Raw genomic sequence first — 144,179 nt, forward strand, 5'->3', positions numbered from 1 at the left:
GCGTCGCCCCTAGGTAGCCACTTAAGGATTTGGGCGAAGTTGTCCATCATCGCATTCCTTTGTCGCTCGAGGGCTTCTTCGAGCAAGATTTTGATAGGATCTCCTACCCCCTCATCTTTCTTTTCATCCGCCATGGGAGGCCGTCGGGATTTGCGAAGCTGGTCTTGCAAAGGTTCGACCAGTTCAAGCCCTAACTCCTTATATCCCAACCTCGTTGGGCACATGCAAAGAAAAACAGAGAAAAAGCAGACCGCTCTAATACCACTGATCCGAATTTAAACAGGAACGTAATAAATTACAGAGATAACCATAAACAAAGATATGCAACGGAAATAATACTTCATTTCATTACTGTAAAATATTAAAATATGCTTACAAATAGAAATGGAAATAAACCAGCTAGGGCGATGCTAGCTTATCTCTGAGAAGAGATGTGGTGGCTACATTCCTCTGAACTGTGTTACAATGAGGCTCGAAGGCCTATTTACTGTTGAGAAACAATGCAAAACCCTAAACATCAAAAAACCTAACCCTAGAAGATGAAACGCCAAACTGTGGGCCCTGTTTGGGTAAATTGGTACATCAACTTCCCGAGGTTGTAACTTTGGCATACGATCTCTATTTGATGCACACAATATCTCGTTAGAAAGATCTATCCGAGAACTATAACTCTGGGGAGAGCAACATCGGTCCATGGACCCATGTTGCTCCCAATTTTCCCAAAAAAAATGTTGTTTAGGGCCTCAAAACGGCTCTGGAAGTTCAAGACCCGAAAAACTGCTAAAAATAGTAAATTGTGCTACAAGTAAGGAAACTGAAAAGCTAAAACAAACGATGGTGGGGGTCCAAGTGGACTTGGCAGGTGGCCACCAATATCCACCTATATCAGTAGCGGATGGACCAGGCTGAACATAAGGTCCAGGCTGAGGGATGTAAGGCAGATTAACCATCGCTTGTGAACCATATGGAACATAAGGAGGTTGGTACTGAACCTGAGCCACATTGGGCTACTGGTACTAGACGTTACTTGACCCAGATGGACCAACAGGGTTTAGAATGGCACCCGAAGAGGGTTGGTTCATCCCAACCATGTGAGATTGTGAGCCACTCACATTGGTTGTGCTAGACATCATAGAAACATTCAGACATTGCCCCCCAGGCAGTGGTACAGCCTGTCCACTTACTAGAGGGTTCAAAGAACTGACAGAGACATGACTCGAGACTGTCGATTGAACTGGACATGTTACTTGGACCGACGAAACAAGAGGATTCAGAACGATGGGTTGCATTGGAACTGAAGTGACTGTAGAATGCACCATCAGTTGGGAGGTCTGGCTCTGAATGAATAGACCTGAGGTAGGCATAGAGCCAGATGACCAAATAGGATTGTGATATAGCGATGAGGCACTAGGCGTACCTGAAACCAACTGAGCTAAATTCATGTAATTACGCGGTAACTCAGGTTGAACACTGGTTGAAATGCTTCCCGTGTAAGGGAAACCTTCAGGAGGGAAAGGATAGTCCTACTCCTTGACAGTGCGTGGATTGGAAACATCCGGGTGACCCGGAGAGGAGATGGGGGTTTCGCCTTTTGATTCTATGGGTGAAAACAAACGACAACAGACTACCGAAGATGTTCAAGGGGATAATTCCAAAGGAATACCTAGCTGATCGTATGGACTGTACGGATGTTGCGGTGATATCACAACATGATCGAACAATGGATTCAGAGGATAAACAACCAGTCCCAGCTAACCTTTAGAAATCGGTAGACTCTTGGGAGTCTGGATAGGATTATCTGGTGACTCCGGGCCAATTTTAGAAAGTGACCCAGTATCCAAGGGAGGAGGACGAGATGACAAAGGTTGAATACTCAGAACAATTCCAAGTTCAACACCATGGTCCTCAAGTGACTGCGACAATTCAGGAAAAGGCTCCTCAGATGATCTTTCAGACAAAGGAGAGGAAGAGGAACTAAGTGAACCTGATGGTTCAGCCACGATGAATTTGTCTTAATTAACCAGAAGAGAGAGATTGATTCCAAGGCTTTTAAAATGTATTTAAAGGTATACTCACGATGTGGTCTGGAAAAATACTAACAAGAATGTTATATGATCATGGGCAACAATTTTTTAAGGCGAACAAACAAATTGGTTCTCTTTCATGTTTTAAGAGTCGAGAAAGAAGCAAAGGTGACTCTATCACTTTGCGGTTTGAAATGAGCTCGACAGGACAAGCGCTCAGACGATCCTTTATATTTAAGGAGTCAAAAAAATCAAAATGACTACTCAGGATAATCTAGGCAAAAAGGATTACCAAGTAACCGTGAACTGCAGAATACCTCTCGGCGAACCGAGAAGTACGGGCAGGCAATCTCCCTGAATGTTGTGTTTGGTGTATCACGTTTACAAGGTGACAGACTCGACTTCCTATGGATAAAGGATTGCAACCTAGTGGGGTCTCCCTTTATATATGTGACGGTATGGGGAGCACAAGTCTGTACTAGTGCTGTCTAGTGCCGAAGCGAACGACAACTGCTAGGTTTAAAGACGCCGAAACACATCTCTAGCCTAGACCTTCTAAATGTGATCGTTAGGTTTCAAATGCGCCTTAGGTTAATTGAATACATTTTAAAGTTTATCTTGAAATTATGTCTCGGTTTTCAGGCCTTATCGATGTGACTCAAAAAACTCCTATATGCAGCTAAATGAGACAAGACCCTTTCAATTCGATGAATTGTTTACACTAATGAGAGTAGAAAACACACTCAATGCAACAAACAAGCAATTGAAAGCAAAATTACCTTTTCACTACTTCACTTTTTGAAAACAAAATGATGAAAAACTCTTTCCAATTCCTATCTTTCCTATCAAACGCACTTCAAGTAGCCATTTCACTAGTAAAGAGAATTGATTTCTTTTCCAATGTAAATGACGATGCAACTCTAGTCTTCAATGATGCTAACTAATGTAACATATTGATTCAACAAACTAGAATTATGTATTTTTCAATGAAATGATAAAACGAATCTTTCACAAACACTTCAATGAAATTTTTTCAAAACAATCAACCTCAAGCAAATGCAAAGCACAAAAGAGAATTCCTTCCAAACTAATGATGTAAAGACTCAACCAAAAACAAGATAAACAATGTGATCTATGCCCAAAAAGAGACGCTTAATCAACAAACGAAACTTTTCAAACTTGTTAAATGGAAATCAAAGCAACAAAAGGACTAAAAACGAAATGCAAGGAGCAACTTAACTAACAACTTGACTTTCTGAGCACACAAATAGGTGAATGGATGATGACCTAGATTCCCTAAGGCTACAAACCATCCAAGGACTCAAGAAACCAAGTGAAGAAAAGGCAAACCAAATAAGCACATAAACGAAGCCAGTGAAGCTTTCCAGTTGGGGAGAACACAGTGAAAACAAGCTAAGAGACATAAATCAAGAGGGCAAGACACATTGGTTATGATCTAGGGGAAACCTTAAGCTTCACCTACAGGAAACGACGTGATTGCCTAACTGAAAACAAGTGCCAAAAGGGGGTCGGCGCCACTGTTTTAAAGAAACTCACGCTGATCGACGTGACTGTCAGAAAAATAAACGTGCTGACCAAGGATTCAAGGAAAAAAATAAAAAATTTCAAAGGCTAAAACCAAACTTGCCACTGTAAATTTCAGACTCATAGCAGTAAACTAGGCAAAGCAAAGAAAACTAAAGGGAAATGGTGATACTATAAAAGTTCACACAAAACCATAAAATGACAATCAATCAAACAGAAGGATTGGGTCCCCAACGAAGTCGCCAATTTGTGGTGCAGGTAAATTCTCAGTGCGGACACAAACAATTCCTCTAGCCCAAGAGAGCGGGTCTAGCCACAAACAAACAATCTATGGAAAACTTCCTTACGCTAGAAGCAAATAAGAGGGCTTGCCTCTTAGAACGTTATTCCGCTTGGTGATGATCATGCTTCCTTACTCCAACTACTTTTCGTTTCCTTCCTTCAAATACCTGAAACAAGCAAACAAACAACAACAACAAACGTGATAGCATACAGATTGCATTCATCCTACTTAACAGGTCAAGGAACATTAAGCCATCAAATATAAGATAACACTTCGATGTAGGAAATCAATCAATAGTTGTATTCATATAAGATCAGAAAGAGATTACAACCAATGCCTTGACGTTGCTGGTATCCTTTGACGTATCCGGGTTCCTAAACTTCTGCTAGCATCTCATGGATAGCCTCAACAATGGAAGTTTTAAGGCTTCTTCCCTTTAGTCTCAAACCAAACCAAACAAACTATTTTCCTTCAAACATAAACTAGAGAGCTACAAGCTATGATATCTTGCTGATTATTCAAGCTCCAAAAATACTAAGACTGAAACTACATCCAAAAACCCGTTCAGCTTGGGAAAGGAGGGTCTTATATACCTTTGATGGAGGGGAGATGGTTCCTTTTATCATGGGAGAGGCCTTATCTCTTGGGTTTGTTCCATCTTAATAGGGGAAAGGAACCCAAATTGACTTCCTTGGCTCCATCCAGCCCAACCATTACCGGACTTCCATTACGAAGCTTCTAGACCTGGAAGATTCGACTCCATATTTAAAAAACTTTCCAAAAGAGGATTGGCACGATTGAGACAAGGCTCAGTAGCGCTGATCGACGCTAGTCCCAGTGTTAAACTCTGTAGATTTGCGAGAGGGATGAACTGGTCACTAGCGTCAATCTTGTAAACGAGGGTAAAAGGAAGATTCTTGGGAAATGATGCAAAAGGGAAATGTTTTGCTCATGAAGAGGGACATACTGGGAGTTTCTTCATGATAGGAAAACACATGAGGGTCACTGTAGAGGTCCCCCAGGATAGTGGAACGGGGAGTACAAGGACAGTGACAAAATGTTGTGTAACAGTTCCTCAGATAGAACACCAAAGGACACCACTCACAAACAGATCACAGATCAATACACCAGTATTCTTGACGTGGTTAAAACCCTCAAAGAGGGAAACAGTCCATGATCTAAGCCAATGTGGCCACTTCAAGCAATTTATTAATGTAAAAGAAAGAAAATTTACATAAGCTTCTCTCATGAATGGTCACCTTACAAATGACTGTCCATTCTCTTTAAATAGAGATCATGGACCAATTGAGTGTTAAGCCACGGATCAAGTGTCGGTAATACCAAGGAGAGAATGAACTGTCAGATCACCTCATGTCTAGAACATATCATGATCGTCAGATTGTAAGTTACAAAAGTACATAGTAAAGAAACACACTTTACCTAACTCTACACTAACCCAAGTTATACTTAACTATTTCCTATGTATCGAAATATCCTAACATCCCCCCTTAAGAACAACTTGGGATAAGATTGAAGGATGTAAAAATATGACACAATAGGAGAAGGAAAGAGGCATTAGAGCCTACCCCCCCTAGTGAAAACTTCTTGAACTCCAACCATAAATTGAAATTTAGTAAATTTCGCCTCTGTGAGAGCCTTTGTAAAGATATTTGCAACTTGATCATTGGTTGAACAATATTGCACTTCAAGGACATGGTCATGAATGAGCTTTTTGATGAAGTGCATGTGTATTTCAATGTGTTCCCTGTGCTCATGTTGGACTGGATCTTTGCCTAGTTGAATGGCACTTTGATTATCACACCAAAGTGTAGTCAGATGTTGCTGCTAAAAGCCAAACTTTGACAGGATCTGTCAAAGCCACAGGGCTTCCTTACTAGCTTCTATGGCACCGCGATACTCTTCTTCTGTTGAAGAAAGAGAAATGGCACTTTGTTTCTTGCAAGCCCATGTAATAGGTCCTGAACCAAGAGTGAAGACATAATCTACAGTAGAATTTCGATCTTCAGGGTCACCAGCCCAATCCAAACCAGTGAAACCAACCAATAGAGGAGATGCTTTTGCACTGTAATGAATCTCAAACTGAATTGTACCTCGAACATAACAAAGTATTCACTTAGATGCTTTCCAATGACTTTCATGTGGGTTTTGCATAAACTGAGCAATAAGGCCAACAACAAAGGAAAGGTCTGGATGGGTATGGGTCAAATACAAAAGTTTTCCTACAAGTTGACGGTATAAGGTAGCAGCAACTTCAGTGGAAGTACAAGTGACTGAAATTTTGGCTCCAAACTGAAAGGGTGAAGGGGTTGGCTTACAATCTTCCATGTGAAGGTCTGTAGTTTGATCCTGCGTGAAGGCACCATAGGTTCTAAGGCCTTCTTCCTTCTCCTATTGTGTCATATTTGTACATCCTTCAATCCTATCCCAAGTTTTTCTTAAGGGGGGATGTTTGGATATTCCGACACATAGGAAATAGTTAAGTATAACTTGGTCTAGTGTAGAGTTAGGTAAAGTGTGTTTCTTTTACATTAATAAATTTCCTGAAGTGGCCGCGTTGGATCAGGCTGTGGATTGTTTCCCTCTTTGAGGGTTTTAACCACGTCAAGAATACTGGTGTATTGATCTGTGATCTGTTTGTGAGCGGTGTCCTTTGGTGTTCTATCTGAGGAACTTACCCTGTAAATTCCTACATGGTATCAGAGCTATTTGAGGGCTGCATCCATTAGTGATCCAAATCCGAAGCCGGTACAACTGCATCTGACTGGCGTTTCCTAGATCTATTGTTTCTAACCGCTTTCGTGGCGAGAGAACTGCTCTATTGTGTTAGGAGCATCTATTCTAGTAAGGAACCCCTTTTGTTTCACGTGAAAAGGTTTCTGGTAGCCCTAGCTACGTCATTTTTAAGATCTGGAGGTATACAGTCTTTATTTGCAGTTTTAGTTATTTATCTCTCTAGTTATTTCGGTTTATTTATCTCTCCGTTTTTTATTACCGGATCTATATTTTTCATTTCTGCGTATGCTCTTTGCCCCACGACTCTGTGTGATCTGGGAAAATCAAAAACAGAAAGGAAGGATTTTTCTCATGCATATGCCCTTTTCCGCTGCGCCTTAGTGTGATCTTGGAAAATCAGAAACATTGAGGAAAATATTTAGTTTTTGACGAGAGCTAACTTCAAGTCGTAAGGTTTGGTTTTTTGCATGTCCATTTTGGGTTGTGTGGTTTTTTGTTTTGTAGGCAAAACGAGTTTTCTCAAGTAAGTACGCACCCCAAAGCTTCAGTGACTAACATTTTAAACTAGCTCACTTGGTCCAAAGTTACTTTATGAGAATAGAGGTCTTGGGTTCAAGTCTTTCTTTTTGTTGAGTTACTTTTTCAAAAAACACATGTAACTTATGTTTTAAAGATACTTTATGTAAAATTGTTCTCACCATTATAAAAAGTGACTCACTTATAATACCAATGTCTCTTTATATTTTATTTAAGTTACAATTTAGTGGGTAGTTCATAAAGTACCATTGTAAAAGTGATTTTCATTTATTTATAAAAGTGGGTCACACACACACACACACATATATATATATATATTTTAAAGTGACCTAATTAGATTAAGTTTGGAAAGAGGGGATTTCTTTTTAAAATATAATATTATCATTCACTTCCGCACATTCACGTATTTCGTTGACATCTTCAACAACTTTCCTTCAAAAAGCCATAACTTCTTCATCCGGAAGCTGTTTTCAAAGCCATTTTTTTTTATCGGCCTAATATTTCGAGATCTTTCCATTGGAACAGTTAGTTTCAACATCTACAACTTTAGTTTATGTTAAAATGGAAATTCCATGCCAAGTTATTATTGACAGCACCAACTACTTCCAATGGGTGTCCTACATGGAGGATTTACTTAGAAGTAAAGGTCTTTATAGAATAGCCTCAGGCCAAGAGTCTAAACCTAAAGATGAAGATAAACAAGCCAAATGGGAAAATAGGCAAGATCAAGCACGTGGGTTGATAGGGATGTTTATTTCTCCAGACCTTAGATTCCATATCGTAGAACTTGATACCCTTGATGAAGCAATGAAACAACTCAATAAAGTTTTTGGAATTAAAAATGAAATTAGAGCCTATCAACTCGAAAATGAGTTGCTTACGTTGGACCCCAATAATTTTTCTTCCATTGAATATTTTTTTTCTAAGTTCAAGACCCTTAGACTTCTCTTCGAAGCTGTTAAGGTTAATAAAGAAGATGGTGGCCTCATTTATTCCATTCTTCCAAAGTTGGTTCCAGCCTACTCTGTGTTTGTTTCCACCTTCCATTCTACTAGAGAAGCCTTTATTTCTCAAGGACAAGACTACGAGTCTCCTTCTTTTGATGCCTTTTGTGATTCTTTAATAAGAGAACAAGAAAAACTCTTACATCTTGGTCTTCTTAATCTTAGAAACTCTTTTAAGAAAGCCTTAGTCGCTGAGCAACAACCAAGTTCAAAAAATCCTAAGAAGTAGCATCCTAAAAAGAATGGTCCTAAACCAACCAAGGGTCCTAAGCACTTTCAGTCTCAAAATGAAAAATCAATTCAACAAAATGATAAGGCAAATAAAAACAAAGGGAAAAAGATTGATAGACATTGAACTTTTGTAATCAATATGGTCGCTTAGAATCCAAATGCTTTAAGAAGATGGAAGCCTTGGAAGCAGCAATGAAGAAGCATAACATCCATTTGGAGCACTCTTCAACTTCAACTTCATCTTCAGGAATAACACTTTTTGCATGTGGTTGTCAAGCATCTCGGTCTGGTTATGCACTAAATGTATCTTCTTCTTCTCATTCTCATGAGTGGCTCATTGATTCTGGAGCTTCTTATCACATGGCTAAAAACAAAGCCATGTTTTCTTCTTTAAATGATTGTAACACCAAAAATATATATGTTGGTGATGATAGATCTCTTAGTGTTGTAGGGTCTGGAACTATTCATCTAGACAATGGTCAATTTAATGATGTATTGTGTTCCAACCTTATCGTGCAACCTTCTATTTGTATATCAGATAACTCATTTAGGTGAAGGTAAAACCGTTGAATTTTCACCTCACTATGTTGTAATTAAGGACCTAAGAGATCTTAGACAGATTTTAGCTATTGGAATTGTTGATGATTCTACAAGGTTGTATAAGTTTAACAACTTTGCATCATCAACTCTTCCCTCGATCTTTGTTGCTTATAATGATGAAGTGAGCAAACTTTGGCATGAGCGATTTGGTCACTTAAACTATCGCTCCCTTCAAAATCTATGTAAGGAAAATATGGTGACATGTCTTCTTATGGTATCTTGCAGAGATGGTGTTTGTTCCGGATGTGTACTCAGAAAACATCATTGGGATAGTTTTGAAAAACGTGCCTGTTAGCATGCCTCAACCCCTTTACAGCTTGTGCATAGTGATTTATGTGGTCCACTTCCAGTTGTTTCATTCTCTGGCTACAAGTATTTCTTAACTTTCATTGATGATTTCTCCAGACACACTTGGGTATACTTCTTAAAACTCAAGAGTGAAGTATTTAACATGTTCTTGACATCAATTTCTTAAGCTAAGATCTGATAATGGCGGAGAATATGTTAACAACAAATTCGTCAACTTTTGCACTGAGCATGGAATTCTAATGCAACATACTATTCCATATACTCCACAACAAAATGGTGTAGCTGAAAGGAAGAATCGCACCTTAAACAAAATGGCTAATTGTATGCTTCAATCTAAAGGACTTAGTCTTAATTTTTGGGCAACTTTTGCACTGAGCATGGAATTCAAATGCAACATACTATTCCATATACTCCACAACAAAATGGTGTAGCTGAAAGGAAGAATCGCACCTTAAACAAAATGGCTAATTGTATGCTTCAATCTAAAGGACTTAGTCTTAATTTTTGGGCAGAAGCAATTAACTGTGCAAATTACATAGTAAATCGCACTCCTACTAAGGTTTTAAAGAATATCACTCCAGAAGAAGCATGGAGCTCAATTAAACTAGATGTAAGTTACTTTCGTGTTTTTGGAAGTGAAGCATGGACCCATATTCCAGATGAGAAACATAAAGCCTTGGAACCTAAGAGTGAAATATGTATTTGTGTTGGATATTCTGAAGATGTAAAAGGATATAGACTTCTTCCACCTAAATCCAAAAATGTTATCTTTAGAAGAGATGTAAAGTTTGCTAAAAATATATCTGCTTACGAGCCTAGTTCAGCGGATGTGCCACCTCTCTCTATCCCTTACACTTCTGAAAATATTTAATCTTCAGATGATGACAATCCTCCCCCACCTTCTCGGGATCCTACTTTAGCTCCTCAGCTTCCAAAATGGGTCCATGCTACTCGAGATGCAATAGGTGATCCTACAGATCAGTGTCGCACATGTTCTCAGTTTGATAGAGCCTCTTCTTTACTGGCTCAAGCTTCAACAAATTATGATCCTCACACCTTTGAAGAAGCTTCAGGCCATCCAAATTGGGACGCAAATATGAATGAAGAATATCGTTCATTATTGGAAAATGATACATGGGATCTTGTTCCTCTTCTAAAGGGACAAAAACTTGTTAGATGCAAATGGGTTTACAGAACCAAGTTTGGACCAGATGGAAAAGTTGATAAACATAAAGCTCGTCTTGTTGCTAAGGGTTTTTCACAAGTTGAAGGCATTGACTATACTGAAACCTTCTCCCTGTTGCTAAAATGAACTCTATCTGCCTTGTTCTTTCCCTTGCTGCCTCTTTCAAATGGGACGTCCATCAGATGGATGTTAAATTAGCCTTCTTGCATGGGGACTTGCATGAAGAAATCTATATGGAATAACCTCCTGGCTTTATACAAATAGACTCTAGCCTTGTATGTCGGCTTAATAAATCCCTTTATGGTCTCAAGCAAGTCCCACGGGCTTGGTATGCCAAAATGGATAGCTTTCTTTTAGATATTGGCTTTTCTAGGTGTCATTCTGACCTGTCAACACCAAGAAAGTGGGTAAGTCTCTTATCATTATTGTTCTTTATGTTGATGATCTTATCCTTACTGGTAGTGATCCCAACCTTATAAACCGTGTGAAGTCCAGCCTTAAAAATCAGTTTGAAATGAAAGAATTTGGACACTTGCATTATTTTCTTGGTTTTTAAGTCTTGCAATCCAATGAAGCTATTTCCCTTTTCCAGTCCAAGTATGCATGTGATCTTCTACGCCACTTTCACATGGAAGACTGTAAGCCAACCCCTTCTCCCTTTCAATCTGGAGCCAAACTTCCAGTCACTTGTACTTCCCCTAAAGTTGATGCTACCTTATAACGTTAGCTTGTAGGAAAACTTTTGTATCTAACCCATACTCGTCCTAACCTTTCCTTTGTTGTTGGCCTTATTGCTCGGTTTATGCAAAACCCACATGAAAGTCATTGGAAAGCAGTTAAGCGAATACTTCGTTATGTTGAAGGTACAGTTTAGTTTGGAATTCATTGCAATGCAAAAACATCTCCTCTATTAGTTGGTTTCATTGATTCGATTGGGTTGGTGACCCTGATGATCGGAAGTCTACTACAGGTTATGTCTTCACTCTTGGTTATGGACTTATTACATGGGCTTGCAAGAAACAAAGTGCCATTTCTCTTTCTTCAGCAGAAGCTGAGTATGGCGGCACTGTAGAAGCTAGTAAGGAAGCCCTGTGGCTTCATCAAAGCTTGTTAGAGTTTGGTTTTCAGCAGCAGCATCCGACCACACTTTACAAGGTAATGTGAGCACTGGTGCAGAGCATAGGCGATTCTTCAACTCGGAGAACGCTTTTTGTTGGGTTTTCAACCAAAAAAACTTACTTTCGCTCCGCCCTTAATGACTTGACTTAAAGCCAAGTGATATGAGAGAACCCCAACACAAACCTACTGTAGAAATTGGCAAGACCCAAAAAGCTGCGGAGCTCTGTTAGAGTGGTTGGGGCTGGCCAATCCTGAACGACTTGTATCTTGGATGGGTCCACATATACACCCTGCTCATCAATGATGTATCCTAGATATTGAACCTGGGTCAGGCCAAAGGTGCATTTCTCCAAGTTAGCACACAACTTGTGTTGTCGCAGGGTTTGAAGAACCTGTGGAATATGGTGGAGGTGCTCTTCCCAACTCTGGCTAAAGATTAAGATGTCATCTAAATACACCACCACGAATGCATTGGTGAAGGGTTGCAAGCTATTGTCAATGAGTCTCATGAAGGTTGCAGGGGCGTTTGTCAATCTGAACGGCATGACCAACCATTCGAAAAGGCCCCCCTTGGATTTGAAGGCAGTCTTCCACACATCAGAGGGTTCGATAAGCACTTGGTGATAACCTGACTTCAAGTCAATCTTGCTGAAACATTTGGCCTCTTTGAGCTGGTCCAGAAGGTCATCAATCTGCGGGATTGGATAACTGTTCCGGACAATGATCTTGTTCAGCGCCCGATAGTCAATACAGAGCCTCCAGGTCCCATCCTTCTTTTGTACCAATACAATCGGGCTCCCACAAGGTGATGAGCTTAGCCTGATGTGCCCTTTCTGCAATAGTTCCTGAATCTGCCTCTTGATCTCATCGTTCTCTAGAACAGAGCATCGATAGATCGATCCATTGGGCAGTGGCGCGCCCGGGGTCAGATCGATGGAGTGCTTGACCTGACAATGCAGAGGTACCCCTATGGGTGAGGTGAAAATATCCCTGTACTCCTCCACGACCTTGTCCATTTGTTGTTGTTGTGTAGAGGAGCCCTGCCTGGAAGTCGTGGCCACAACCTTCTTCTTTCCCTGGGGGCAAATCATAAGGAAAACAAATTTCCTGGTATGGGAAATGATCTTACTGCATTGCTTTGCAGTGATCAAAGAGATGGCGGTAGGCGGGGCTACCTTTGGTATCTTGTACAACATATTAGCCAAAGTAATAATCACAGAGTGAGGTGTATACTCATATACAACATGTCGCTTCCACAAGTATGGTTGTCCTAATAATACATCACAAACTTCAAGAGGATCAACATCACACAATACCTCATCCGTGAAGGGCTTGATGCTAGTGGGAAGGCGACATTGTTGGCTGACGTGAAGATCTCGTCTTTGGTGAAGCCACCCGATGGTGTACAACTGTGGATGTGCAATAGTCTTTAGGCCCAACCACTTCATGACCTCTACTGAAATGAGCTTCTTTTGGCTCCCGATGTCGACATTGTACTGCAGTGAAGAACCCTTCACCCACATCTGTGAGTGGAAGAGGTGTTCCCCCTCCTTTGAATCTTCAGGCTCAATCTTCTAGATCTTGGTGGTGGCCACGGTGGCACTAGGCTTTGCATCAATGATCTGCTTTCCTTTGTCAATTCCCTTATCGAGTTCTGATTCAAAGTCGGAACCTGTGTCTGATTCCGAAGCCTTCAGCTCGGCCACCAGTGACTGCTTGGCTCGACACTCACTTGCATTGTGAGTGGAGCTCTTATGGAACTCACACCATTTCCCATGTCTTTCTTTGTCCTCGTGGTGTTGTTCTTTGCTTATGGCTTCGGCGGGCTGTCCTGGGTAGCCCCGCCTTGGCTTGGTCCTTTGTTCTGTGGTTTGGGGGTGCCTTTTACTTGCTTTGGATTTGTAAATCCAAAGTTCCGCTTCTTTTATTTAAACTTATGCTCAATCTTGACAACGTATCGATACGCGGTGCCGAGCGAGGAAATGTCCAGGAACTCCACCTCGTCCTGGATGAACTTGTGTAGACAACTGCGTACTTGAGCACCAAATTCCGCTCAATGTCCTTGATACCCAACATCGTGCGAAGGGTATGAAAAATATTTGTGAACTCTGGCACATCTTGGTCCCTTCCCTGCCATAGCATGGTCCACTTTATGTATTTGTCTTCATAGCTCCCGACAGGGTAATATTGTTCCTTGATGGCGTCTTAGAAAGAATTCCAAGTGGGTGCAACTGAAAAAATGAGGGTTCACTCTCGTCCTTTTGTTCACCAAAGGTTTCCCACCAGTCCTTGACATGTGGGGCAGCTTTGAGAAGTGAAAAAGTAATATTTTCCCAATTGGAAAAGTCATGAACTGAAAAATATCCTTCCAACAGATTTAACCATTTATCTACGACATCTGCATCTTTCAGGCCTTCGAATATGGGAATAGCGAAGTTAACTTGTACCTTAAAAGCACTAGCGCCTCCAAAGTGGATGATGGATGAAGATGCATCGCCTATGGGTAGCTGTCGAAGGATATAGGCAAAGTTATCCATCATCGTGTCCCTCTGTCACTTGAGGGCTTCCTCGAGCAACATTTTGAAAGGATCTCCTGCCCCCTCATCTTTATTTTCTTCCATCATGGGAGGTCATCGAGTTTTGCGATGCTGATCTTGCAATGGTTCAACCAGATCAAGCCCTAACACCTTATACCCTGACCTTGTTGGGGACATGCAAAGAAAAACATAGAAAGAGCAGACCTCTTTGATACCACTGATCCGATCTTAAACAAGAACACAACAACTTACAAATATAATCATAAACACAAAGATGCAGTGGAAAAACACTTCGTTTCATTAATAAAAAAATTCTGAACTATGCTTACAAACAAAATGGAAATAAGACAACTCAGGCAATGGTAGCTTATCTCTGAGAAGAGATGTGGCGCTGCATGCCTCTGAACTATGTTACAATGAGGCTCAAGGGTCTATTTATTATTGGAAAACATGAGAAAACCCTAAACAACTAAAACCCTAACCCCAGGAGATGTAACACCAAGAGTTTGTGGCCTCGTTGGGGTTAGTTGGACAACCAACTTCCAAGGGTCGTAACTTGGCAATATTATCTCCATTTGGCGCGTACGATACCTTGTTGGAAAGGTCTCTCCGAGTAATATAGCTTTCGCCGCAAGCCCCTACCTATGGCTATTAACCTGCTGCGGACCCCAAAAAAATGCCGTTTAGGGGGTCAAAACTGCTCCGGAAGTTCAGGACCCAAAAAACTGCTAAAAATAGTAAATGCTGAAATGAATAAGGAAACATATGAAACTGATTGGGGGGTCTAGGTGGAATAGGCGGGTGGCCACCAATATCCACCTCAATCACAAGGAGTGATTTCTTCATCCGTTTTATGACTAGAGGTAGAACCTTCCACCTCCTACTTGACCTTCTTAGAAAACTTGTTATGATAGGTTGCTGCAAGAGGCTTGGTTGTGGGCTCCTTCTGCTTAGTCCGAGACAACCCCACAATAGGCTGCATTGAGTCTTTGCAATGTCACATGTGACCCCTCTAAGCCCCCTTACCAACCTCCTTCCCCGCGTTCACATCATCTTCCGTCATCATCCATGCTCCCTACTCGTATATGTTTCCATTTAAGCCAAATTGTAGCTCTTACCAAAGCAAAGCTCAAACCCACTATACATAATAATAGAATTGAAGTTGCCAACTAACTATAACTCCCACCAAACAAGATCACGAGCCAAATATGGTCTCTGTAAGCCACCAATGGGACATTCTTAGAACACCATATAACGGGTAACATGGGTTACCTTGCTCCCTATATATTGATAGTCGAATCCAAAAGTCCAAGTTTTATTTCCTCTTATCAAACATCATGCAACTAAACTCAAAATTGCAACTTCATCACTGCATAAGGAGCATATTTATGCTCAAGTCTAGCTATCATAATTGTGCCTAAGGTGAGGGGTTTGAGCCATGATGACTCATGCATGTCCATCAATAATTCCTCCACTATACCTTCCACATGCTCCACAATGCATTTGTGAATAGTGATGCCAATGGTCCTCTCACCCCATTTGGGGACACTTTTGTTCGATAACCAAAATTCAACTATTTTCACTAAAATTTTAATTAATTTATGTCATAAATAAATTATTTTATTTATAATTAACTTAAAAAAAATCTCTACATAATCTCATTTTAATAATTACCACTTCTTCTTCTTTTTTTTTTTTTTTTTCCATCTTTTAATCAATCCAATAATTTTTTAATTATAACTATTTATATCATTAACCATTATATATATGTATATATATATTTTAAATCTTTCAATAAACCAATTTTTTTTAAATCTTTCAACAAATGGACTAATAAATAGGTAATCCCCAAATCTTTTTGAGAATAAGAGTTGGCTAGAGTTGAAATGTAACATTAAGTAAAATACTTCATCCCCAAATCTTTTTGAAAATGAGAGTCCAGAGTTAGATGTAACATTAAGTAAATCCCAACTCATTTTAAGCTTGCCACCAAACTTAAAAATCACTACTCTCAGAAGAATGCTTTAAATAGTTAAATGTATTATTATTGTTTTAAAATTTAAATAGTTAAATGTATTATTATTTTCAGGCTTTGTGATCCATAATGAATAAAGGAAAATTTTTTGGTAAAAATTATATAAGAGAAATTTTTGGCCGACACATTTGAAACCAACAAGTGTGGTTCATCATCAGGACTAGATGAAGAGGCAAACCATGTGTCAAACTTGTTCGTTCGAAACAAATTGGCCAAAAATTTATCTCATATGATTTCTACCGAAAAACTTTACTTAATATATTATTATTGTTTTAAATTTTAAATAATTTAATCAATATATTTGTAATATTATTTCAAATTACTGAAATATGTCTTAAAATTGTTTTTGGTTAGCCCCTTTTTTTTTTTTTTTTTTTTAATAAGTTAACGCCAAAAAAAAAGGCCTACCTCTTACCGAACACTTGCGGGGTAATTTGGTTTTCCTTTAGCAAAATAAACCTCCATTTGCGGATAACCACTAATTACTGTGCCCAGTCTTAGTTCCCACTGGTTAAAAAAATCACTACCCAATAACATCGATCAACGTGCCTTCAAACTTAGTTATTGGTAAGCAAGGCTAGATGCCCCTATCGCCAATGAAAAGGGCGCAATTTGAAGTCGACATGGTGGGGCACCGCAGACGTGAAACAACTGGTCCCGGGGAATAATGGAGTGTTGATTCTGGTTTATTCGAGTCAGAACTTATTTATCCAACAAGGTATTACTCATGGATTTACTTCTACTTCTCTCTACTCTGAGAAGTCCGGTTCGACGGTTGGTTTGAAAATGAGTGGGAAGTATAGTAGATTTTCACTGTAATCCAGGGTTATGTGATGCGAGCAGTCCGAGGTAAACAGCGCGCAGGGTTTATTGGAATAGCTTGCGACAATGTCCAAGCTCGATTGAGTTTGACTGTGGCTGTCTTTCGAACAAAGATACGAAGAACATATTTGTGATATCATTTGAACTATATAACGAGAAATGACATTGATATCCAATTAGAATTCATTGGCCTGAAGCATTGAATTTCTGAATACAGACTGGAATTGATCAGGGCTTGGGATTGGTTATAAGTATGGCAGTGGACATGGACATATCTGGGCCTTTGGAATCGATGGATATCAGTCGCATTGGCGAGGTGGTCCAGAAATGGCAGACTTTCTGCGAGGCCACAGATAATATTGTTGAGTTTGAAGACATTAGTCCTTTTGAAGGTGATTTTGTTGGATCTGTTAATGGGCTGTTGGAGTATGGATTAGGGTCTCTTGTAGTTGATTACTTTCTCCAAGCTCTCGAGGTAAGTTTGATTAGTCATTCCTTTAGTTAATGTTAAATTGCATTGTTTTTCATTAGTTTCAAGGAATTTATGAAAGCTTTATGAGGACAACAATGGACCAGTGGCAATATGTTGGTCCTTTAGGGGTATGAGCTGCTTTTACTTCCAGAAACTCAGAAACAAACCACATGCTTTTAATTTTCATACACTCTTACGGGGTAGTGATGGAGTGTCTCAAATCACCGAGATCACAAAGAACAAAAATGTGAGTGAGTGAACCTCTATGATAAACAAAAATCGGAAGCTGTTGGTCAGGACCTTCCAAGCTACGGTGAGAACATGGGTGCTGCGTAATAAGCTAGGAGTTTCACCAACTCAAATTGAAATTATATATTGCGAATGTCTACGAAGAGAAAACAACACCTCTTACGGGGATAGAAAACAACAGGATTTTAATTTTCATCCACTCATACGGGGTGGTGATGAAGGGAGTGTCTCAGGTCACCGAGATCACAATGAACAAAATTGTGAGCGAGTGAACTTCTATGATAAAAGAAAATCATAAGCTGCTGGTGAGGACCTTCCAAGCCAGGGTGAGAACATGGGTGCTGTGTAATAAGCTAGGAGTTTCACCAACTCAAATTCAAATTATATATTGTGAATATTTAGGGAGAGAAAACAACTCCACTCCAAACTGAATGCCCTAGATCTGCTTAATACAATGCCATAGATCTCTTAACACGCAGAAGTACTGGAGAGGGCATGCTAATGTCAACTTGTGTGTGTTGGTTAGAGCAATTGGCAGCTAGGATGGCTTTGTACCCGTGTGACACGGGGTCGATTTCGACCTCTATCATTATAACCTCTAGGTGCACTGTATACCCTAGCATGGCACATGGGCTAGGCAAGGTTTAAACCAATGATGTTGGGAGAGTGCCTTAACAGTACACTCTATTGCCAACTGATAAAACTTTAGGTGCATATTTTTTATTTCTTTCCTTTTATGTTAAATTTATGTTATGTTTTATGCTTAGAGCAGTTTATTTGTTTTTCTTATTATTAACCATAGATTAGCAATCACATGTACATAAAGTAAAGTGCAGATAGAACATTTAAACGATCAACGAAAAACAAGCCAAGACAAGAGACACAAGATGTGGCGGCTAGCCAGGGACAAACCCCAATATGGGGAAACCCTTTGATCAAATCTTTTTTTATCTTCAATAATTCAGCAGAGAGAAATAGTACAAAGATCTGATTTATTTCAGCAGCAGCAAACCCTAGATCAGCCCTAAACTAGGGCAGTCAATATCTGTCAAATTGGAGGTCAGATCACCTTGATTCCGGTGCCAAAAATTGCGGCCTTCCAAGGAGAATTAGCCACACCAAACTCGCAGTCAAAGAGGAGTCCACGCTGGTCAACGCTGGTCAAAGTTCCTTTCTATAGCTTCAGCCCTAGAAATCTGCGTCCACCCTTTCCACACATGTGAGAGAGAGAGCCTTACTGCGCAGGAGAGAGAAGAGACTCTTTTCTGTGCAGGAGAGAGAGAGATATGTGATGAGAAGTGAAGTGTGCAAATGAGGAGAACGCTCCTTGTATTTATATGCAAAACGTTGGGGTTGAATAGACATGACTGTTGGGTTTTTGAGCCTACATAAGTTGCTGGCCGACCTTGGCAATTTGTCAATAATCAAAATAAATTCATATCTTCATAAATACTCGTCGGAATCGGATGATATTTAGATCAATCCTACACTTCTCGACGAGAGGAATCTAGGAAAAATTTCAGCATCCATAAATAAGGTGACCCACATGAAGTTTGGCCCTAGTTGCCAATTTTAACACTCCCTCTCAACTAGGGAGAACTTCATCTGCAATCTGTCGGACCATCACTGTTGTCCATCCATCAAATGCACTGTCCTATATGGCTTGATCCTACTTGCTTTGCTATGCTTTGCTCGAATTATGAAGAAGAAGAAATGATCGAGGATGTATCATACCATCCTCCACTAACTCGAAGTCAGTCTCAGAGTGTGTACCAATCTCATTGGTCCCAGACCAATATCATTGATCCCAGATCAATGAAGGTCATCCTAGCATAGGGAGTATAGTAGATACAATGATGCGTCCGTCGATAGAACTACTATGGTCCCTATCCTCATTTCCCTGCTTATTGATCAGATGAGAGGTACTTCCCATGAGTCCCAGATTGTATGGGTAGAATGCCTCGACAGGAGAACTAATCATCTTGTCTAGTGGATGCCACTGAGAACTAATCATCCTGGCCTACAGGAGAATGAATCATCCTGTTCCACAATCGCCATGGAGAACGAATCATCCTGGCCCACAGGAGAACTAATCATCCTGTTCCATAGTCACCATGGAGAACGAATCATCTTGGTCCACAGGAGAAGTAATCATCCTGTTCCATAGTCACCACGGGGTGTCACAGGGGAAGGTTGAACCTTTTACCCTGTACAAAGTGCACCAACAGGGGATGGTGAGTCACCCTGTGGTCATATGTTGCTCCAAGAAGTACCCCGCGCCCCCCTGGAGCTCCTAGAGCTCAGTACATCATACTTGACCCTCATCAGAGGGTCTCTGAACGACACCAAGTCGTTCTCGGAAAGTCAGGAATTTGACCTTTCCTAGGGGCTTTGTTAGAATGTCGACGACTTGTTCATCTGTACCGATATGTTGGAGCCTTATTGCTCCTCGTTGCACCATATCTCGAATATAGTGGTACGTGATATCGATATGCTTGGAGCGATCATGAAATACGGGATTTTTTGATAAACGGATCCCGCTCTGGTTGTCACATAGAATCACGGTGGTATCCTATGTAAATCCAAACAGCTCACTAAAGAGCTTTCACAACTAGAGTGCCTTACAGGAGGCCATGCTAGTAGCAATGTATTCTGCCTCGGCGGTGCTCAAAGCCACCGACTTCTGCTTCTTGCTCATCCAGGATATTGAGGCAGATCCCAAAGAGAAACAACACCCAAAGGTGCTCTTTCGGTCCTCCACATTGCCTGCCCAATCAGCATCAGTATACCCAAGTAGTCTCACATTTCTGGTAGTGTATCTTAATCCATGAGTGATTGTGCCATGAAGATATCTCAACAGATTCTTGGCACCAATCCAATGTGAGTGGCGAGGCTCAACCATGTGTTGACTCAAAGTGTTGACTGCAAAGCATATATCTGGACGAGAGTTCACCAAGAACATTAATGCTCCGACGAGCTGTCGATACTCGATAGCATTTCGAAAAACAGGTCCGGTAGCACTACCACTTAACTTTTAAAAGTTAAGCTCCATCGAGGTAGTTACAGGCTTGTAGTCCACCATGCCGAATCTTTCCAGTATCTTCACCACATACTTTCCTTGGGATAGGAAAATCTCCCCTAGTTTCTGCCAGACTTCGAGTCCCAGGAAATAGTGCATGAGTCTTAGATCTTTCATCTCGAATTCAGAAGCCAACTCCCTCTTACATTTGTGAATGAGAGGGTCTGCACTTGTTAGAAAGAGGTCGTCAACATAAAGCACCAGTATGAGAGGCTTGTCATCTATAACCTTAAAGTAAAGGTTAGGGTCGGCTTCACTTCTAGTGAATCCCAGCTTCATCAAATAGCTATCGATTCTCTCATACCATGCTCGGGGTGCTTGCTTTAGCCCATAGAGGGCCTTTTTCAACATGCACACATGAGATTCTCGATCATAAATTTCAAATCCTTCGGGTTGCTCCACATAGACCTCCTCTTTGATCGAACCATGTAAGAATGCAGTCTTGACATCCATCTGATGTAGGTTCCATCCTTGCGAAGCAGCAAGGGCTATGATCGAGTGGATGGTGGTATATCAGGCAACAGGTGCAAATATCTCGTCATAGTCTATACCTTCCTTCTGGGAGAAGCCACGAGCGACAAAATGAGCCTTATACTTTTCCATACTTCCATCAGCTGCATGCTTTATCTTGTAAAGCCATTTTGAAGTGACAATTGTCTTGTCCTGGGGTCTGGGGACCACATCCCAGACATCGTTCTTCATAATAGACTCGTATTCTTTGGTCATAACATCCTTCCATACTTGATGCTTGACAGCATCTGTGAGTGATGAAGGCTCATTTTGGATGATCGTGCTCATGATGGTCAGGTATCCCTGATACTTATTTGGCTTCTTACTTTCACGGAAGGTTCCTCGGGGAGCTGTGTGTCCTTCAGCATCATCAAGTGTCCCCCTAAGCCATGAAGGCCTCTTCCTTGAAGAGGAAGGCTCAGGCGGTGGAGGATCAATAGGATCCAAGGGTTCTTCCACATCGGGCATTGTCTCATCTTCTTTTTCTTTTGGTTCCCTGGTGTCAGCTTCTTGAGAACTCTTCAAAGCAGGAAGATTGTCCACCTTGCTAAGGGCCATATCTTCATCAAAGGTGACATCATGACTAATCTCGACTTCCCTTTGACCAACTACATAAATTCTATATCCCTTAGTATTTTCACTATAACCCACAAAGATTCCTTTCTTTCCAGATGCACCCAATTTATTCCTTTTCTCTTTCGGCACATGAAAATATACAGGGCTTCTAAAGATTCTAAAATGAGATATGTTAGGTTTATTACCGGTGAACATTTCTTGAGGAGTTTTGGAACCCAATGCTTGACGAGGGCATTGGTTTTGTACATATACAATGGTGTTTGCAGCTTCGGCCCATAGAAACTTCGAAAGTCTTTGATCATGGAGCATAGCACGAACAACTTCCACAATCGTACGGTTCTTCCTTTTTGCCACACCATTCTGCTCAGGAGTATATGGTGTAGTAGTCTCCCTCTTAATGCTAGCCTCTTTGCAAAAGCCATGAAACTCATTGGATTCATATTCAGTCCCATTATTACTTTTCGGTTTGATTCTCAATCAAGGCTTTGAAGTGTCGAAACCAGGGGAACACTTCATCCTTCTTTTTCAAGAAATATATCCAAGTCTTGCGAGAATAATCATTTGTAAAGGTGAGGTAATATAAATATCCTCCCAAAGAGTTTATAGGCATCATACCGGATATGTCTGAGTGAACCAACTACAATGTATCAGAGGTCTTGCTTTGGCTTGAGGGGAATGGTCCCCTTTTGAGCTTTCCTTCGGCACATCTTGGACATACACCTTCTTGCTCTAATCTGAACTCGGGCATCCCGGTCACCATTTTTCTTACATTAGGTAGAGCTTTATAATGAAGGTGAGCAAACCTTCGATGCCATAGTTCAGACTGAAGAGATGTGTCACAAGACATGACACCCAACGGACTTCCTCCGACTTGATATAATGAATCAATTCGAAACCCAAGAGTAAAAGCATCTTTATAGTTCTTTTTCCATACACGTACCTTGCCATCGCTGAAAGCCACCTTGTAGCCTTTGTCTTCCATTGCCGAAATGGACACCAGGTTCTTTTTGAGATCAGGTACATATAATACATCTTGTAAGTGGATGGTATTACCCTGATTCAATTGAAGAGTGACATTCCCTATGCCTTTCGCAGGATATTTTGAATTGTCTCCAAGAACAATTTCCAGGTTGGTTTCTTTCTCTACCAGATTATAGAGAGCTTCTTTGTAACCAGTGAAGTGCCTTGAGGCACCACTATCAATAAGCCAATTTCCCAGCGAGTCCGGGGGAGCAGTGGTAGATAGAGCAACTGGTAGATAATATTCATCTTGCTTATTGTCAACAATGTTAGATTCATACCTAGAATTTCTTGCCTTCTTGAATAGTTGTCCTCTTCCTTGATTTCCAACACTTCTTTTACCTCGACCATTTGTCCTGCCATTTCTTTGATTGCCTTGAGAGGGATTTTGATCATCATCCTGGTGTGAGTTCCTTTTATCAAGACACTCCCTTGCATAATGACCTGGTTTATTGCAATGGTAACATCGTCATTTTCTTCCACCCTTTGGTCCAGCTTTTCCTTTGGATTTAGCCTCGGAATTGTTTCTTCTTTTAGCATGATAAGAAGAAGCAGCGGGATGACATTTAAGTGTGGGCATTTCTTGTTCTTCCATCCTTGCTTCTTCTTGAATGCATCTTGCCATTAATTCCTCAAATCCAAGAATTACATTATTGTTGAGAAGAGTAGTCCTGAATATATACTATTCAGATGGTAGTCCTCCAAGAGTTGTGAGTGCCATTTCTCTGTCAGGAATTACTTCCCCAATAGATAGGAGATCGTTCTTGATCTCGGTGATCCTTAAGAAATATGCTTGCATATTTTCATCTTTGCCCTTCTTAATTTCCTTCAGCTTATTTCTAAGAAATAGGACTTGATTTGCATCATTAACTTTAAATAAACTCACCAGTCTATCGTAGATTTCCTTGGAGGTGTTCAGCTTAGAAACATAGGCCACCAAGCGCTTGTTGATAGAGTCCCGGATGATCTTCTTTGCTTTGACTTCTCCCTTGGTCCATTTGTTGCTGGCAGCAGCGGATGCATTTGATGGAGGCTCAACAACTCCGCCTCTCACATGGTCTAACACTTCTTGTTTTCCTAATGTTAGATCTAGAGACATCTTCCATCTGTGGTAGTCAGACTTCTCACGGAGTTTGTCTTCAGCAGGGAAGTGTGTTGAGGACCCCATAGTTTCTTTTAGATAGCCTTGTCAACCTTCTCTTCGGTGATTGCTCTTGCTTGGGCTTTGTCTTCACCTCAGCTCCGATACCATGTTAAATTATGATATGTTCTATGCTTAGAGCAATTTACTTGTTTTTCTTATTATTAACCACAAATTAGCAATCACATGTACATAAAGTAAATTGCAGATAGAACATTTAAACTATCAACAGAAAACAAGCCAAGACAAGAGACACAAGATGTGGCGGCTAGCCAGGGACAAACCCCAATATGGGGAAACCCTTTGATCAAATCTTCTTTTATCTTCAATAATTCAGCAGAGAGAAATAGTACAAAGATCTGATTTATTTCAGCAGCAGCAAACCCTAGATCAGCCCTAAACTAGGGTAGTCAATATCTGTCAAACTGGAGGTCAGATCACCTTGATTCTGATGCCAAAAATTGCGGCCTTCCAAGGAGAATCAGCCACACCAAACTCGTAGTCAAAGAGGAGTCCACGCTGGTCAAAGTTCCTTTCTGCAGCTTCAGCCCTAGAAATCTGCATCCTTCTTTTCCACACGTGTGAGAGAGAGAGCCTTACTGCGCAGGAGAGAGAAGAGACTCTTTTCTGCGTAGGAGAGAGAGAGATATGTGATGAGAAGTGAAGTGTGCAAATGAGGAGAATGCTTCTTGTATTTATATGCAAAACGTTGGGGTTGAATAGACATGACTGTTGGGCTTTTGAGCCTACGTAAGTTGCTGGCCGACCTTGACAATTTGTTCATAATCAAAATAAATTCATATCTTCATGAATACTTGTCGGAATCGGATGATCTTTAGATCAATCCTACACCTCTCGACGAGAGGAATCTAGGAAAAATATCAGCATCCATAAATAAGGTGACCCACATGAAGTTTGGCCCTAGTTGCCAATTTTAACATTTTATTTTTGGCAAGTGATACTTTAGAAGATTTTGGATTATTTTCACAGAATCTGTTGAAACAAACTGTCCAGTGAAATATCCACGATAGTTTAGGGATCATGGCTGCCCACAAACTCACATAGGGTACTTGGAAAGGTCAAATTTACTTTTGGCTAAGATGCCATGACAACAGAGTTAGTGTTCCACCAAAGTTCCCCAAGACATGTACCTGGCCTAGGGGCTAGGTGGGGAGTGGGTGGACCTCCTCTAGATTAGAACCCTGGTGGGAGTATATCAACCCATCATCCTCACCATTGAACTGACATCCCATAGGCATGAACTTTATGTGACAATACAATATATCAGGTGTCTCCGCTATGGACATAGTAGTTTTATTTTCACCTCGTTTATGATTTGGAATGCCTGTTCCAAACCATAAGGGCTTATGTTCCTGAATCAGCGAAGTCATCCCATGGAGTTCGAGTTATATTAAAAAAATTATAACCAAACTCAAGGAGCACAGAATAAGACTCTGGAACTTGTAAACTAACTGATTACTTCTGATATTTGAATGGAATGAAGAAAGCTACAAGAAATTAGCTGGAAATTGAAGCTAGTCAAAGTTGGTCCTCGACAATAGTAAATACAGTACAAATCATTGACATTGATTAAAATTTTCTGTAATTGATCAGTTCATGGAATTCTTTTGAGCTTGTCACGTAAATGGCCCATGCTTATTCTTCCAAGGGTGCATTACTACTCATTGTGACGTTCTTATAAATTTCACATCTTGTGCAATGGAGGATTATGCAACTATCCTTAAGTGGGTTGATGTTGCTGATAGTAGAATACCTGTGATCCTAGTAAATTTGGTAATCGTGAAGCATATAACCATATAAGTGGTCCTATGCTTACTTGTCAAGGAATATTTGACTATTTATTATGTCATAGTTTATTCATAATTCAAGCATCAGTGCACTGGGCTATAAGAGAGCGTCAGGAACAGAGACGGAGCTGGTTGCCAGTGAGAGGTTTGGAGCCTCCCCAATTTGATAAATTTCTTCTTGTTCCTTTGGCCATTTCAGAGCTAGAGTGTCCAGAAGAACCCAGGTAGGGCAATGATGGATGGGAGTCTATAGTGGAGGATCCTGAGTCAGCAGCCAAAGAATGGGGGCCTCCTCTTGAGTACAAGACCCTCCTGATGTGGGTCAGGTTTCGGCACTGCTACATGATATGTTTGTTCGCTCTAGCCACTTTGCCCAAATTGTGTTTATTGCTTTTTTTTTTTTTTAATATGTTTTTTTTTAATAAATATTGTGTATAAATGGATTAATGAAGCATTTTTTCCAAAAAGAGTATCAATGTGACAGGAAATTCATCTAATGCTGTTTTAGATGGATTTCATTCAATGAACAAAATCAGTTGTGGTGGTCCACCTCAAGTGTCTAAGGATTAACATGGTCTTTTATGAAACCCAATGTAAATTAGGAATAGTGTATTGTGTCTGAATGGGTTATAGATAGAGAGCATTCAGGGAAGTTTGGAAAGACAGCGAAATATCAAGTGAGGGTAAACCTTATAGCAACTTGAAATATCTACAAGATATAGGCCAGTGAGGATACATTAGTCGAAAACCTATCGTGAAGCAAAATATCTCCTGGGTATAGTGTGAACTTTCTTTCTACAGCTTTGAAGGGTGGGCTATATGGTGCTTGAAAAAAGGTTCTGTTCAAAACTGAAACATTATCCTCTGAGGAGAACCATTGATAGCCGATTGTTTCTCTGATTTAAATATCTATCGGACACCTACATGCTCGGTATTAATGTGAGTATTGACTATTTGCTTTTTAGGTGTTTCTATTTCTTCTTTTGTGCGAGTCAACTATTCTCAATCTAGAGAGATAAGGGATGGAAAGAGTAGGAGCAACAAAGTTGAATTCAAATAAAAAGAGAGAAATGCGAAAAGAAATAGCAATTTACTCAATTTCAAACCCTTTAGGAGGGAGGTTTCTAATCAAAGTTACTTTCAGACCTCATGCTAAGATATTATTGAAACACTCAGTTTGACGTACACAACCTTCTCTTTTACTTATGGCAGGAAAGATGTAAGCAACATGTGTCCACATTTTGGAGGCATTTTGATGGGTATCTGAAGTTTGATGTTTCACTGGAGAGCTTTGAAGATAGAAAGGTACAGTCATGTGTTGCCTTATATTTGTTCTCATCTATGTTTTCTTTTATTTGTTCAGTTTTTGCTTTTCTTAAGTGTACACTAAACCATGGACATCTTAGCTTAATGCAGCTAATTGATAACTGGGTTGAAGAAACTATATCTAAGTCTCTGGAAGAGTTGCATAAGGCAAAATATTTGCAGGAGAATTGCCTGGCTATGTTAAAGCATACCTTGCAGTCATCTTTAAGAAATGAAGAAATGAAGGGTCACGACACAAATCTTCCTTCAAGGTATCAGTCAATGGTTTCTGCAGTTCTCCACACTACTCTTCCTCGACACTTTCCAGGTATTTCCACCACCATCAAGTTGCAATCTTTTTGTTCTTGTTTCTTAAAAGCCACAGTTTCTTTTTGAATCTAAATTTTGCTGGCAATATAATTTTGGTATATACCTTGAAATAGGGCAATTATTTCCAATTCTACAGTTTTTCTGACATCAAGTTACCTTGCCTTTTCTTTAAGGCATATTTCTGTGGATTCATGATAAGTTAAAGTCAATATTGAATGCAAGAAATTGCCCCAGTTATTTTCCAACATACATAGGTTCTTGGATCACATTTATGGGAAATCTTTTTTGATAGAACAATTTTGCTTTTATGAGCAGTCAATCACAATGAAGAATTTTTTTTCATAATCATTTCCTAAATTCCTGCTTTACTATGAAATTTGAATGCATGTAAAGTTGCAATTAGTTCAATAATTACTTCTTTGGACAAGCGAAGTCTATTCTTGAGACACTGCCTAATAATATGAAGGATAACTATATGATATAAGAATCATCTATTGATGATCAATCTTCCTGTTTATGTTAGAGCTTGATGATTTGCTTCGCAGTTGCATGTAGTATTGCACTGATGCATATGGAAACAATTGCTTACAGCTGAAAATGCTAGTTGACAAACAGGTCAACCTATTGGTAAAGCAAAGTGTCTTCTTAGCTGTAAGGTTGATTAACTATGATTTGATTCTAAATTGTGATGTGGACTATTTGGGTACAAGGAATTTTAGTAAAAGGTTACGAAAAACCCCAATGTGGGGAAAACCCCAATGGGGGGAAAACCCCAATGTGGGGAAAACCCTTTGACCAAATCTTCTTATTATTATTCAATAGTTCAGCAGAGAGAGAGAGTACATAGATCAAATTTGCTTGCCCAATACATAGTCAAAACAACCCTGTCAAAATCAGTAGTCAACAATAGTCAACTGCATCCCTAAGCAGTCAGCGTTGGTCAAATCAGCACCAAAATGTCCTCCAAGTAGCTCAGTCAACAACAGTCCAATTCGGCCTTCAAGGAGAGTCAAAGTCAGCCCATCACAGTTCGGTCAAACCTAGTCAAAGGAGAGAGAAACACTGCTGTAATTTTCTGCGATCAAATCTAAAGTCAATGCATAAGTCAATGTTGGTCAATTTGTTCAAAACATCTCGATTTCTGTGCCCAACAACTCGGCCTAGAAAAATTGCAATTCTGCCCTGAAAACCGAAGTCCGATTCTCTCAAATTTCGGCCTGTGCTTGTCCTGAAATTTTCGGCCTCCTACTACATGTGTGAAGAAGAAAGAAAGGTTGCCCAAGCTGTACGAACCAATCAAGAGAGGAGAGAGAGATGAATGATGTGTTTTGTGATGTCCAAATGAGGAGAGAGGTATCTCGTATTTATACAATTTGTTGAGGGTGAGGAGACACATCCATTGGGCTTCTTGAGCCTACATTTGATTGAGGTCTGTTGACCACTACTGGTCAACTACCCATGCAGTACACCTCCTTTCTGTTGGCAGAGAAGGGTAGCTCCTGAGCGACATGTCCGTGCCAGCCTACAGTCATCGACAGCTTGATCTTTCCTGTTGTAAACCCAGTCTGCATGTTTGAATTGTAAATAATCTAAGCAGATCAGAGTCATGTATGTAAAGTTGCCTAGGTGGACCTAACTTTCTAATGACGATCTGCGTCCCGGGAGGTTTTTAGTCTCACCGATCCATGGATCGGCAGAGTTTTCCTTCAAACCCGACCCCAAAGCCGGGATGCATTTCGTTATTAGGACTTTAGGAGAATCCTAGCATGTTAATCTGCTAGATTATAGTTGTGTCGCAGATCTGGGTGGTCTATGAGGGTCTATGTTAAAGTGGGTTCGTCCCCTTAAGATGTAAATTGTAAAAGTCATGATGTAATGTGTCTTGAGGGTTGAGAAATGTTTAAATCCCCTCGTGAGTCCTAGGTCCTAGGTCCTAGGGGATGTTTCCAACGGTTTGGTTCAAATGATCCATTTAGAAAATAAATAAAATATAAAAAAAAAAAAAAAAAAATATATATATATATATATATATATATATATATATATAAAATAAAAAATAATAAAAAATTCATAAAACAAAGCAAAAACCCTAAATAATAAAATAATAATATTTTTGTGAACACATGCAAAATATCATTTTTTAAATAAAATCGATGGATGAGATCAAGAGATGTCTTGATCCTCATCAACGGTCGAGATCAGTTCTACATGGATCACCCAAAACTAGCCGTTGGGATCATTTCCTTCTTATAGGGTCTTAGGGGGTCATGTTACAGGTTTATCTGATCTGTGAGTCTGTATTGAAAGCTCTCTTGTAATCTGATTTCTGATTAATAAAAGAAGACTTTGGGGTTCAAACTGGCTGGTGTTACTCTCTGGAGTTGCTGTGAGATGTTTGCTTTTCTGCATATTTCAGTTTTCAGCAGTTAAAATCGCTGGTTTCTCAGAGCATTGTGAGTACAGATATCTTGCTCACGTGCTAGGGTTTGAATGCTGTAGGGTTTCTGAAATAATGGCAGGTATCTCCATTATTTCTTGAAATCTAGCAGCATTTCTTGCCCTCTTTGCTGATGTTTGCTTGAGGTGTGCAGGAAACCTTTAGGTGAAGGGTATTTGTGGGCGTTTGGGGAAGTTCTGGGCTGAACCAGCCGACTCCCACAGGCTGTTCTGTGCAGAGCCCAGCTGATTGTGCCCCGGGTTAATCTTTTAAAGTTTACTTCCTGTTTTGCATGAGAGATTTTCTTATTTTCACAGTAAAGTTCATATTTCTGATAAATTAAAAAGGTTACTGCAATTATTGTTAAAACTAGCTGTCCAGAGCTATAAATTTTTGTGACTTTGGATAAATTTTAAAGGGTTTATTGCAAAATTCTGTGTATCTGCCCAATTTCTTTTTCTGCAGGATACCTGTCATCAGGGTTACAGCCTTTTTCTGATTTTGGCATTCGACAAATTTGTAAACTGATGAACTGGCTTACATCCACCGCTGCATCAACGTGAGGAGTAAACGTGAATGAGGGTGCTTTCTTTCTGGCTAAATCATCCCAGGTATTTCCAAAAAAAACTGCTGCCTTCATTAACCTGCAAGCACATCTCTAAAAAAAAAAAGAAAAAAAAAAAGAAAAGAACAGAGAAATTTTCGAAGCACAATGGAAGCGTGAATGCATACATAACTCAGGTTTTCGATTGGAGTATTTTGTGATTTGATTTCTGGTGAAACGTATTGAGTTATTTCATAAATCCAGGCAAACCACGCTCAGAGGAGACTCAAACGATTTTCTTTTGCACATTTAAATCTTATGCATATTCGAAATTTCGATTTTCAGTTCCCTTCCCGAGCCAGGGCTACGATTTTCATTTAGCTTGGCATTCGATTCATCTCGGATTGTCTTAATATCAGTGTTATGATGGCGTGTTTGGGTGCAAAACGTTTTGAGGTTGTTAGGATTATAGTTCAGCAGTGAACGCGTTTCATCTCTGCGTGCACGGGTCAGGGCTGCCGGTTCCATATCCACGTCTTGCTTGCTGGGCGTAGTCGCTCAGGTAGCCATCTGCGTATCACTAATTTTTTTCCAATCCGCACTTCAAATCGATTTGTCTGCTGTGTCTCCGCCGCGTTTAGCTGGTCCTGTTCAAGGGTTCATATTGTCCGCGTCAATTTTTTTGGCTTGCGTTGGGCTGGGGTCACTATCACCGTTCAGCGTTTTGTCTTGAGCTCTTACGTATCTGCATTTTCACATTTAGACGTAGGTCAATTTTGTTAGTTCAAAGTTGTGTTTTATTTTTATTTTTTTTTAGTTTTCAACATAAAAGAAAAAATATAAAACATGCGTTTCATTGTTTAGGTTTTAGAATTAAATTTGATTTCATCTTTTTTTTTAAATTTTAATTTAATTTCTTTAGTTTAGTTTAGAATTTTTTAGAGTTTATTTTATTTAAATTTTCACATAGTTTTAGATTTTCGTAATTTATATTGTTGTAGTTTTCTTTTAGTTAATGTTTTAGATTTTTTTTTTGGGGTTTTGGATTTTAGATAAATAAAAAAAAAATAATAATAAAAAGGAAATTTTAGGCTTCAGTCTTAGTTTTAAATTTTTATGTAGTCTAGTTTTAAAATTAACTTAGTTTTTTTTTTTTTTTAGAATTTTAATTTTTAGATTTTTAATAAAAAAAAAAGAAAAAAATAAAAAAATAAATAAATAAAAATTTGAAAAAATAATTTTTTTTTTTGTGGAGAATTTCTTTTACCTCATTCAGTCGTTTATCATTGCATATCTTTTAAGCTGAGATCTGAATTGAAATAAGTATCTGGTGTCTCTGTTATTCAAAGCAATTTATTTCTCTCAGTTTGCCGGATATCATTATTCGAGGAACTTGGTGGTTTTTACTGGATATTTAAAGCATCGTTCTATTTGTCTGATAATAAATGATTGTTGTCCGTGGCTCATATTCTTAGATCATTCAGCTAATAATCATTTAGATCTTGTAAGGCACTGGTCTGCTTCGTTTCATCAAATCATTTTTGTGCTTGCCTCAATCGTGTATCTCGTCTCCCAACCCAACTGCTTGGCAGTTGGCCTCCATCTTTCCTCAGGGACTACCCCCCTTAGCCGTGGGAGACAGGCTTAAACGGAGAGACCAGGGATCAGAGTGACAGCCCCCGGTCTGAGCGTTGTCGTGTCATTTTGCGCGACAACAAGGTCAACCTTGACAATTTGTGCATGGGAGAGAATAAATTCAAAATCCACTTTTGCTTATTAGAATGAGATATTCTTTGTATTAAAATTGGACCCCTCGAAAAGAGGAATCCAATGTAATAATCATCTCCATCATATGAGCTGTCCTAAGGTGGAATTTGGCCCTAGTTGCCAATTTTATCACTCCCTCTCAACTAGGGAGAATTCCACCTGCCAATCCATCTGTCATCATGTCATCCTGTCATCATGTGCCATCTCTGTTATCACTGCTCCGCTTTGCTGAACCATGAAGTAATAATGAAGAAGAAATGATAGAGAGTGAGTCACAAGACCTTACCACTCTTCACTGCCAAAAGTCAGTCTTGGATTCCAGATCAAGTTGTTGAACACCATGCATCCTAGTCATAGGGAGTACGACAATACACGATGCGTCCATCGATAGTGCTATGGTCCCTAACCACTTTTCCCAACTCATTGGCTAGATGAGAGGTGCTTCCCATGAGTCCCAGACTCCATGGGTAGGATGTGTGTTGGGGCATCGACAGGAGAAGGTGAACCACTCATCCTGCTCATACGCCAAGAAAAGGTGAACCACTCATCCTGTGCATATGTCAATCGCAGGGGAAGGTGAACCACTCACCCCATAAACATGTCAACCAGCATGGGGAATCACAAGGGAAGGTGAACCGCTTACCCTGTATCTAGCGCACCACTAGGGGAAGGTGAACCACTCACCCTATGGTCGCTGATAACTCCAAGAAGTACCCCAAGCCCCCAGGAGCTTCCAGAGCTCAGGGTCCAACTCATACAGGACCCTCATAGGAGGGTCGTTCCATGACTCCAAGTCTCTCTCGGAAGGTTAAGAATTTGACCTTCTCCAAAGGCTTTGTGAGAATGTCTGCGACCTACTCATTCGTCTTGATGTGTTGGAGCCTTATTGCTCCCCGTTGTACCATATCCCGGATAAAGTGGTACCTGATATCAATGTGCTTAGAGAGGTCGTGGAACATGAGATTCTCTGATAGGCGAATCCCACTTTGGTTGTCGCAAAAGATCAAAGTGGTATCTAGCATGTGCTCAAATAGCTCACTGAAGAGCTTCCTCAACCAAACAACTTCACAACAAGCCATACTCGTAGCAATGTATTCGGCCTCGACAATGCTTAAAGCAACCGATTTCTGCTTCCTGCTCATCCAAGATATTGAAGCAGACCCCAAAGAGAAGCAGCACCCAGACGTGCTCTTACAATCCACCACACTGCTAACCCAATCAACATCTAAATATCCATGTAGCCTCAAGTTCCTAGCAGTGTATCTCAATCCATAGTGGATTGTGCCTCGGAGATATCTCAAGAGATTCTTAGCAACAATCCAATGAATGTGATGAGGCTCGACCATACATAAATTGACTCAATGTATTCACAATGAAGCATATGTCAAGATGGGAGTTCACCAAGAACATTGGGGTCCCCACAAGTTGACGATAATCCGGGCCCAGCAACACTTCCAGATAGCTTCTTGAAGTTGAGTTCCATCGGAGTAGATACAGACTTGCAATCCACCATCCCACATCCCTCAAGCAGCTTCACAATGTATTTTCCTTGAGAAAGGAAAATCTCACCTGGCTTTTGCCAGACCTCTAGTCTTAGGATGCATTAGTCCTAGGTCCTTCATCTCGAACTCAGAAGCCAACTCCATCTTGCATTGATGAATAAGAGGGTCATCACCTATCAGAAGAGATCATCCACATAAAGGACCAGAATTAGAGGCTTGTCCTTTTCAACCTTGAAGTATAGGTTCAGGTCAGCATCGCTTCTTGTAAATCCTCTCATACCAAGCCCTAAGGGCTTGCTTCAACCCATAGAGGGCTTTCTTCAACCTACATGCATGTGTCTTTCAATCTTGAACTTCGAACCCCTCGAGTTGTTCTACATAGATTTCCTCTTTAAGTGAGCGATGCAAGAAATCAATTTTGACATCGATCTGGTGTAGGCTCCATCCTTGTGAGGCAATAAGGGCTATGATCAAACGAATGGTGGTATATTGGGCAATTGGTGTGAATATCTCATCATAGTCTACTCCTTCCTTTTGAGAGAAGCCTTGAGCAACGAATCTAGTCTTGAACTTTTCAACACTTCCATCAACTCCATGTTTGATCTTGTAGAGCCATTTTGAAGTGACCACTGACTTGTCCTTGGGTCTAGGAACCACATCCCAGACATCATTCTTCATGATCGACTCATACTCCTCGTTCATTACATCCTTCCAAACTTAGTGTTTCATGGCTTCTTCGAATGTACAAGGATCATATTGTACAATGATGCTCATGGTAGTAAAGTACCCTTGGTACCTTTTCGACTTCTTGCTTTCACGAATTGTCCCCCTTGGTGCAATACGTTTCTCAACATTTTCAAGAGTATCTTTGAGCCACAAAGGTCTTTTTCTTGAAGTAGAGGGCTCACAAGGAGGTGGATCAATGGGATCCATCAGACCTTTTGTGAAGATTCCGTAAACTGGAATCCCTACTGCAACAACTGATGATATTACTCCTATTTGTTAAATTCCTTTAAACAAATTACTTGCAGTTTCCTACGGCAAATATCGTAATACATACACTGCAACCTTCACTTAATTAAATATTATGCGGAAACAAGAGACTGAGCAAGAAAGAAAATACAACACAATTGACACCGTTATTTTTGGACAAATGTCCCTGGAAAAACCCAATGCGGGAAAACCGATGCAACAATTTTGAGGGTTTTATATTATTAAGCAATAGTTTCTGAATACAACTTTGGATGCCCTCACGACAATCCAGTTATAGAGAAATACAACTGACAGAGAAGAATTGTGAGATTACCTCACTCTACCCGGCAAATCCCGGCAGCTGAATCAATTGTGCTCGACTACAACTACGCTGCCCTTGTGCAGCAATTGAGTGGGCTTGTGTGGAGCTTTCTGAGGTTCTGCGTCAGCTCAATTGGGAAACGTCTTGCCTTTTGGAGCAGTTTCCAGCCCCCCCAGCTTAGAAATGTCAGCTCCTCTACAAAACTCGGACTTTTGCGTGGGTGACTGTGCTGCCTCTGTGTGAGCCCTTCTGGCTCAGCGTCAGGCTCTACGTGGGCCCTTTTGGCTTAGTGTCAACCCCTCTGGTGTCTCTTTGCCTCTCTCTGCTAGGTATCCTGGGATCTGGAGAAGATACACCAACCCAACTATCACTGGCCCTCAACTGCAAGAAATCTACTCGATCAAAATTTCCTCCTGAGAACTTCTCACTTTAGAAATTTGATCTCTTAATCTATCGGTGTGTCTTTCTAAATGACCCTCAAGCTTCCTTAAATAATCTTCTCGTTGACATTCAACAACCCAGATTAAAAGCTAATCAATGGCTAAAATCATTTTAGCTTGATCCTCGTCTTCTTCTAGAAGTTACACCCACAATTAGATTAATACCCATTAATATTTTTAATTTCCTAAGTTTAGACTAAGGGTCCCATCAAAATATATTAATTAATTTACTAAAACTGTTTTTGGGTTGAATTTCCCAAAACGCTTTCTGGGTTCTTTGGAATACATGTGCCCAAGCCTCCCTGCAAAATTTGAGGCCTAGAGTACATCCAATGCTATCCCAAATCAACACCTTCCACATTGGGCATCAAGTCATCAGACAGAGGTTCATCCTGCTTTCCTGCATCATCATCATCATTGATCTTCCTAGGGATAGGAAGATTTTCGACTTTCAGAAGGGCAAAATCTTCCTCGAAAGTGACATCATGACTTATTTCCATTTTCCTTTGGCTAGACACATAGATTCTATATGCCTTCAAAGTTTCACTGTAGCCCATAAACTTTCCTTTCTTCCCAGATGCATCTAGCTTGTTTCTTTTCTCTGTTGGCACATGAAAATATACGGGACAACCAAAAATTCTAAAATGAGAAACATCAGGTTTCTTACCAGTGAATACTTGTTCGGGTGTCTTGAAGTCCAATGCTTGATGTGGGCATCTGTTTTGATTCTTTGAACATACACAACTGTGTTGGCAACTTTTCCCCATAAGAACTTTGGTAGGCCTTGGTCATGAAGCATGGCACGAGTGGCTTCTATGATAGTTCGATTCTTCCTTTCGGCAACTCCATTTTGCTCAGGAATATATGTAGTAGTGGTATCCCTCTTGATCCCAGCGTCTCTGCAATAGTCAATGAATTCATTTGACTCATATTCGGTCCCATTTTCGATCCTCAATACTGATATTTTTCCCTGTTTGGTTCTCGACAAGGCTTTGAAAGAGCGACACCGTTTGAACACTTCATCCTTCTTCTTTAAGAAATAGATCCATGTTTGCGAGAGAAGTCATCCACTGTAGTACAAATATCCACCCAAAGATGTCACAGACAACATACTTGATAGATCAGAATGGACCAATTGAAGAATATCAGTAGTTTGACTTTGACTTGAGGGGAATGGTCCCCTTGTATGTTTTCCGGCTGCGTGTCATGTCCCCATTTTTATTCTTCTTCATAGTACAACCAGGGTGGATTTCCAGGGTAGGGGATGGCCAGTTCATTGGAGAAGGTTATGTCATCAGGGGCCTTGATGGAGTTTTGAGGAGTTTTTATGGGATTTGATGGCATTCGCTTGGCATATTCCATCATTTGCACAGTTTGCCTTTTGTTTCGTCGCATTCCGACAACTTTCAAAAATCAGCGTTATTATTGGGCATAACTTAATTAATTCGAGGTGGCATTCCGGGGAGATTAATTGATGGAACACCTTAGTGTAATAGCTCGTTGGAACCAGAACGAGAAGATCTATAGGATGGGATGTTGAGAAGAGACTTCCAGTGGCCAAAGAGAGTATGGTGGGCGATTTTCCATTTTCCTTAGTTAAAAATGACTTTAATTAGTTATTTAATTAAGGAAAAATAACTAATTAGAGAAAAAGGGCCAAAAGTGACTTAAGTGAAATAAAATAAAATTAAAAGGTCACTTGATAAAGTCAATGGAGGAGCTTCTAGAATAATAATAAAATAATAAAATAAGATGCTTCTAGAGGCTTGGGGATCTATCCATGAGATCTATAAAAGAGGAGGAGAAGGTCATTTGGAAACATCTTGGATCTTGGATTTGTGTATTGTTTTTGTGGAGAGGTTTGACAACCCGGTTCTCTACTTCAGCAGTAGCCCCAGGACGGAAACCCTCGGGTGATTCAGTGAGAGTGGGCGAGCACCCATCTATTCCCTTGGTGAATCCATTCAGGGTTCACAGGTTGCAATGTATTGCTTTTCAGTTCGTTTTGGAGGCCGATTTGCGACATTATCGTGGATCTATTTAAGGTCTGTTTATCTCAGCGATATTGGTTGTATGTGCCTATAAACCCCAGTTTATCTAATATAATAAAGCTGAGGATTTCTTGTTTAGTGTGTTATGGGATTGCATTGTTCTACTGGCTTAAATTTTACGTGGCAATATTCTGTTTATGAATAGAATTTTTATCTAAAAAAAATTTGAGTTAGAATTTGAAGAAATTTTTTGCTTGTTCCAAATTTATTTCATTTGAAACATTACACTGCGCAACCTTGACACACACCTTCATGATCTAAGTTGAATTCGGGCATGCCTGTGACCATCTTCCTTACATCAGGTAAGGCTTTCTAATGAAGGTGAACAAATCTTCGGTGCCATAATTCAGATTGAAGAGAAGTATCGCAAGTCATTTCTCCCAATGGACTTCCTCTAACCTGATAGAGACCTTCAACCCTGAATCTAAGAGTGAATGCATCTCTCGGGTTCCTTTTCCAAACACAAACCTTCCCATCAATGAATGTCACCTTGAAACCTTTATCTTCCATCACAGAAATAGAGACTAGGTTCTTTTTTAGATTAGGTACATACAACACTTCTTGTAAATGAAGGGTTTGACTTTGATTTAAGTGAAGAGTAACATACCCAATTCCTTTCATGGAATAAGTGGCATTATCCCCAAGTATAATCTCCATATTTGTTTTCTTTTCAATCAAGTTTGAGAGAGCCTCTTTGTATCCAACGAAGTGCTTTGAGGCACCTCTATCAATCACCCAATGATCCAATGTATCCGGAGGAGAGGTGGTGGTGAGGGCAGAAATAAGATAAAATTCTTTATGAATAGAATTTTTATCTAAAGAAATTTTGAGTCAGAATTTGAAGAAAATTTGCTTGTTCCAAATTTATTTCATTTGAAACATTACACTGCGCAACCTTGACACACACCTTCATGATCTAAGTTGAATTCGGGCATGCCTGTGACCATCTTCCTTACATCAGGTAAGGCTTTGTAATGAAGGTGAACAAATCTTCGGTGCCATAATTCAGATTGAAGAGAAGTATCGCAAGTCATTGCTCCCAATGGACTTCCTCCAACCTGATAGAGACCTTCAACCCTGAATCCAAGAGTGAATGCATCTCTCGAGTTCCTTTGCCAAACACGAACCTTCCCATCAATGAATGTCACCTTGAAACCTTTATCTTCCATCACAGAAATAGAGACTAGGTTCTTTTTCAGATCAGGTACATACAACACTTCTTGTAAATGAAGGGTTTGACTTTGATTTAAGTGAAGAGTAACAGACCCAATTCCTTTCATGGGATAAGTGGCATTATCCCCAAGTATAATCTCCATATTTGTCTTCTTTTCAATCAAGTTTGAGAGAGCCTCTTTGTATCCAGTGAAGTGCCTTGAGGCACCTCTATCAATCACCCAATGATCCAATGTATCTGGAGGAGAGGCGGTGGTGAGGGCAGAATCAAGATAAAATTCTTTTTGCTTTTCACCAACATTAACTTCTTCATACTTGAAGTTTCTCGACTTCTTGGGAGGATGACCTTTTCCATTTCGAGCAGCGAGAGCATTCCTCTTTCCTTTGTGGTTGAAGCTGTTGTTCCTTTGATTGCCATTGCCTTTGAAGTTGTTATGGTTGTCATAATCTCTTGGAGTATCCTTCTTGTGAGGACACTCTCTAGCAAAGTGGCCAAACTTGTTACAATTGAAGCATCTTCCTTTTCTTCCTTCTTTGAACCCTGGCTTGAACCCTTGACCTTGTCTTCTTGGACCAACATTGTTCTTCCTCTTAGCATGAGCGGAGAAGGCGATAGGATTGTTTTTATTTGAGGGCTTGTCTCTTTCCATCATCCTTATTTCTTTTTGAGTGCATCTAGCCAATAATTCATTAGATCCTGGAATCTTGTCATTGTTTTGGATGGTAGTGTTAAACACATCCTATTCTCTTCTAAGGCCTCCAAGTGCAATAACAGTGAGCTCCCCATCACCAATGACTTCTCCAATAGATAGGAAATCATTCTTGATTTCGGTAATCCTCATGAAGTAGGATTGAATGTATTCTCCTCTATCCAGCTTGATGTCTTTCAACTTGTTCTTGAGGAAGAGAACTTGATTCGCATTATTTACTTTGAACATCCCAACCATCTTGTCATACATCTCTTTAGGTGTTTCCAAATTAGAAATATAGGCAACCGAAGGCTTGTGAATAGAATCAACAATAATTATTTTAGCACCTTTCTTGTACTTTGTTTGTGCAGCTGCGGATGCATTTGAAGGAGGCTCCACTACTCTTCCTTTGACATAGTCCATGGCATCATTTTCTTCCAATGTCAAATCTAGAGACATCTTCCATGCATGATAGTCGGATTTGTCCTTAAGCTTGTCCTCGGATTTGAAGTAGGATGTAGTCGTCATTGGGACTAGTTCCAAGTTCTTGTCCAACAACTTCCCTTGGTGATTGCTTTTCCTCACTCTTGCTTGGGCTTTGTCTTCACTTGGGCTCCGATACCATGTTAATTTTAGATAACAATGGTATGTTCTATGCTTTAGCACAATTTACTTCAATGTTCCTTATGAGCCCAATGACAGTTTCCAATTTTTTCCAGTAGCAATCACATTAACTTAAACACATTGACAATAAATGCAGATAGAACATAAAGCCAAGACAAGAGGACACAAGATTTTGCAAATGCCAGGGAAAAACCCCAATGTGGGGAAACCCTTTGATCAAATCTTCTTATTATTATTCAATAGTTTAGCAGAGAGAGAGTACATAGATCAAATTTACTTGCCCAATACATAGTCAAAACAACCCTGTCAAAATCAGCAGTCAACAACAGTCAACAGAAGCCATAATTAGAAAGTCAATGCTGGTCAAATCAACTCTAAAACGTCTTCCAAGCAGCTTGATCAACAACAGTCCTATTCGACCTTCAAGGAGAGTCAAAGTCAGCCCAAAACAGTTCGTTCAAACCTAGTAAAAGGAGAGAGAAACACTACTATAATTTTCTGCGGTCAAATTTGAAGTCAATGCATAAGTCAACGTTGGTTAAACTACTCAAAACATCTCGATTTCTGTGCCCAACAACTCGACCTAGGAAAATCAGAATTTTGCCTTGAAAACCAAAGTCTGATTCTCTGAAATTTCGGCCTATCCTTGTCCTGAAATTTTCGGTCTTCCTACCACACGTGCGAAGAAGAGAGAGAGGTTGCCCAAGTTGTATGAACCAATCAAGAGAGGAGAGAGAGATGAATGATGTGTTTTGTGATGTCCAAATGAGGAGAGAGGTCAATCCTATTTATACAATTTGTTGAGGGTGATGAGACACTTCCATTAGGCTTCTTGAGCCTACATTTGACTGAGGCCGACCTTGACAATTTGTTCATGAAAGAGAATAAATTCAAAATTCCACTTCTGCTTGTCAGAATGAAATGACTTTATATCAAAATTGGACCTCTTGAAAAGAGAAATCCAATGCAATAATCATCTCCATCATATGAGCTGTCCTAAGGTGGAATTTGGCCCTAGTTGCCAATTTTAACAATTGCGCAAGTTTAGAAGACTAAGCATTATCAATAATGAAGACTGCTACCATTATGTTCATGGATTGTATATCACCTAGCAAGACAATCAAGTCATATGTTGATGATGAAACATCTTCAATAAGCTTATTTGCAACAATTTTCTCCTTTCTGAAGACACTTATTTTTAGTGTCTCTTCTATTTAAGCAACCACCACATCTACATTAGCTCTCCCCAACTTTATTACTTCTTCCAATGCAATCTTGAGGTGTTCTCCCCCTGAGATGGTGCTGCTCTAACATTGTTATAAATAATATTCTTCATTTCTTTCATAAGCAGCGCCCCTGAGACTAGTTTGACTTCACTTTATCATAAAAGTGACAGGTTGCTCTTTTTTCTTCTTCCATGCTTGAGTGGTCTGCCTTCTTTTGTCTACATTTCTATTTGATCAGTGTTCCACGGGGACTCGCCCCCTCCCCTAGGGGTCTAGTTTCCTCGCTCCCTCGCGCTCCGGGGACTTGGGGACGAGTAGGGGACGTTTCCCCACGCTCCCAAAATGGAAGAAACTCGGGGGGGCGTGCCAGGGAAACGTTTCCCTTCCCTGAGGGGACGTTTCCCCACGCTCCCAAAAAAATGGCCTTGCTTATAGTTTATGATTTAATAGACCTAAAGTGGTACAAAGCTACTCATGTTCTATATGGGGATAACGTCTTGTGCTGCCTTTTGGTTTCAACAAGCGTTATTTTAGAGGGTCAGTATCATGGAAATTTGCTGGACCATATAGCATGTACATGAATTTTCCCTTTTAAAACTTCTCATTTTTTTCTCAAGTGATGGCTGGATTACAGTGGGGAGATAACTGGAGTGACAGGCAAAGAATATGAGACATTCAGTTTGTGTTTTTAATTTGCATGACATTTGACATACAAACTATGGAAGCAGCACCTATGTCATGTGGGAAATAATTGGGTGGACTATAGACTAACATGCGTTTACTACAAGCATGAAAAAATACTATGGGCAACAAGAAATCTCAGGAACTGTCGTTATATATGAATTTATACAGTTACAAAATTTACATAGAGCACGGTGGCTCAGCTTGAATTCTCAGGTCTGAAAATTATTTTCACCCCTGAAATACACTGCTAGTTTGAAGTTTGAACTGCATGGCATTGCTCTAATAAGGTAGACAAATTATCCATGCCATCGTTGGTCACCCAAGTTGGTTCGCAGATGGTCATCCTGCAGTCAATGTCATTTGATAGTAAACTGTCAGAAACTCTTTCATGTGATATTTTCATCTCTCCTGGAACTAAAACTCTTCTTTCAGCATATGGTGTACTGTCTATATTATATATAATATAACAAACTTTCTAGCTGTTGGATCCAATACAGCTGGACAACCCATTGTAGTTGCCCCTTCTACTGCCAATGCAGTGTTCCTGATCTGTTCATTTACCTTTTCACAGAATTCAGTGGCTACCTTATCAAGCTGAAGCTCTCCCTCTGTCTGACCAAAATCTAAATTAGAATTTGACCAAGCTGAATTAGAATTTTAAATTTATTATTTTATATGATATTATAAATTTGGATAATGTCAAATGATATTCATATCAATGATCATGCTTTGCAGCTTTTCAATTCAAACCAAATTGTCATAGTGGACTCAATTAATAAATTATATCTTATATTTATAAATTTTTAAGACCCTGACGCTCCCCCACGTTTCCTAAAAAATGGTAGGGAGCTTTTGCATAGGCCGCTCCCGCGCCCCCTCGCTCCCTCACCCCCTCGTCTCGGAACCTTGGTGGAACATTGTATTTGATTCATTGTTTGATTTGCTTGGAATGGCTTCCTTCTTCTGTCTAGAGCTCTTTAGGGTATATAGCAGTTTGCAGTCTTTGGCCTTGTGGCCAAGATTGCTACACAAATAGCATTTTATATGGCCAAGAAATGAAACAAATGGTGTGTGCTTTCTTGAGTCATTTCTACTTTTCTTTACATTTTGCATTCAATAGCTTTATGTCCAAATTCATTGCACAGATAACAATAACCATAAAAATGATTTGTGTACCTGGTGAATGGATGTCTTTTCTGTTTGCTTTCTTGAGAGAGCCTTCTCATTTGCTGATTAAACTTGATTTTCTTTATCTTACATTCTTCTGCAACATGTCTAGGTTCATGGCAAGAAAAACACTTTATATCTTTCAAAGGAGCAAAGAATCTCCTTTGAGATCTTCCAAATTTGCTCAATTTATTTCCAGGAGCAAATGAACTTTTTGCAAATGACCATTTCTTCATCTCATTCTTTGGCTCTTGATGTTGCTGCTTGTTTTTGTTTGCTTCTTTACAAATCATGTTGTTGTTGGCTTCTTCTTCTATAGGTCTTTTTAGAGTTGCTTCATTATCCTTTATGGCTGCCTTTGATCTACTGCACTTTTATGAGTTTTTCATAGAGACAACCTCCTCTTCTAGCTACTTACACAACTTGTTCTTTTCATTTCACTCACTTCTAGCTGAATTAGTCTCAACCTCTAACCTTTCACACTGTACCTCTTTCTCCTTTAGCTGACTATTCATCATGTCTTCTATTCTCCTTGCCTTTGCAAGCCGTGTCTTCAGATTAACAATCTCTTCCTTGTATTGATGCTCTCTCTCATCACATATCTGCACAAGTTTCTTCAGGTCTCTGTTTTCATTCTTCAGTGTATCTATGCTAGCCAATGATAAGTGAAGCCTAGCTTGATATTCGTCTATCTTTTCTTCATGAGGGTTAGGTTCATTCAAGTCATGTACATTCACACATGCAGAGGTTTCATTTAACTGAATAGTTTCCTTTTGACAAGATTTTTTCTGCTTCCTCTTTCTCTTTTATTTTTTTGTACTACTGCTATTAGTATCTCCTTCATGCATGAGCTGCAATCTATCCTAGATTTCTTTTGCAGATATTAAGTCTATAACCATATCAAAATCTTTATTGCGAAGGTTGTTATAGATTACACATTTTGATTGAGCATTCCACTGTTGTTCTTGCACAAAAGGAGAGTCTTTATAGTAGCCATCACATACAAGCTTCCACACATCAGGTCCATAAGTTATTAGTTATGTTTTAATCTTATCTCTCCATTCATGAAAGTTTGTTGTACTAAGCACATATACACTTTGATAGTCCATGACTCAACCAAATCTACCTTCAAGCTGTTAGACTTACACAGAAGGAACTTGCTCTGATACCAATTGATGAAAACTTGACTAAATTGAGAAGGCGGGGGTGAATTAGTCCGCCCTCTCAGTTCAATACATTCATGGACATTAAATTATTTTATTTAAAACTCATTAACTGAACTTTTAAATGAGCAGCTTAACACATAATGACCAACAGATTTAATATGAAAACAAGTAATAAGTAAACCAAAAACATCACATCAACACATAATAGCAACACATATGGACACCGGATATAATTGGAAACCCATAAAGGGAGAAATCCACAGTTTTGTTATTGTTGTGATGCAAAAGCAAACTCCTACTCCCTTATTACATCCAATTTTCTATAGGCTCCAACCTACATGAGACTCCTACCTCAATCTTTCTGCAAGCTACAACATGCAAGGAAGCTCCAACTCCCATAATTTTTTTGCAAGCTACAACCCACAGAAGGCTCCTACCTCAACAGACTCCAACCTGTCATTTATCAAGCTGCAACTTGAAACAATGTGCTGGTTACCTGGTCTATAAATCTGCATACCTCCATCTCTGTCTTTGTTTTATCTCATCCTCAAATCTGCTTTACCTCAGCTCTATATATATGTGCCAGGTAATTAATGCAAAACACCTCAATCAACTCTCACAATCTCTAACTCTTTCACCTCCTTGCCTTCCAAATTCACATCTTTTAGAAAGATATTTTGTTGGCTGTTTGTATTCGACATAAGAATATGAAGTGAACAGGCTTGACTCTTTGCCTTCCACTCATTCATTTCCAAACTCTTCATATTTTGAATATAAGGACACATATATTTTCAGGCATCTATAATGATTAAATACACCAACATCAACATATGCCAACATATGCAAACAACACATTATAACATCATAACACATGCACAGAATGCAAGTCCTCTCCAATGCAGGCAATATGCACACAACATATGAAAGTAATGCATCACTCTCCAAAGTCATATATCTGTTCTGCAACATCTTGTATCTCTACTTCTTCATGTCATTGCCTCAGCAACCTTCAGTCTTGCCTTGTCTGTCATCAAGTCTTTCCATTTCTGTCATGGAGTCTTGCCTTCGCCTTTGCCTTGCATCACAACAATGATCATGCTTTTGTCTTGTCTTGCCTTGCTGCTCCTTTACTGTTCCTTGCTGCTCCTTTACTGTTCCTTGCTGCTACTCCTCTGCCTTTGCTGCTCCTGTTGTTCCTTTGCCTTGCTATTGCACCTTTGCCATCAATGACAACAATGCCTTTAGTAGCCAATAGGAGAAATATTGAAAGTCTGCTTTCCTTGTTAACTAGTGTTTGTTAAAGGCTATGGTATCATAAAATTATAGTCCATTGGTCGAGATGGTTTCATGTATGCAACCATTCTGCAGTTACTTCAGTGATCAATGCAAAAGGACAATGTAGAGAAACAACCTTGCTTTGCTATGGAGAGTGTTTTTGACTTTCATAATTTATTCAGACTTTCTCTTAAATTGATCATTCACACTTTATAAGTTTATATATTGTATTGCACTTTAAGGCTTTTATGATGTTTCTCTCTAACTGTGTTAGGCAGAGTTGTTTTTTCTCTTTTGGAAATGAAAGTATTGCTATGTCTCGTAAAGACATTTACATTTAATTTTCTGCAGATGTGTTGCATTTGTATTTCAAGGCACGTTTAGAAGAGTTTAGAGCAGCAGTGGAGAATAAGAAGAAAGAAAGAAACCCAGAAGATTGTATTGATGACAATGAAACAGAAACTGTCAAAAGTGGATCTTCTGGTTTGATTGATGAAATGGAGGTTGATGATTTAAATGCACTGGAGGCAGACAGTGAATATTGTGAAGTCGTTGATAACACATGGATTTCTAAGGTTGGCCATGTTGTCCATAACCTCAAGGAGCTTGGATTCACAGCAGTGACGGAAGATGCGTATGCTTCTGCTATCTTCTCTCTTTTGAATGTGAGTTCAATTGCTTAGGAGACATTATACAACCTTTTTTTCCTTACAACTAGCAAAGTTATTCATTCTGTGGAAATTGCTCTTAGATGTCATGAGCTAAAATTAAATTTTAGAGTTAGGCTGTATTTTAAGTTGGCACTGAGGATAAAAGATAGGTTAGTACACTAGTCATCCGAAAACCTTAACTGCACCTCTCATTTACATTTTTCTTTTTCAAGTTATCAGGGGCAGCAAGTCCATGATTAGCAGTAGGTCTTTGTAGAAGTGTTTCTGTCAAACTTGATTCTGTGCTGCAAATCTGTATGGAAAGATGCTAGGTTCTTCCTTTACAGGTGACAAGAGGTCTGGAGATAGCAAAGAAACTGAAAAGACGTCCTACCATTATGTGTTTATAACTTTATACTGAGTACAAATGACAAACTTAATGACTATATAATCTTGATTGCATCTATGTATAAATTTCGACTGCATCTGCCCTTTGCATTTTTGTTTTCAATGTGAGCATCGCTAGGATAAGTTGTAAAAACTGTACAATAATTTATTTGAAGTTTTATTAACTCTTAATTTGGTGCTCCTATTATGGATGGGCAGGCAAAGGTTCATTCTTTAGCAGGAGAGGATCATCTAACATCTGTGCTGCAACCTATCAGAAACTGGATCCAGGTATTTGTCTTGTTGCTTTTCCTTTTTTGTTATTTATAAGCTGTTCAGATTTGGTGATAACATGTATTAAATTTTCTAGTCCAGCAATTTTCTGTTAGGCAAATTCAGGACCATATTGGTCTATAATATATATGACGTGTTTTTAGTCTTTTAGTGTTTGAATCTTCTGGGTTTTTGATGGTATGTTAGATTGAAGCATTTTAGTTTTGCATTATACATCTGGTTACTTTCACTATCCATTTTGTTTGTAAATATGTTTCTTCTTGTTATCGCTCTACATCTAGACCATTGATGCAGCTGACTTTGGTATTACACAGGCTGTTCCTCTTGGGTTTCTACATATAATCTTGCCTTATCTGTGTCTTCCATCTCAAGATAACAACAGAGATCTACATACTCTTGCATCAACTTGGGCTTCATGTCCTCCTTTGTGCTTCACTGGAAGAGAAAGCGAATCAGAGCGTATTACTAGATGGCATCTGCGACTTGAGTATTTTGCATATGAAACATTGCAAGATTTGCGAATCAGCCAACTTTTTGACATCATTGTAGACTATCCTGAGAGGTAAGTGATGTTGAAGCATTCTGCTTATAGATTTATGAATATTGCATACTTAAAACTATTAGAATGGTATCAGTTACCACTGAACTTGTATCTTTCTCGCACAATGTGGAATTGGCATTGCAATAAATGCTCTCTTAAGGGTATCTTGGATTGATTGAAAATCTGGAGGACACATAATGTGGTGAGTGGGACCTCGGGTGAATACCATGGGGGATTCTGCCTGTTGATTAGCTGCACATTTTGTATGTTTATATACCAAAATCTTCGTGACACCCTGAAACCTGAAATCTGCTGCTTCCATACCTAGCTTGTAGCCTCACCTTTTTCTACAGACAATTGGCTGACCTATTTATACACCCATATTTCTGGTAACATTTTTTTAAAACCTAATGTCTGATTTGCAATTTCCTAAGTGTGTAACCAGAAATACAAACAACCGCTGTTCTGTAAACTTAAATTACAAATACACTGAGTTTTCTAACTTAGCATGCACAGTGGAAATAAATAAATATGAAGACAAACTTATTCAACACACAGAACACAAGACATACCCCAGGAAAACCCAACTCTTGGGAAAACCTACAAACTTTGTGTTCCTTTTATTATCTTCAGCAAAATGGTGATATTCATAAAATTTACAGCAAGGGTAAACTTCCTTTCACCATAGGAGGACAACTTATTAACTTCCAAGACAAATCGATCTCCCCTTTGCACACTCACTTTGCAGTACGACCACAATTCAACCTATCTGCGCCCAATGCAGTTGTACAGACGCGCAATTATGTGAGCTGAATTGCTGCGTTGATGTTGTTTGAGTTAGAGCAATTCAGTTTGTTACCCACCAACTTGTGGGTCACACCCATAGGAGAAAATTTTCTCCTAGATTGTCTTTAGCTGGCAGCCAGCAAACCCTTGCAGCCATCAAATGGCTCGATGTGCTACCATGTCCGCCACCTGAGCCAGCCATTATGGGCCCTTGCCCATTTGTTATGATCGTATGTTTGAAGGTGGGACTTCCAACTCTGAAGGTATGGCTTTTCATTATGTAATTGGGGCCTTGGGCATTTTTGCTTACTTGTCATGGGCACATCTGGATGTGGATTAGTGGGGGAATTCAGCGGGAAAAATGGGTTTGGTTTTTTATCTTGTCCCTTTGTCCAACTTCGTGATTAGTCTTGTATCCTAGTCCTGTGGGATCTCCTTTACTGGCAACTATCTTTAGGATTGGCACTACGTGGGAAACCCCGATCTTGGTTGCATGGTCTCGCTTCTCGACATCACATACATCACTCCCCTCCGCTTATTATAGCCCCTTTCCACGTATTTCCCATCTGGGTCCACAAGGAGTTAGCCTCCCCCTCCCCTTTGCCCACACTTTGGGTCGGGCCTGGAACGATGCCCCGAAGGTTGATGCAACTAAAAGAAAAGTTAAAAGCATAATTTGGCCACTTACAACAAGAAATGTACCATAAAATGCAAAAGATGGCCAGGGCATTAAAACTTTAGCACATGGGCAAAAACCAAACATGATCTCTACCCCTGTCATCATGGCCATCACCTTGGTTCTTAGGGCCTCTTACGTGTGAGCCCCCTGCATCATTAAGGGACCCATGATTGTCCCAACCCCTGGTGGGCGATGAACTGCCTTACCTAAAGGGGGTATCTACTGCTATATCATTCACATCATGTTCTCATTCCCTAGAGCCTTGAGCAGTTAAAAGAAAGAAAAATCAATAAAAGGCAAAAGGCATGTGAAAAAGGGTGGAAAAACAAAGGTCGGGGTAACACATGTACCACGATTGCCCCCTCCCATATACATACACCCAAGTGTGGGCTTCCATCATTATAGCTATCCTTGTACCATGGCATGTGGCTTGGAGCCTTCCCTGTGCCCCATTCCGTTCCATCATTATTTCATATGACACTTGCCATCAGACAAATGTACCATGGAGTTGCCACTCCCTTAAAGTGTTAGTTTTTGTAGCATCAAAGGTGTTCTAGTCTCGAAACTTTGTGGAGAGACTAAAACACATGTGATCTCCAAAACCCAGAAATCATTTCTGCAAATTCCACCTAGAGATGGCTCAATTAGATTATTAGCTGTTTTTTAAATATTTCCTATGTCTAAAATTAGGGAATATGGTTAATTAATCAATATTAATTGAGATAAGGTGTGAATCATTTAGAAACTTGTGCCTTAGTCAAAGAGACCAGAAGCAGTGCTGTCCTTAGCATGCAGACGTTCCTAAAAGTTAGGACGAGTTCCTAAAAATTAGGATGAATGCTTGAAGTAGTTGAACTCATGCAGTTAGTTGGAGGTTCAGTTGTTTGTCTCCTAGTGCGAATTAGAAGTCTCAATGGTTATTTGTGGCTAGGATGAGTTACATGAGTTAGTTAGACTCAGTTAACTAGTCAACCACAAGACCAAGTTCCAAAAATACACTTGCCAGATTTAGCATGAGCGAAAAGCTTGTAGGGACGAAGGCACAAAATTGATTCATTGTGTTGTGAGCATGAGTTGGTGAGACGAGACAATAGAGAGCACGAGTTTTGTGTGTGAGCTAGCAGAGCTAGGAAGAGTGGGAAGGAGAGGCCTAAACTCAGTGTTTGGAAAAGAAAATTCTTGCTGGTATGTGCTAGGAAATAAGAGGAATTTCCAGGGCCAGCGCAAAGATTTAAGAGCTAAGGATAGGGTTGTTGCAAGCAGGTTTCAGGTAAGTGTCAACAGAGAGAACAACCTTGTTCTCTAAGTGAAACAATTTGCCTTGTAATTAATTGTATTTGCTCAACTTTGTGAATAAAATTTCTACAGCTAGCAGAGGGTTTTCCCAGTTGGGTTCCCTAGAATTTTTTTTGTGTCAATATGATGATGTCAACCACGAGGGATGATTCACCATTTTTTGGAGTAAAAAAGTGAAAAATAAAAAACTAAGTTTTCAACTCGTATTTTCAACTTATCTCCCTATGATTTTACTCAAATTTCGAGCGGGAGCACTCGTTGAGGAGTAACCATGTTGCATACTTTTAATGGACCCTACTACATGAAAAATGAGAAATACATGAAAAAAACGTGATTTTTACTACACGAAAAATGTGAAATACATGAAAAGACATGATTTTTACTTCACGAAAAATGTGAAATACATAAAAAAACATGATTGCTACACATGAAAAAACGTGATTGCAAATCACGTTTTTTCATGTATTTCACATTTTTCCTGTAGTAGCAATCACGTTTTTCATGGATTTCACATTTTTCGTGTAGTAAAAATCACGTTTTTTCATGTATTTCACATTTTTCGTGTAGTAAAAATCACGTTTTTTCATGTATTTCACATTTTTCATGTAGTAGGGTCCATTGAAAGTATGCAACATGGTTATTTCACATTTTTTGTGTAGTAGAGTCCATCTTAAGTATGCAACATGGGTACTCTTTGGATGCAAAATTAAATTCCGCATCCAACTAGTGCTCCTGCTCGAAATTTGAGTAAAATCGTAGGGAGATAAGTTAAAAATACGAGTTGAAAAAGTAGTTTTTTCTTTTTTCCCTCCAAAATTTGATGAGGCAATCTAATATTATTTTATTATTTCGACTATTATTTTATAATATTTCTCAGGATGCCCATTTTAGACCTCAAAATTTCTCTAATGAACCTTTATATTTCATTAGATTAACTCACTTTATCTTATAAAAGTCAATTACTTTAATTATTAAAGTAATTGCTAAGTTTAAGGGCCAATTAGGTGACTTCCACATGCCTAGACACTCAACACTCCCTCTTAGTGAGGAAGGTACTTCATGAAGAGCCACTTGGAATTGGTTGCCCCCCGGTCTTGGCACAATGTTTCATGCATCGTCCTTCACCATAGGTTTTCTCCAAACCTCGTGGTCTGCTGCCTTTTGGGTGATGCTACTCATCATTGCTATGTAATTTGAAAACTTCTTTGGAGGCATGCTCTCCCTGAATGTGCTCCTAGGAGCCTCCACATGCGCCTAAGCATCTCTCAATGTGTGCATGCTGCTCTACCTTTGGAGCCTTTTGCTCCTTGTCCACTGTCATTGCTGGTGGCAACTCATGAGACTTCCTACATGCCATGTTCTTCTCCAACTTAACATCCTTGCTCAAAATCGCCTTCCTTTGTGCTGTATGAAGATCTTGTAGATGACAAAGTACTTGGCCCCCCTTTTCTGGTGTTGGGAGGTGAATACCTATGCATCTAGGCAGATAACCTGTAGTGAAGTGTGCAACTTAAAAGCTTTGTTCTGCAGCTTCTGATACTCGATATCAACATTGTTTATTTTATCATTGGCAACATTTATTGTACATTTTGTTAACTTGACAAATAAGGATATAGGTTGCTTAGCTAATTATAATCAGTCCTGGTTTGCAAAGTTTGTTAATTCTCAAATCTACAAAAATACTTGAGATCTTTAGCACTTTTAAATTTTTAATCTGTCGTTGGCTTCTGAAAACATTATCTGATCATTTATTATGTGGCAAAATAGACTAGTGAGATATCATGGTTAAAAACAGTGCTGAATGGGTTAAAACTTAACTGTATAGCCTGCAATTATAAGAAGTTTGTCATTATTGAGCAGTCAAAAGTTAAAACTTGCCTAACCTTTTGAAATTTACCTCAATATATCTGAACATATTTGGAGTTTTGGTGAACGATTTTATGGGTTGCAACATTGATTTGCAATTTGAATTTGTGTGAACAGAGTAAGATACCTTTTTATCCAATTTTGCATTAGGCTTGAGTGTTGGTTGGAAGCATCATATATGAACAATTTAGACAGAGATTGATGCTATTATTTATGAATTATTGCATAAACAACATTGCATTGAACTAGGGGAAGAAGCTAAATCTACACATGGATAATGAGCTGCGATAAGGACAACAAATTTTGCATAACAATTTGTAAAGGACACTCACGAGCCTAGTTTAGTATTGAAGCAGTTCCAATTTTCATTGACAATTAAGAGTTGCTGAGAATTCATATCATTATATTCAGGTAACATATTATTGTAAAAGAATTACCTGGAAGTTGTAAGCACAATTGATTCAACTGACAAAAAGTGAATACTGTTGCATGATGGCTTCTCTGGAGAACTGACGAAATGAAATGAAAGTTAGAATGGAATTGTATAATGACAGCAGGTGTACAAAAGACAGTCTCTCTCTCTAGTTGATGTAAAAAAGATACTTCTGAGATAGAATACAGTGAGTTGGAGTGCAAAGACTGTAGATCCAGATGAAAATAATTGTAGCATTCTGTGTGGGATTCATCAAAACATGCAAAAATTGTTAATAATGCCTCAAAATCTTGTTCAGTCTTGTATGGGGTGTAGTTTCATAGCATGAAGAAACTACACCCCATATTTAATTTCTTAAAGCAAATGGACATTATTGCAGTATGAGTTTTCTGACTCCTGAGTGAGTATTGATGGAAGATGACTTGATACAAGGCATATTACTTAATCAAGATTCTCAAAAATAGAATACAAAAGCATTTTTAACTCAGCATGTCACATCCAAAAATTCAGATGTTCTTTCTATCTCGATTTTTACGTTGATGTAATTCCACGTTGGGCTCTCTCTTTTTATCTTGTTTTCCTTTTCTTCTTATGCAAATAAAATTCTTAAGTTTCTTATTGTGAAATGAAAGGAAAGTGGTTACCTTGTAGTTAAAGATCCTTTTCCTTTTGTTGGAAATTGTGATTTAGTTTGATGCTGTTTGGTTTTAAACATATGCAGTGAAGACACCATAAAGGATTTAAAACAATGCTTGGACAACACTGGCCAACATGCAAAGCTGGTTGATTCATTTCTTTCTGCTTTACGCTATCGCCTTCTTATTGCTGGTGCCTCTACTAATGATATATTAGCGCAGTATGTATCCACCATTAAAGCACTTCGAACTCTGGATCCAACTGGTGTATTCCTTGAAGCAGTGGGACAACCAATTGGGGAATATCTGAGAGGAAGAAAAGATGCTAGTAAATGTATTGTGGCAATGCTTACTGATAGCTCAGGAGGTGCAAATGGCACAGATGTAAATGAAGGAATTAGCCTACTTGAAGAGCTGAGCAGAGATGCAAGTAATCGTGAAAATGGTGATAATGATGATGATTACAATGCTGAAGATGAGAAGTCTTGGGCTGCATCTGAACGGTATGCACTTCCTCAAATTTCAGTCAAGATTGAAATGTCAAGTATAGGTTTTGTATCAAAGGCTTATATTGTGTGTTAATATTGGTTGATAATGACAGTTGGGAGCCTGACCCTGTGGAGGCAGATCCATCCATGGGTAGCAGGAACAGGAGGTCAATTGATATTCTCGGTATGTTGGTTGGAATATTTGGGTCCAAAGAGCAGCTTATAAATGAATATTGCATTATGCTGGCAGAAAAATTGCTCAACAAATCAGACTATAACATTGAGCGTGAAACTCGTACTTTGGAGTTGTTTAAGGTAACATTGAGTTTGTTTCTAATAGGCACTAGGCTGTTCTGATGGCAATTCTTGTTCCTGAAAGGAATCACGTACTAATAATTAAAAACTAATCATGAATGATTACTTTTTCGAAATTTCTTTAGATACTCTTTGGAGAGGGGAGCATGCAAAGATGTGAAATAATGATTAATGATTTGACTGCCTCCAAGAGGACTAATGCAAATGTCAAGACTACTCTAAAACAGCAAAGTCAACATGAAGGTGAATCCTTGGCACCACCTAGAAAGTTTGAAACTAATTTACAAAATCCTTATAACTGGAGTCATTTTTGTATACATGTAATGCAAATGATCAACACTTGATGCTTGTACAAGTAGCTGATGAAGTAAACATCTCTGGTTTAACAGATTGGGTTGACAAGGTAGAAGACAGTATGTTGTCACTGGATGTAATTGACACAACAATTGTGTCTTCATGCTTTTGGCCTCCATTTCAGGTTAATACTATATGCGCTGATGCTTTTTGGTTCATTTTCTTTTCAATATTTGCTTTGTCAAGTATATGTTAGTTAGGAGGGTAATATATGCTACATATCATTCACAATGGAGCTTTTGAACAAATTTGTTCACTCCTTTCAGGGGTAAACTGCATAAATTTTTTTCTGCAGATTGATAAAATACAAGCCATCAAGGCTATACAATTTTTTTAATGCATATTCTTATATCAGTCAGCCTTATCCCGCTTCATTGCAGTACAACACCGTTCTTCTCTAATTTCAATTTAAATTGGAATTGGACTCTCTTTCCCAAAAAGCGAGTCTTATATTACTGAACTAAAAAAATACATTGTGCAAAGTAGAGATTTGCTCCCTCTTCCAACCTAGGTCGAAAGAGCTAACAAATTGGATTGAACCCCATCATCACAGTTCCCAATATACTTCCAATGAACATGTTCTTTAGCAGCTATATGAATTGGTAGTTCATCCACGAGCCTAAGAAAAACCAAATTCCCATAATTATAATCGCTACCATAAAAAATAGAACAGGTAGAACTGAGAGTTGTCAATATAAGTACAGACTAAAAGAGCCAAACAACTGCAGTGCACAGGGATGAATCACCCATAATTTCTCTCCAATGAAAAGGCTAGAAAAACCGAGAGAAATGAAGCGAGTGTGGGCATGTCTTTTGGGGTTGTGGCTTTGTTAGGTCCTTATGAAAGGACATTATTTTGATTTATTTGTCTGTTACCTCCTAAACCCTCACTTTACTTGACAAAGCCCTAAACACAAGTGAGACCCTGTGGGTAATGAAGAAGGGCTACCCACTGTCACCACAGTATTTCGTTCACTCTATTTAGGTTAGCTCTCCTCTGTCACAAGGTGGGAATCCCTAGAAATATGTAAGTTGAAATTATGATAATACTAGAACGGGGATAAATACTTAGTAACGAATTCAATTTATGATGGTCACTTGAATTATATTTCAGATTTGGGAAAACAGAAAATGAAAGAGTAAATTTTTCTATTCTATGAGGTGGTTGAAAGAGAGACTAGTGCCTAAATCAATATAGAGAATATGGAGTCTAGAGATCAGTCTTATAAGTCTGTTTTCTACTAGTTATTAGGAAAAAAACAGAGCTGCAACAGCATGCTACAGCCAACACTAATATGCTGTTTTATAATGCAAAAATTTACGTGGAGGGCCCTTCCACAAGATACACCTGTTAAAACTTGCTATAAGGGTGTGTCTGACAATAAAATTTAGAATATGCAACAACTCTAATGAAGCTAACACCTACAAGAATAATACATTCAGAAGTAAAACAATGAACGAGAGTAAGAGGGAAAAGCCTGTTGCAAAATGATGGTAAAGGTTGATTTTCCTTGCTTGATAACTACTTGTGAACTTTGTTGGCTTCTTATTAAATTCTGTGTGTTCTTTTTCTTCATCAAGCAATTACCAAAATATAAACATGAATATCATAAGAGACAATAAACACAAGATATAGGCTCCACACCAGAGCAAAACCCCACAATTGGGAAAAACCCGAACCCAAGACCAAGACCAAGACAAATACCTCCACAAGTGCCCCAAGTCAGCCCTCCATCCTCTGTCATGATTCGTCTTCAATAAGATAGTTAATCTGTCACAAGATACCTTGTCTCACAGTGATCCTTTGTCCTTCCTGTAGCTTGTATCTTACAGACTTTGTAGTCCTTCTTTAACTCGCAGATATAGATATTAAGGTCCTTCATCAGTTCACATATCAGTCCTTCATTGGTTGTATATCATAGTAATTGCAGTCCATATCAGCTCGTATGTCATCATAGAAACAGTCTTAGTAGTTCGCATATCTCCTCAGAAATTCATGTTCTTTAGCAGCTAGAAGACAGTCTGCAAATCTAGACTCAGAAAGTCTGCAAATATTGCCTCAGAGTCTTGCATATCTCACCTCAGAAGTAACCACGAACTTGCTTCAGTTTTTGGTGGAGGATTCATGCCTATAAATAGTTGTTCTTACAAGCGAACAAACACATCCTTTTGAGTGAGCTGACTTGACCATTTGGAGGGCCGACTTGGCCTTGTGGAGGACTATTTGACTCTCTTTGACCTAATTTTTTTTCCTTTTTCTTTACAAAGAGTCTAAATAGACTTTGACTCAACAAATCTCTGAAAGCATGAGGAACATGCTTAACCTAGACTTGAGCATGAAACCCATGCTTGAACAAATAAAATTCTTTTTCTTCTTTATAAAATACAAATTGATACAAGTATAAAGATAAATATGAAGACCAAACCTAGTTACTTTCCCATCACTCCCTCTTAACTAGGGAGGTATTCATAACGACTCAATAGGTCTATCTCAAGTTGAAATATTCTCATAAGAAGGGATCCGGATTGATAAGCATCAATGATAATAGTATCGTCACATCCAACATTGTCATATTACCAAGACCTTGATAGGTACACTCTATCTCTCCACAAGAGCAGAGCACAAATCTGGGAAGCATTCCATGGGACTCCACACTGTTGAAATATGTAACTAGGTTCGGTCTTCATAATGACATATGTAATCATGACTTTACGTATTTGATGTACTAAGAAAAATAAATTTGTTATTGTTTTCTCGAGGCATGGGTTTCATGCTCAAGAGGAATTTATTTTATAGGTCAAACTCCCATTGAGAGCTTCTAGGGCTTATGAGTCATTGTCATATGTGAAAGACCCATTTGGGTATGTTACATATTGTAAAGTAAAATTATTTGAGTCAAAGTCAAGTCAAATAATCCTCCAAGATCAAGTCAAGTGCTAATTATCAAGTCGGCCTACAAAGGAGCAATCGACCTATTTAGAAGGACATGTGGGCCTAGGAAAGATGACTAGTTGGCCTAATAGCATGGGAGAAGAGCTTATATAAAGGTGAACTTGGCTTCACTCAAGTAGATCTCACTCACTTACCAAGAAGAGTTTGATCAAGAAGGAGAAAAGAAACCTAATACCTAGCGAAGGAAGGAGAAAGAAGACATAATCATTTTCGATCTGTTTTGGGCAAGAATACCTCCACATGTGCAAAGATTAGGGTGTACCAGAAAGTCAATGCTGGTCAAATCAGCACCAAAATGTCCTCCAAGCAGCTCGGTCAACAACAATCCAATTCGGCCTTCAAGGAGAGTCAAAGTGAGCCCAAAACAGTTTGGTCAAACCTAGTCAAAGGAGAGAGAAACACTGCTGTAATTTTCTGTGGTCAAATATGAAGTCAATGCAGAAGTCAATGCTGGTCAAACTCCCAAAACATTTTGATTCCTGTGCCCAACAACTCGGCCTAGGAAAATCGAAATTCTGCCCTGAAAACCGAAGTCAAAGGTGGTCAAGTTAGCGCTGGTCAACGCTGGTCTGTTTCTTTGAAATTTGGCCTGTACATAACCCTGAAATTTTTGGCTTCCTGCCACACGTGCGAAGAAGAGAGAGGCTGCCCAAGCTGTACAAATCAATTGTTGAAATTTCTAAGTATTACCCATTAGAAATTTTATCTGTATTCTCTGGTTTATTTCTCCTACTTGTTAATTACGAACAAGTTATTTAAACATTTAAATATAAAAAATAAACACAATACAGTCTCAACCATCTATAGATCAACAACTGAAAGAAATAGCAAACACACAAGTGACACCGTTATTTTTGGACAAGTCGTTCTCGGAAAAACCCAACTTGGGAAAACCGGTGCAACAATTCTGAGGGTTATTTTATTATGCAGTCTATCTGAGTACAACTGGGTGCCAAACCAGCTCACCCGACAGAGAAAATAAGTCGGCAATAATACCTCTCTATTCGGAAGCAGATATTCAGAAAATCTGCCCCATGAAACCCTCCCCATCATAATTGAAGCACTGCGTCAGCCCTCTTGTCCTCTGCGTCAGCCTGAAAACCCCTTGCATCAGCGCTTTGAGGCTCTGCGCAGCCTCTCTGGCTCTCTGCGTCACTCCAGTAGCCTCTGCGTGGATGACGTAGGCCCTCCTGGCCTCTGCGCTGTCTCTGCTAGCCTCTGTGTGGCTCCTTCTCGCTTCTGTGTTTGCCTCTCTGTCTCTGCGCTGGTCTTCCGACACTATCTCTGCCTCTTTGTCTCTTCGTACTCACTGCCCCTCGCTGCAAACTGATCACTGATTCGACTTTTCTTAGCAAACTCCGCTCTAGAAAATCGAATGTCTGATCACTCTGGTGTATTTTCCAACTGACCTTCAAGCCTCCTCTTATACTTTTCTTGTTGGTCCTTCAACGACTGAGATTACAACTCTAATCAAAGGTTAAGATTAGATTTGGCTTGATCCATGTCATTTAGAACCTTCTAACCTAGTTTTATATTAATACCCATTAATATTTTATTTTTCCTAAGTTTAGACTTAGGAACTCCATTAAAAATATTAATTATTTTAATATCTCCTTAACTCGGTAGAATTTGCCCAAACCATTTCTAGGTCTTGGAGTATTATGTGCTTTAGCCTCTCCACCTTTTTTCATGGCTGGAGCACATCCAATGCTATCCCAAATCAACATCAATCAAGAGAAGAGAGAGATGAAATGACGTGATGAGTGATGTCCAAATGAGGACAGAGGTCACTCCTATTTATACAATTCGTTGAGGGTGAGGAGACATCCATTGGGCTTCTTGAGCCTACATTTGACTGAGGCCGACCTTGACAATTTGTGCATGAGAGAATAAATTCAAAATTCCACTTCTGCTTGTTAGAATGAGACGATCTTCATATCAATATTGGACCTCTCGAAAAGAGGAATCCAGTGCAATAATCATCTCCATCATGTGATCTGTCCTAAGGTGGAATTTGGCCCTAGGTGCCAATTTTAACATTTTTTTTGTTTTTTGTTTTGTTTTGGTCTGGACCTTCTGCCATCCCTCTGCAGAATGGTCCATGGGAACTAGTACCAATTCGTTCACAGTTGTCTCTGGTGGGTGTTCATTGTCGGAATAAGAACTTTTTGAGGCATGAGCTCTCTTTGCGCCCAACATACTGTCCTCTATGTGCCATATTTTTTTGCTCCTTTGGTTCATGGATCATTTCTAATTCCGTTCCATTCTGCTTGTGGGTTGTGTTGGCCATTTTGGTCCTGAGTACCCCCTTCTTCTTGGTTTGGAGGGTTTTATGTGATTTCCTCTTCTTTCTCTATGAGATAGGGATCAGAGGGCTGCCATCCTTTTGTTTTGCAGGCCTAACCCTTTTTCATTTGTTGTACTTTTTTTCCTGAGGGCATGTGTCTTGCAAGTGTCTTGTTTGGTAACATAATCAACATCTGAATGCTATGTTTTTATAGTCCAGAGGTTGGGTCCATTGGAAATTTTTATGTTTCAGCTAAATGTGATGAGGTAGACCTTTACTTAGGTCAATTTCTATACAGATTCTGGCAAAAGAAAATAAGCCTTTCTTCATTCTTTTAGTGTCCATCATTTTGAATTTTCCCAAAGTTTCTCCAATTTCCTCAAGGACCTCATGATGCCAGAAGGGAAGGGGGAGATTTGGTAGCCTCACCCATACTGGCATTGATGAAATCACCATTGTTGTGGCATCAAAATCTTGGAACCAAGAAGTAATGAATAGCCCTGCATTTCCCCAAAACCATGGCCCTTCTTTCAATACTCTTTCCAAATCTTCCTGGGTATCAAATTGGACTATGAAAAAACCTTTGGAGCATAGGTATATATCACAATTGTTTGTCCAGGTTGTGAAAACCCGTTGAGGCAAAGCATTAGGCCTGGGCCAAAATCCATTGCATCTGCAAATTACTACCTTGGTTTGAAGAACAGAGAAAAAATTATTAACCTCAGTTAGATTTACCTCCATGGTAGGTGCTTGTTGCTGTTTTTCAACAATGTAAGATCCATGGTTGTATTGTGGCGTGTCCAATGGATTAGAGAATTTACTCCTCACCGCATCCTTGTAGGACACTAAGCCTCTTGGTTCCTGTGTCCCAGTGCACCCCTACAACTGAAGAAGATCCTGTAACTGCTTCCCCCTAGAAACGAGGCACTGTTTATCTACGTGAAATCCCAACTTGGTCTCTATCTGCAACTTAAGATTCACCACATAATCTAGACTCGAAACCCAAATAAGAGCAGACTTTCCATTGAGAGTCTTGATAAAGATCTGAAACTTTTCCCCTCGTGTCAAACCTTCAAACCCTTCACCAAACCTAGGTCGTTTAGGGTGGAGGGTTTTATCTAATAGATTTGAACCATATTGTGGGTTGCCCTGATTATGTGAGTCGGGATATGGGCTTGCAGCTTGGGAATACCAGAGAAAAGGGCCATAACTGACCTGGTATGGACCAACAAATGATAGTGGTTTAAAAAACCGAGAAAACCAAAGAACAAGGTCAGATCTAGTCCGATTTGAGCCAACAATCGACAATGACTCTAAAAATCGGTAAAACCAAAGAAAAGGGCTAGATTTGGCCTGATTTGAATGAAAGATTGATATTGGGTCTAAATACCGAGAAAAGGGCCAGATGCCTGCTTTGATCATGCTGCCCATCCTTCTGACATCGTTGTAGAAAGGGCGAACCCTGATCTAGTTTCTCCCTCAATCATCCATATCCTCCGCCAATCGTCAACTTGGGTGAGGTTGATCGCTTCTTCTTTGGTCATTGACAACCTTGGTTTTCCTAGCACAGTCACACGACCGCTTGCCTCACTAGCCCAAAGGCCAAAAATGAATGCCACACCAAAAACCCTACCTCCCAAAGCTCTCACCATCGTCCTCCCTTCCAAATCCAAAACTCCTTTCCAATTGGCTTTGAAACACTATATATATATATATATATATATATATATATTTTAACAAGGTCAGGTACTAATATATTATAAAACAACAGCGGAGGGACAAGGTCCCAGTACATATAGAGAGGGGAAGATCGGTGAGGGAGGTGCAAAAGGGGAGCGCAGTCCCATCCTCCAAATCACTGGTCTTGCTTCTTAGAAATTGAAATACAAAGTAACTATATTGTCGGACGAACTGTCCTAACAGTAAACAAAATTTACAGAGCATAGAAAAATTGTCAAAGAGGTCACCAAAACTGATTGACTGAGTCCTCGGGGGGCTTATCCTTCTTGTTGCTGAGCTTGGTCAAGGCTTCGCCTTGCTCACTTTGATTCAGTGTCTTTATGAAGCTCACAGCTTCTTCCAAATGCTGGCATTTTTCCTTGAGCCCTTCGATCTCAGCTTTTTGCTTCTCGAACTTTTTCTTCTTGGATTTGTTTTCATTTTCCATTTCAGCCCTGAGCTCGTTAAGAGTTTTGATGAAACGCCCAATCATGAAGCAGTTTGCCCGGTAGAGCGCGCAACTATTATTATTCTCAATCTGTTCCAGGGGATTGCCAGACATATTGGTGACAGAGGAGGTGCTCTCCTTATCCTTATTGCTGTTCTGAAGCTGAAGACTTCTGAAAGTGATTGGGTGGGAGGCAGCAATTCTCAGGTTCGTGACCAAATTTTCTCCTTGCTTCGAAAGCCTGTAATTGCCCGAGGGATGCTTGGAGTTCAGGCCGTCACTAGAGATGTACTGAGGTTGATGCCTGAGGGTGTAGGAGCTTATGGGAGATGGGATGAGACAGCGAAGAAGTTCCAACCAAAGGGAATGATCACTGTTTCTTTTGAGGCCCACAGTTCCGATGAGAGTAGAGGAAGAGGAGTGATGGGGAGGCTGAGAGAAATTCTGGGAGCGAGTAGAGGAACTGGGCAAAGTAAGAAATGAGGCACAACTGAAGAGGCTTGAGACACCCTGTACACAATTCTAAACGGAACCACAGGAGAAGATGGGAGGTTAGCCGAAAAGTTGCAAAACCATAAGAAAAACAGTACCAAGTTACCTCTGCCCACGCACATTAGGGGAGAGAGGGAGCTGTTGTTACTCCCCGGAAACCTCCTTAGGCAAGCACTGCGACTTGGAGAACTTCTACTATCGCTGCTGAAATGAGTCTTCTTGTGAGGAAGCCTGATCCCGAGCTGGTTCTTATAATCCTTGATGTGGAGCTCCTCGTGAACCATCCTGGCAGTGATATCATGACGATTCGTGGCAAGATGAGAACCCCTGCACTTGAAGAGACATTTACCAACTGCTGTCATGTCTTGAGGGCGGAAATTATTCGGCAGTAGGATACATGGCCTGCAGTTCTGAACAAAGGATATTTTCCGCTTAGCTCTAGGCGGATTTTCTTTGTTTTTCATGTCAGACATATGAGGGAGGATCGCCTTCTGAATCTGTGTTGTACTGATATCCCCTTTTTTAAAATGAATGTTGTAATTTCCCAGGTCTTGTATGATGGGCCAGATCACCATTGAGGGCTGATTATGGTATTGGTTTGTCATAGACATCGTTATTTTCTCTAGCTGTCCCTACCCCTCTGTCCACCGCCTTGTTGGCGAAGGCATCTGCAACTTGATTATGAGCTCTTAACACATGTTTGTAGACAACTTTCCCAAGCAGGTTAACATTTTCGTTGATTCTTTGCTTTATTTTGTTCAAGGCTTGATTTTTGAAATCTCTTCCAGCTTCCATTGCCGCTATTATAATAGCAGAATCTCCAATAATGATTGGATCTTTTGCCTGAAGCTTTGTGAGGATGCTGGTGCCCATAAGCAAACCATAAGCCTCAGCCCTGTTGTTTGATAGAGTCCCCAGCCCCCATTCAAACGTGGAAACTGTTTCACCTTGTTGATCCAGGATAAGCCCACCTGCCCCAGCTCTTCCGGGGTTGTTCTTTGAGGCTCCATCAAAGAAGAGGATGTAGCTTCTTTGGTTTTTGATCCACCCCTCTATTTCCCTTTCATTGCCCCGAAGCTTCCAATTTTCCTGGTTGTTTCGAACAGTCTTTGGTATATGATTCCTAACTGGGCCATCCATGGGAATTTTGTTGTACCAATCCTTTTCTACTTGTGTCCAGCTGGTTTGATCCGTGGGTGGCATACCTTTAGAGCTGATCATTTCCGCAATTTGGGCCCAAGTTTTGGATAGAATAGAACCTGAGCTAGGTTTTTTGCCCTTGAAGATGCACTTGTTTCTTGCCAACCAGATGTGCCAGCAAAGGGTGGAGGGGAGACACTTCCAGACACTCATGATGGCAGCCTTATTTCTCTTGGCATAAGGGTAGCTATGAGTCCAGTTCTTGTGTAAAGGAGACAGCTGCTCAATTGAATCAATATTCAAATCGAGGGGGCTGATAACTTGCTTCCAGCACTGTCTAGCTATGGCACAGTTCAAAAATAGGTGCTGGGTACTCTCTTCTTCTTCTTGGCAAAGAACACACATAGAAGGCCCATGAATGCCTTTTTTCCTCAAATTCTCAGCTGTAAGAATCCTCCCTTTCAGCAGGGTCCAAGCGAAAAACTTGATTTTAGGAAGGCAAGCATTCTTCCACACAGCTGGCCAAAGGCTCCAATTATCATAGTTGCTATGGTTTCGGAGGAAGTTGTATCCAAATTTGACAGTGTAAATTCCTCCGCTAGGATCCCAAATATAACTGTCCCTACTCTTTTTATTTATCGGAGCTGAGCCATAGAGCAGAGCCTTCAACTCTTCCCACTGATCAGAGAGGCGATTTGGTAGAGGGGGCTTTTTCCAAGCAGACCATCTATTTTGATCCCACTCCGAGATGGAGAATAAGGAAGATATACCCTTCTCCTCCAACCAGTCATGGAGATCTCTCAAATTGTGGTTTCCTTTTAATGGAGCTGTCCCCATAATTCTGTCATTCCAAATGGAAGTGTTTTCTCTGTTTCCAGGGTTTCTTGAGAATTGATCTTTAATGTGAGGAATGGTTTTTTTAATAAGCCTCCAGATTTGGGTACAAGGACGTTCCGGAATCAGCTCATTAATCAACGAGGACCTCTGCCCGTTGAGATATTTCCTGGCCAAGGCTTCTCCCCACCACTGATCCTGCCCATTGAGCATGCACCAGACTAGCTTGATACCAAGAGCTTTGTTAGTTATGTTTGGGAGGTGGATGGAGATACCTCCATATTCGAAGGGAAGAGTAACTTGATCCCACCGAACCAAACTGAACTTTTTGGAGTCCTGCCTCCCCCTACCAAAGGAAGCCTCTGATTATAAGCTCCATTTGCTTGTGAATGCTAGCTGGAGCCAAAGTTAAAGCAAACTGATAAATTGGCAAAGCCAAAAGGAGAGCTTTGATTAAGATGGTTCTGCCAGCCAAGTTTAACCACATCATCCCCCAGCTTTGGATTTTCCCTCTCACTTTCTCGATTTGTTTATTCCAAGTCTCTGTCTTAATCCCTTCTTTGGCCAACGGTAACCCCAAATATATGAAATGACTCCATTTTTGCTGAACTGGGATTTCCAGGATTTGAGAGATCCTTTGCATGATATTGTTTGGCACATTCCAGGTGTATATTCTACATTTTTTGTTGTTTGTTTGGCACATTCCAGGTGTATATTCTACATTTTTTGTTGTTCAAAAGACCTCCAGAGGCAGCTAAGAAGTCATCTAACACCTTTTTGAACCTTCTAGCAATAATACTAGAGGCGCCCCCAATCAAGAGAGTATCATCAGCGAAGAGAGAGTGGTTAATTTCTTTAACCCCTCGAGCAATTCTGATACCAGTAATTTCCCTTCTAATTCTCTGATTCTCCAACTGTATGCTAAGCGTTTCTGCCATAATGATGTAAAGAAAAGGGGAGAGCGGGCAACCCTATCTCAAACCTCTAGTGTTGTGAAAGTATCTGCTGGGCCTTCCATTAATCAAAGTTGCAATCCATGGATTGGAGATGCACGCTTCAATGATCCTAATAAACTTGGGTGAGATGCCAAACTTTTGAAGAGCTGCAACTAGAAAGTGATGGCAAACACGATCAAAAGCGTTAGCCATATCCAACTTTATGACCATACCTCTTTCATTGTTTTGGATGCTACTGTGAATGGCTTCTTGAATGAGGATCACATTATCAATTATTTGCCTTTTTGGGACGAAGCCCCCTTGGTTTTCCGAAATGATACAAGGTAGGATTTTTTTTAATCGGTTTGCCAAAATCTTAGTGATGATTTTATATGAGGAGTTGCATAGAGAAATTGGCCTGAATCTATCAAAGGAGATAGGATTTGGCTCTTTGGGGATGAGGGCCAAGTGAGAAGTTTTCGTGTTTTCCCCCACTTTGTGTTTTTTGAAGACATTCTTAATCATACGGACCAAATCTTTTTTAATTGTCTCCCAATGGCTCTTGTAGAAAGCAATGGTGAATCCATCGGGGCCTGGAGCTTTTTCCGGGTGCATGCTCCAAATAGCCTCCCTTATTTCCTCCGCTGTTACCTCCTTCTCAAGCTCACTGTTTTGCTGTTCACTAACTTTGCTGCTAATTTGCTGAAGAAAATCAACGCTTTCCACTTGTTGCTCCCCAGCTGTGAGGAGGTTTTTAAAATAGTTATACGCTGCCTCTTTTATTTCTTCTCTTCCCTTTATTTCCTGTCCTTCCACTTGGATTTTGTCAATTTGGTTGCCCACTCGTCGAATCTTGAGGTTGTTGTGGAAAAAAGCAGTGTTCTTGTCCCCTGCTTGGATCCAAAGACATCTGGACTTTTGCCTAAGTTCCTCCTCTTCATTTCTATTTTGCTTGTAGAGGGCCAAAAACATTTCTGTTTCATGGGCTTTGTCTTGTTCAGTAGCTTGTTGACTTTCTTTTTCTTTGTTCCACTTTTCCAGCTTCTCTTGCAACTCTGATTTTTTTTTTTGGTCCCTGAGAGCTTCTTCTCTGGCCCACGTTTTTATTTTTTCTCTCACATTTTTGAGCTTGGTTTCCCATACATACTGTGGGGAGCCCAACACCTCTGCATCCCAGCTTTATTTTATTATATTCCTGAAGCTTTCCTTGCTGTCCCAAATTTTGCTATATTTGAATGGGATCGGACCCTGATTTTCCCACTTGTCCAGGATGAGCACAACCGGCTTATGATCGGATGCCGAGGCATGCACGATTTTGCTCTTGATGGACGAAAAACTTGCTGCTATATCCTCCTGAATCAAGATTCTGTCAAGCCTTTCCTTTATGTTATGAACACCCGTTCTTTTGTTGCTCCATGTGAATTTTCCGTTGCTAGGATGGATATCGAGCAACTTATGCTCAACAATAATATCCTCCAAGGCTGCTCTTGACGGATCGCCAAAGTATCTACCTCCCAGCTTTTCCTCTATATTCCGTATCAGATTTAGATCCCCTCCCATGACTAGATTATCTATCTGAACATCTTGTACCTCTTCTTTTAGTGACTCCCAACATAAAGCTTTGTCTCTGTAGTGATTTGGTGAGTAGATGTTTATGACCGTATATTTGACGTTTGTGTTCTTCTTTGTTAAATCTGTCCTGACCCAACTGCTGTTGAGTTTTTGGCTGATAATTTTCCAGTTCCATTTATTCCACAACGTACCAATGCCTCCTGAGGCCCCGTTGGAGTCTATGGCTATTCCTTCATAATTTTTTTGTGTTGCTATCAAGTTTTGAAACTCTTGGTTACTGATTTTGGTCTCTTGGATCATTAATATATCCGGCTGTTCTTGCTTTATTAGATCTCTTGTTGCGTTGAGTTTTAAAGCAGAACCCAACCCCCTGCTATTCCAAGAGACCAAGATCATTATTTACTTGGTTTATGGTGGTTCCCAACCTTGTCCTTCTGCTGCGATGTCTCCCCACTTCCTTTCTGTTTGCCGAGGAAGGTATCCATTCGCTGTTGGGTGCCAATAGCCATATCCTTTGCTGCGGCCTCATCTCTAAGTTCCTTGTTGGATTTCCTCCCGGCTTTTTTTGGCTGTTCCGGAGCATTGTTTGTTTCTTTGACTTTATTTCTAGTGAGGATTCTATTAATGGAAGGGGGGGAGGCGAGAAACTGAGGTGAGGGGATGAGGTACTGACAATAGCATTGGGCTGGGGAGGGGAACGAGGGGATGGGGGATCTTCATCCAGGAGTTCGAAGGGATTAGATGACGGTTCGACCGGAGGAGCAGGGTTTATGGGGGGGTTAGAGGAAGTAGCAGTATTTCCATGAGCTTGAGTGGGGTTCTGAGTAGCTTGTTTATTACTAGTTTTCTTCCTTTTCACTTGTTCCCAATTGTTTTCTTGGACTTCTGCATTCTCTACCGTCTCCACATCCTTTAGTTTGCTACACCTATTTGCAAAATGACCATACTCATGACATACCTTGCATTTGAAGGGAATTTGCTCGTAGTCCAGCTGTTGGATGTGCGTCCATTGATCCACCTTGAGTTTGATTGCCTCCGGAAGCCCTTTTCCCAAATCTACTTCCACGCAAGTCCTGGCACAAGCATGCATGTTGTCTTTTGGTTCACATCTATCAATATACTTGCCTACCACGTTCCCTATAGCTTTGACTGACTCATCACTCAACAGTGGAGAGGAAGATGTGGCACCTGACCTAGACTGGCACTGCGTTTGGGATGTCCATCTCAGGGTCAAAGTCCGGAGACCATCTATTCAGATACAGGCCTCTCGAGTCCATGAAGTATGGTCCATTCCTGAAAATAAGGTTCCTGTCTTCTTTAGATTCAAATAGAAATGTATAATATCCCCTTCCACAGAACCTGATGGCGATTTTCCCTTGTATGTTGGCGCTCCAGTTTCTCTCCACCCATTTTTGGACTGCTCTGGGGGAGGGCCACAGACCTGTAAACTGCCCAACCAATCCCCGTTCAGCCAGAGAAATGGCTGCTTTTCGAGGGAGAGTTGGGGGTAAGGATATCTCAGGAATGTCATCTAGCTTTTTGACGAATTTGCTTGCAGATGGCCTGGCTTTTGGAGCTCCATGATCTGATATAAGAGAGGCAAAAGCTGCTTCATGATTGGATTCTTCAAGCGAAGAAGGAGAGCCTTCCCCTGACAGGAGAGGCATTGGACAGAGGGAAGCTTAGCAGCAGAAGGCTGCCAAGCCCGGAGGCAGAGAGTAGAGATCAGCCTGATAAGATCAAGCCAAAGGGGAAGCCAGAGGGACAGTAGCAGGCTGCCAGGCAGGGCAGCTGCAGGAGGCAGTGCGAGAGGCAGAGGCTAGGTCACGGGCGCACGCGCAGCCAACGAAAAACCCTAGACCATTTTTTGGTAAAAAACCTAGACATAACACTTCCTGAAACACTATATATATTAATAATTAATAATTAATTATTAATAACTATAACTATTTATAGATATAGTTATACTGGTCTTACAAAGAACTCGGAGTAGAAGAAATTCTTAATCAAGAATAAGAATCAGATATGTTGTGTACAAATGCAGGCCCTTGATTAATAATAAATATACTAGCTAAGGTGCCTTTTCGTGAATAATTGTGATGCTTAATCACATCTTATTAATTTTATTCATAACATTGGTGAGCTTACTAGAAGAAACTATTGGGATAGTACTTGTGTTATTTGAAGATGTGGAAACATGTTTTTCTCAGATTGGCTATTGTGACACCAATTATGAAATGCAACCACTTCTTCGGATCCTTTGGACATGGTTTGACTGAAATCTGAGCTCTAAGTCAAAAGATATGCAATCTGTAAATTTCATGGCCATCGCTGGAAGAAACCCTAAAAATATTCGATTTGTAAGTTGTCGATAACTTCACTTCTCAGACTAAGGTGTAAGCCCTGAAGGTGATGATTGATGCTATGTGTTTTATTTCGCTAGTAACAATCCCACTTCTTCACCCATGTGAGCATCACCTGATGCAATGAGTGGTATGTGGACTATTCAAAATCATGAGAAATTTGGTCAGTTGAGAGTAATATTCATGGATGTGGTCATATTTTAATTATGCAATAAAATCATTTGATCTCCAACAGTGCTCATCATACTTCCCACCTTGTAGAACATCTTGCTGTACATTGTGTAATATTGGTCCAACTTGATTATAAGAACCGATGATAAATGCAAACTTAGAAGTAGAGCTAGATGCAAATCCCCATTCCACAATATGATTTAAATTCCATTCCGTAATGACAAATAACTGTAACGACCTATCTATAAAATAAATAAAAATAAATTATATTAATCAGTTAATAAAATAATAAAAATAAAGATAAAGTATTTAATATGAACCTAAACCTTTATATTAAAAACAAACAAAAGGATATTAAATCAAAAATCAATATATCACGTGACATGGGAAGGGTGTCACAAAAAGGTGAAGCGGAATATATATATCACGTGACATGGGAAGCGTGTCACGAGAAGGTGAAGCGGTGGGTTGCAGGTGGAGGGAGCGATCACCGCCAAGAAACAGCATATAAGGAGCAGGGAACAATTTTGATGGGGGGGGAGGGTAACAGGGGGAAAAATTGGTACACAGAGTTCATGAGAAACAATTGAGCTTTGCTTTTTCTGAGGTTTCTGGGCACAGGGGAACAGTCTACTTCAACTGAGAAGCTTACTGGACTGAGTAAGCAAGGTTCTGCTCAGTTTGGCTGGGTGGTTTCGGTCTTTTGGTAACCGAAGCAGGAGCAGTTTTAGGCATCATCAACCGCAGGATTACAAGTAAGTACTCTCATTAGTTCTGTCAGTTAAATTTATAAAATTCAGGAATTTTTATCACAGGCTCATGATGTTTAATTTTAGAAGCCTTTACTGTTTCTGCAATGGCTGTAAAATTCTGTACAGTTCTTACATTAAATCTTGAATAGCCCTTACAATAACCTAGTTGAACATGTAGGCTTTCATCTTCAGGATTGATATTCCACAACTTGTAGATCCTTTGTCGCACTCTTCCACATTTGAAACATGCATTAAGTAGTCTATAATAGTGCAGCATAAATTCTTCTTGAGGATGGATGATTTTTATTTGTACATCCTCCATTATTGGTTTAGTTAGGTCAATGACACCAAATGCTTATGTTTTTAGTACTCACAAAGCTAAAATTTTGTACTGCGCTTCCTTTGCTTGAGGATTTTCATCATGATAGAGTGCTGTTGTTTCACTTATGCATTGTTGTGGAAGTTAATTTTTCTGGCATTTATAAATTAAATTAATCATTAAAGTCGGATGATAGGAAGAAAATTGAATAAATATAGACGTCAGACAAAATGCAGAAAATATAATTTTATGGAAGTCTGATGAAACGCTGGAAGGACATTATGTACTTGGTTCTTATCAGAGAGTAATAGTAGATGATTGGTTTGGACATTTTGCAGGCAGAAAATATCAACCTCCCCAGCGAAATTGATGGACTGCTTGATGACTATGCCAAACAATTCCATGTGCTTAGAGCTCCACGGAAGATCATGTGGAAAAAGAATCTTGGAACTGTCAAGGTTAACCAGATTTCCCCCTGTTTGTGTCAACAATATATTTTTATTGTTTTGAGATATTAAAAAAATTATCAATATTGTCTTTGGCTTGAATTTACAATATTTAACATATTTTATTAGGAAGTGCAATATTTAGAGGGTATGCTTTTATTAAGTTGGTATCAAGTATGTTTGGGGTTCTTGGGAATTGCTGTTATACTTCTGGATTGGTAGAGAACACTGTTTCAGTTATCTGAAAATCTAATGCTTTGTCCATTCTCTTGCAGTTGGAGCTGCAATTTGAAGACCGATCGGCTGAGTTTGTTGTGTCTCCAGTTCATGCGAGTATCATCATGCTGTTTCAGGAACAGGCGAGGTCAGTGGAGGGATTGTTATGTTAGGAATGCATAGATTTGGTGGCAAAAACCATAATCTTTTCTTTTGTAGTTAGATGTGCGGGTTCCTGAGGTTTATCTGGAATTCCATTATAAATTTGTCAAGTATGGTTTTAGCTTGTGTCAGTTGTCATTTCATTTACACCAAAAGAAGTTTCCATCTATTCTTTTCTTTTCCATAGGTGGACATCGAAGGATCTTGCTGCAGCAGTTGGGATATCAGTTGATACACTTTGTCGGCGAATTATTCTGTGGGTGAATCAGGTAAACAGTAATCACATTGATAGAATCTGTATCATCCTGACTTCTCATAAAGTATGATTGAGTTTTTTAATAATTATCTATAGTTTAGCAAGGCCGACGTACACTCTGGTGATGAAATTTTAGTAAAAGGTTGAGTTGGAAGCCCTATTTAAAAAGCAGCTCCCTCATTTTTTTGGGATGGTTGGATTTGGGAGGAGTCTTTCCTTTGGAGCTCAATGTTATGTCTCTAGGGGGTGCTTGGAGAACCAACAATTTCTTGTGGTTGAGGATGTTTGTATATCTTCTATTATTGTTTCCTTTGTTGCTGATATAGTTGGACATATATTTTGTTAGATTTCCTGAACCCAACACCCGGTATTTAATTCTTAGCAGAAAACTTGCTGAATAAACACACAACTAGGTTCCTAACAAAATATTCAGTGGAAGCACAATTACACAACCAATCCCAATCACATATTGTTGAAAAGTGTAACTAGGTTCGGTCTTCATAATGACGTGTAATTGTGATTTTATGTAATTGATGAAAAGAAGAACATAAAATTATTTTTGTAGCACTTGAATCATGGGTTCCCGTTGTGAATCATGATCAAGGAATTTTATTTTAGTTAAGGTTCCCATTGTGAACCTTTAGGTTTTGTCATCGAGTCATAAAAGTCAAATTGAGTCAATGTCATGTATGAAGGATCCTTCTTGGGCATGTTATATTTGTATATGAGTCAATGAAAATGTCAAATAGCCCTCCAAGATCAAGCTCAAGCATCTACTTCAATTCGTCTTTTAATAAAATAATGAATTTGCTCCTACAAACATGTCGGCTCACCCATTTCTAAAGTCGGCTTATTATGAAGGCTCCAACAACTATAAATTGGGCAGCTCGGCCTCATTTCAGAACAAGAATTTCGGTCATCATCAAGTCTGAAACAAGAAGTGCGAAAAGGTCAAGGAAGATAGTTCTACAGCCTGCGAAATAAAGAGAAGGAAGAGTGAAGTCTTTAGGAGTGTTTTGGGTCTGTTTTGGGTCACACATGTGAAGGAGTAAGAAGGTCATTTGCTGCACAAGAAGCCGAATTAGAAGAGGAGCAAGTCAAAGGAGAACCTGAGACAAGCAAGAAGGAGACTAAGGATCTCATCAAGGAAGCTTTATGTCTTGGTCTTGGAGTGGAAAATGGGTCAAGGGTCCTGGTCTTGGTATTTGTCAATTGGAGTCTCTATAAGAAGAAGAATTTTTTCGGGTTTTCCTCTCAAGAGGGAGAGGTTTTGGCTCTCGCTGATAGCCTATATTCTGTCTCTTGTCTCTTTATGGTTTATGCTTTGATAGCTGTTTGATGAAGAATAACAATATAATAACCTAAGTAAAAGAGGATCCTAATCTAAGAAGTAAAAAGCATTCACAAGCAGTTATCAACAGAAGAGAAATCAATTAATCTCGATGCCCTAGATTTCTCAAGACATATGACACAAATTTCTGCCAAATCACAACTCTTCATTAATAAATTAATTCGAACCTACTTGGGCTCCCGTTCTGGGATAATGGCCCAACTGAGAAAATATAGATACAATAACTTGGATCTGATCCAATAGATTTGCCTTATATTGATGCTCAATCTCTCTTGCAGATCTAGATCTCCAGCCTCTCTGCACTCCCTTGGACCCAACACACCACTAAATTAGATGTTGCTCTCAATCCTGTGATTCTATTGTGTGTCTATGTCAGTGAAACAGGAAGTGGCGAGTCCTGCGATTAATCACGTCTCAAAGTCGGCTCGGCTGCTAAACAAGCAGGGTTGGCTTTGTGCGAGTCAAACTCGCGTTGATCGAGTTTGAATCTTGGTCAACGTGAGTTTGACTTGCGACTTGGCGATCAAAGGCGACTCTTGCGACTTCGACGAATGTCCCAAATCGACTCGACATAAAAGTTTTTAGGTTAATGCGCTTGTGGTTTTATTTGCCCACTGTTTACTCTTCATGCCATTTCACAGATACGCCTGCCGCCCCTTGGATTTCGCTGGTGTTTGCCGCCACCGAGATCCCTTTCCCCTAGAGTCTACCACCACGTTAAGTTACAAACCACACAATCTGTTCAAGTGTGGACCTTTGGAGTCTGATCTTAGATTGGAGTGTAGCCTTCACCGTTCACAGTTTTTTGGGTCCTCGATCTGGCACTAGTTGCTTGACCCTATTTCATATTTCTACACTCATGAATTCGTGGCAACAGACTCCTCCACACGCCCGTTTCAGCCTGGTTACTGTAATTGGTAAGAGATTCCACCTTCGATTATTTCTAACATGGAATCTATTTGTGCAGATAACTATTATTTCGATTATTTCCTCCACATGCCACATAGATAAGGTATTGACTCAAACATTATTCTAACATCGCATCTATCTGTGCGGATAACTTGTCCAATTTGAAGCAAAGTGAAGCTACCTCCATTTGTTTCGTTATTTCTCTGTGGTTCTGCTCAGACACCAGGGGCCTTTCCACGATCATGTATTTTGATTGGAATATTATCAAACCTTGGTTGAAGTCATATGCTGTTTTGGTAGACCTTTTTTTCCTCCTTTTTATGCTTGCAATTGCTTTGGTTTCCCTTCAAGCGCATCTTACATTCCTGTATTGGCCATTGTGAAATGTGTGTTTTGGAGATGAAAAATGATGGTCTGTCCTTTATTTGCAGCTACATCTATACTATATGTTATATTAGCTACTGGCCATGTAATAATTTATTACATAAGTTAATGGAATTTAAAGAATATACTATTTAGTAATAGTATTTACTGTTTAATAGTTTAATGAGTATACTACTAATATACTATACAAGTATTTACTGGGTCAAAAGAATAGTGATGATTTAAATTTTAAGATCATTTAACCTATATCAGAATATTTGCATTTTTAATTTTTAATCTTTTTTGTCTTTTACATGAGCCACAAATTAAACAAAAGCCATGACTTCAAAACATGATTCTTAACAAAAGCCACAATTTAAACACAAGTCCAAAACAATAACAATGTCGAGGGAAAAGGACTTTGCTTGTGCTTATTGTGATAAGATTCCTGGAGAATCCAGGCTCCTTTGAAAATTTTGCAAAGAGAAATGTAGTGGAGGCATTTATAGATTCAAGTACCACCTTGCATAGATACCTGACCATGATATAGGTCTCTGCAAGAATGTTGATGAAAATGTCAAACACCAAGCAATCTTGGCCCTTGATATGTTGAGTCAGCATAATGCCAAGAAAGCAAAGCAAAATAAAGAAATCAGAACTTTTGGAGCTGACCATTCTTCTTCCAATACCCCTTGTCATCTCCTTTTGTTGAATCCTCATTGCCGTTCACAAGTTTCCCACACATGCCTCCAAGTCCAAGTCAAACTCAAGGCCAAATGAATCCTCCTGCATTCAACACTGGAGGTGGAAACATAAAAACTTTTTTTGCTCCCCACACAAAATCGGTTCCCAACCTACCTTGGATGGCACTGGTTGGAAAAAAAATATCCATTGTTAGGCAAGGAAGGCCATTGCTAACTTTTGGTACTATTCTGACATACCTTACCACTGTGCCAAAAGTCCTTATTGGCAAGCTATGATTGATTCAGTTGCTGTTGCAGGTCTAGGGTTCAAAGCCCCTTCATTAGAGAGACTTAGGACATATTTATTGTTAGAGAGTGTTGAAGATGTCATGCTTGTGCTATCTGAGTTTCGTTCATCATGGGTAGAAACAGGGTGCACGATCATGAGTGATGGATGGACAGAGCAGAGGAATAGAACTTTAATAAATTCCTTGTATCTTGTCTAACAGGCACAATGTTTCTCAAATTAGTGGATGCCTCAAACAAGGTTAAGACTGCCCAACTTATTTGTGAAATGGAGGAAGTCGTTCAAGAAGTGGGAAAAGAATATGTTGTACAAATTGTCACCGACAATGCAGCCTAATTATATGGCTGCTGGTAGAATTTTTGGGATTAGGAACTCCACTATATTTTGGACCTCTTGTGCTGCCCATTGCATAGATTTAATGCTTAAGGACATTGGTAAGTTTCATTGGATACATGAGGTTGCAGAGATGGCAAAATCCACAACCAAATACCTGTACAACCACACTATTATCCTAAACACCATGAGAAAATACACTGAAGGTAAAGAAATTGTTCGACCTGCAGTGACTAGATTTGCAACAAATTTTATATCTTTGCAATCTATGGTTGAGCAAAAGATAAATTTGAAGAGGATGTTCTTGGGACTTGAGTGGATGGCATCTAAACATTCAAAGGCCCTTGAAGGCATTGAAATTGTTGCACTTGTGTTTAATGATGGTTTCTGGAAAGATGCCGAAGAGATTATTGTTGTGACAGAGTCCCTTGTCAGAGTTCTCAGGTACTTCAAGTCTTTCAAGTTTTTCATTTTTAAAATTTCATTTCAGGCTTCTTTTTATTTTCAAAGTTTCTTATTTCATTAAATTTGAAAGCTTGAACTTTCAAGATGGTTGATGGTGACAAACCCGTTATGGGTTACATTTATGAGGCGATGGATTTCGCAAATTTGGCCATCAAAGGAAGATATGGGGATGAGGAGGCAAATTATCTGCCTCTTCGGGATATTATTGATGCACGTTGGGATAGGCAATTGCAGTCCCCCTTACATGTTGCTGGTTACTTCTTAAACCCACAATATCTTTATGATAAGAGCAAATTTAATGAGGATGGGGAGGTTGGCAGAGGACTTATGACATGCATTAAAAGGTGCTTCCCTAATCCAGAATTTCAAAGCTGTGTCTTTGCCCAACTACAGGGTTATAGGACGTCAACTAAATTATTTGAGTATGCCTGTGCTATACGAGAAAGGACTAAGATGTTGCCAGACACCCTTTGAGGTTTGAAGGCTTCATCAATTCATTAAATTTGTTTAAACTTTATTTTGTATGTTAAATAATGTTTTATTAAATTTTGTGTTCTTTTTAAGTTTTTACTATTTAATATTTAGTACTTACTACTCACAAGCGCTTGCCACTTGCTAGGTCTTTGGTGGCAAAACTTTGGTAGTGATACACCAGATTTGAAGAGATTCACCATTCGAATCTTAAACCAATCATGAAGTGCTTTAGGTTGTGAGCGCAATTGGAACATGGTTGAGAAAATACATTCTAAAAAGCGCAATTGATTGACACAAATGCGCTTAAATGACCTTGTATTTGTCCATTATAATCTACGACTTCGCAACAAGCAAATACTAGGTGAGACCCTGAATTTGAAGGTTTCATAATCTGATTTGCACTTTAAAGTTTAAACTTTAAAGTTCAAACTTTAATTCACATATCAATGTCTCATGATAATGACAGGTTTGGATCACATTCACCAATTGACCTGGAAGAGATAGATTTGCAAACTACAAATGCATCCGATTGGGTCCAATTAGATGAGGCTCCTCTTTTAAGTCTACATGACTTGGAGAACTTCGAGAGTCAAGCAAGTGAAGGAGTGGGAGGAATCGCTTCTAGTTCTTAGTCTTAGAGTCTCAGTTACTGATTTTTTACTGATTAGTATGTAGTATTTTGTAAACTTTTAGAAGCAGATGCTTCTGGTTCTATGTAGTTACTGGTTAGGAGTCAGGACTCCGTGCTTTGGATCATGTTTGGTCTCATAATATATATGAGATATTTATTTATTCATGATATTTTGGACATCTATTGATATTATGCATTTTTGGATACGACTTTATTGAATATCAATGATTTTTTTTTTAAATTCAATATATGTGTATATCTTTATTTATTGAATTCACCGATGTTTTCTAGATTCGATTAAATCTCTTCGCTCTTTTGCCTTGCCGATTTATTGCTGATTCCGAGTCTAGTAACATTGGCCTATCTACTTTCCTCAACATTGCTTTTTAAACTTCATTGAGCTAAAACACTATGTAATGTCCCCAAATCAATTAATTTTGTTAAGAAGACTTTCCTTTTTTGTAGTTTTGTCAATTGTGGGGATATTTTGGCCCACAACTTAGGAGAATGGAGAAATCAAAGGAATATTTGACTTTTGGGTAAAGAGAAGGCCCCACTTTAGAAAAAAGGGGAAAATTGTGGAGTTGGTGGAATGTGGGGGCCACACCTCAAGGAATACGCACCCCTTGGAGGAAAAAACGATTTTGTGGAGGGAGGTCGAAATATTTGGAGGAAGGACCCACAAGGAAAGGGAAGGCAGTAATTATAAATAGAAGGGTGAGGGCAACAATTGGGATCTTTTGCTCATTTGATCTCTGAACTGTTGTTTGCTCAAGTTGTTTAGCTGGGTCAACAGAGTGCTATTTAGCACACGAGATTTTCGAGGGGAGATCTCAACTCTCACGTTGGTGGACTTTGAGTGCCACCCTAGGGGAGCTTTGCTACATTCTTGGAGCTGTTCCGGAGGGATTTGACAGGGAAATTCGAGCTATTAAGGAGCAGTCTGGGTGCAGTAAGGGACCCCACGCACTCTTGTGAGGAGTGAGTTTCATGACAATGTGGGTTTCGGGAATTTAGAGGCATATTTTCTTGGCACCTAGTAGTGATTTTGCAGTGGTTTGAAGGGTTGGCTGAGCGGATTACATACAGGTTGAAATTCTTCTTCCTAGGCCAGTGTAGAAGTGGTTTGGCTGGGCTTGCGCAGTCATTAGAGGAGCATGTTGGTTGTGGGGGCTTGAACCAGAGTTGGGGTTGAAGATTTACAATGGGGCATAAGGATAATTATTGGAGGTATTCTCAGCTAATTTTGGAGGGCTTTGGCAGCTATTTTTCAGGTAGTATGAATTACCCAACTCTAGAGGGTGCTCACACAAATTGGGGGTGATTTTGGAAGTTTGGAATTAGGCCCAACTCTTTTTGGGTTTTTCTGGGTTTGTTGAGGAGAGGCCAAGATTAATTTGGCTGAATTTTCTGAGCACTCTAGCGGGTTCAAACATGTGTTTCTTTCCAACTAACCACTACTGGTAATTTGCTCCATTCTGTGGGTTTTCTGGTGTGAAAGATTGGGACCAATTCCTTTTTGGGTCTTATGGGAAAAATTAGGATGAAGCAACAACAACAATTTCAGACCAATCTAGGCATTCCAACAAGGGATTCAAACCATTTTCAGATAGCAACAGTGGCACAATTTCTGGGCAGTGTAGAGGCAGTTTGGGGGTTGAAGTTTCTACTCATTGGGGCATCTTTCTTGCCTTGGGTTTGCTTCAACTTGCTTATGCAAGCCCAGGTGCACTTGTTCCTTGTTATTGTACTCCCATTTATTCAGATTTTTAATAAATTGGCTCAACTGTTGTTTTAAAACTTGTATTGGGTGTTTTGGTGCCTTGTGTGTAAAGATTTTTGGTTGCTTTCTAGTTCATGCTTCAGTTATTCATTGCATAATTCCATTAGGAACATTATAGTGGTATCACAGCCTTTATCTTGGCCCAGCTGTGGGTAGCCAACAGGGACATGGGAGAATTGGGTATGAATGCACAGTGACAGGTGAAACTGTAGACAAACCCATGGCTCAAGGGAAATTCAATATGCAGAAATTCTGGGGTGGAATCTGTTGGAACGATGAGAGGTTGGCCTAGTTGAGGAGGGTGACAGACCAGACCCATCCTCGCCCATACAATAGAGACACTAGAGGTGCGTAGGCCGTGGGCATGCAACCATCTACTTATGTGGGGAAGTTGACAGAATCAGGGCACTAGATTTCCTGAAAAGGAGCAGGCAGGACAAGGATAGTTAGAGGGTAAGACGAGGGGGCGCTTTTGCTAGTGGAGACCTGACTTTAGATATCAAGAGCTTGAGGAGGAGGTTGAGAATGATGTTGAGAGCCCACAGGATGGTGAGGAGCACATCGATATACCCGGTGTGTGGCGCAAGAGTAACCATTATTAGAGACCTCTTTGATAGCCCTAGTTGACACCTTGGTGGAGAGGATAGAGCCTACACCCATAGAGCCATTTGTGGAGGTGGTGCCACCTATGCATGAGATGCCAACAGTTGCTGAGGTATCCAATGCTGTGACCGAGTCTACAGGTGATAGATGCCCACGACAATTTCATCAGTTCCAGGCCGGCCTTCTAGCATTGAGAGAGAAGGCCATGACAGTACGAGAGGTCATTCTGTAGCTAAACAAGGGGCTGGAGGGCATGAGAACGGTTTGTGCCGAGTCAACAACCAAATTAACTAGCGTTGGTTAACAGTTGGATTCCCTATTGTTCCAACTAGTCTGCACATTAGAGCATCAGAGCAACCCTCTTCAGACATACATAGATGGGGTTGGTAGCACTAGTAGGTTTTCTCTGCACCTTGGAGAGGGAGAGGCAAAGTCAGCTCGACATATTTTATGTGTTGACTAGGATGATGAGATGAGGCGACATGAGCTGCATAAGGTGCAACATCCGCAGGATGGGGGGCTTGTTCTGTGTACAAGAGTTCGTACATTCAATCCCTCTCTTCAGGTTTGATGGCGAGGGATTCTGATTTGGTACCTGGTGGACCCAAGTGAAGCTCAGTGGGAGCTTCCAGGCATTGGGGATACTAGAAGCTCAGGCTGGCATTGGGATCCAGGTGGGATTACCTATCAGTTCCTAGATATGTCGGTTGACTATGACCTTGGCGGTATAGTTGACTAAGCGGTTGAGCGCACATTTGCTAGGGGATTTTCGGTTAGCACCAGTGGCCAACCAATTTATGGATAAACTTTTTGGGTTGTCTTGGTTCGATAGTTGTACATGGGATCACATGATGATTAGCATACTCTGGTAGGAGTTTGTCAGAGGAGGTGGCATTGGTAGGCCACCAGATAGTGCCTTGTATGGAGCCGAGGGTTCTCCCCAGTTATGTGGGGCACAGTGGTCACAAAGGAGCAACACAATGGTGGCATCACCACTGGTACATATGGGGATTCACCCCTAGTGCCTCTCAGGGAGGATTTAGAGGCAAGGTCCATGCATTAGAGGTAATGGCAATGCGATAGTGGAGGTGGCGATACCAGTAGGGTGCGGGCTGATGCGTACTGTCTTAGCTTTAGATCATGGCATCCATCGGCGTGTAGGGGCATACAACGTTGGGCAGTGTGGCTCACTAGCGAGCATGTAGGTGTGTGGTGGTGTGTCGTGGTGCATGGGGTCACACAATGGAGTAGGGGTAGTGACTCACACCACATTGGATTTGTTAGTGGGGCGACAGATGCGTTGGTGCATATGGGCCACCCGACAGTACATGGTGATACAACAATAGGCAGGCTGATCCAATGGTGTGCAAGGACATGTTGCGACATACAGTGGCATGCTGAGGAGTGCGGTGCTCAACGTTGCATGAAGTGGGATGTTTTTTGGTAGCGGGGACGCAGAAGCGTCATTTCTCAAAAATCTAGGAAGCGTCTACTATATGTATATTTTTTTGCATTTATATTTAAAAAAACATCCAAAATACCAAATTGGTTGTATAAGACATGAAAACATGCATATTTTTACATAAATCAAGATAGATATGGCATCTATTGTACATCAATGATTAATTATTCCAACATCAACCATCTAGAATCTAGATTCCTCCTCTTGTCTAGCCTTTGCCTCTAATTCAATTCTATAGGGGTATTAGTCACATTGCCTAATTTTGATCAAACAGCTTAATCCAAGCATTATAATATGGTAGAGAAAGCTTAACATGCTTGATCAATGATTTTGACTTGAGTGAAGGGTACATAATTGCTAAGGCCATGACAAAGGAGTTCAACAATCAACAACACCAACACTGGGGTACATATAGGGCTTGGTGCTCTTGATTAAATGCCAATCACATGCCCTCATACATGATATAATCCAATGAAACGCCACAATCCCATTGATCCTGAAAATTGTTAAGTTTGTTGAATTTTGAATGGGATATGAAATTCTATTTTCTCCATATGAAGTCTGATGAGGTTGGAACCACTCTCAAACATCCTAAGTCATTTCATGGTAATGTTAAAAATTTAAGTAAAAGGATGGAAATGAAAGATAAAGGAGAATGTCACTTTTACTTTAAGAATTTAACATTACCATTAGGGAGCATCTAGGGAGCATCAAGGGGCACCTTGGGAGTATTCTTAAAGTGTAGTTTCTCACATAATAGTTCGAAATATAAAAAAAAATAGAAAAAGCCTTGCGAAACTGTGTGAACCGTCCACCTTCTCTCGGATCCGTGGTGGATACACACCCGAACCTTCACAAATCTGCACCCGATCCTTTTCGGATCCGCGGATCGGGCCCCCATGGATCTAATTTTCCAGGAATCGCCAAAAAAAGGTGGAACCGCGGATCCAAAGGATTGGTGGTGGATCCGTATGGGTGATCCGAAGCCCTCACGATATGGCGAGGGAGATTGTTGCTCAAGACTGGGGCAAGTCGTGGAGTGTTAGTTGTTGGCACTATTGATTCGCTTTGGCAGGTTGAGCCTAGCCTCGATCATCACATATCTTATGGCCGAGAGTTGTTGGGGAGGAGGCCCTGGTACGAGCATGCTAGGCAATCAGTGATGACCAGAGAGTCGCAAGGTCAGTAGGACAGTTTCTTGTTGCGAAGGACGCGGGACCCTAGCGTCACAGTACTTAGCGGTTCAGATGTCCATAGGGGTAAGATGGTTTCTACAGGGGAGGGTCATCTAGATCTTCCATCAAGTTTCAGTGATTCGTTGATGGCATGGGGGATTTCCACAGTGTGGAAGGTTGATCAACTTGAGGACACCAGGGGAGGCTCATGCGGACGAGGACTCAATCCCATAGAGCTTGGATTGCAACTTCAGGAGTCTACTCCTGGAGTGTATGAGAGGGACTATTTAGTAGAGCGATTTCACGAGGAGATGACCAGGATTTTATACCACCATGATACTCTACTTAGTGGCAGTTTGCAGAGGGTGTCTGGTGCCTATGCTGAGTTGGACAACGAGTGGAGCACGGGATGCCTCACACTGACTATGATGGCTTTGGACCCTGGTAAGACAGGGAAGATATTAGACATGGTTGGGTGGTACATTTGGGACCCCAGTAATAGGTACATTGATTGTTTGGTCAGTGATTGAGAGGGTGCTTATTTTAGGCATTGCTTGAGGACAAGCAATTTTTGGTGGGGAGGACTGTAATGTATCCAAATTAATTAATTTTGTTAAGAAGAATTTCTGTTTTTGTAATTTTGGCAATTGGGGGGATATTTTGGCCCACAACTGAGGAGAATGGAGAAATCAAAGGAATATTTGACTTTTGGGTAAAGAGAAGGCCCCACTTTAGAAAAAAGGGGAAAAATTGTGGAGTTGGTGGAATGTGGGGGCCACCCCTCAAGGAATACGCACCCCTTGGAGGAAAAATCGATTTTGTGGAGGGAGGTCGAAATATTTGGAGGAGGGACCCACAAGGAAAGGTAAGGCAACAATTATAAATAGAAGGGTGAGGGCAACAATTGGGATCTTTTGCTCATTTGATATCTGAACCGTTGTTTGCTCAAGTTGTTTAGTTGGGTCAACAAAGTGTTGTTTAGCACATGAGATTTCTGAGGGGAGATCTCAACTCCTACTTCGGTGGACTTCGAGTGCCACCCTAGGGGAGCTTTGCTACATTCTTGGAGCTATTCCAGAGGGATTTCACAGGGAAATTCGAGCTATTGAGGAGCAGGCTGGGCGCAGTAAGGGACCACACACTCTTGTGGGGAGTGAGCTTCATGACAGCGTGGGTTCCGGGAATTTAGAGGCATATTCTCTTGGCACCTAGCAGCGATTTTGCAGTGGCTTGAAGGGTTGGCTGAGTGGATTACATACAGGCTGAAATTCTTCTTCCTTGGTCAGTGTAGAAGTCGTTTTGCTGGGCCTGCGTATTCATTAGAGGAGCACCTTGGTTGTGGGGGCTTGAACCGGAGTTGGGGTTGAAGATTTACAAGGGGACATAAGGATAATTCTTGGAGGAATTCTTAGCTAATTTTGGAGGGCTTTGGCAACTATTTTTCATGCAGTACGAATTACCCAACTGTAGAGGGTGCTCACACAAATTGGGGGTGATTTTGGAAGGTTGGAATTAGGCCCAACCCTTTCTGGGTTTGTTGAGGAGAGGCCAAGATTAATTTGGTTGACTTTTTTGAGCACTCTAGCGGGCTCAAACAAGTGACTCTTATCAACCAACAACTACTGGTATTTTGCTCCATTTTGTGGGTTTTTTGGTGTGAAGGATTGAGACCAATTCGTTTCTGGGTCTTGTGGGAAAAATTAAGAGGAAGCTACAAAAACAATTTCAGGCAAATCTGGGCATTCCAGCAAGGGGTTCAAACAATTTTCAAATAGCAGCAGTGGCACAATTTTTGGGCAGTGTAGAGGCAGTTTGGGGGTCGAAGTTTCTACTCATTGGGGCATCTTTCTCACCTTGGGTTTGCTTCAACTTGCTTATGCAAGCCCAAGTGCACTTGTTTCTTGTTATTCTACTCCCATTTATTCTAGATTTTTATTAAAATGGCTCAACTGTTGTTCTAAAACTTGTATTGGGTGTTTTGGTGCCTTGTGTGTAAATATTTTTGGTTGTTTTCTAGTTCATGCTTTAGTTATTCATTGCATAATTCCATTAGGAACATTAAACACTAATCTTAACCCTAATCTCAAAGTGATTGACAACCGAGATTAGATCTCCCCTCACTTGTGATCAATGACTAAGATTAAAACTTATTGAAGTAAATTACTTTACTTTTCCAATGTTTCTATTAGCTCAATAAGCCAACATATTAATATGTGTTTTTCCCTAAGTTAGGCTAAGTTACATCAACAACTTGCCCAACCTACAACAAGTGTTCTAAGGAGAATGTGGTTGACTTTTTCAAAAGTACCTCTACCCGAGCTACAAAAATCTACACTCCCTCTTAGCGAGGGAGGTACTATTGCCCCCTGGAACTGTCTTTGATTCTGGACATATTTCTGCTGCCTTGGCTATTCTCTTTGAATTGGAAGCATTCTCTGCTACCTGGTTTAGAAAGATCCTCGAAGTACAACTCCCATTGGTGTTGTTCCTAGAAGCCTCCTGCTCCTGAACAACCATCTTGACAGTATTGGAGGCATTTGCCAGCTCCTCCTCCTTACTTGAACTTGAATGCTGACTCCCTTTGAGTTGCACAACCTTTAGAGCCTCCTGCTCCTTGTTCTTTCTCACTACAATGCTTTCCATTGTTACTGTGCTAAGTCTTACTGGCAAAACTATGGGCCTGTCTTGATCCTTTGAGAAACCCATGAGTTGTACTGCCATTGCCTCGACTGATACGGTTCCCTCTCTCCCTTTGAGGGATTTCTTCCACCTATCTTGTTGACAAGCTAGTACTGTCCTTCGTACCCTGTTGCTAGCTATGACTACCAACTTGTGCCTGTTGCGGTAGATCCCCTGCCCAACGACTATGCACCCTTTAGTGACTGTCTAATTCATAGCGCATGAGGAGGGCTCAATCCTACTCCTGGCTGATCACCTATGTTGTAATTGTTCCTTGCTTCTAGCTTGTTCTACAACCTTCGGCCCATGCGGTTCGCTGCCTCAAATCTTTTGATTGAAGCTCCTAAGGTTGTGTAGACCTTGTCTGTCAGGTCACTATGCAGACCTCATGCCCCACATCGCTTTGTTGCAGCTGTGCAGTATCGACTTGCTCTGCTTACAATGGCATCTTCACAAGAGTTAGCGGCTGGTTACCGTGCTATGTTTCTACGACGGGTTGGCTGCTGCAACACACCACACATTGTCCCTTATTTATCGGCAGCTCAAGTCTCGTGCGATGTTGCTATTGCGTACCACGACCTGCTCATGTGCTCGTTCGTCCATTGACAAATCCAGTTGTGATCCTTGATTGTGTGAAAATTCCTCGAACTACAACTATTGGAATTTATTCTCCTAATTGATTATCAGTTTATTAATTTTCAGATTAATATCGAATAAATCTCATTACAATTATTCACAAAAAACAAAATCCCTTGCGGAAATTGGAACTGAGAAATTCATGTGCACATTTAACACAGTTATTTTGGACTAATGTCCCCAAAAAAACCTCGAAGGGAAAACTAGTGCAACAAATGAGGGGTTATTTTTATTATGCAACAAATATGAGAATTACAACTGGTGGCCTCCTTGACTCAGCTCCAATTTTTTTTATCTTAGCTGGAAAAATTAATTTTCCCTCTACCCAACTCAATCTAGCCCTCACTAGGCAACTCACACTCCCTGGCAAATTCACTCAGCTAGTTTCGAAGTGCGCATTACTATTGCTGGTAAGTCGATTTGCCTTGGAAACCTCCCCAGACGAGCTGTCCTATTTGAATCTACCTCCAGAAACATATCACTAGGCCTCTTGGTGATAGATTTGGGCACTAGCAGTTGAATCGAACCTCTGTGGGAAATTTGCTCTAGCAACTGGGTAACTTGCATTGCAGAACTCGACCTCTTTGCTGGGAAATTTGATCTTCCTTCCCAGATGCTAGAAATTGGAAAATTACTTGAGAATCCTTCTGGAAATTCTCTCTACTTCTCCCTCAATCACTGATGCTCCTCCATTGGCTCAAATTCTTCTCTCATTGAATCACTGTGCACTGGGAAATTCACACTGCCTGGATGCTTGCTCCCTCACTTGTTTTACTCCTCATCCCATTGATCTGCTCTTATAATCTCTCGCTGGAGTTTCAATGACCATGATTAAATCCTCATCAACGACTAAGATCATCTTAGACTCAGCCCATGTGAGTCTCTAGAGCATTTTCGATCATACTCAATTAATTCCTTTTAATTAATTGATTTCCCTAAGTTAGGCTTAGGCATTTTTTAATTATCGATCAATTAATTTAATTGAGTGGTCTCTAGATGTTTTCTCCCAAAACATTTTCTGGGTTTTGGAGATCTCGTGTCCCTTAGTGTCTTAGACACAAATTGAGACTAGAACACTTGTCTGATGCTACAAAAATTAATACTCCCTCTTAGTGAGGAAGGTGTTCTCCCCACCAATACTACTCTCCTGCACCTGGACAGTCTTGCGGTGCTGATGACTAACTTTCTCCACTTCTCCAAGATGACCATTCTCCTTATCACTAGAAATCACTGTGAAGATAATACTGTCAATCATGCTACTGCACAAACTCTGATCTACTCATACTGCTGCTGCTACTGCTCTGTTGCCATCTCTGCATTGCTGCTACAACTACTACAATAATGAGTTTGATCTCCTTAGATCCTAAAGCACTAGCTTCCATAGTGCCGGCCGCTCCCTCTGAAACTAGTCTTCCTCTGAGTCTCGATCTCCCTATGGGAAATCAATCTACTCCCTCCTGGCAAATCACATTGTCCTCTTGCATTGGAAACTCGACTTCGCAGTTTTACATTAGGAATCCTTTAGCTGGAACTTCACCTGTATCTTGCAACTAGTCAATTCGCACTGGCTGTGTTACCACAACTAGTTCTACAACTATCTCTCGATCATCTCACTGCAAATAGCTTTGCTATTGTCAATTTGACTGCATCCTGTTGTCACTGTGTTGCTGCAACTAGTTCTGCAATTGTTTATCAAGCATCTGACTACAACTAGCTCTGCTAACACTGAATCCCGCTACTGTGAAACTGTGGGCTCTTGTAGCAAAGGTGATGGTCTTGCTACAACAATTGGAATTGATCTAACTGATCTCCTTGCTGCACTTTCGCTAGACCCTGCCCAACTTGATATATATAGGTATCAAGCTTCTCCTCTACCTGCAGGCACTGCTGCTATCAATGCAAACTCCTCCAATTTGGCAATTAGTTCAATTTTTTCGAAGTTGCTGTATGCTTTTGCTGCCCCCTCTTGTCCTTCTTCCTTTGAGGGCACTGGGTGACATAGTGGCCATACTCTCCATACCCGAAGCACTTGATCTTCAACAAATCTTTCTTCTTTCTCTCGCCTCCTCTTGAGCCTTGTCCCTGACTGGGACCTTTCTTCGCCATTCCCTTGGATGCAAGGGCTATGTTTTCCTCATCCTCCTCCTCCTGTTTTTGTCCCTTGCTATCACTGTTGGCAATGCCATTCACAAGGCTGAGCCTCGTCTCCTAATTGAAGTCACTTCATAGACAATCGCATCTAGGTAGTGTATCTCGCCCAGAAATAATTTGGACGAAGATATGCCACTGCTTGGTGAAACCATTAAGAGCTGTTATGACTAGCTCACTATTTGATGGTTTTTCTCCAACGGCTGCAAGTTCATCTCTGACATTTTGAATCCTGGTGAGGTAGGGTGTAACACCTTCTGCATTTTGGTGGTCGAAGATCTAGAGACTTCTCAAAAGTAATTTGATGGAGTCTAAGATGATCTGAGCCATTGATCACGATTAGATCTTGGCCATTGATGCTCCAGTGAGAGAATTATAAGAGTAAGTCGATGGGGCTTGGAGAAGACACATCGAATGAGCAAGAGAGTAGGGCAGTGTGAATTTCCTAGCGTGCAAAATTTAGCGAGGGAAGAGTTCGAGCCAACAAAACATCGGTGGGAGGGTTCAGTAGAAATTGGAGAGGGATTTCCAGGGGAGGTTTCCACTGATTTTCAGACTTAGAGGGAAGGCTAATTATTTCTTAAAGAAGACCGTACCTGTGGGCGCGAGTGCTCTAGGGTGCAAATCTGGGAAATAGATCGTGTTTCCAGCGATCAGGGATCATTCAAAGGATAGAGCAAGTTGCCTAGTGCGAGTGCAGGATCACCTAAGGAGTGCAAGATCAACAGGACCTTAGTCTTCAGCTAGTGTGTAATTTTTGCATTAGCGTTTTTTGTGTGCATTTACTAGGGGAAGTCGAGTTTGATTTTGCAAGGGAAACAAAGGGCTTCCAGGTTGATCTGCCAATTGGAGTGGTGGAGAAAAGTTTTCGGAGCTTTTCTAGTATTTTCGCAAGCAGATCTATGTACTCTCTAATTCGCTGAAGATAATAAAATATAAACCCTCACATGCCTCACCGGTTTTCTCTTCGGGGTTTTTCCAGGGACGTTAGTCAAAAAACATTGGTGTCATTTTTATGTGTGTGCATCGATTTCTCAGTTCTTGTTTTATTTCTGCAACATTTATTTTATTTGTGAAGATTGTAGTAGTGAGTTATTCATTATTTGTCGTTAATTAAATAACAAAAGACCAAAAAACTGCATCAGTTAGAAGAATAGTTTCCAGCTTGTTGCAATTGTGGATTTTTCACATGGTGGGTGTGTGTGTATCCTACATGGCTAGACATTTGAGCAAAATTCCACACATGTAAAATATTACATAATTGCATATGGATAATAAAGGAGGCCAAACAGGGTATTGCATTCCCTCTCCCTTGGAAAAGCGCTGTCTTTGGCATGGTCTCCAAAATCATAACAAAAAGAGTTGCTTCTCCATCACGGGAAAGTCAAACCATAGTTTGTCTCATCTAGTCCTTATTTCCCCCCTAGACCTTTACTTGGCCTATGATTCGGTTTTAGAGCAAGGTTACTTTCTTGTTGAAGATGCATAGGGGGTCAGCCTCAAAGTCTCCATTTGGTTACAGTTTCATCAAAGGCCAATCAACCACATGGTTGGGATGATTTACACATTTCTTAAGCAAATATTCATGGAAAACATTACATTCTCTACTGTTAGTAGCAATGCAATTGCTTTTATTCTATCTAGAATTTCAAAGGGGTTGCACCATTTGGCTACTAGCTTGGCACAATTTCCAAGCTTTAATGGGACTCTCCTTGACTTCACCACGCATAAAAAGATGATCCTCAACTTTGAATTCTTTGTGAATTCAACTTCTATTTGCATAACTTTTATGTCCATCTTGTGTAGCCTTCAAATTATTTCGAATGCTAACAACTTGCTCTTCCATCTCCTTAAGCAACTCTAATGTAAGTATAACTCTATTTGTTGGATTATCCCTAGTCTGATCCGGATTGGATCATTATATTATTTGTCATCTATTTTGATGCATTCAGAGTGGAAAAAGTGGGGGAATCAACTCACGAGACCATTTTTACTGGTAGGACCCAGTTGGCAAAACGGGGTCTGAAACCTTTCGGGAGCGTTTTGAGGCATCAAACAACGTTTTTTGGGGTAAAATTTTGCCGCTTTAGCACCACACCTTTTCATGCTATTCTACACAAAGATCTTTCCAATGACGCAAGAAGTGTGTCAATTAGAGTTCGTATGAAAGTTAGGCCACTCAGAAGTTGACCTTCTTGTTTTCTCATCCATAATTCAGGAGGATGTCGCGTCAACCCCCATTATTCATGGAAAAGGGGCTAGCCACGTGGTTATGATGTAAAAGATTCCAGAAGAATCTATATTGTAACTCTGGTTAGGACTCGGAGTTGAGGTAGTCAAACTTAACCACTAGTAGGCTATTGAGCTGTGTTATAACTGGGCCACTAGGAGGAAGAGGCATTTTCCATTATTTCGAGTGCATGTGTTCCATAACTGAGCAAAAAATAGCTAAGAGGGATAGGAGGTAGAGCACATAGAGAGGATCTGTGCACTGTAGCAGCCCACGGGCGACCGAGCATAGTTCTTTGTAATCACAACCATATTTCCAGACAAAGAAAGAGAGTGAAGCGACCTCACCTTCCAGTTGGGTTTTTCTTCCGAAAGCGTTTCCCAGAGCAAATTTTGTGTCTTATGTGTGTGTGAGCTTTTATTTTTCCGTTTGCTATTTTCTGCATAAGTTTTATTTGCCTGCATGCACTATTTACAGTAAAATCTACAAATCTAGAAATATAAGAAAACTGTTATAGTGTAGAATTCCATATTTTAAATATAATATTATCAAATTTGTTGTGATGAACTGTCTAGTGGAATATCCATGACAGTTTACAGATCGTAGTCATTGGATAATTGTACTTTCTTCCATAGAAAGTTTTGGATGGTCTCATTTCTAGGGATGCATGATGCTCATTGTTATTTGCATGCTTCACAAAGTTTTATTTGCATGCATGCACTATTTATAGTAAAATCTATAGATCTAGAAATCTAAGAAAACTATAATAGTGTAGCATTCCATATTTTAAATATAATATTATCAGATTTGTTGTGCTGAATTGTCCAATGGCATATCCACAACAGTTTACAGATCATAGTCATTGGATAATTGCACTTTCTTCCATAGAAAGTTTTGGGTGGTCTCATTTCTAGGGATGCATGATGCTCATTGTTATTTGCATGCTTCACAAAGGGCATGCATTCTTCTCACTTTGGCAATTTGTCTGTCACATGTATGCACAACATGTCTTCAATTCCTTGACTTACCCTTTCTTTTTTCATCATTTTGTGGATAGTAGGATATACCAATATTTTATTGGGTGCACAATGCTTGAAACTCTTCCTAAAGTTAGAGGTGATTTTTTGTCTCAATTTGAAACGATTCCCTTGGGCACTGCTACCCACCATTTGGTGAGTGATATCCCTAGGAATCAGGATAATTTTTTTCTCCAAGACGGTCCTCAGTCGGCAGCCAACAACCCCTTGTATCCACCAACTAGCTCGTTGTGCCATTTCTTTTCCACGTGAGCCAACCATGTGGTCCCTCACCCATCTGTCATGATCGTATGTTTGAAGGTGGGCCTCCTGAACCTAAAGGTATGCCTTGTCGTTTTGTAATTAAGCATTGTAGTTTGCTTATCATGGATACTTTTGGGCATGGATTAATGGGGGGATTCACCTATTGGACGAGGAAGATGCACCTGGTTCACCATGCCCAACAGACCCCAAAGTTGTACCATGCACTTGGCAGATGACTCAGGACTTGTATGTTGATGTGGCATCACTTACACCATCACCTGAGCCCTTACAAATGGTCTATATGCATCTTCGATTTCTTGGAGACCCATGGGGTTACTTGTGTGCCCTCACACCCATTGGGAGCACCATAGGCTTATTATTGGAGAACAAGGGGCCAACCCCTTGTCCACTACTTTTGGGAGTCCTATTCATCATTGTGGCACTTAAGGACTTCACCAGGCTTCTTAGAAGGCCCAACGACATGTATTATTGATCATTCGACATCTTGAGAGACTTATTCTTTTGTTTATGAGCTAGTTTGGTGGGCTTGTCACGAAAAGTTAGTTGTTTTGCACATTATTTTATTTTAGGGGCTAGGCCCAAGTAGCTAAATCGAACTCATTAGAAGTGTATGAATAGAAGTGATGAGAATTCATTTTAGCATCATCACTTGGATTTGGAACTTATATCTCTTTAGAGATTTTCGCTATCCTTCTTAGAGGATGAATTCTTGGAGCATGGAATGAATTTTGATGTTTGGATAATTTTCTTGGAGCTTCTTGATGGCAAGTTTTTGGATGGTTGGATATATTCTTATACATGTAAGTACATTTTAATCATATTCTTTCTTTCTAATTTTGTCACATACATTATTGCTGGGATTTTGCTATACTAGGGCTTTTTTGCTGCATCTCTTATGCGAAGTTGTGGAAATTTTGTTTCTGGATAGTGAATGCTCCATGTATGGGCCATGTATATGAATGAATGTTCCTAGGGATGTTTCACTACTGGAATTCATCTTGATAAGCCATTATTCTTGCAAAACGAAGTATAAAGTCTCTGAAGCTGCTTTCGTTGTTGCCCTAGTGCCAAGCAAGTTGTATTTGAGGCCTCCTTGACCTAGAAAATTCGAAGGTCCATAGTCATAATTCTACCTGACTCCATTTTTTTCCTAAGGATTAGGCATTGGTCCACCAAAGGTGATCATCTTAAACCTTTCTCATCCAACTTCCTCTCCTTCTCTAGGCCTAGCCCATTAGGTCTCCTAGGGCATCATTTATCTTGCAAACTACCCATCAAAAAGGTTCGATCTCTTGGCCCCTACTACGCTGGTGTGTCTCCTAGGTGCCCTCGAATTTTGAAGAAATTTCGACGGTAGGCTTTTGAGATATCCCAAGCCCTAGCCTTGAGATTGATTCTTGCCCCTTGTTTCCTTAGGCTAGAAGCCTCATCATGACCCTCACATTTCTTGCATTAAAATTTCTTTCTTTGGTCCCTTTCCCCCTCCAAAATAGGTCAAGCATATCATTGGTTGCTAAACACTACCCCTTTGACCTACCCCCTGGGTCCACTTGGTCCCGTGTGGTCCCATACACTATTAAGGGTAATTTTTCAAGGATCACTGGGAATCCAAGCTTTCACAAGAATTTCAAGGCTTAGGAACCTCCATTATAAGATACATACCCTAAACCTAAACCTTGAAGTTCCCCTTAAGCCCTTCCTTGAGAGCTTTAAACCTTGCCTCCAAAGCAAGCAAGCCACATATTTGAGCCTCTTGTGAATAGGCTTCTAGGATCACCCCTCACCCTATCATTGGTCTATCCATTTAGTGATCCTCATCATAACAGGTCTCCTCCCATTGATGAAAGTCTGTAAAGAGCAGGGAGCCTTAGCCGAGGTGACAGTGGGCTATTGCTCCATTGTTGCCCTTAGCCTAGTAGTAGCCCTTCAAGGATCCCCTTTTAGGACCCCTGCTAGTTTGAGCGGTAGCATTTCGAGCGCCGTTGCTGGGGAGGAAGCAGGTCTACCTCCCTAGTGAATCATTGAGGAATTGTTTCATTGACGACAATTCAAGTATTCCTTTGGAGACTTCACTCATTCTTAAAACTCCTAGTTTACTTGAAAGCGACAACATCCCTCTCGAAACTAGCGATGCTACAAAAAAGAAGGAAAGAGCCCCATCACCTGTTGGGACCACTCTTCTCCCTGAGTTTGAGGAGGTTAGTGATCATAACCCAAAAATGGTAACTAGTTCTACCACTGACCATCCTAAGATGACCAAAAGTGAAAGACACTTGGTTAGTGTCTTCGCCCCTTCGAAATTGAGTGATGATCCCAAACCATTACCTGAAAATTATAACCGATGGTTACCTAAGTTCAAAGGGGATGCTACTTGGCGTGCCTGTGACTTTGTTGAAGAATTCTATTGGCAGTTGTCCCTTGGACGATCTTTGATGAAGATAGGCTCATGATGCTTTTTGCTCTATCACTTGAGGGACAAGCAAGAGAATGGTACCTTAGTCTTCCCCCAACATGCATCGAGGATTCTGATGACTTTGAAGACCTATTCATGAAAATATGGTCGTGCAATGCCCAAGGAACCTTCAACATTGAAAAGTTCTATCAAATAAATAGGGGGAGGGAAGACATCCGAGAATTCATTCAAAAGTTTGATAGGGTAGTCTGAGACATCCCTGATCACTTGAAACCCTCTGATGCTAACATCCTTGACAAATTGATAAAAGCTGTTGGGGGCCACCTCACTTATACATTAAGAGACAAGAAACCTTCCACATTGGCCAAAGCCAAAGAAATAGCAATTGAGGTCGAAGAAAACTTGCGTATTTCAAGAATGGATGCCAATGACATTCCCAAAGCCAAAGTCGAAGTCAAGAAGAAAAAGACTAAGGATCAACATGAAGAAACCCTTCTGGCCATCCTTAAAAGGATGGAAAAGCTTAGTGAAGAATTCCACTCACGGGATAGGGTAGTTATGAACAAAATCACTGCATTAGAAAAGGCCCAAAAGTCTAGTTACATTCCAAGGGGTAAACCTTTTCCTAAAAAGCAAAGTGATGAAGATAAGCCAATCTCATCTCATGTCCTGAACACTTTAGCCCTAGCCAATGCCATGGAGCAAGATTCATCCTCCAAGGATGAGCAAAGTGAGAGTGATGAGAGCGATGATGAAAATATAGATGAGCAGGCCAACCTTGTGGAATCTGATGTCTTCAACATTTTGTTGGGAGGCTCATACACTCATCCTCCCATTAGTGAGGTCACAATCCAAGAAGAAAAGGAGGAGCCTATTCTTAATGCTGACAATAGTGTGAGATTCAAGGGGGTGCAATATTCACGAAAGGATAACCATAAGGACCCCACAACCTCTGAGGAAACCAACAAAGATGAATCCCCTCCTAAGCAAGCCCCTCCAAAGGATGTCCCCTCTAAGAATCCCTCTAAAAAGGATCCCCAAGCAAAGGTTAACCCTAAAAAGGATCCCTCAAAGAAGGAGAACATTAAAAAGAAGGAGAAGGGAAAACAGGTTGGACTTAACATTGACTTGGAGACTACCATAGGGAAAATAACTATACCCGTTCCTTTAAAGGAAATTGCAAAACTTCCTGAGCAACAACAACAAATCAAGAAATCCCTAGGTTTCAAAGAGGAAGAATTACCTGAAGACTTACAAAACATTCATATTCCTGATCGCAACCCCGGACATGAACCATTTATGCTCACTTTGGCTATCAATGACCTCTTGTTACATAATTGTATGCTTGATTCAGGGGCTTCTGCCAACATCATGCCTTTAAAGGTTATGAAGCAACTAGGTCTCAACATCACTTGGCCATATAAGAAGGTATGTGGTTTTAATTCTAAGCCTGTAGAGGTGGAAGGCCTAATAAACGATCTTAAGGTCTCTTTGGCTAGGAACCCTAATATATCCCTTCTCATGGGTGTTGTTGTCATAGATTTTCTTGATGTATGGGGAATGCTCTTGTCTAGGAAGTGGGGAGCCGCTGTTGGGGGTCATGTTCAAATGGACTTGTCATATGCTACCATCTCGCAATCCGATGGAACCCCTTTCATCCTCTATAGAGAGCCAACTTACCTTACTCATGTGATCAAGTCTGGAGCAATTACCTATTATGAAACTCATGAGGTTGAAAAGCCTTCTCCTATTCTCCCTTCACAAGAGGTCCGCATCCACAAAGGACCAAACCACAAAACAAGGAAAAAGTGGAACCTAAGAAAGATTATAAGGTCGGGGACCTGGTCTTAGTTGGTAAAGAACTCCCGCCCATCAAGATCCATGGAAAAGTTGGGGAGGACAATTACTACATTGCTAAACTCAACGACAAACTATGGCCACAACCGGTCAAGTTAAGTAGTATCATCCCTTTCCTTGATACTTGACATTGTACTATAAGGCAAGTGCTATTGAACATATCAACTCGAGTATGAGTAAGGATTTTGATGTGACTGATCTAGACCTCCTACATTACTGTTTAGGTGTAGAAGTTTTCCAAACATGTAGCAGAGTTTGTCTCACAAACGAAATATCCTAGAAGTTTGCTTCACAGGTTTAGAATGACAGACTGCAAAGGGGCACTTGACTTTGGCATTCTGTAAAATAGAAGCAAAGACCCTAGGTTGTGTGGGTACACATATTTAGATTGGGCTAGTTGTGTTGATAATAAAAAACGAACTTATGGATATGTATTCAACCTTGGCACGGGTCAATCACATGAATTGACAATAAGTAGTGTGTGGTACCCCTTTCACCGAAAGAAGCATAATATTGACTCTTGAGGAGTAGTGAAAGGACCATGTGAGGAAGTTTGGCTTAGGAGGATGCTTTCTTTTTTGCTAAAGCAAGAGACGGTCCTTCTATTAACTAAGGTAAAAAAATGATTTACACAGGTTACAACAGATGCACAGAGGTGCAAACTCCCACAAAGGGAGAGGGAAGAGACCCAAAGTATCCATAAAACCCTCCAAAAGTCAAACAAAAACACTGCCTAGACTACCCTGGAACTGTGAGCGGGCAAGTGGAACCAAAGTCGCGCCTCACAACTCACCGTTGATTTGTCTCTTTCCTATCCGGCGGTCAAAAAACAAACACGCGCAGAAAACCCTTAAGCTGCTCGATCAACGCTGACCGTTGATCTTTTCCGACTGATCCAACAGCTGGTGTCCATATCGCGTGGCTTAAAAGCCCGCTGAATACCGCGCGATGAAGGCGGTTGCTTTTATCGTCCTCCGCCACGTGTTGCTTCCTGAGTGGAATCGCTGGCTTTTCAGAAAAATCGTCTTTGGTTTGGATGGCGCCCGATGAAGGTGGTAAACCATTAGTAGTTTTATCCTTTTGGGCCCACCAACTTGCATGCCAAAAGGTGGCTGTTGATCTTCCCTCTCCGGATCTGACGGCCACAAACCAAATCGGACCGCACATCCGCTCGCGGATTACCCCGCGATGAAGGCGGTAATCACTTTTCTCCCTCCACCACGCGTCGCTTGCTGAATGGCATCACTTGTCCTCTGAGAAAACCACACCCGGGTCAGAGGGCGTCCGATGCAGGTGGTAAATCTTGAGCAGTTTTTGACCCCGGTTTTCTTTTCCTTTGACCTCCAATGCATTGCACAAGGAAGACATATCCGGAAGGGAGGCCTCCTGAATGGAATGCCTTATGCATGGTGTTGTTGCTCTGAGGCAATCGTCTTGGTAGCATATTCTTTCATCTCTTCTCCTGTCACGATTTCTGCCTTTGTTCCTGCTTGCAGAGGCACCCTTGGAGAACCGACAGTGCATATCCTCAGATAAACTCTTTGATGTGAACTTAATCTTCGTTGACATGAAGTAAAATTTTGTCTCTTGATCTGTTCTGATACTGCTGTCTGTCGATGAGGGCCCGAGATGAGCATTCCTCCTTCAACCTGTCATCCATTACCTCCTCCCACCAGCAGCACAAGTCGGTATGCTTGCTTCGAACCCCCTCATTGGCAAGCCAGTCCGCTACTTTGTTGGCTTCTCTGCGGACATGCACCAACCTAAGAGTTCTTAGCACTCTTAGGTGTGATTGGATTCTTTGGTAGACTTGCAGAAGCCGCCAATGTCCTGAGATTTTCTCTGGTGCTGCGTCAGCGTTTATCCTCTTCATCAAATTAATGACTAATTCTGAGTCAGCCTCAATGATGACATTATGTATGTTGTACTTGAGCAGTGTTTCCAAGCATAATTCCATTGCCATGAGCTCAGCCATATTGTTGGTTGCTCTGCCTAGATAACTGTGGAAGATAACCTGTATGTTTCCTTCCTCATCCCTCATGACCCCTCCATAACTTGCTTCTCCCAGATTTCCTTTTGAGGCGCCATCTATGTTAAATTTTACAAAACCTTGTGAAGGAGGTTGCCAGAAAGCCTTTTCTGCTGAGGTATTCTTGTTGATTTGCATTGAACACCGTGGGAGATGAACCTTAAGCTCTAACTTCTCCAGGATTCTGACCTCTCTTTGTCCTATGGGTTTTCCAGTAGCGACACCTCCCAGGATATGAATAGTCTCTTTGAGTTGCTTAAGGATTAGCTTTAGGATGCTGTTCACCGGGCTTGCCTTACCCTTGAAAATCCTGTTGTTGCGTTCCTTCCAAACATTCCAGATCAAGAACCCTGGGGTCAACACCCAAGCGGAGTTTAAAATCTCATTATCCGAAAAATTTTTCCGCCAGTTTTTCAGTGTAGCAATGATGTCATTTACATGTCTATCTGTCTGCTCAAAGACATCTCCAACCCAGTTCCAAAGTGTTGTAGTGAATGAGCATCTATTCAGGATATGATTATTGGTTTCTTCCTGATGTCCACACAGGTAACATCTTGAGGGGCCAACAAAGCCTCTTTTCCTTAGGTTATCCCATGTCAGAATCTTGCCCTGTTGAACCAACCACTTGAACAGTTTGACTTTCATCCAATGAGGATTATCCCAGAGTTCTTTCCACATCTTATCAGTGTTTGAAAAGTTAAGCCTTGTGTCTATCCTTTTGGCCTCTTTAAGGGTGAAGAGACCTGCCTTGTTCTTTCCCCATCTTAATTGATCGTCCAAGGTTGAGCTTAAGATTTGTCTCTTTTCCAAAAGACCATTAAGGGCTATAGCTTGAGTATACAACATGCCCATTTCCCTGTAATCTGGAAGTTTCCATATTCGCCATTTACCATTGTTCCTTGATTGATCCCAATAGTCACTTACCCTCCTTAATCCTTTGTTGATGGTATCTGTGTGAATGTTTGCTAATTCTTCACTGCAGAGATTGTCCTCCTACTGCCAATTATCCTCCCAGAACTAGGCCAGATTTCCATTTCTGATCTCCCAGAAACTATGATTTTGGACTAGGGCTCTGTTCTCCCATGCCCTATTCCAAATTGGTGAACCTTTTACTTGTCTTGTCATTCTTATGAGGTTCTTCTCCTGCCAATCCCTAGCATACTTTTGCTTCCATAGTTTTGCCCAGGGGGCTTGTATTTCCTTTAGCCATCTCCACCAGACTTTGGCTCCTAGAACTCTGTTAAGAATTCCTGGGTCATGAAGACCCAGGCCACCATGGGATTTAGGTTTGCATACCCTGTCCCATGCCACTAGGGCCCATTTCTTCTTTTCTTCACCTTTCCCCCAGAGAAAGTCTCTCTGAATGTTTCTTATTTTAATAATTACACCAGCTGGTGCCGGAATGGCTGATAGCATATAGATAGGGATGGATTGGAGGATAGCCTTAGTTAGAATCAACCTCCCTGCTAGATTTAGGGCTCTATTTGTCCATTTGCTAATCTTATCTCTTAGCTTATTTAGAACAGGCTCCCAGATTTCCTTGTGTAACGGTTTGTCAGTGAGGGGAACTCCCAGGTACTTCGAGGGCAATGACTCTCTTTGAAAGCCCAAAATTCTGGAAAGATTTCTTTGAATTGAAATATCCGTATTGAAAAAGAAAATCTTTGATTTAGTAAGACTTACCTCTGTGCCTGCTGCCATAGCAAACTCACTCAGAATCTGCTTAAATGCTTTGGCTTCCTTGACTGTGGGTGTGCCTTGAAGCATAGTATCATCTACAAATTGCTGATGAGTCACTGTGTCCCCCCCTTGAGTGAGTCTCAGACCCTGAATTCTCCCTTCCTCCTTAGCAGCACTGATTGCTCTCCCTAACCCTTCCATCATTAGAATGGAAAGGAAAGGAGAAAGAGGATCACCTTGCCTGAGACCTCTGGTAGGCTTGAAGGTTTTGGAGGGAGAGCCGTTGAGAAGAATTGAACAGCTGGCAGTGGTAACTAGTGCCATGACCCACTTAATCCAATTGTAATCAAAGCCATAGGCTTTTAGAACTGCTCTTATGTACAACCAACTAAGTTTATCATAGGCCTTTGCTATGTCCAGTTGAATTATCATACCTGCTTGTTTATTGGTAATGAGTGAATGAACCACTTCATGAGCTTGAATTATGTTATTAAGAATTTGTCTTCCCTCCACATATCTCGTTTGCTCCTCTGACACTAGGGAAGGAAGGAGAGGTTTGAGACGGTTGGCAATTACTTTGGATATTATTTTGTACACCACATTGCAAAGTGCTATAGGTCTGAATCTGTTTGGAGAGGTGGCCTTTTCCTGTTTGGGGATTAAGGCTATGAAAGATTCATTGAGCACCTTCAAGACTGTTTTAAATCTTCGAGAGTCTTCCACTACCTCTAGAATATCCTGTTTTACTATCCTCCAACATGTTTTGAAAAAGTCCACATTGAAGCCATCCGGGCCTGGTGCTTTCCCGTTGTGCATCTCTGTAATGACTTCCTCAATCTCTTCCTCTGTTACTGGTCTGTTGAGATTGTAATTGTCTTCTCTAGATACCAATTTAGGTATGTACTGAGTAAATATTTTCGTAAACTAATGTCTATCTACTGTGGTTTCCTCAACAATTCTCTGAAAATGCTGGACTAGAACCTCTTCCATCTCTTCATGAGTGTTTCTTTCTATTCCCTGCTGATCTATAAGTTTCACAATTCTGTTATTGTTTCTGTGAGCTATGGTGGATCTGTGAAAGAATTTGGTATTTCTCTCCCCTTAATCCATTGTACTCTTGATTTCTGTCTCCAGAATATTTCCTCTTGTAGACATCTGTTTTCCCATTCATGCTGCAGTGACTCTGCCATCTCTTTCCTTTCCTCTGTATAGCCTTCTGTGATGAGAATTTGGTTTATTTCCTTTAGTTTCTTTTCCACTTCTCCTTTAGCTTTGAAGATATCGCCAAATTCCTTTTTATTCCACTCTTTGAGTCTATTTTTAATGTGTTTAAGCTTGCAGTGTAGAAGGAACATCTTTGTACCTTGAAAGTGTAGCTCTTCCTTCCACCATTTTTCAATGTTTGTGAGGAAATCTGAATGTGTGAGCCAAGCATTCTCAAACCTGAAGGGGTTGTTCCTCGGTTTACCACATAGAGAAGCTTCCAATTGAATGGGCCAGTGATCTGAACCTCCAAAAGGTAGGATGAGCGCAGTTAGGCTACTTCCCATGAGAAGGAGTTCCTCTGAGATAATGAATCTATCTAATTTTGAGGCTACTTGGGTAGACCCCCCCTTTTGTTATTCCAAGTGAAGATTCCATTGCTGGTTTCCATATCTACCAGTTTCATGTCGGTGAGGAAGTTTTGGAAGGCAATAGAATCCCTACCAAGTGTTCTTGTTCCTCCTTTCTTCTCCGTGAGTGATTTTGTCATGTTAAAATTGCCTCCTAGAATCCAGGGTAGAGCTGGGTATCTCTTCTTCAAATCCTCCAGTGTTGTGAGGAGTCGAAGTTTGTCCTCCATTGGCTGAGGCCCATAGACATTGGTGATCATGTAACATTGCCTGTCACCCACCGGTTGGATAATCAAAGAGAGATGGTGTCTGGACGCCTCCGCATCAATCACACCAAATTTCTGTGGATCCCATAGAGTGAGAATTCCCCCAGCAGATTTATTAGCCTTAACCTCAAGGTATTCATATCTATTTAACCATTTGCTGTGTTTTTCTCTGATCTTCTCCACTGAGCATTTTGTTTCCTATATGAACACTATGTCAGGTTTTTCCTCTCTGATCCTATTACCTAGAGTCCTCTGTTTTCTTCTACTCCCTAGTCCTCTAATGTTCCAGGTTGTGATTTTCATTGAGGTGGGGTTTTGAAGGAGTAACTGGAAAGATCTTTCATCCTTCCTGAGTCAATCATGAGTTTGCCACACTCCAGCAACAGTTCTTTTTGTCTTGTTAATTTTCTTGTTATTAACCCTATTGATGAAGTCCCTTTATTTTCCTGGTTATCATGTCCTCTTTTGACTCCTGCAGCTGTTTGATGTGACTTGTTAAGGAATATCTGTTGTACCTTGTCAACATCCTCCTGAGGTATGGAGTTTATTCCCAGGTTTCCTCCTTGTTCTAGAAACTTTTCTAGCTCTAGGTTCTCCCTTTCCAGGATCTCCTGTAAGTCTTGGTCCTCTGTGCCACTTTCACTTTGAGTCATTTCATGGTCTTTCTCTATCTCCATGGTACTCAAAGGGTCCATCGTGTGTTCATTCTGTTCCTGTGTGAACTCCATGCTGGTCTCTTTTCCTTTCCCCCTTACTGCCTGATTCTCTGTACTTTTTTGGTCACCTCCATCTACTTCTTTTTCTCCTAAGATCTCAAAACTGTTGTAGCTTCTTGTTTTGTTATCATTTATCAGAAGAAATTTCGGCGTAAATCACAATCAGAAAATCATTGTCGACGCGTTTCGAACCAACCAGTGTGGTTCATCGTCAGGACGAGTTGAAGAAAACAGATCCAGCTTTGCATGTTAAATAGTTTGTTATCATTCTCAGTAGGGTTCTTTTGCGTCTTCCTTCCTCCTCCTTTTCCTTTTCCTCCTACTTTGGTGAAACCTGTCTGATCTTTCCCTTTGCTGGTGTTTCGGTTTTCTTCCCTTTTATTAAGAGGACAATTTCTAGATAGGTGCCCATGCTCATGACATTTGTGACATCTGAACGGGATATGCTCATAGTCAACTGTTTGAACCCATTCTTCGTCATAGACTTCTAGAATGACCTCATCTGGAAGGGCTCCTGATAGGTCCATCTCCACACATATACGGGCATAAGAGGTATATTTTCCTGTTAGAGTTGCCTCTGAAATCTTTAAGAAATGACCTAATTTATTGCCTATAGCTTTTAAAGACTCTGGTATCCGTATCCAGTAATCTAAAGGTAAGGAGTAGAGTCTAATCTATACTGGTATCGAAGTGAAGGTTTCTCATTCCGGCACAAAGTTCATCGTCCATGGCCGCATATAGAGACCAGCAGCTGCAAAGAAGTATGGTCCTCCTTCAAAAATCCTGTCTCTGTCCTCCATGTTCGTGAACACCACTGTAAAAAAACCTTTGGATCCAAGATGTATATTTAACTCCCCCTTTGGTTTCCAGTTGTATTTTATCCAAGTGTACAACGCTTTCTCTGATGGCCAGATTCCCATAAACTTGCATATAATGGCATAGTTTGCCATGTGATCCCTGTGCTCTTGCAGAGCTGGATCATTCAATATAACCCGCGGTTTAGTGATGGTTTTGGGTTTGCAGGGCCCCAACTTGGTTCTATTCTCTGGTCCCTGACCTCTGTCCTCCGCTTTCTCCTCCTGTCGGTCTTCCTCGTGGGTCCCTTGTTCTGCATGGGTTTTGCTGCCTTCCGCCTTCTGAGTTTTAGAGTTTTTTGCCTTGACCTCCAAGGATTGTGGAGGCTTGTTCTTGTTCCCTGCTCTTCCTTTGTTTGAAACCATATTACTGTAGGAGGGAGTGGAGCTCCCTCCTCCCTGTGCCTCCATGGTTGGCTGTTACCTGCTATCACTCTCTTTGTTAAACCCTAGAACCTCCCGAGCGCCCAATTAGGTTTAGGGTTTAGGGTTTAGGTTTTTCGCTTAGGAGGATGCTTTCAGACATGAAGAAATCATAGAATATTTTGTGACAATATGCTTATTTAATATTTTGTGACAATTAAGGGGGGCTCAAACTAGCTAAGAATCTAGTCTTCCACTAGGATACCAATGTGTTGAGATACAATGCTACTTCATTGAAAACTTGTAGAGGATGGATTTATTGAGTTGCAGTACTGTCCCACTAAGGACCAAATTGCAGACATTTTCACAAAGTCTTTGTCTTGAAAAATATGTAAAATTCTAGGATAAGCTTATATGTAATTGGTAGATTGACCATCAAGGGAGGGTGTTAAAGAAGATGTTAGATTATAATGGTCGATTAGATATTAGAGATAGGTATTAATAAAGTCATTTCAACTTTAGGTTATTTAATGCTTATATGCTATATTTCACTTTAGTGTGTTTTTTGGTCTATCCCACATTCATAAAGTGGATTGACTCAACTAACTTGCAACCCTTTATAAGAAAGCTTTTGGTTTCTCATCATGAATGCAATCTTGGTTTCCTTATGTGTTCATGTTATCGTTATAGGAATGTGGGTGAGAACAATTAGACCTTTATTTGCAACTTAAGTTCTGCGATTGGGATTTGATTGTATATTTCATCTCATTGTATTCATGATTTTTTTGTTGTTTCATTTGAAAAAACATGTATTTTTAGACGATCCATGTAATCTTGGTTGAAGCTTGCTGTTGCTGTGTGAATAGCTTAGATTATGTACTCATTGTTTACATTCTGATATGTTTGTTGTTTCATTTGAAAAGTCATGTATGTTTAGATGATCCATGTAATCTTGGTTTAATCATGGTACTACTGGGAACATAACTTAGATTATGTATGCATTGTCATTTAAATTGAAATCTAGATTATATACTGTTGACTGCTATGTAATGTTGTACAACATCATGCTTTACATCCTTACATCCTTTTAATGTGAGAGACATATAGATGGGAGACTTTGATTGCCTATTTGGTAACCACTTGTTAGTTTTATTACTTTCAATCCATTTTTGTCAAATTTAATGTCTATATTAGTATTTGATTGACAAGTGTAAGATTTGAATTTCTGAAGACTTGTTAAATAGACACAACATAATTCCTTTGGGTGAAGGACTACACGATTTGAGTTGTGAAAGTCATGTCTTAGACATCCTTGCTTGTGTCAAATATTTCAAATTTCTTATTGTAGCAGTACAGTTTTGTTCTTGGTGATTTTCATTTGTAATATAGTAGCAATTAAGTTATTGTTATGTGCAGGGTATTCTAATGGAATCAGCGGGAACAACGAGTGATGAACATGTCTACACCATTGTTGAAAATATTGGTGATACATGCCATGATGATGTTGACACTAGAGTGGTTGGAACTGCATTCTTAGAAGAAGAAGAAGAAGAGGCCTTGGAGGAGGACCAATTGCAAACAAAAAATTTGGCTGTTTATGAGGTAAAAATTCTCCATCTTGTAATATCTGGATCTTTTTCTCCAAGGTATTATCTATTTTTTCATGAACTTGGTTATATTTTTCTAGGTACGAGATTCGTGTGTAATTAATATATATCCTCAATTGCCCATCCTAAATGTAACATAGTGATATATGTTAACTGTTTAGCAAACGTGTTTATCTAGTCATATCTCCTCTCCTATTGTATAATTAGGGGAGGGGTGAAGTATGTGTTAAATCCCAATATGAAATTGATTGAATGAGTCATTAAGGTACATTAGAAAGAGACCACTTAGCACACTGAAGCAAAGTTTTCTTTCTATTTAAGGGAGATGTGTTAATTTTCCAGTATTCTATGCTTAACACAATCACTTATTACAATTCTTCTTCAGTTAGCAATCAATTTATCCAAATATAATTCAATCTTCCAGCGACAATAAGCAATTGTAGATAGAACAGTAGACCAATGCACAATAGAAGACAGCCAAGAATAGTGACAGAGTTGAGGGGATTCTTGGGCATTTGCACCTATTACAAGAGGTTTGTGAGGGGATTCTCACAGCTGGCAGCACCCCTGACAGATTTGACGAAGAAAGGGGCATTTGTATGGACAGGAGGAGTGCAGGAGGCTTTTGAGCACCTCAAGGAGGTCACGAGCAGTCGTCCGGTGTTGGCTCTACCAGATTTTTTGCAGCCATTCGTCCTAGAGTGTGATGCCACTAGAGAGGACATCGGTTCAGTTTTGATGCAGGGCGGGCATCCCATTGCTTTCGAAAGACAAGAGCTGCAGGGACACGAGAGACTATACTCCATTTACGACAAGGAGATGTTGGCCATCATGCATGCATTGGCTAAGTTTCGACAATATTTGGTGGGAAACAGATTTAAGGTAAAGAATGACCACAACAGTGTCCGGTTCTTTTTAGAGCATAAACAGTTTCAGGAGAGACAACATAAATGGGTCAGCAAAATCTAGGCATACGATTTTGACATAGAATATGTCAAGGGCATGCAGAACATTGTGAGCATTTCCCAAGATTGGAGGGCACAATCATTGGTGTACTCCGAGAACCCACATGCATGTGAGGTCTTGGATGTTGCAGCGAGAGATGATAGGTACAAAGTGATGAATGACGTGATCTACTACAAGGATTAGATTTATTTGGTGCCTGGCTCCCAGTTGGGAGAAGATCATGCAGGCTGCGCATGACTCTCCACTGGCAGTTCATCAGGGGTTTCTTAAGACCTACATGGCCATCAGGGAGCACTTCACATGGAGGAGCTTCAAGGGAGATGTTTTGAGGCATGTGCAGGAGTGTGACGTCTGTAAGAGGAATAAAGGGGAGTTGTCACATCCAAGGTTACTTGGGAGCGGGAGTAGGAGTGACATTTTCAAAAGCTCCTGGTTTGGGAACGAATCGGGGAGCAAATTTTTATATAATATATATATATATATATTTTATATTTTGATGCATATATGTCAACAAAAGCATGTAGAATGATGAATTAGATATAAAAAACATAAAAACATAGGTTGAACCATATAACATCAATCATCTAGAAGTTATAATATTCATCAACCATGTCCACAAGTTAGTAACATCCGACAAGTCTACTTCAACCTCTTCCTATTCCTGAGAGGAAGTGGGAGAGCATATCCATGGATTTCATCCTAGGGCTGGCTACCCATGGTACAGGGGCATGACTGCATTTATGTGGTGGTAGACAGGCTGATCAAGTTTGCCCATTTCTTCGTCATTCTAGCCAGATCTTCCGCATCAAAGGTGGCAGAGCTATTCTTTCGAGAGATCTTCATATTGCATGGTCTTCCAAAGGCCATTGTCAGTGATCGGGATAACCGATTTATGGGAACATTTTGGCAGGAGCTCTTCTAGTTGGTAGGGACCGAGCTCACACCCAGTACAAGTTAGCACCCTAGACTGATGGGCAAACTGAGATCGTGAACAAGTGGTTGGATGGGTACTTGCATAACTATGTGATAGGACAACAACGCACGTGGGTGAAGTGGCTACACCTTGGGGAGTATTGCTACAACACCACCTATCATGTGTCTATCGGTATGTCTCCCTTCCGTGCTTTATATGGTTACGATGCTTTGACTTTTGCTGACATGATTTTTGGAGACAGCAAGGCCCCAAGGGCCAAAGATTGGATCCAGGAGAGCCAAGACATCCTTAGGGCTCTCAAGGACAACTTACAGACCATCCAAAACCAGCAGAAGATATATGCTGACTAACATAGGATTGAGAGGCACTTTGAGGTCAGGAACTTGGTCTTTCTCAGGCTCCAACCATATAGACAGTCCACCTTGAAGCAAAAGGGAGTTGAGGAGCTCAAACCATGCTTTTATGGCCATATAGGGTAACTAGACGAGTGGGAGAAGTAGCGTATGAGCTGGAATTCCTGCCAGGGAGTAAGGTGCACAATGTGTTTCATGTCCCATGGCTGAAAAAGGCCTTGGAACAATAGGTGACAACTACTATGGAGTTTCCGCCCAAGGGCGGTGAGGGGCATTTGGTTTTGGTACCGGAGGCCATCTTCGAGATGAGGGAGAGGAAGACCGGGAGCAGAGTTATCTGAGAATTCTGGTTAAGTGGAAGGACCTACCTGAGGAGGATGCCAACTGGGAGGGAGAATAGGTACTTCAACATCCATCATTGCAGTTGCTTGGGGACAAACAACATCTGGGCAGGGAGGACTGTAATGGCCCCACTTAGCAATTTTGCTAAGTAAATACATTTTTGTACAATTTTTGCTAAGTAAATACATTTTTGTACAATTTTTGCTTTTTGATATAGGAAAAGTGGGTTAGAAGGACCCCACTTGAATTTTGAGGGAAAAGGCTCACCAAACATTAGAGGAAAAGAGAAAATTAAGAATGTAGTGGGATGTGGGTGACACTCCCAAAAAGAGAATTCGTACCCCTTAAGAGGAATTCGACTTAGGGAGGAGAGAGAAGAGGGAATTTGAATTTGGGGACCCACAATGGGGAGAAAGGAGGCAACAAAGATAAATGGAGGAGAGGAGGTTCATTCTAGGACTTTTGCTAGTCTGAGAATGAAACCCCTTGTATGCTTGTGCTGTTGAGCCAAGTCTACGCAGTGCTGTTCAACATGAGATTTCCAAGCGGAAATCTCAACTCCTTCAGTGGACTTCGAGTGCCACTCTAGGGGAGATTATCATTACATTTATGAGTTGTTCCAGGAGAAATTACACGCACATTCAGTCATTACTTGGAGCAGGCGGGGCGCAGAAAAGGAACACACACTCCTCTGGAGAGTCAGATTTAGAGCAGACCGGATTCCGGGCTTTGGTGGGAAAATTTCCTTGAGGATTTGCTAAGGACTTCTGGTGATTTGCAGGGCTGGTAGGGTGGCCATACTTCAGGCCAAATTTGCTATTTCTGGGCATGTTCAGAGGCAGATTGTCATGGCCCATGCAGTTATTGAGGCATTGAGCTCGTGTGGGAGAGAATACCAGGAATTTGGAGTTGGAAATTGCAGGGAGTCATAAGGTGAATTGGTGGAGGGATTTCTCACTATTTTGGCATCATTTGCAGCTGTGTTTCTGGTGGTGCGTATTTGCTGCTGAAGAGCCAATTATGCCTTATTTTGTGGGCATTTCGGAGCAGTCGAGCTGGGCTGAGAACTTTCTGGGTTTTTATGGGTCTATTGAGGAGAGCCTACAACCAATTTTGTAGAATTTCCTCAAGCACTCTAGAGGGTCCAAACGCCAGTTCTACTTCAGCCAAAAGCAGCAGAATTACTGGGCCAGTGCAGGGGTTGGAGGATAAGCACTCTTTAGTGCTTGGGCAACATTCCTCTCACCCGGGACTTGTGTAGCTCGCTTTAGCACACTCAGGTGCACTTGTTCCAACTTATTGTACCCATTCCATGAGAAATAATAATATGGCTTAGATTATTTGGTCTGAATTGCTGGTGAACTGATATTTCTGCTTATTTTCCAGTTTTTGGTTGCATGTTTAGAATTTCTTGGCTGTTATCACTTAATATTTCCATTAGGAATATTACAGGATATGACAGAACATGGCTCTCTATATGCCATAGATTTTGCCTATAAAACTCGCATATTCCCTTAGAAACTAGATGCATAACATAACTCATAATCCACAGGAAATAGGATGATGATGCCACAAAATTTCACACATATAGAAATTTGCATCCATGTTACAGTGATTAGTCCAAAAAATAAATAAATGCCTCGCTATCCCTTATGAGGTGGCATTTAGTTAGGACAGGTCCTTCCTTTAAAGGACACTCTTTCTTCATGAATCATCTATATATTTCATTCACTTAAAAAACAAGCTCAGTGTGTCCTTGCACAAGCCTTCTGTATTTCATTTTTGTTTCATTGTGGACATTCTGTTGGTGACCACCATGTTGCTCAATTTGAGCCATATCCATTATCAACATCCAGCACTTTGCAATGGTAGTAATTATCTACATAGATTGGCATTAAATATGTGTTAGATAATGGGTCATTTCTCATACAGATAACTTGGAATAAATTTCAGACAGCATATACATTACTGTACGAGGGAATTCAAGGAAAGATTTCTGTTATGTTATATAACTTTGACTAAAACTTGAGTATTGCGCTGTATCTTAAATTACCTCATTATGTACTCTTTCATATTATTTTGTTTCACTTCAAAACACTGCATAATTTTAGTTTGATTTACTCTATTATTTTACATGGTGAAATGTCTCTCTGTCATTTGAACTGTTAGTACTCTGTTGTACTAGAGTAGTTATAGTATCTGTAGCACAGTGTGCTAAATTAAGATTCTTTTAAATAGGTTGCACATAAGCAGCAAAGTGACTTGAAATTGTCAAAAATTATGTTGTCAGTGTCATGGAACCTCAGTTCTTATCTTAATCAAACCATCTCTGTGATGTATCCATATTTTTGTTTGATTTAATATATATAATTGTAGAAAGTAGTCCTTAGAGTACCTATTCTGCGAGATTCACACAAAATGGCTATCTTCCTGATCTTCCTTTTAAGTTTTAACTTATAATAGGCTTAGAGTTTATTTTTCAGCAGTGGCCTTGAACCTTTGCTTATTTTACCTCTGCAGGTTTTTGTCAAGGGAATGCTTACAAATTTTCCTACTCTGAAGCTTGAAGATATACACAAGAGGCTTGGTGTAAGTGCATATTTGAGATTTCCCAAAGCATCAGTTTTTAGCAGTGAAATTGCTTATAATACTTACAACAAGCCTTTGATAGCTAACCTTTTCTTTGGTCTTGCAGGATCATTCTCACGGATTTTATGTCTACGACCTGTCATTACATCAGTTGCAGATGTTTTTGTCTCGTCTTGTATCTGAAGACAAGTTGGAAGTTAATGATGGGGAATATAGATTACGGAAGCAATAGCATCTGTACCTGAGTTTGAGTATGTGCAAAGTTATGCCTACTATCTGCAACTTCCAACAAGATAATGTGATAGATATGTCAAGCCATGCTGAATTCTGTTGGTGAAAATTAGGTCATTATAGTCGCAAGTTTTCCTGGCCTCTCTCTGTTCAACTGTAATCAAATCCCTCGTATACAAATTGTAAAGATTGAATTATATGTGATGAAGGGACATACAGGTTAGGAGTAGTACAAGCAGTTTAGAAACGCAGCAATGGATGCACACCAGTAGTGCATCTCTCACAGATGTGTACAATTTGTTCTGGTCAAAATCTAATGTTTATCATGTATTCTATTCAGTTCGGTTCTTTGTTACCCGAGGGCTTAATTGGGTGCAATGACTAGCTCTATATGATAAAGGGAATTCGGATATGAGAGTCGAATTCGGATATGAGAGTCGTTTAAGTACCATTGAAAAAATTGTGAGTGTCAATACAATCGTAGAAGTAAAATGCAAAATGAACGTGGGTGGTGCAATTGTGTTAACGTGTTTACCTCTATAAACTAAACAATAGAAGGTCCACGAGGTGCATGATAAGGTCATTGCACAAAAGATCATAGATGCACTCTATGATGGAGATTAATTGAGCCATAATTTTTTTTACTAGGTCAGCACAAGTGTTCCTGGTGCGTAACGAATCACATCATAAATGTGTTAATATAGTTTGTCATTAGTGTAGTATGATGAATTAAAACAATTTAATATTTTTCGTTGTCAAATACTTTGGTGGCTTTGAATTGCAACAAATATGAGATAGGTCCATCGAGCTGTGGTCTTGTAGTTGAGATTGTCATGCAAATAACATAGTTCAAATGACAGGTGACATAGAGCTCTATAATTATGTGAGTGTTGATTGTGTTTTACAGATTTCCGTGTTAAATTGAGCTTCTTAAACCCTTACCAAGAAAATTCATCCAAGAATTTTGCCAATTTAGAAAAGAAAAAAGTTCGCATAGATTGATTGTTTGCACATTCATCAAAGGCATTACAGACATTTCTAATATATAGTTGAGGGAAAGACTGACTAATGGGAATAGCAACAGTTATAACTCAAGGATATCCAACCTTAGTCATTGAGGGAGATTTGAGAACTATTATTGATTCTTAAGGAAAGGCTAAGAAGAAAATCAAATAGGTAGAGATTTGATATTTTATGAGAGGAAGGAGCTAGCAATTTTTTATAAATTGGTCTACTGGATCAATCATATTGTAAAGATGAGATAATAGTTGTAGTAGGCAAAGCTCACATAGTCACTTGTACAGTATGTGCCCACTAAATTTCAATGCAATCCATTAATCTTTATGATGAAAAATGTCAAAAGAGGAAATGACAATTGAATTCTTCTATTCAGAAGATAGTTGTAATAGAGGCTTCATCCTTGAAAGTTGTTGGAAGGAAAAAGTCGGAAAAATGGGCCGAGACAAAAGGGGTAGAAAAAGTGGGATGGCGGTTTTACACATTTGAAGTGAGGATGGAAAAGGTTGGTAACAAGCTCATGAAAGATCACAGTTAAGATGAGGGATCTTTTAAAAAGTTTGGTATTTATTATGTATTTTTTCAACAACACCCCTTGTTTGTGGTTGGAGTTGGGGACTTATTTCCTCCAACCCATTACCAAAATCTATTTATATCTTCTGGCATTGTTGGAGTTGACGGAACTACAACCTTGGGTATGTCATTATGAGGATTCCATTTTTTCTTGGGAATTGAACTTTGAGTTAATGAAGGAAAAAGCCCAAGTTATAGTAACAAGACTCCTTATGTGAGAGAATAATAAGTTGCAAGTGTAAATTTTGTATTAAAAGGGAATGTTAGAACACTAGACAAAATAGAATGATATATAAATCATTTTTATTAATTGTCAAGTAACTAATGTGATCATTGTTAAATTGAAAGTTAGGTTGGAGTTAGGTGGCTAAGTCACTATAGCCAACTTAGGGGTATTATAAATTGATTATTATATTAGTTACTAACTTTATAAATTATTTTTTAATGTGAAACATTAGATTTTTAATCAAATAATTTATTTATATTATAAAATAATTTATTTATGATGTCATTGGCTCAAAAATTCGAAATGACTATTTGTTAGGTTAATTAAAAAAATTACAAAAAAATACAATGTGGCATTTCATTATTATTAAACTTCAAAGTTCATATTCATACAACAGGAAACACATGATGTATGCTTTAACATTCATTTGTGGTTGGGCTGTGGCATAAATGAGTACACATGACAATAATGTTGCAGACAGAAATCAATGACAACAGGGATGGAAATCTGGTAAAAAAATTTCCAGAACCATGAACAGTCTTCATCAAAATTGTCAAAATGGACATTGAGTTTGTCAAAACCATCAAATTTAAAAGCCTATTTAATTTTGAAATTCCAGCCTTAAATGATAACTTGGAGATTTCTCATCCAACATTATTTTACGATATATGTTTAGTCACAAGTACACGACAATTACATTCAAGCTTAATGGCAACTTGGAGGTCTTAGAATACAATGCTATTTTACAATATATTGATATTAATTCTTAATCACAAATGCAACATAACCACATTCAAGTCCACATCAATGGCATTTATTGTAATGTTCCCCTTTTGGACAAAGTCCTGATTTTCCACTGAAATCTTTGGGTTTCACTGAATTTGGATTAGGTGAGTTTTGTCAAACAGTTTAGAAACATAGACTGTAGGTTCATTTTCCTCATTTAATTGTTGATAGGTGGTTGTCATTGATGTTAACCCAAGCAACACCAGGAGATGCCCCGCTTTCGTTTATCAATATGACATGGCAATTCATGGATTATCGTGTCAGGGTCATCCTTAATGGATTCTCCTCATCAAGATGTTTCCGATGGTATGTGGCACGCCATATAGTTTCTTCACGGTTTGAGAGATATTCATGTTTGAAGTTAATGACCCCAATGAGTGGGCAAAAACGCCAAGGGGTGGTGACATGGGACTCTTTCCTTGATTGTTGATCATTAAACATCAAGCATGAGGGTTTTTTATCATGTTGTCTAGAACAATCACCTTGTGAGAGGGCATCAAATCGTTTTGCACCCATAAGAAGTATCCTTTAAACATTAAGGGTCAAATTCATTCACCACATGGGCAGCGGCCTTCATTGCTTAAGATACAAGGCATGGATATTCAAATTTTACTCCTAAAAAGTCTCCTCCAACCGTCATCTTTTGAAGCCCTTTCTAGTTAAGGGTTCATCTATAAAAATAGATCTGTACCTTACCTCACATGTATGTACTTGCAATGAAGAATCAATAGACACCACTCTGAAATTTTCGACCCCCTGAGGATAAATGGAGATCAAGAGAGAGGGAAAGGGTTTGGTTACCTTTCTTTTTGGTTGGGAGGTTCGTTTGAGGTCACCTTGCAAGAAGATTGAACCTGTGGTTGTCTATAAACTTCAGACCTGTGGTTTTGTACCTTCGGTCCTGTGATATAGTGTCAAGATATTTGGGATTGGCTTGGTATTTTCTCATTGCAGATGGAAGACCTACAATTTGGCCCTCATAAATCTTGGTCCTTTAGTGATTATACCTGCGGCTAGGGCACTTGTTACAGAACCAGCAAAGAAGAAAAAGTTTGATCAAGATTGCAGATTGAAGGAGCTTCATTTGACACCTAATTGCACAGAAATATTAGGACAAGAAGGCTCAGTCATCAAGTTTTTGTAGAAGTTGTTTCAGCCCTTTCTAGGGCACTAATATTGCTACAGAAGTTCATTACCCTGCAGTCCACTTGAGGATCTTACCTTGTGATTCAGAAGTGTATCTTTGAGCAGTAGGAGGACTAAATCTTGATCTAGGTCTTGTTCATTACACAGTCATGGGCTCACTGTAAAGGCCTGCCTATATATGTATATACATGCTACGGTGAACAATGCGGTGTTGAAGCTAACTCATTAAGGTTCAAGCCACAGTCACATCAAATCTATGAAGTGCGACCTGTCTTCCTATCAAGAGTTTCTTCCACCATTGAATATCTTAGTGACTCACAGCTAGTTTATGAGCAAATTGATTAAGTTAGTAGAGTAAATGATCTGGACATAGATATATAGATACTCCTACTATCCAGATTAAGCCGACTTCACTTAAATTAAAATTGTACAGTGACATGATTGCTGGAGCTTTTGTCAAGGATACTACCTATGGCAATATGCAGTATAACAGTTGAAGTCATCAACATTTACTAAAGACAACAGTTTGAAGTATACTCATTGTTTCTTCTTCAAGTGGTTCCTCAAGACATCATCCTACAAGAAGTTTGGCAGCCTAGAAGGACAAGAAGAGTTTCATAGTATTGTTTTAGACTTTAGTGACTAAATCTTGATAGTGGTATGTCTATTTATCACCGATCATAAGGACAAAAAATTGCTCCAGATAGAAGTGCATTTTCAACAATAGTTGACTGAAAGATCAAACATTAGTGAGCATATCATCATTGCTGTCAGAGAGGGTGATCTACAACAGTTTCAAAAAGTAAGTAGTGGTACCTAGAGGACTGTCTTCTTTACAGTACAACCTTATCATCAAAGACAGATTAGTTACTTCATCTAGACAACCGAGGCTTTCATTGCAGTTTGGGTCTTGAAATTCTGATCCAAAGGACATTGTGCATTTGAGGGGCATTGGCAGAAAGGTCTTTCATCATTGATCATTCAGTTTCATCATCAACATCAACTCACATCAAAGGCATTTTGTAGAACAGTTGAAAATCATTGCATAAGTAGTGGTATGCAATTCAGAGCCTTGTGAAAATTTGTAAAGGAATTATTGAAAAGGGAATTGTAAGAGTCATTTGGTCATAGGTTTGTTAGGACAAGGGTTTAAGTGCTAGGGTTGATTGGTTAGTTGGCAAAAAGTCATTGTATATCATTGTAAAGTGGATCATTGTCCTTGGTATAGGAGTTCACAATTTTATATTAAATTTTTGTCTTTTTTTAGGGTGGTAGGGTGGTGCTAGGGAAAGTTGGAGCTTGCTAGGTGTTGGGACATCCTTTTAGTTCACTGCTGATAGAACCAGGGCATTGGAGCGCCCTTCTAGTGAGAGATAGAAAATAATGCTTTTCTAGAGTTCTAGGGAGTTGTAGCTTTCTTTTCAGTTGGAGCTGAAGATTAAAAGAACTTATTAAAAAATCATTTGGTGGTTTTTGACCCGGAGGGGGTTTTCCACCTAAAAATCTGTGTTCACTGTGCACTGTTTATTTATGGTTTTTTAACAACTGCGGAAGATTAACTAATGCTCTGAAAAGATTAATAAGTTACTAATTGCTAAGAAATACTGATTCACCCTCATCTTAGAATTTCCAACATTAATTCCCAATGCATTATCATAAAACTGTCAAAGCACACTCAAACTCTTCGAGGTGACAACTGAAACTTCAGATTTAACTTCAGCAATGAGTATCTTATCATTAGGTACCATACCCAATCAAATTAGGCATTTTACATTGAGATAATCAATTCAGAAATACACAGTGATAAACTATGAATTAGTGGAATGATATAATGGAAAATCAGATCTTTAATTGAGAGTAAATTCATTGTTTAACAGGGCAAAGTCTGATCTTAATTAAGTGCAATTTCCCAGATATTTACAAAGTCATTGGGAAGGAAACACCTGGAACACGTTTCTGTTGATAGGAGTTTAAACTTGTTGATTGTAGGTGCTTTAGAAATTAATTCAGCCTTCAAGATTACATATGCCGATACAGGCATAGTTCAAGACCCAAATCTGGACTGTAGGTGTACACAATTGACAATTTCTCCATCTTAAGTGCACAGACAATCCTCCTTTCTGAAATCTGAAATTTGGCACCAATGGATAGAGTTGGAATTGTTTTTGAAACCAACTCAGCTTCCTAAAAATAGGTTGCTACAGGCATATGGTTCTCTTATAAATCAGTTGCTATAGGTATATGCATTGTGGTTTTCAATGCTGGTACATGTGAATCCAGTGACGCCTTAATTCTGCAATTTGACCTTCTCTTATTTGTGATTGACACCAATTTCCTCAAGCAAATGCTCCTTTGAAACTACAATGGTTCGGTCCCCTCTTCTCTAATAGATGAATTTCCATGATCTTGGGTCTAGCTTAGAATCTTAAAATCTCTGATGCTACCAAAGCAAGAATCTCAACAACAACTACTCTGCACATCGGAAAATATGAAGTAGTAAATCACATATGCACAAGTATACACAATTTTTAACAAATATTGTACAATAATGTACAACCCAATCTTCGTTATATTAAACCAATCTGAATAACACAACAGTCTATGGTATACGAGATACAATGACAAACTCGCTGTGCAGACTCTATGCCGTATCTTGTCCTGCCAGTCCTTCGCTTCCGTACTGCTCACTAGCTGCCCCTTAGTCCTTCAAAAGACAACACATCGAGACTCCAGGAGAGATGCCACCTAACACTGCTGCAAGTCACTTCTGCTGCATGTACACAAGCTGATCCAATCTGCTCTCTAGGCTGGTCAATTCCCGAGCTCCAATATGCCAGGCTCGCTGTCACTTTTGTCCATCAAAGTGCAACACTTTCGGCACCAATCTTCACCCAACCTTCATCTCTTCTTCATCACTTCAAGATAGCTTGTCTAGGGCTACCTTGGGTAGCCAACACACTGCTCTCCAACAGATCAATGGCACCCAATCCTTCATTACAAGTTTTGCTCCTATGATAGAGTTTTGACCTCCACGAAAAGTCCTCCAAATGGCGCCCACAGGCTGCAAGTCAAATCGATCCAAAACTGGTCAACACATTGACCCAACACAAAACACGAATCCTGCTCTAAGTCTGTTGTACTACCACTGTCATTCACTGTTCCTAGTTAGGGCACATAACATTCTACAACAACTCTACACACAGTCCCTCAAATTACCTGCGACTTCCCTTCATTTGTTGTGGCCTTCTCTTGGAGAGGTCTCCTCGTCCTATGCTATTGTTCTGGGGATGAATAACCCTCAAATTACCCTACATTTCCTTCAAACAGGTTGGTAGGGCCTATGGCCTACCCACAACAACCTTCTAGGGCTGCAGTTGCCTCTAGGGTCTGTCCTCCCTTTACTTGCCACAAAATGCTACAACAAGGCCTGTGACATCTTATTTCATGGACAAATCACCCAAAAACAAACCATAACAGACCTGAAACACGTATTTTCTGCCTCGACCCTCCTAACAACAACTCAACCTTCACAAAATGACCCTGAACCAACCTTTAATCTCCACGTTGTTCTGTCCTTTATGTCCATGGCTCAAAACATAAATGATCTCCCTCTACGCCGTCTTTGTGTTGCACAAATGGATGCCTAATGTGTCCTCCAACACCTTCTATTTATACACCAATAGAAGGGTTCCTCCAACGTCATTCTTGGGCTGTCCAACTTGTCAAGAGGCTTATTTGACACAAGCTGACCTTGACACTTAGGGTGCAATCCCACTCATGACCTTCAAAAATTCATATCTCCATTTCTACAACTCAGAATTAGATGATTCTTGTTGCGTTAGATTCGTCTTGCCAAGAGCTATCATCCTCATCCATTGCACGTTGAAATGTGCTCATGGTTTTGGCCCAAATACCGATGGGTGCAAAACCCCTACCTTGGGTTCCGAGCCCACAAGTAATTCTTGTGGTGCTTTGTCTTCCAATCCCCGAACCCTAGTTGTGGGAGTACCTCCCAAGCGACTAAAAAATCAACACTCCCTCTTAGCGAGGGAGGTACTTCCAAAACTAGGAAGTAACTCATCATCATCATCACTACTTGCAACACTTGCCCAACTCTTAGCGCTCACAATCGCAGCAATCCTTGTTTTGTGAACTACACCTCTCTCAGAAGTGTCATTGTCACTGCTCGAAGTACTCTGCTTCTTCTTCTCCTATATCACTTTCCAATCCCTCCATGATTCCTTCTCTCCAGATGTGGAAGCACCCTTGCTCCCCACTAACCACGTGCTCTTCTTGGGCTGCAAAGTCTCCCTCTGAATCTGCAAGCTCCGCTAGAACTTGACTCCCTCTGAGTCTCTGGAATTTGGACCTTCTTCTCGGGAAGGTGGACCTTCTTCTCGAGAACCTGTACCTACCCCTATGAAGCCTGCTCCTGCACCTGCTTCTCTAGAACCTACACTTTCTCTACTTGCTTCTTCCCATGATCCATAGGCTTGCTCGTCAGCCTATATAAACCATGCACTTTTACTCCAAGCACAATCCCATCGGAGTTAGAGCCTCTAGGTCGGAGTCTTGCCTTCCCATCCTAGAACAAGACCTCAAACCCCTTCTTCTCGATCATCTAGACAGAAATCATGCTATGTCTGAGTCCTGGTACAAATAGTACATCATGGACCAGCATCAATCGTCCTGTCTCCATTTTGAATGGCATAACTCCCAATCCTTGGATCTCCTTCTGACTCTTGTCGTCCAACACCATGTGCAACTTCGAGTCCCATTTAACTAGAGTCTCAAAAACTTCCTATGACCCTGTCATATGTTTTGATGCAACCTTGTCCATGTACCATCAATCTTCATTGATAGTACCCTGTGAGAAATGATAGATCATGGCAAAGTCCTCCTCATCAATCTCCTGGTGAGATCATCTATCTTAGCAGAAGTAGCAACATCGACGACCTGCTTCCCTTTCTTCTTTTCGTCATCTCCCTTCTTCTTCATGGGACATCTCAATGAAAAATGACCTTACTTTGGGTAGCCAACACATTTCCCTGCACCAGATTAATGGCACCCAATCCTTCACTGCAAGTTCTGCTCCTAGGATAGACTTTTGACCTCCACGAAAAGTCCTACAAATGGCACCCACAGGTTGCTAGCTAGATCAATCCAAAATTGGTCAACACATTGACCCAACACAAAACACGAATGTTGCTCTAAGTCTGTTGTACTACCGCTATCATTCACTATTCTTGGATAGGGCACATAACACACTGCAACAACCCTACACACAGTCCCTCAAATTACCTATGAATTCCATTCATTTGTTGCGACCTTCTCTTGGAGAGGTCTCCTCCTATGGTGTTGTTTTAGGCATGAATAAACCTCAAATTACCCTACGCTACCCTCAAATAGGTTGGTAGGGCCTGCAGTCTACCCACAACACCCTTCTCAGGCTGCGATTTCCTCTACCAAGGCTCTGTCCTCCCTTGCCACAAAATGCTATAGCAAGGCCAACGACATCTTATTTCAGGGACAAACAACCCACAAACAAACCATAACAGACCTGAAACGCATCTTTTATGCCTTAGCCCTCTAGAAAGGCTCCTCAGCCCTCTTAACAACAACTCAGCCTTCACAAACTGACCCTGAACCAACCTTTAATCTCCACGTTGTTCTATCCTTTATGTCTGCGGTCCAAAACATAAATTATCTCCCTCTACGTTGTCTTTGTGTTGCACAAATGTATGCCTAAATTGTCCTCCAATGTTTAAGGGGGGTGGAATGTTATATATCTAGGAGGGATAATATGGGGTACCAAGGGAGGTACCCAAGGTAATAATGTAATAATGGGATGGGCCATAGTAATAAATACGGTGGTTAACCCATATCATGTAAGGGACCACAAGTAGTTAGTAATAATGTAATGGGCCCACGGTATTAGTTGATGGTATGAGGGAACCATGGTAATGACCCATGGTATTGTATGTATGAGGCCTATATAGAGGCTAGAGACTCCATGTCAAGAAAGATTGTCAAGGATTATTGTATGAACAGGCATATGGCTTGTGGAGTGCTCTCATTCCTTAAGGAGTGAATGTATGGTGTTGCCCTACCTTAAGGGTTTGATCAATAAAGAATCATTTCATATTATTTCTGGGTTTATTTGCATTATCTTATATTTTCATATCATATCTATAACAAGTGGTATCAGAGCACTTTCTTGGGCAAAAGTGGAGATTTTTTTTTAATTTTTGCAGGATTTCGGGGGCGGCGAGTTTGCAGATCAGATCTGTATGTTTTGGTGCAAAATCTGCAAAATCTAATTGCAGATCTGGATTCTATGTGAAAAAATACCCGATTTCAAAAAAAAAATCGGCTGAATCGGAGTCCGGATGAAGGAGATATCACTGATCTAAAAATCAGTGGTGTTGCAGACAATTTTTCGGGGCAGCGAATTTGCGGCGCAGATCTGGACGTCCTAGCACAAGATCTGCAAAATCTAATTGCAGATCTGGATTCTTTGTGAAAAAATACCCAATTTCAAAAAAAAAAAACAGTCGAATCGGAGTCCGGATGAGGGAGATATCGCTGATTTAAAATCAGCTCTTTTTTGCAGAAATTGTGGTGACGGCGAGAGAGTAGCAGCGCAGATCTGAAATTCCAGTGTCTGGATCAGGATTTCTATCACATGGGCAGATGCAGAATGGTTGTTCCATTTCCGAAAACAGGTCATAATACGAATTTTGAGCAATATTGACGGAATTGTGACCATTTCAAATTTTCGCCAATTTTTTTTGTGATGGCGGCCCTAGGTCAGAATTTCAGGGACTTGTATAAATTTGATGGCTCTCATCCAGCCAAATGGCTAGCACAAATGGAGAAATATTTTAGATTGAATTACATCATGGATGATGAGACTTAGTTGAGTGTGGGAATAATGTACTTGGACAATGAAAGACGGCAATGGTGGCAATGGCATCAACGTTGCTATCGAAGGCCCTTGACTTGGGACACATTCACAAAAGATCTTATGGACCACTTTGACCGTAAAGCTAATCTTGTGGATAAGCTCACACAGACAGACACACAGCCTAGCAAAGATTTTATAGAAAAGAAGGAAACCAAGGAACCTAAAGGGTTATTTTCTTTTGGTATCTCCTTATTGCAGGTTCATGGATTGATTCAGAAAGAAAAGATCATTGTTTCTATAAATCCTAGTTGCAAGCATAATTTCATCAATGTTAATTTCGCAAAAAAATTGCAAATTCTAGCAAAACACATTGAAAACACACAAGTGGATAATAAGGATGTTCTAGTGTATAAGGATTTGAAGATTTCTATGGATAAGTATGTGTTGCATGGTGATTTTTATACTTCAGATATGGATAATATGGATGTTGTTTTGGGATATCCCTGGATGGAATCTGCGGGTACTATCAATATTAATGTGCAGAAGAAATTCCTGAAGCTCTGGTATAAAAAGAAGAAAATTACATTACAGGATATTTCCATCAATAAACAGGTAGAGTACATGGAGGCTGAAGCAGAAGATGTTCCAGGGACTGACATATCAGATGATGAGCCTTTGATGGTCGAAAATCAAACACAAACAGAGGCTGAAGCAGAAAAGGTTACAGGTACATCAGATGAGGGCTCAGTGGTTGAAGTCATATTGGAAAAGAAGACACCACAACGGGCACCACAACAGGGTGAGTTAAAGAAAAAGACACCGTGGGTTAAAACTTCAACTTATCATCACCCACATCACCCTGCAAGATAACCATCAAGATGGCAACCAATTAGCCACACGTACAACAACCCCCGCAGGACAGATAGAGAGGAGTGAAGATCCACCTACTACACATCAACACAGAAGAGCTACCACGGTCAACTTCCATCTCAAGCGAGCGAGGCACCAGCGAGACCGAGGGTTCACCTCTCTCTTGGATGGCTAGATGCACGTGCATGGTACCAGTGGACTACTCTTTTGAGTAGATCTTATTATTTGTGTTCTTCCCATGTTTCGGGGACGAAACATGCTAAGGGGGGTGGAATGTTATATATCTAGGGGGGACAATATGGGGTACCAAGGGAGGTACCCAAGGTAATAATGTGATAATGGGATGGGCCATAGTAATAAATGAGGTGGTTAACCCATATCATGTAAGGGACCACAAGTAGTTAGTAATAATGTAATGGGCCCATGGTATTAGTTGATGGTATGAGAGAACCATGGTAATGACCCATGGTATTGTATGTATGAGGCTTATATAAAGGCTAGAGACTCCATGTCAAGAAAGATTGTCAAGGATTATTGTATGAACAGGCATATGGCTTGTGGAGTGCTCTCCTTCCTTAAAGAGTGAATGTATGGTATTGCCCAACCTTAAGGGTTTGATCAATAAAGAATCATTTCATATTATTTCTAGGTTTATTTGCATTATCCTATATTTTCATATTAGATCTATAACAAGTGGTATCAGAGCTATAACAAGTGGTATCAAAGCTATAACATTCAACACGTTCTATTTATACACCAATAGAAGTGCTCCTCCAGCGTCATTCTTGGGTTGTCCAACTTGTCAAGAGGCTTATTTGACGCAAGTCGACCTTGACACTTAGGGTGCAACCTCGCTCATGACCTTCAAAAATTCATATCTCCATTTCTACAATTCAGAATTCGACGATTCTCGTTGTGTTAGATTCGTCTCGCCGAGAGCTATCATCCTCATCCATCACATGTCAAAATGTGTTCATGGTTTTGGCCCAAATCTCGATGGGTGCAAAACCCCTACCTCAGGTTCCAAGCCCACAAGTGACTCTTGTGGTGCTTTGTCATCCAATTCCCGAACCCTAGGGCTTGGAGTACCTCCCGAGCTATTAAAAAATTAATACTCTGTCTTAGCGAGGGAGGTACTTCCAAGACTAGGAATTAACTCATCATCATCATCACTACTCACAAAACTTGCCCAACTCTTGGGGCTCACAACTGTAGCAATCACTGTTCTGTGAACTACGCCTCTCTCGGAAGTGTCATTGTCGTCGCTAGAAGAACCCTGCTTCTTATTCTTCTCCCATATCACTTTCCAATCCCTTCATGATTCCTTCTTGCAAGATGTGGAAGCACCCTTGCTCCCCATTGACCACGAGCTCTTCTTGGGTTGCAAAGTCTTCCTCTGAATCTGCAAGCTCCTACTAGAACTTGACTCCCTCTGAGTTTTTGGAATATGGAACTTCTTCTTGGGAACCTATACCTACACCTTTGAAGCCTGCATCTGCTTCTATGGAACCTACACCTGCTCCACCTGCTTCTTCTCAACATCCATAGGCTTGCACTCTAACTCCAAGCACAATCCCATCAGAGTTAGAGCCTCTAGGTCTGAGTCTTGCCTTCCCATCTTGGAACAAGACCTCAAACACCTTCTTCTCGATCATTGAGACAGAAATCACGCTATATCTGAGTCCTCGTACAAATAGTACATCCTGGACCCGCATCACTTGTCCTGTCTCCATTCTGAATGACACAACTCCCGATCCTCAGATCTCCTTCTGACTCTTGTCGCCCACACCATGTGCAACTTTGAGTCCCATTCAACTAGAGTCTCAAAAACCTCCTATGACGCTGTCATACGTTTCGACGCACCATTGTCCATGTACAATCCATCCTTATTGATAGTACCCTGCGAGAAATGAGAGATCATCGCAAAGTCATTCTCCTCCAATCTCCTGGTGAGATCATCTATCTCAACAGAAGTGGCAACACTGATGACCTGCTTCCCTTTCTTCTTCTTGTCATCTCCCTTCTTCTTCATTAGACATCTTGACAAAAAATGACCCATCTCGCCACAGTTGAAACACTTGACCTTACTCAAGTCCTTCTTCTGCTTACCCTTCATTCGCGCTACAAGTGCCACATCATCATCAAAAGTCTTCTTCTTTGGATGAAGATCCTCGTCTCACAACTCTTCCTGAATGAAGTCATCCCACAGCCTATTCCAGTTTGGCAACTTCTCTCTGGCAACAATTCCTTTGATGAAGGGCTTCCATTCCTCGGTGAACCCTTTCAAGGCAATCCTCACCATATCTCCATCTGAAATAGTCACACCGACGGTAGCAAGCTCATCTTTGACCTAAGACAATCTTGTCAAATACGAAGTCATGCCTTCACCCTTTATCATCTTGGTGGACTTCAACTTATCCTCCAATACCAATACCTGGTTCTCGTTCTTATTTTGGAACAAATTGTGAAGAGCCATCCACATATTATGTGCGGTGTTCTTCCCAGACAAATGAGGTATTAGGGAATCCTTCACACCATCAAGGATGACCAATCTTGCCCTTGTATCCAAATCCTTGTACACTTCCTGCTCCTTTGGGTCAGTGGGATTCTTTATGGTTTTCTCTACGAACTCCAAGATCTTGTTGACCTACAAGACCATCTTGATCCTTTCCTTCCATGGACTATAGTTGGACAACCCCTCCAACCTGTCCTCATACTAGATACCAGCTTGCAACTTCGACATTGTAGTGAGTCCTTCACCTACAATGTGACCAACTCCCTCTTAAGTTGTACTTCACTGTGCACACTCTGATTCACTGACTTCCAAAGTAGCTCAGACACACTCCGATACCATGTTAAATTTCCACGATCTTAGGTCTAGGTTAGAATCTTGAAATCTCTGATGCTACCAAACCCAGAATCTCAACAAGAACTACTTTTCACAACGGAAAATATAAAGTAGTAAATTACATATGCACAAGTATACACAATTTTTAACAAATAATGTACAATAATGTACAACCCAATATTCGTTATATTTAACCAATCCGAATAATACAACATTCTATGGTATCCAATGTACAATGACAAACTCGCTGCGCAGACTCTATTTCATATCTTATCCTGCTGGTCCTTCGCTTCCTCACTGCTCACTAGCTGCCCCTTAGTCCTACAAAGGACAACACATTGAGACTCTAGGAGGGCTGCCACCTAACACTGTTGCAAGTCACTTCTGCTACATGTACATGGGTTGATCCAATCCCCTCTCTAGGCTGGCCAATTCTCGAGCTCCAATCTTCCGGGCTAGTAGTGACTTTTGTCCATCAAAGTGCTATACTTTCGACACCAATATTCACCCAACCTTCAACTCTTCTTTGTCACTTCAAGATAGCTTGTATAGGGATACTTTGGGTAGCCAACACACTGCCCTCCACCAAATCAATGACACCCAATCCTTCACTGCAAGTTCTGCTCCTAGGATGGACTTTTGACCTCCACGAAATGTCCTCCAAATGGCACCCATAGGCTGCTAGTCAACTCGATCCAAAATTGGTCAACACATTGACCCAACACAAAAAACGAATGCTTCTCTAAGTCTGTTGTAATACCTTGTCATTCACTGTTCCTGGTTAGGGCACATAGCATACTGCAACAACCCTACACACAGTCCCTCAAATTACCTGCGGCTTCCCTTCATTTACTGTGGACTTCTCTTGGAGAGGTCTCCTCCTCCTATGCTGTTGTTTTGGGCATGAATAACCCTCAAATTACCCTACGCTTCCGTCAAATAGGTTGGTAGGGCCCGCAACCTACCCACAATAGCCTTCTACGATTTCAACTACCTCTACCAATGGTCTCTCCTCTCTTTACTTGCCACAAAATGCTACAACAAGGCCAGTGATAGGGACAAACCACTCATAAACAAACCATAACAAACTTGAAAGACATTTTTTCTACCTCGGCCCTCTAGCAAGTCTCCTCAGCGCTGCTAACATCCACTCGGTCTTCACAAAATGACCCTGAACCAACCTTTAATTTCCACGTTGTTCTATCCTTTATGTCTACGACCCAAAATAGAAATGATCTCCCTCTACATTGTCTTTGTGTTGCACAAATGTATGCCTGAAATGTCCTCCAACACCTATTTATACACCAATAGAAGGGATCCTCCAACATTATTCTTGGGCTGTCCAACTTGTCAAGAGGCTTATTTGACACAAGCCGACCTTGACAATTAGGGTGCAATCCCACTCATGACCTTCAAAAATTCATATCTCCATTTCTACAACTCGGAATCAGATGATTCTCATTGCGTTAGATTCATCTCGCCGAGAGCTATCATCCTCATCCATCACATGTCGAAATGTGCTCATGGTTTTGGCCCAAATCCCAATGGGTGCAAAACCCCTACCTTGGGTTCCAAGCCCACAAGTGACTCTTGTGGCACTTTTTCCTCCAATCCCCGAACCCTAGGGCTTGGAGTACCTCCCAAGCTACTCACAAATCATCAATATATAGAGATTCAAATGGTAATAAATAGTTCAATATCCTCTTAGACTATAAATTTGCTACAACAACCATAATGCGTCCCAGTGAGACATAAATTCCAAGACCGCCTTATCAGCCACACAAGCATTCATCCCTCTATATATTGTAACAATTCGACCTCTGAGTCCAATGCTAGTACACCAAATAATTCAGCCTTTCTCCTTGTGTATAACTCAACTTCTTGATGGTGGAGCTCTGGAAAACACATAGAGGTATGGCACTGAAACCATTGAAGAAGAACACAACCTCAACTGGAACAATTGGCCTCCAAGATATCAATCAAATTCGACCTCTAACGCTGGAAATAGAATGATTGTTTGGTATTACTTATGCGTCCTTTCCTTGGCTTCAAAATAAGAAACCCAACCTCTTAATCATATGGAAAGCAATATGGTCTTAGCCAACTCTACTCAGCCCAATGATATTAAGTGGAATGGGTGAAATCCACCCTTAAAAATGCTTATAAAAATGATTACTAGACCCGTACTACTCTGCCCATACATTGGAGATAAACTCGATCTCTTGGCGATGGTAGACCCTACAATTAAATTAAACACTAATGTTGGAGCCTCCTATAAATAAGGATAATTAGATCTTTGCAATAAGCGTAATAGAAGGTTTGAAATGATCTTCCCAAATAGATAACTGGGGTGGCACTCGAAGTACATCGAAATCAACTTTGAGCTTTGCTTGAAACTCTTGAACTCGCTTGAGCTCCTTTCAATTGAGAAAGAGACGAGTATAATATAATCATTTGCAATTGAGTACATCCTCCATTTATAATTCACCATTGAGCTTCCTTATATCTTCTATATTCTTCTTTTCCCCCATTATTTTACCACTAGGATACTTTTTGCCGCCATTTTGAATAAAACGATAATTTGCCTCCTTTCTCAATAAAATATTATTTTTCCACCATTTTCCAATAAAATAATGATTTTCCTCCATTCTCCAATAAAATATTATTTGCAACCATTTTCCATTAAAATAATAATTTTCGCTTTTTCACCCACAAAATAATATTTTCTCCTTTTTATTTAATAACACCAAAAATTGGCAAAACTCCTTAGTGAATTTTGCACTCACAAAAATTGGGAACATTACAATCCTCCCCACCAAAAATTGTTTGTCCTCAAGCAATATGTTGTTGCTCCAAAAGCTAGCCTAGCTAATGTGAGGGTCCCAAATGTGCCACTGAACCACTTCTTGCCACTGCTCCACCCCACATGAATAAATCCTATGTCACCAAGGTCCCATAGCATCCTAATCCATGTGAATCCTTCTTTGCTTCACTTGCCATCCAATGTGATGGAATCACAATAAGTCCTCTGCATATTACTAGTAAGTAGAGCACCTAGGTAGGGAAAAATATCCCGATCAACTCCTCCAAGAGCTACCCTATTGAGTAATCAGTCTCATGCACTTTAAGAGTAGACTCTCAAAGATACAATCCAACCCCTGTGGAGATGAATCCTCGCATGCACATGCTCCCCTTGAACATCCTGCCATACTGGTGAAGTTCCCCATGCCATCAACAAATCAATAAAACCCAGTGGAAGATCTCCTCATGTAGAAACCAACTCACCCCTGAGGGTAGTTGAACCACAAAACCTTGTGATGCCTAGATCCCATGCTAGTCTTAGATGGGTTCCACCATGCTAACATTGCGCCACTCTGACTATGAAAGACTGCCCATCGTGCGCAGACTGTATGCTCCTCTCTTGGAACCTAATGGTGAAATATCTGTGGAGGCCAAGCTCATCCTACCCAAGCATTTCTATGATGTTAATGTCTACCCATCCATTGTCAATATCGGTCCTAAGTGACAATAGGATAAATCTGTCTCGCCATACAATGGAGGTCTTAGCGATCCCCCTCGTGTCAAACCCAAGGTGAACTAGATCACCCTCTGTAATGATCTTTATCATCACGGAATGTAATGTCATATCAGCCAACTGAATCCCTGGATTCCCTAACCAAATATGTTGTGGCATAGTCCTGACAACTACTGGAATCCTCCTGTTCCACGTCTCTGGTCCCTACATGCTATCAATACATAGACTCCACATGTCATGAATCAGTCTGATGCATACAAAACTGCCTTTTGCTTTCCATACCACCTCGTGAGATCTGATATCTTGTCTCCTAGGGGCGCACCCTAATACTGGCTAGAGTCCTTATCTCCACTCTGCTAGTGTATTGACCATGATGTGAGCTACACCTCCTCATCTGCCCTAGTAGACCTAGGTGGCCTAAATCCTCACTTACAATCGAGAATACCAATACTGTGCCAAACCTCAGTAGCTTCGGCGCCTAACACATCAACAAGAGGACATTGTCTCCATATGATGCCCTATTTGGTGGTCTACGATGCCACCTCCTATAAGCTCCTGCCAGAGTATGTTGATCATCCTATGGTCCCATGCATAACCAACATGCCGAAACGTTTAACGAAGTCTGTCTGATCTCCTGTTGATTTATCTTACCAATGGTGTTGTCCAGAAGTTTGATGGAGATCTGAAAGTGTGTGCACCTAACACTACTACATTTGGGCGGAAATTCCGATGAAGAAATCCGACGGTACGGATAAAATCGGAAGTTAAATGTTTTTTTTTTCGACCCTGAACGGTCGTCGAATATCCGAAGGGAGTTCTTTAATTGTCGATTATATGTCTTTGTATTGTAGGTTGTTTTTGTAAATGTTAATATATATATATATATATATATATATATATATATATATATATATATATATATATATATCTATATCTATATATATATATATATATATATATATATATAGTATTTTAGATTGTATGTTTTTGTATTGTCTTTCTGTTGTAAATGTATTTTATAATATTCTTTTGGGAGGTGCTTGACTTATGTTGTCATCTTGATTTGGATCGTTAGGGTCAATTAAGGGGTTCGGTTGAGTTAGGGGTTAATTACTTTATGGGCTTAGGGATAAGGGGTTATTGTTAAAGGGTTTAGGGGTTAGAGGTTTAAGGGCTTAGGGGAATGGGGTTAAGGTGTTAGAGGGTTAATGTATGTTTAGGGAGTTAATTAGGACCTAGAGGATTTAGAGGTTAATTGTGAGTTTTTATGGAGCATTATTAATAAGTTTTTAAAATATATTATGCACATAATTTAAAAGATGGAAGTAGTGAATACATTTTATTAGGAAAGAGGAAAATAATTATGTAATATATTGTAATAAAATTTTATAAGACAAAATAATAAAATATAAACATCATTAAAAAATTAATTAAATAAATAGTTGATTAAAAATAAAATTATTATAGAGAAAGATGATTGGATAAAGATAAAAGGAGTCATTTTATTAATTTAGGTAAGATGATAATTAATAAAAAACCATTTTTTTATGAACTAATATAAAAATATAAATTACTTTATTTACTAAAAAGTTCAAATTTATAAACCATAATTTATTAAAATGTTATGTTCCTAACCACAATCTATTTTGCTCATAAACGAGACTCATTTTTTAAGGAAAACGGAATGGGACACAAGCCTTGCACTTGGTGTCTCAAAATGTTTTAGGTGATAACTAACTTTTTAAGCTCAGGTGATATAGAGTGAAGAATTCTCTATATAAAGTTTTTTTTTGTGATGAGTAAAGGGTCTCATTTATTGTAAATTGTGAGAAAACTAATTGAAGTAATATCAAAGTTATAATAGTTCTAGCAAAAGGGTAGATTAATGAAATGTTTGATAAATCATTAATGGTTATTTTTTCCAAATTTATCTTACTTATTAGTACTCATGCAAGGTAAAACATTCCATTTTGAATTTCCTTTGAAATAGGCACAATGTTTTTATTCTATAACATTCACTTACCACTAAGTACAAAGGAGTTAGTTTTTGACATTTTGGTCAAATCAAATAAGTAGTAAAAAAGAAAGAATACTCCATTTTTTGTAGAAGGAGAGATATTTGACGTCGTGCCTTAGTAAAAAAGGGTTTCCTATAAAAAATGTCTTTAGTGGGTTCCCTACCACTTTCCTAAAGAAAAAAGCGCACTTCCTTTATGCAAGCTTAAACAAGCATAGCACCGTCCATCAAGACAATGCCTGTGCGATGTTCAACTCATGTCGATAGTCAGTGTGCACTTTTGTTGACAACCTCCCTCACTTTGGTTGCATTTGTACTTCTATTTTTGTGAGTTTTCTCAAATGTCGTCTTTTGCACACTTTTGCTTTCACAAGTGTCGCTTTCACATTCACGGCTGTCGTTTTGGCTTGCTTTCACTTTAATAAGTGGTGTTTTCATGTTATCTTCTCTCTGGCATGTGTCACTTTCAAGGCCGTTCGCATGTGTAAGTGTCGTTTTCATGACTTCTTACAGTCGCATGTGTCTCTTTTAAGTATGATCACCCTTATATGTGTCGCACCTTTGCACATCACTAGAGTTAGTTTTGGTGCACTTTTATGCATTAAACGCTCTTACATATCATTACAATATGTGTCAGACACATTCCTACAACTCACATGTGTTCACTGTTCCTAAATTTTTTCAACATAATATTAAACATCTTGCTCAATTGAACAAGCATCATGCTCACATTGATTTATTGTATCCATTTCTTTCTCTCACCTAAGCTCATGGTTGCTCACCCATCCTCTTAAAACTTCTGCTCTCTAAGTGAACGTAAGAAAGAATACGGCATTATAATGATGAATGCAAAATAAGATCAATAAAAGTGTCTCACTTCCTACATGTCAAGAAAAGTAACATCTTTCTTATATTTTTTCAACATATTCTTAAATATCTTGATAAATTGCACAAGCATCATCATTGATTTGTTGTCTTTGTTTCTTGGTCTCACTTAAGTTTTCTTTCTCTTAGTATCTATTGTCTTTGATTTCCTTATATATTATATTTGTAAACAGTTGTTATATCAACGTTTAAATATATGCTATATATACTAATATTACTTTATTGATTGTAATTGTATAATATGGCCCCCCTAGGGCATTGCTTGATGAGGAAGAGGTGGTTGTAGTACAAGCATCTATTCAAGAACATGGATCGATTAATATTGAGGATCAAGCTAATGATCCTATGGAAGAAGATAATGGTGTTGATAGCATAGTTGAAGAAGATGGGACAAATAGATTGATCCAAGGGACATTTGATAATGTTGGAATGGATGAGGATGGAAACCAGTATGATGACCATGATTTTGATATATATGTACTTGAGAGGGCAATTTAACCTCTTTATAAGGCTCAAAAACATCTCTTCTCTTTACTCTATTGTTGTTGGTCAACTTAAAGGTGATGGATGGTTTGTCAAACACGTGTGTTACGAGTCCTAAGGTGTGTAATATATTTTGTGACATTTAGCAATATATACATGATAAAGCAATTATTTTTTCCTTTATTTTCAATGTTAGTACGTTGATCATCATTTGATTAATTTGTAATATTTGGATGCAATATGTACAATTAATATTGTTTAGTGCATTAACCAAAACTATTTTTTTTTTTTACGTTGTAGATTATCAGGTGAATTTTTGTTACCACTGTCAAATGTTTTACCTCGTACATACTGATATTTCCATGCCATTATTATGAAAGATATTGGAATGGAGTATCAAGCTATTCATGCATGCCCTAATGATGATATTCTCTACTATAATGTAATATTCCTAATGGAAATTTACAATGATAAACAAAGCAAATATAGCAAAAACACACACAAATTACACCACACTAAACACCCAGAAAATGCCACAATTTGCGCTGAGATGAGCCATTTTATTAAGATGGGTGCAAGATTAGATCAGAATGCATGCACCTAGGCTTTCTCAAGGCAAGCTAACAATGCCCAGGTGATGAAGTCAACTGTTCGAACACAAGTGTGGTTGTCCCCAACCAAGCTCTACGTTGTCCCTCTGAAATCTGCACTGCTGCTCCTCCAACTGCTGGCTGAGTTGGGATCCCTGTTTGACCCATCAAATATGCCCATAAAATTCTACCAAATTAATCTTGGCCTCTCCTCAATGAACCCAGAAAAACGTAGAAAGGGTTTGTCCTAGTTTTGACGCTCCAAAATTGACCCCAAATGCTTGGCTGTCCTCCACAAGCACAAAATGTAACTTATGGCAATGATGTCTTTGCTGCTCCACCAAAATGATGGAAAATCTCCCACAATCCTCTAAAATCTAGCTCCAAATAACCCCAGCTCCTCAAACACCTTCGCAAGCCACCCCACAAGTTGCCTCAACAAAGGACTGTGCAGTCCATGGACAGAAAGGCATAGGTCCTCCAAGAATTTGAATGGTTGTTGAATGATGCTTTCTATCCCTACAAATCTCCCTCCTATGCCAGAAAATTGATCAAAGAGTTCCCTAGAAACAATACAACCCCTCACTCCGACTCTTCTCTCCTCGAATCACTGCGTGGCTCCTTGAACTGTGTCCTAGCTAACTCAAAATTCATGCTGCCTCCATGGTCTTCCTTCCAACTCCAAAAATGAGTAGAATTTGCCTCCCTAGGGTGCCACTTGTGGTCCACCAAAGAAGATGGTGAGATTTCTCCTTAAACTTTTGCTGCTAAACAACACCTGTGACTTAGCTAAAGAACCGAAGAAACAAAGTGTAAAATGTCAAATGATCAATATTTTTGAATGATGATGCCTTCCTCTTATTTATAATTGCTGCTCTCTTCCTTCACGTGGGTCCCTTCACCAAGCAATTCGAGCTCCCTCCTTAGACATTCAAATTTATCCATCAAGAGGGTGCGTATTTCATCATGGGGTGGTCCCCACATCCCACTATGTGATTAATCTTCCATTTGTCTAATGTTTGGGCCCCCCACTACCACATAACATTAAATTAATTATTGTCCATCCACTTTTCCTAGGTTTGTATCCAAAATTCCCCACCATCCATAATTTACAAAAAATGAGAAAGGCACTTAGCAATTTTTTATTGGAAGAGATATAACATATAAAGAACATGCGTCGAAAGACAAATGTTGAAAATGTGATGAGAGTAGATATCAAACAGATAAAGTAACAAAAAAGGTGCCTCACAAGGTTCTTCGTTATATTCCCATAATTCCATGTTTGCGACAATTGTTTAGGTGCAAAAGCATATCAAAACTTATGGATTACCATGCAATGAATAGAAGTGAAGATGATGTTCTTTGATTGCCTACAGATGGATCTACATTTATGAATATAGAGGAAAAGTGGCCAGAGTTTAAAAAAGAACCTCGTAATCTTAAGCTTTCATTAGCAGTTGACGGTGTCAATCCATTTGGAGAGCCCAGATCTACTTACTCGGTGTGGCCTGTTTTTGTTATCAACAATAACATTCCTCCGTGGAAGTCAATAAAGAGGGAGCACATAATGTTGACAATGATTGTTCCAGGTATTAATTTGTTTAGAATAATTTTTTTTTAAGACAATAACATCTCATTTGTCTTGTTTGTTTCATAATTATGTCCTATATTTTTTTATTTACTCATATATGTTCAATTGTGCTTTAATTTTTTTTTTATTTACTCATATATGTAGTAATTATGTATTGTATGTTCAATCAATTAGGTAAGTACCAGGTCAAAGATATGAATGTATATATCGAGCCTCTTATCGATGAGTTAGTGGAGTTATGGAACGATGTCACTATGTATGATATCTCTAGACCAGTAGATGCACAAAGGGAATTTGAATTCCATGCAATGCTTGTATGGACAATTCACAATGCCCTAGGGCTAACACATTTATGTGGTATGTTATAACATTACCCTGCACTTTAATAATGTTTAATTTTATGAAGTTCATTTCATGTATGTTTTTTAAATAGTTCGACCTTCATTGTACATACTTAAAATAATTGATATAAAAATTATTCCATCTCTTCAGGTCTTCAAACAAAGGGTAAATTTGCTTATCCAGTTTTTTTAAAATATGAAACTGCACTCAAATTCCACTTTGGACAGCTCACTTGATGGAGATAATGATTGCATTGAATTCCTCCTTTCGGGAGGACTAAAATAGACCTAAAGATAACTCAAAACGGATAAGAGAAAGCGTACTTATGAAGAAAAGCTCACATGTGCATATTTGATAAGGTCGACCCTAAAGCAAAGTGGACACCCTTGGAAGACTATAAATAAAAGTGACCTCTACCTCATTTGGACATCATCGCGAGACGCTCTTCTATCTTGTTTTTTGGCTCGCATAGGTATGAGGTTCGTTTGCGGAGAAACAGGTTCAATCGAAGATGAAATTGCAGGGTTCAAAGCTCGCATCTTAGTTTTAGGATTTTGGGTCTCAGTCGCTAGCACAACATAGGAAGAAGTCGACCAAATTCGCTCACACAAAAGTTCATCCGTGCGATTGATACCTTCCAGTTGCACGTACAACTCTCCATCCATGCGATTGGGACTTAGGGTTTCAAAAGTTCAGTTGCAGACTACAGTCGCTCACTTGTAGGCTCCAGAGAGCGACTAAAAGCTTCCCCACTGCACGCATGATGAATCCTCTGTGCGAACAAGACCTAAATGATGGAATTTTAGTTGTTCGAAGATTTCGCTTAGTGATTGCAGTGTTCGACAGTGGACCATAGACAGTGATAGCTCATCACGGGCTTCAGAATCAGAGTTTTGAGTATAAGCATTGTTGGGTTCATTTCATGGATATTGTGTAGTTGTTTTTGCTGAATAGTTGTATGGATGAAGTTATGGATCACTGTACTCTCTTTTGCTGAATCATTTGATGATGATCTAATAAGAAGAAGAATTTGAAATGGATTTCCCCATAGCAAGTTTTTCCCTGGTCTCCGACCAATCCTGATGTCTCTATGTATGAATGATTTTCTTCTATTGTTCCTTTATGTTCCACTGCATTTATGATGATGATATTGTTATTTATATATAATTGCATATGATACTGAATAATGATGTAAATCTGAATAATGTTTTGAATTATGGGGTGAATGTAATGTGTTAATGAAGAAATGCAATTATCAAAGCAAAGAACAATATAGCCCTAAGAAAAATTAACATGGAACAAATATGGGATGAAGAAAAGTCATGGAGATCACCCCTATGATGACACCGTTGATGGATGAAAGAAGAGGATGGTGGAAATTGGAAGAGGGTTTTCTCAGTTGTCGGATGCCAGATCAATGTCTAGAAGGCAGAGAAAATTCATTCCAGAGGCAGGGGAAGGCTAGATGACCCAATTGGAGGCAGATCTAGGGTTGTGCATGTTGCTCAGAGGCAACAATGCATAATCTAGGAAACAGTTTGAGTTGCCAGTATGGGATGTGAGTAGGCCAGAGGAAGTCGAATTTATTTGCAGAAGAGATCACAAATCTCCAGTATATTTTTCTAGTGTATTGTTGGAGGATAGCCAGTTAGGCATCTAGTTGTAATAATTCTCAAATTGTTGCATAATAAATATAAATCCTCATTTGTTGCATAATAAATATAAATCCTCATTTGTTGCATTGGTTTTCCCTTCAGGGTTTTCCGGGGACGTTTAGTCCAAATTAACGATGTCAATTTTTATTGTGTGCACACATATATTTCTCAGTTCTTGTTGATAATTCTGTAACATTTTTATTGTGAAGGATGCATTAGTGATTTAATCGTTAATTTTTGTAAACAAATAAACTGCTAATAAGTTAGAATATTAAACTCCAGTTGTTGCATTCGTGGAAATTTCACACATAGATATTGAGTCATTAATACTATAGGTAGGAATGCTAATGAAAAAATACAAGATTCAATAGGTAATAGAATTGTAGATCGAAGAATCTCATAACTCATCACTGTTAGTAATCATCCTTAATGTCACAATCATCAAAATCATGAATGTTGTCATTGATATCCCAAGATTTTCATTTGTTGGTGTGGGGGATGGCCTCACAAAAGGATCACCATCATCTGAAGCGATTGGTTTTGGCACTAGTTCATTAATATCCAAGTTGGCTAATGAGTTAGAATCATCAAAATCACCAATGGCTCCATTGCTCTCTCCTCCAGCCTCTTCCTCCTATATATCCAACCCAAGATTTGCATTTTTTGGTGAGGAGGATGACCCCTCAAAAGGATCACCATCATCAAAAGTGATTGGTTCTTGTCGAAATTTTGAATAATTTAACACATATTCAACAGAGATTATCCTGATCATACAATTATAAGCGGAAAATGTATAATACATAATCTCCTCTATGTTGATCATCAATTTACAGAAGCAGAAACATTCACAGGCACACATAGAAGCATCAATCAAACTCATAAACACAGTATGTATCCCGGGGAAAGCATCTCGCTAAAAACCCCACACTATTTGTATATTATATTGATTGAATCATGTAACAATACATAGTACAATACTCCTCACAAGTACTCAGTACTATCTCCACATTCTACACACAATACAGCTCAGACCTGATCTCCAAATCTCCCCCGCTGCTTGCCTGCCTCTCCAGCTCAATACCTGCTCAAGAACTGATGAGAATGGCTTACCAAACTCGTATTTGACTTGCAAATAATCACTCACACTATGTTGGACGTGAGCACAAGCTACAATTCTTGATATTGGCCAATTCATTGGCATACTCAATCCCTCTGATTGTGCAAATCATCATGCACAACTATAGTCACAACTGATAGCAATCTGATCCTCTAACACCTGTCCCTGCTGAACTGAACATGCATTGACATGCAACTGAGTTAACTGATGTATTCTATAGTTGCATTATGAGTTAATAACTTGTGAATTAATTAATAACTAATTCACCCAACTCATCTCTAGTCTATTGATCAGTTAGACTAAATACAACTAGTTTAACAAGGCTAAACTGAACACAACTCCATCAACTGCACCTCCAGTCCACTAAACTCAACTCACTTGAGTTCTAACTGAAGTCCTGCATGCAAATATTAGTCATCCCATAGGTAACCACGTATTTCCTTCTGGGATGTGCATGTACCACATCCGTAGCTCATCCTGAAGTGCTCCAAGAGAATAAGATCAAGTTTATAGACCAAATATTATTATGAGACAATAATATTTGACTTTTCTATTTTTGATAGCCAGTCTAAAAATAGACTTTGATCACTCACACTGTGATCACTCACACTGTGGTCACCCACACTGTGATCACTCATACTGTGATCACCCACACTGTGATCATCCACACTGTGATAAAAAATAGAACTTGCGCCATAATTTGCCTGCGGGCCCACTTAGTGAAGGCGACTCTTTTCACTAAGCTCCATCATCTTGTTGCATTCTCAACAAGCATTTCTTGTTGCACACTTTTCAACACTCCCTCTCAACAAGAAAGGCTTCCTCTCAAACCCGATCCTGAAACTCTGGAATGTTCTCCATGCAACACATCTGGCCGGTCCACTTGCTCTGTCATCAAAGTCTCTGACTGCTATTGCCTCTGTCGACTGAAACTCTGCATCTCTGTGCTCTTCAGTATCTGACTGCTCTAGCCTATGTCACTTTGATCTCTGACTGCATCCGTGCTGCTGCTGGTTCTATATCCCAGCATTGCATCTGCACTGCACCTCCCAGCTGACCTCCCTGTTGGGCTAGAAACATCCTCTGATGCTGAAGCTCTACCTGCTGCTGACAAGTGCTCCCTCTCTGACATCTGCGCTACTGCAACATCTCCATGCATCTCGCACCATTCCACACCTCTCTGTGCCACCTAGCACTGTGCAAAACACTTGTGCCTCTCGCATTGCTGCAGCCTGCTAGCTATGCGCTGTCCTGGGATTCCTTGCACTGTCGCTCTCTCTACCGCTCCATCCGCATCTGTCTCTACCCAATTAATCAATTCCTGCTACTACACATCTGGGGCTCCCGTAGCAAGGTCTCATCCAAGAGGTTGGGTACCTCAAGGATCTTGCCCCTCCTCCTTGGGACAATCAATCCACATCACCCCACCTCCTACTTGGAGGTATGGCTGCATGCGATCCCTCAGCCCACCTGGCTCGAAGTTTTCCCCTACTGGAGGTCTCTGGATGAGTAGATGTCTCTACTCGATCTCCTCTCATCTTCCCCTGTTGTGGCTCCTCCACAACCTCCTGAAGCTGCTGCACCAATCGTGGCTCCTCCACAATCGTCTGAGACTTCTTCTGGCTCTGCATGTTGAGAGGTAATATACGCTCCCTCTCAACCACCAAGTCTCCATCAGTTGCCTCACTGCTCAAGGCTTCGCATGCATCTTGAACCTCAAGAGCATACAGGTTCCTGACCCATAAACCAATCTCATGACAACGAAAGCATCGCACCTTCGACTTGTCAACCTTCTTCCCATCATTGGAAGAACTGGATTCGGAAAGAGAAACCTTCTCCTTCCCCTTCTTCACCTTACTCGCTAAGGCACAATTCTCCTCATCCTGCATGGATGAAGAACTGTCTCTGGTGCTCCGTCTAATCTCCTCCTGCATCAAATCCGACCCTAGTCGTTCCCAATTTGGTAGTTTCTCCCTTCCATTCACCGAGTCCTGGTAGCTATGCCAACTCTTAGGAAGGTCAAGGAGTGCTAGACTCACCATCCTCATCCGACAGTCACCCCCACACTTCCCAGCTCATCCTGGCATTGGGTGAACTTCGTGAGTTACCTGGGCATACTGTCCCCATTCTCACACTTAATGTTTCTGAGTTTTATCTCTTGCTTTGGAATTAAATTCAAATTCCACCAGCTAAAAAACTCAACCATTTCCGATCTAGAATTCGTGAGAACAAAGTATTTCTTGTACAGAGATTGACTGTCTGGGCATTCACCGATATCTCACCTTCCAAAAGAAGGATGAATCCAGAGGCTACCTAGCCTGATTATAGACTCTACCTGAAGAAATAAAATGTAAACACTTCCTGAATAATAGATCTGATGATCAATCCTCGCTTGATATCCTGTAAAAATCTCTTCTACAAATCAAGCAGCTCTGATACCATGTAGAAACTTTTTCTACAATTATCTAGCTCTGATACCATGTAGAAATTTTGAATAATTTAACACATATTCAATAGAGATTATCCTGATCATACAATTATAAGCAGAACATGTATAATACATAATCTCCTCTATGTTGATCATCAATTTACAGAAGCAGAAACATTCACAGGCACACATAGAAGCATCAAGCAAACTCATAAACACAATATGTATCCCAGGGAAAGCATCTCGCTAAAAACCCCACACTATCTGTATATTATATTGATTGAATCATGTAACAATACATAGTACAATACTCCTCACAAGTACTCAGTACTATCTCCACATGCTACACACAATAAAGCTCAGACCTGATCTCCAAATCTCCCCCGCTGCTTGCCTGCCTCTCCAGCTCAATACCTGCTCAAGAACTGATGAGAATGGCTTACCAAACTCGTATTTGACCCGCAAATAATCACTCACACTATGTTGGATGTGAGCACAAGCTACAATTCTTGATATTGGCCAATTCATTGGCATACTCAATCCCTCTGATTGTGAAAATCATCATGCACAACTATAGTCACAACTGATAGCAATCTGATCCTCTAACACCTGTCCCTGCTGAACTGAACATGCACTGACATGCAACTGAGTTAACTGATGTATTCTATAGTTGCATTATGAGTTAATAACTTGTGAATTAATTAATAACTAATTCACCCAACTCATCTCTAGTCTATTGATCAATTAGACTAAATACAACTAGTTTAACAAGGCTAAACTGAACACAACTCCATCAACTGCACCTCCAGTCCACTAAACTCAACTCACTTGAGTTCTAACTGAAGTCCTGCATGCAAATATTAGTCATCCCATAGGTAACCACGTATTTCCTTATGGGATCTGCATGTACCACATCCGTAGCTCATCCTGAAGTGCTCCAAGAAAATAAGATCAAGTTTATAGTCCAAATATTATTATGAGACAATAATATTTGACTTTTCTATTTTTGACAGCCAGTCTAAAAATAGACTTTGATCACTCACACTGTGATCACTCACACTGTGGTCACCCACACTGTGATCACTCATACTGTGATCACCCACACTGTGATCATCGACACTGTGATAAAAAATAGAACTTGCGCCATAATTTGCCTGCGGGTCCACTTAGTGAAGGCGACTCTTTTCACTAAGCTCCATCATCTTGTTGCATTCTCAACAAGCATTTCTTGTTGCACACTTTTCAACAGTTCTAAGCACTAGTTCATTAAGATCCAAGTTGGCTAATTCCAACTCAACATTGTTGTCCAAACTCCTAATACTAGGAAACACATCCCAAAATTTTGTCTTCATCCAAAAAAAATCACATTTTATAGTTCCCACATATCCTTTTCAAACCTTACTATCAAACACATCTAGGGAATGTATATGACACATGTCCTACTATGTCATGTGTTTGACATGCAAGATACAGATACAAACCCCCTGAAGGACATGTCTTCTTACTTAGGGTATAAGAAAGTTAAATACAAAAATGTCTTGACTATATATATAATTTTCTTATTCATTACATGACCTCTACTCATTATAGGCTAAGGGATTAGTTCTATTGGTTGTTGTCAATATTGTTGGGCATTTGGTTAGTTCTATACCAACATGTGCTTGTTTTGAATGTCCTTGGGTTAGTTTCACAAGTATACACCAATGGGTTTTTTAAGAATGCCATCCATGAATGTGAGGAAGAATTCATTGGGTTTCCCTAGAAGGTTTACATTAGAAGAAAAATGACTCTAACCATTCCAATAAATCAAAATTAAGCCACTAAGAATTACTACAATAAAATGCATCAAATAAAAACATTCATTATTGTGCATTTGTATGTTTTCTTCCAAAGAAACCTTGTAGGATTCCCTCTATGGGAATATATGCAGTGGTACTCAACTAGAATAAAATCTCACTAGATTAGAGCTACAGACCTCACGGTGAACTCCACCTTGTAACATTGTATTCAAACTATTGAGTTAACCCAATAGGAGCATTGTTGTATGTATAAAATGAACAATCCCTCCAAGCAAATAAATCCCCAAAGCACATGGTCCCATCAAATCAAATAAGAAATTGATTTATACACATTGTGACCCCTAAGAAGAAGTCTAATAGTTCCAAATAAACTTATAATAATGCAGGGAAAAAGGGATGCCTATGAAATTGGCATCTTTACAGAAAATAAGTGAAAATTTATGTCAATAAACAAATGAAAGTGTTTATCAGAGGGAGGCAACCAATCCATGAATTTAAATGACAAAGGATTTGAACCTTGCCATGAATCTAATGGACCAAGGCAAGAATAAGGTTCCAAATATGTTAGAAAAATATGTAAAGAAGAAAATAAAATTGTAGAAACTTGGTATTAAAAAATTAGAAGGGGAAAAAAATAATGAAATGGGAAAATGTAAAGTGTTGATATTCTAACAAGAGAAAATATAAATCATAATTTCAAAGAAACATAATGTCATGTCCCTTCTCAAACACATTAGTAACAGGGTACTGCTACACAATTTTGGACATTTTTGACTAAGGAAGAGGACCCCACACTTTCGACTTAGGGACTTAGGGGCCAAATCGACTTTAATTCGCTGCTAGTGGAATGTGGGGGCCACCCACATGGGAGTTCGAATTAGCCATTCGATATGTTTGGATGGAAAATCGAATGGGTGGATGGAGGGGCCACATGAGGCTAAGGAGGCCCAAGGAGTTATAAGGATGATCAACTCTCATTTTGGGTTCATCTTTGACATTTGCAAACAACTACTCAACTGTTCACTTTGTTGTTTAGCTGAGTCAATCGACTGTTTAGCCGAGTCTCTCAAGAAGGAGATTCATCCTCTACTTCGAGGGACCATCCATTCCCACCCTAGGGAGGCTGTTAAGACAAGGATTTTCAGGAGTTCCGGGCAGTGACATAGTACCAACAACCATCGCAGAGCAAGGAGTGCGTATTTCTGGGCAGCCAGGAAACACGCAGAGGGAGTGTTAAAATTGGAAACTAGGGCCAAAATCCATGTGGGCCATCTTATTAATGGCATCTGATATTTTTCTTGGATCCCTCTCATCGAGAGGTGTAGGATTGATCTAAAGATCCTCCAATTCCGGTAAGGATCCATGGAGATATGAATTTATTTGTGTTATGGGACAATTCGTCAAGGTCAACCAACAATCAAATAAACCCCACATGTGCTCAACGTTTTAGTATAAATAGAGGTGCCTTGAAATTCATTTGGATACACACTTGGGATCTCTTCCTCTCCACTTGTCTTTGGGTTTTAGTAGGAGGAGAGATCCTAAGGGATAACACTGCCCTAATCTAGAGGTAGTGCCCTAGTCTCTACGCTGCCCTAATGAAGAAACCCTAGACGAAGGAGGAAAGGGAGATCTAGCACGGTGAAGTAAGCCCTAATGCTGCCCTATGAAGAATCAGTAATACACAACCATGGAGGGTCTAAGAAGAGACTCTATCCGTTGTTCTAAAAGGCGCCTATACACAACCCTAAGGAAAGAGACTTATACGATGTTCAAAAGAACCTTAGCCGTAGTCATGAAAAGGTTCGATACTGCCCTAGCCGTAGTCCTAAATAGGGTGGTTTAAGCTGCAGTCCAAGGGAGGAGATCCTTTCTCCTATACACTACCCAAGCCTGCCCTATACACTGCCCTAACTCGCTCCTATACGCTGCCCTAGCATGCCCTAACTCGTTCTCTAAAAGAATGCCCTAACAGTAGTCACCAGAGGCTACTTAGCCGCAACAAGAAGGGAGCTGTTTAGAGGATCATCTATACGCAGCAAGGTAAGACCTAAACGTAGTCATACTACACTGTTTTGGAAGGGTTTAGGACAACACTGAGACACAGCAACAAGGAGACTTAGCTGCAGTCTATACATAGCCAAACGCAGCCCAAAGATGATGATTGGATGTCCTTGCTGCAGCAAGAAGAGACAACAAGGTAATGTCACTTTAGGACAACATGGAGAGCTTAGATCAGAGGCCAAGTTGTTGTTGAAGAGCGGATTAGTATGAGGGTTGTTTAAGGGTGCAAACAGGTCCTGAACAGGGTTGTCTCAAGGATCAAGGAGTTGTGGGTATGGCTGTTGTGACCAAGCCCAAAATCAAGATAGTTTGGACTGAAATCAAGATAGTTTGGACTGCAATCAAGATAGTTTGAGAGAGTTGTAGATGACAAATATACTGTGATAGACATAAGGCCTTATCACCTCAGAACAAGAGACAACGTGGATAGGCTTGGGACATATCTGTGCACAGTATGTACAATAGCATAATGATGTGATAAGTGGCAGCATGATGAAGGCATATGGTGTTGTATAGTGTAGCCTTGGGACACCAATGAAGCTTGATGGAGCAAGAAAACTAGACAATAGTATGGCAAGCATGGAATGACAATGTCACTAACAGTGGGACAACAATGTGGTACATGGGACAACAATGGCAGCATGAGGTCTAGCAATTGAGTGCAACATGTGGATGAGATGCAACACTATGATAGGTGAAGGAATCACCTTGGAGAATCAATTGAAGCAGCATGTCTTCAAAGGATCTCATGTAGAGATGATCTATTCTCTTATCTAGAAAGTATAAGTGTTGAATTCTGTTTTAAATGTACTATCTCTCTCTCTCTCTCTCTCTCTCTCTCTCTCTCTCTCTCTTTCTGCTGAACTATTGAAGAACATATAAGAAGAATTGATCAAGGGTTTCCCCACATTGGGGTTTGTCCCTGGCTAGCGCCAGATCTTGTGTCCTCTTGTCTTGGCTTGTCTTCTACGATTTATATTTATGTTCTATCTACAATTTACTTTAATGCTAATGTGATTGCTAATCTGGAAAAGATATTGAAATAACTGTGAAAATTGAAATTAATTGCTCTAGCATAGAACATACCTAAAATTAACATGGTATCAGAGGTGAGGTGAAGACAACGCCCAAGCAAGAGAGAAAGAGCAATCACTGAAGACAGTTGGGAAAGGACAAAAGGATCAATGGATTCCTCATCGCTCTTCGAATTCACCAAGGGTGAAATCGAAGCAGAGAACATTATCATAATGGTGAAGCGGAAGCTTATGATGGCCTACCGAAAGATCACTTCATTGGGAAGTCTAGATCTAAGGGTGGAAGGAAAGGCAGATGACTTGTTCGGCCATTATGTGAAGGAGTGTCCGAATGGCAGGGACACATCACTTGATGAATATAACAATCATTCCAGGGACATATTCAATGATCAAAGGAATGACAGGTAATGCAGGTCATCAAGGAAACGACTGACTCTTCAGAGAAAGCAAGGAACCCCAGGTATGAAGATTCAAATGTTGTTTCTAATAAGATAAAGAAGTGTTATCTGGTATTGGCTCTCTCCTTTAGATGCTTTGGGAATCTGGCTTATTGATTGTAGTGCTCCAAAGCACTTTAACAGATAGAAGGGTGCTCTCTCTAATTTGGTAGAGATGG

The 144,179-nt window shown here is 40.1% G+C and overlaps 1 protein-coding gene across 1 annotated transcript; it reads left to right on the forward strand.

The window, feature by feature from the left end:
* Positions 1-16,739: 16,739 nt before the first annotated feature.
* Positions 16,740-109,989, forward strand: LOC149165112 (anaphase-promoting complex subunit 2-like). Its single transcript, XM_089432245.1, has 16 exons — positions 16,740-17,461; positions 27,054-27,146; positions 27,258-27,474; positions 45,867-46,180; positions 46,772-46,843; positions 47,161-47,408; positions 53,169-53,585; positions 53,684-53,885; positions 54,011-54,128; positions 54,275-54,363; positions 70,563-70,682; positions 70,946-71,034; positions 71,236-71,317; positions 104,045-104,230; positions 109,351-109,419; positions 109,526-109,989. The coding sequence occupies exons 1-16, from the start codon at positions 17,240-17,242 to the stop codon at positions 109,649-109,651; spliced, it is 2,664 nt and encodes an 887-aa protein (XP_089288371.1). The 5' UTR covers positions 16,740-17,239; the 3' UTR covers positions 109,652-109,989.
* Positions 109,990-144,179: the final 34,190 nt, after the last annotated feature.

Source organism: Pinus tabuliformis, chromosome 5_1, assembly GCF_031772625.1.
Source record: "Pinus tabuliformis cultivar Carrire ecotype Pingquan chromosome 5_1, CPIR1, whole genome shotgun sequence".
NCBI lineage: Eukaryota > Viridiplantae > Streptophyta > Pinopsida > Pinales > Pinaceae > Pinus > Pinus tabuliformis.

Bases quoted from the DNA above. Each gene is read 5' to 3' on its own strand.
- LOC149165112 (XM_089432245.1), top strand. From the start codon at position 17,240: ATGGCAGTGGACATGGACATATCTGGGCCTTTGGAATCGATGGATATC. The intron at 54,129-54,274 runs GTGAATCCTTGG...CTGGTTTAACAG, and splicing joins ACAGCAAAGTCAACATGAAG to ATTGGGTTGACAAGGTAGAA. The intron at 109,420-109,525 runs GTAAGTGCATAT...TTGGTCTTGCAG, and splicing joins ATATACACAAGAGGCTTGGT to GATCATTCTCACGGATTTTA.